This window comes from Brachionichthys hirsutus, chromosome 23 (assembly GCF_040956055.1).
Source record: "Brachionichthys hirsutus isolate HB-005 chromosome 23, CSIRO-AGI_Bhir_v1, whole genome shotgun sequence".
Classification (NCBI taxonomy): Eukaryota; Metazoa; Chordata; class Actinopteri; order Lophiiformes; family Brachionichthyidae; genus Brachionichthys; species Brachionichthys hirsutus.
Window position 1 is genome coordinate 846740 of NC_090919.1, and position 144179 is coordinate 990918.

Genomic DNA, 144179 nt, shown 5'->3' on the forward strand with positions numbered 1-144179 from the left:
TGTGTGTGTGGTAGCTGCGTGTGTATTGATCCTGTTTGCGCTGGAGAGCTAAAGGCTAATCTGCCGTCCATTGATTTGAATGAAGCCTTTTACTTGCGTTGTTGGACTGTCGGTGCCGTTTGATTCTTCCAGGTTCATGGATCCCGCGTTGCCCCGATGGGATGCTAATGCTGATTCATATATTAGCTTTGCATCACTAGATTACATGCAGCACTCCAGGAACTGTTGCACTGATGTCGTTTACTGTATAAGATGCAACTCAACTATTTGCTCCCTGTTAAATTCCAAAAATGTACTCGTGCAATTGCTTGTCGTGGAAAAAGTAAATTTCTCCCCAAAGAGAAGCTCTAATTACGCAACAATGAATTACAAGCATGTCGTCATGCCGACCTACGATCCAAGTTTCGCCTTTGTAATCCGCCTGCGTTGCCGGATTGTCGGTAATATTCAAGGCTGCTGCTTCTAAATGTGGGAACAAACCAACTTCATCGAGCTGCAAGGAAAACTGTGAAAAGAGGAGAAGCGTGAATCGACTGAATGGATGATGCTAAAACTGTTAGCGCGGAAAAGTAACTGTCAAAAATGCAGGTTTCAGATCGAGTTCTCTGTGGGGCCCCTTTCCCTTATTACAGAAATGAATGGTTTCAGTCTCTGTGCAGTGGCGTGTTGGGAACAAAAGGAATATCATTAACAGGAAAGGAGGCCATTAAAACATTTCATTCCTCTGAAGGCTCGGAAGCGAATCCCGCTGCCGAGCAGAACTACTTTTGTTTACAGGAGCCGTGGCGCGTTCACACCCCAGCGATCGATCGTAATTGATATTATCATATTAAATACTTGCAGATTTGATTCCATTAAGGGGCGTCTTGGATGAAGGAACAATCTAAAGTCTGTTGAATCACGTGGATGAAATGCATGTCGATGCCGGTCCTGAAACACCGGTGGAATGAGGATGCAGCGCAGACACGCAGACGACTACACACTAAATATCCCTAAGTAGTTTATCTAGACAAAGGCCAACAATTAGTTTGGTACCAAATATAGTTATCGCCCCGTTTTCCACAAACGTCTGTCGTCCAGAACCTCGGCGTTCCCTCGCTTATGGTGAACGCCAACATCGCCGCGTTTTCAATCGTCCTGGCTGATTATCGGCAGGGGGGGGGGGGAGGCGGCTGTGCCGTTCCCCGGCAAATTGAAAGTAATTTCCAACAATATGGGAGCCCAGCGGTCGAGATGCGATTGCCTCCTCGAGATTTCCGAGCAAATGTGGAATACAAATGGATGTTCCATTCCAAATAAATAAGATGGGGGGGGGGGGGGGCAACGGTGGGCGGACTCCATTCGCATGAGGTCGGGGAGGCCTCATTGGACACGCCGTTTGGGAAAGGACGCTTGAACGGGTTGCTTTCATTGGCTCTCCATTCTTTGTGGTGTGGACGCTTGCTGCCCTTCGTTCCTGGTGTCTCCAGCATCCTGTTGGTGATGAAGTTTCAACAATTAGCATGGTGTCTGGGGGAGGGGGGGGGGGGGTACACGGGAAAGAGATGGTCTCTTCACTCAGAACAGCGGTTACAGTGTAACCTACAGCTTATACAATAACCCAGGAAGCATTCTGTTTTCATTTTTGAGGACATTTCCAAACTTGGAGTTCCAGACGGCAGCGAGCGGCTGCCAGACACATGGACGGGCCGACTTGGAGCCGATGCCGTCTCGTCTTGGCGGTTGACTTTCTGTAATGTACACAATGCAGAACGTTGGCGGAGTCCCTGGACCCATTCTTTGAGGCTCGGGCAACCATATGTCTCATTGTTTTTCCTATCATCTCTGCTGTGTTCAGTCCACAGCAATCCTTTCCTCTGGCTTGTTGTTCTTCTATCCTTTCGTTGTTTCCACTCTTCTTTAGGTCAGTTTAAAGACGGTAACACGAACTAAATCCGAGAGAAACCACTCTGGGCTGTGGCATTTCCTCTGTGCATGTGTGAGCTCCGATTCTCTCCTAATGTCACCATTTGAGGTTTTTCTTTTATTTAATCTAATGTCATCGTGTGCTTATTTAAAGACGCCCACGGGCAAATGTTTTATGGGATGTCTGTGAAACAGGAAGTTAATTACTACAGTTTCCTGAGGTCATACGCTAGGATTTGTCTTGTAGGATGACATCGTTTAAAGTTTTTAAGAGTAAGGCTTGTGGGTTGTGTTTCTTCCCCGGGGGGGGGGGGGGGAGGGTGGATTGGTATATAATACATTTAAAGCATTTGAAAAACTGGGAGGTTCTTTTGTTTTTTATTCCTAGAATCTTCGTGAATTTTAGATATTCTCAAGTTATAATACACAGAATCCGTACAATGGAAAACGTCTAAAAATTGATAAGGTGCAGGTATTTTCTGGAGCATAACCCTTTCTGAAATGGCATCTTCGGGTTGCCTCTCTGAATTAACACTTTATCGCTCCCACGCCAGTGACGAGTTGTCACCCCGAGGACGAAATGCTGCAAACTATTTTATCCCCCCCCCCCTCGTCATTTTTCCCTCCCCCAGTTCACCCCTGGGCTGCCGGAAGGGAAGCCATTGATTATGTAGCTCAGGAGAATGACTCGGCGACGTTTAGTTCAACATGCAGCATCGGGGGAAACCCTGTTTACCTCGGGTGCGATCCGGGACACGCGGCGCTTCGACGGCTGGAGAGATGGCGTCCGAGTTCAGTTGTGTAATAATTTAATGGCAGGTGCTTCCTTTTAGCATAAATGCAGAAAGCAAACAATATACGCGTTTTATAATTCCTACATGCTATTTCTATTAGCAGTGTGTTTGCACAGGATTCCAGAAATGCAGCTGGTTTTCTGCACCAACCTTACGCTTCCGTGTTCTGTGATTTCTATTACACCAGCACTTCCTCCCATTAAGGCCTGCAGGGCGTTCTGAGATCCAGCCATAATTGCGGGTTGTGTTTGCTAACCGCTCCGGCACAGTGTGTGATTTCTGTTGTTTTTTTTATTTATCTTAAGCTGTCCGAAGGTGTTGGAAGGATTGGAGCGCTATCGACATCCTTTAATGTACCCATTCTCCATCTGCCAAACACGCAAAGTTAAGGCAATAAGAACGGCAGCGTTCCCGATGTCGATCCGGCGCCTCTATAATCAATACCTTTTTATTAGCGATGGAGGCAAAGACTTCTTTTCTTGCTTGCAGTGACAAACGCATAAAGAATTATCGCTGCACTCTGCAGTCTCTCTGCTCTACGGAGTGTTTTAATGCTTCCCACGCGTTGTTTTACGGCCTGAATCGGGCTGTTTGGTTCCAGTCCCACCTCTCATCGGCCTCGTTTGGAGGCGGCCGCTGTCAGACAGGAGGCTCCGATAAACCAGCTGCTGAGAGCCGGATGTTTCCTTGAGGAGTTGCTGCTGGAGAGGCTGGAAGGATCTCGCGTTGGTCTGCTTACCTGAAACGAATGAATCCTGCTGCTCCCTTTCAGCTCGACGTTCCAAAGCAGTCGTTTGCCGGGTTTTACGGATTTCTGCGTTGCCTGAAAATGAGTGTCCAGTGACAATCCAGCAGCAATTTTTCTTATATTTTAGTAGTAGTTGCTGAGTTCTCATCCTCCTTCCTCACCCGATCCATCTCCCTTTGCATCGCCCTTCGCTCCGTCGGCGTCTGTGTTTTCGGCGAGGCCTCGGAGGGTTCTGCAATTACGTTGGGGGGGGGGGGGGGTCACTTCAGTGAAATAAATCGCTCCGTAACAGCTGCTGTGAAATGGCGCTAATTGCCGATTGATTGGAGGCAGAGGCAGCAGGTATCTGCATCCGCCGCCGCGCTCTCCTCATAATTCCCCTCGCTGATGATCTATTGTTCAGGCTGTTGACGTCGGAGTGATTAGTGCTAAATGGCAGGTTAAAGAAGCAAACGGCTCCAGACGCCAAATTGCGTCCTTCTCCAAACCTCGTGGAGATGCCGGAGATGCAAATTGGCTTTTTAAGATGCACACTTTATATTCAAAAATAGTGATTAAGCCGCCGAGGATTGCGCGCAAATCAACGGCTGAAGTAATTTTTTTTGTGGGTTGCGTTTCCCATCAGGCGATGCCTCCCCTTTTTAGACTTTTGGTTTTTGTTCAACAGCAGAACCCCGTTAGGTGTTGACTCTGTTTTTTGAAACCTGAGGAGAACCGGCTTGACTTGTTGTGACAGCTGACAAAGCTTCACCCGGTTCCGTGTCGGGTGGGGGGGGGGGGGGGGGGTTACGGATCCCGACATCGATACGGCTGAGCCACCCAATTAATAATGCGGCATTTCAGGCTCCGCCGATGTCGCCGCGTTCTGTTCGGCTCGTCTTCTCGACAAATATTGCTGTCAAATAATGGATTTAAGTGCTTTCCCATCAAGTGCTTTTTGACAGCGTGGACGCCACACTGTCTCTGTAGCGTCAAATACAGAGCGTCTAATAAGTGTTATTCATCACTAGACTGTCAGGATCGCACCGCGCCTCACGCTGTTACGATGGAAACGCTATGCTAATCAAGACGAACGCATGGAACGCCTTCTGAAGCCTGACCCGACCCAAAGGCGCCTTGATTATTGGGGGTCCAAAAGCAACCTGGGACGTGACGATTTAACGTGATGTCACAATTCAGATCACTAGAAAAATGATAAATCATTCCCAAAACCAAACATCTAACATGGGGACAGTTCAGTTTCTGTTCAGTTTGCACAAATCAGATCACAGACGAGGGAAATAAAACCGTTAAAAGGGTGAAGGCGAACTTTAATCAGACTGTCAACATGCCGCCGCACGAGAGCGTACTTCGCGGGCGAGGCGTGCGTTCACGATTGCAGCGTGGTGCAGCGTTTTGAGTCGATGGCGTTTACCGTCTCGTGTGAAACCGAGTGTGGAGGAAAATAAAAACGCATAAAGACTGGAACACAATGCGAGTTTCATCTCAGAAGTGGTGGAAAACAAAGACATTAGGCTTTCTGTCACCGCCGCTTCAGATTATTGCTAAACCGCCTTTTCTTTTCAAACTGATAAATCATGACAAAAGCAAAGACCAGTAAATACCGGCGCTCCGTCTCGCGTCTTCCTGCTGGGGATGAAATCTCAGCCGTCTCTAACGACGCTGGCGACGATCTGAGAAGAAAAGGAGGCCTACAAAACGGTTCCGTGAGTGAGAGATGCTGTATTCAGCCCACACGAGCTTCAAAAATAGCATAATTAGTGTAATCCAGGTGGACAATTAAGTGAAATGATGCTTATTATAATCAGGAAGTGCTGTCGAGCATTGGTGCAGCCTCACCCAGAATGGACGCTGTGATCTTCTGTCATTTTACAGATTCATTGAGCGTCGCAAACGGTCCCGTCCAGGTTCCCAACGAGCCGAAAGGAGAAGAGAGAGTTAGCATCACACTTTCGGGATGGAGATGTGCGACATTAAAACGTGACATCGCAGCAAGAGGAGTTCGCGGCTCCCTTTGGTTTCACCCTGACACAAGTTCTCCCATGACGTCGGCGCGAGGACGGTGTGGTCAGGCGACAATTAGAGCCATGATGTCAGGCGAATGGCGCTGTTTGTACAGTAACCACGATGTGGGCTGCTCCATCCTTATTTATGGGTCTGTGAGAAACCCAATGATGGCCCCGCTACAACCTCCACGCTGCCAAACGCGTCCTGCTGCACGTTCGAATAGTTTCTCACACGCCACCGCTAATGACCTCATGGTGAGTTTCATTCTTGTTCCACCTCTCACAAATGGGCTCATTTTAGACCACCCGTAAAGTACGCTCGGGGGGGGGGGGACGCTCCCCAGACGTGCTCGGCCCTGCTGCTGCATTGCATCATAAGGAGTGTGGAAATCCACTCGGGCAACGGGCCCAAGCTTTCAGCCTTTACAATCTCGAGGCTGACGCTCTTACGGCTCACGGGAGGCAGAGCCACCGAGTTGGCGCGGCAACGCTTATGAGAAAAAGAGGAACATCCTGTGGCGAGCGCCTGTTTTCATTACTTTGGTTTATCGGCTCAATAGGCGCCTCCTTTCTTCCCGGCGCTAAATGTCCCCTTGATTTGCTCTCCTTGCGCTCGCACCTGAAACAATTCATTAAAAATGAATGAGAAGAAAACAAAACACTGAAGGCGGCGAGATGAGAGGGGGGGGGGGGGGGGGAATAAGGCTGCAAGCCCGAACACGGGTGACGATTACACGATTACACGGCGAAAAAAGAGACGTCTTTTCAAGTGCGTTCGGGGCTTAATCATGACCCATTGTGCATTTATGTGTTGTTTGGATTTGTCGTTTATTTTAGGAAGAGGAAGACATTTGGAGCTGAAGCTCATTTTGACTTTATCCTCCCCACAGCTGCCCCCCCCCCCCCCCCCCCCCGACTGAAAGACTCTGAAAGGAGACTGAATCTCGAGCGTATTCCGAGGGATGTTGAAGGCAATTACACTTTTCAAGTGACATCATTCCGCCATGCTAGTTCATAACTTCCCTTTCGGTTAAAGGAACCTACACTTAACGGTTCCGCAGTGACGTTCTGGTGCTTATGTACCGTTAAGGAGTCGCTGTGGGTGTTTTTAGAATTTACGGCTGCCTATAAGTGCTGTTCCGCTCGGCCGGCGCGTTAAGCGTTATTCCAGAAAAGGATGATTCATGGAAAAAATCGACAAAATAAAATGTCCCAGCAATGACGGCGGCTTTCCATATTATGGCGCTCCTAAAGTCGTTGTAGCAGAAAAGCGTCGCGTGTCGGTTTCGTGTGCGACTCTGCTTCTAAACGCCTTTTGTGTTTCTGAAAGGAAACCGCCGAAGCGGTTGCTTTGATGCCAGACGGCCGGCGTTCCAGACATTTTCATGGCTGTTTAACCTCAAACGTCGGAGTCGACGGTTGAAGGAAAGCACATGGGTAATGTCAGCGGTTGCTTTAGCATCTCTCCGTCCCCGTCTTTCCCGCGAACCGTCCTCCGGTTCCGCGCCGGCGGCGACGACGCGCCTCCGGTTTGATCAGATCCGTTTCGGTTTTGTTTATTCTTCCCCGTTGCGCCGTTGTGAGGATAAAACCAAATCCATAGTCGAGTTTGAATAGCTCGGTAATGAGGAGGCGAAATCAATCATCCCTTCAAAGTAGACCCGCTGCAGCAATGAGGATGTAAATCCACCCTCGTAAATTCCCTGCTTTTAGGTCCCCACATCCTTCTTAATGTTTCTTGATTTTATGGCGGCCTCGCGCGCGGAGCTCCTCCGTTTGATTTACAGTTGTTTTTCTTTCTTCCGTTGGGAGTTAATAGCAGAGAGATCCGACCCGGCCTTCCCAGCATGCGCTGCAAACTGTAATTACCATTGCTAATTTTGGCCCCAGCGCAGAAGGACGTTTCGCTGATCCATCCGGCTATCAATCTGCCTATCGTCTCGGCGCTTGGCGTTCGCCGTGCGCCGACCGTTATTGCATATTCCACATAGTTGGGCATAATTAAAAGGTAGCCAGAGTGCTTTAATCAATGTTAATGGTCGACGCTAAAAGGCGGGCGGAGGATAATGTCTCCCCGCGGTTTGTGCACGGAGGCCTTTGGAATGCGGAGGTCGCTGATTGACGTCTCCTGACCTTTGTGCACGCGCAGGGATGATACAAATGGACGTTACACCTATGCTGAGAAACGGTACGAGAGGGTGGGGGGGGACGGGGGGACGGCTGTAGAGCACATTGTTGGTGTTGGCTCAACGCGGGCTGTCATGTTGGGACGTCTCGGGCCTGGATCACCCTTTCTGGTTGCCGGGATAATAACCTCCTGGCCCACCTGGCCCTTTATGGGTGGCGTTTTTACGGCTCCAGGTGCCGGGTGACAGAAAAGCAGCCCCGAGTCGGGCCTCGCTTCCAGTTTCATGGCACTGCTGCTCACGGTTGGTCTCCGAGGAACACATTTGAACACGCGTCGGGATACTCCACTCCCACACTAGGTTTATTTCCCAAAGCCCACCTGCCTCACAGAGTGTGGGAATACAACGCTGGAGAGCCTTTCCTAACGTCCCCCGGAGCCGCCGCTGCAGTAAATCAGGTGATGACCTAATGCGGCATGAGAAGAGGCAACAATCTCATTTTTTTCCCCCCTTCACCAGACCACATGGGATCTATTTCCTCTCAACATTCATAATACTCTGGAGCATTAAGGCACGCTGCAAACGCAGATGTATTCTTCCTCGGGCTGATTCAACTTGTAAGCATTTCCTCTCCCCCAGTCCTGAGGCGAAGCATGATTACCCGATTTTAATGACATTTTTAATGCGATCCCCCCCCCCCCCCCTCCCCCTCCTCTTTCTCCCTCACAATCTCAGCAAAGACAATCCGGCTCTCTAATGTACATACAGTGGAGGTCTGCTTTTTAGCATTTAATGTTTTCAAGATTTTAATATTGCTCTGGAAAAGCAAAAGAAGTTTGTGTTTAGTCTTCCAGAAAGCTTCATAGCTGTGGCTGAACCCCCTTTAGTTTTGGTGTCTCCGCTCTGGTCATGGCCGTTGTCATTGCAAAGGCTAGCCGTTTCCTATAGGTTCAAGAACTCCCCTGAATTGAAATAAATTAGACCACAAAACCCAGTTTGATGAGGTTTTGTCCCACGGCCTCCCATCTGAAGTGAACTTTGCAGAAAAATAATCAAAAATAAATGATTCTCCATTTTTCTCGGAACTCCCTGGAATCTCGGGGGATCCCGGGTCCCACTTTGAAATCCACTGCTGTAGATCACTGGGAAAGTTATTCACCGGTGCCGCACGTAGGAAGCTTCTAGCCTCTCAGATCACTTCTAATCACACTTTATCGGGAATTAAAACTTTACAAGCTGCTGATGTTGGACGGCAGAAACCAACCCGGCTTCGCCGCAGCAGCCAGCGGACGTTGCTTCACACAATTAGTTGTTGCAGAAAAGGTCATCCGTTGGCCACACATTCAGCCGTCTCCGGTGACTGGGAATCACAGCTGACTGACGCTTTCTGTTGCACAAGAGTGTGAGTTATTGAGAATTCTCGACCTTGAGGATTTAAAACTTCATTTCTCCCGATGTGGAGAAGCGATGCACAGCAAGGACGCAAATCTCGAAACTGGCTTTAGAATCATTCTTCGCTCACAGCGACGCATGCGTGTCCTTTCCGTGCCCGGACCATCGTTAGCCACATTAGCCTCCGTCCGTTGGCCGAGAGTTTGTTTGCTCGGAGCTTAGCCTTTCCGTGCCCCCGGCTTTGCTCCCTTCTTTTCTTCCCCTCTCTCTCTCTCTCCATTCCATGACGACGGGGTCACGGCACACTCTAAAGCGCGTGTCAACCCAAATAACGGTGACGGGCGACAGACCCTTGGCTTCCTCGCCTGGTGTTTGGACAAAACCACGACTGCACAGGGCAAAGCGCCGAGTTTCCACGCCGCGGTTGTCTTCCCTTTCAGTTTACCTTCGCCGGTTCTCACTGCTTAAACGGCAGCTGTTCCTACTCCAGGTTTGAAAGGGACCCAGAGTTTCCTGTATTACTCCTTAGATGGATGGATCCAACAGTCGTCCAGCGAGTGCAATAAAAGTCGCGCGACACTTCATCATTTGGATCCATCGGGACAAGTTTAGAGCAGGTGCTAAAAGAACACTGCGATACCAAAGCGAGCCAGGACAAACAAGCGTCCAAGTAATGAGCACACGATTCAGCCTCGACTTCCTCAATTCAACCATGTAGATTTGAAGCAAAGCATCGACCTTGAGAGGAATGTGTTCACATGGCTAACGTTACCCATCAATGATCGGCCGCCCGGCTGACAATAGCCAATAGATAACCTGTCTTTTTCGGGGAAGCGGAGAGAAGACGACGCCGTGGGGAGAAGAGGGGATGGAGACGGATTTGAGTGGCAGAAACGGTGACAGGCTGCCCATTAGCGCCGCTGCTGCAGCGGCGGCGGCGGCGTCGAGCGGGTGCTAGCGTTTTTATGATTATGACACTCGAAGTGAAGCAGCCTGGGCGACATTTATCTGCAGCTTGAGCCGATGCCAACCTCACGCCGGCACGCCTGATTAGATTTGAGCGAGTAAACATTTTTAAAACGATGGGATAAAAGGAATGAGGCGGCTCCGAATTCCATGACGGATGCGAATGGGAATATCCGCTGGTCCGGTGGGAGGAAGGGATGAGATTGCGATGACTCGCGAGCACGGATTTGAAGGGTCCCACCGAGGAGGGGTCTCCGTGTGCGGCGCTGTGAACCGAGAAGCGTCCATTTATTTTCCCTTTGAATCCCGTTCACTGTCCTTGAATAACCTTCATTTCCTGCTCCTGCAAAATATTCTGACAATCAGAGCTCTCACAGCAATATTTACATTTATATCCTAAGATTTATTGGTGCGTTACTCTTCAATCTCACTCAGGAATGTACAAAGAAAAAAAGCAGGTTAAGGTGCAAAACGGTGTTCCAGCCCACAAGGGAGGGAGGGGGGGGGGATGGATGAGCTTCTTTTCTACAGAGGAATTCCTGGAGCCGTCACTGTAGCTCAGACGGCTCGGAATTTGTCTGCAGGCTTCAGGGGAATTATTACAGATAAGGTTTAAAAAAAAGTTTGAATGTCTTTAGTCAAAAGCTCTCACTGCCTTGTTATATGAAAGGGTAAGGCCAAATGTGTGTGTGTGTGTGTGTGTGTCGGGGGGGGGGTATATCTCTAATGTTATATTTGTAGAGATTGGACGACACCCAAAGCCAATTATATCAGCGCTCTGTCCGGACTTAATCAGCGCTCCGGGCTCTTTGGGCTTTTACATTTAAAATCTGAACACTGGACAAAGTGTGTGCCTGCTCTTCCTCCGATAGGAGATACCATTAGACTTCTTTTTCTTATCTTTGTTTCTCTCACGTTTAAAAACCCGCAGCTCTTCGTGGTTTAATGGCTTCAATAAAATAAATTGAAGTCAAATTACGGGTGGCGAAAGCTTCAAACCGCTAAAGAGACGCTGAAAGCTTATTTCCCAGGTTATAAACCGGAGACTGGAATTACAAAGCGGCTCAGACGCTTACGTGTTAATAATCAGAGGCCTTTATGTTTGGTTCCTGGGGAAGAAGAAAAAAAAACTGAAAACCCCGCCTTGAAATATTTGCATTTAAATTCATCTGGGAGTCGTTTCGGCGCTTCTTGATCATCCACTCAAATAATTAGCAGGATCTTTGAACACGCGGCACAAAGAGGAGCGATTGCCGCCGTTTCTTCTCGTAGGGAGTCTTTAGTTTAACACATTACCCAAACTCTGAATGTAAAGCATCTCTCGATGCTAACGCAGCGCTATCGTCCTGTGCATTTAATAAATATCGTTTATCTCCCCATCGGAACGTCAGAGAATATTCTCTGTGCTCAAATAGTGTATTTTTATATTTGAAATTGTTCCTCCAGCCTCCTTTACTTATTTTTTTTAGCCTGACTCATCTATTCTGGAAGTTTAACAGAATCTATCTGGTTGCTGCTGTGATTCTGAGAGGACGTGACGCCGCTTTCGAGTTTTCCTTGTTTCCCTTCCTACAAACCAGCTGATAACACTTTCAGCTACACTTTGAGGGGGGGGGGCTCTTTCTGGACCCAAAAGTATAAGTTCTTAATTCTAACATTGACTTCCGCTTCCAAGACCGCATGTCTTCCCGAAGAAGGCACTGCTTAATCCATATTATATTTATCTCAGCCCTCGAATGGCAGTTTTGGAGGAGGAGGAATTGCCAACATAATCTATAAAATCAAATCCTATTACAGCGCATCGGCAAGAAGACACTAATCCATCCCATATGCGCCTCTGCCAACTCTGAGCCTGGCTCTGCTCCTAAGACACTGGCTGACTGTTTACCAGCTTACCGGCTGCTCGCCCACCCCTTTCATCAGGGTGAATTAAATGTAATTTAGGTGTTTACCTCCATGCAAAGTGGGCTGGATGCTCAATGCCGTCGTCGACGGCGTGTGGATATTCCGTTTGTTTCCGAGACGACGAATAAAAGCTGATAAAGGATAAAAGAAACGCTTGGGTCCGCGGACGAGCGCCGTCCGGCGATTTGCACGCGATGCAAAGTGCTTTGTGTGAAACAAAAGAATTTAAAATGGATTTGGAGACGAGGTGACCCCCCCCCCGCCCCCCCGCAGGACGGGAGGACGCGGGGACGTCTTTACCTTGACGGCTGCACCTTTCAGTGAAATCACTGCTGGGGCCGGAGCGACGCTTAAAGCTGACCTCATCTTGCAGAATCTGATGACTCGGCAGTATTAAACTGCAAGGTGGGCCATCTGCAGGGTAACCCCCCCCCCCCCCCCCCGCCCCCAAAAGCTTCCATCTTCCAATCCCACACACATTAAGATAATGGATTTTATCAAGAGTAACGAGAATGACATCATTTCAGTTATGAGGACCCAGAAAGGTTCTCTGGATGTCGCTGTCACCATGGGTTCGGTTGTTTGTTCTTCGGTGTGTCACGCCGACATATTTCAATAATTAAACCTCGCTGCCCCAGCGTCATAAACGCTGCAGATGCTAGGTTAGCATCGGCTTGGGGTGAGGTTTGCACGCGCACGATCGGCACCGCAACGATGGCCGAAACGCTCCTCATCACCGAGATGAGCGCAGCGTCTGGTAGATCCAGACGTCCCCCCCCCCCCCCCACACACACACACGGCCACAATCTTCTCAGGCTGACACTTCAATTAGGCTAATCCTGCCTGCGTGCAAAACGCAGCACTCCTCCTGAATCAATGCTGCTGGAGACGAGCCACATATTCCTGTTCTTCCTCGGGTTCCTCGCCGCTCTGCATCACAAGTAGAGGAACTCCAGAACGATCGGTCCCGCCTCCAGGCAGAGGCACAGAGGAGAGAGGCAGGAAAACAGAAAGATGGGGGGGGGGGGGGGGGGCAGGGGGTTGAGGGATGCTACTTGTAGCATCTATAACGTGATTGACTATGATGTTATTGATGCTAACGAGCGTCAGGACCGGCAGCGAGGTGAAGGAAGCTCCACGGCTGCCGTGTCCAGCGGATGTCCGAGACATTGGAAAAATGAGGGATGGTTTTAAATTGACTGGCGAGCACAGCTGCTGTGCAGCGACTTCGGATGTGGGAGCTAAAAATAGGATTCAAGTCGAGTCTCAGAGTTCAGGGGGGGGGTCGGTTTCTTCCGAGTCGTCACGGCGCTGTTGAAATGCTAAAAACCACAGAGGGCCTCCACCTTTCTCGATTCGCACCACCTGTCACTCCCGTCTCCCCAGTGGCCGAAGCTGCCGCCGTCGCCGCCTCCCTTTCCTCCGCTTGCCGGTCGCTCTCCGGTATCTCTTCTCCCCGAGGCGGAACACCAAGACGCCTCGGCCACCGTTGGGAATACAGTAGTTAATCTCTGCTAGTTAAATGCTCTCGTATGGCCCCGAGCGGTAGCAGTCGACCAGCGCCTCTGTTCTGCTCTTCTTCCTCTCTGGGGAATTCGCTTGGCGCTATTCTAATGCGCCCCACGCGGAAACGAATGTCCTCCCTCTCTACGTCCGTGTCTCTCCTCCTGGGTCGACCTCTAGCCCTGTTCCCCGGCAGCTCCATCCTCAGCATCCTTCGACCGACATAGTCCCCGTCTCTCCTCTGGACATGTCCAAACCAGTCCTGGCCTGTTAGCGACAGGCAAGGAAAAACTGCCTTTTAACAGGCAGAACCCTCGGGCAGGACCGAGAGTCGAGCTGAGTGAGACGGGGAGAATGAAGCTGAAATTGCGTGCCGGGTTTATGTAATGCCTGTCAGCCTTTCAGACCTTTCTCTTTAGCTCGTGGATGCGAGGCAGACAGATGTGTAGGAGTGTAATTCTATTTCTGCCTTCGGTGTGACTAACGCCGAAGCTTCACATTATGCATAATGTTGTTTTTTAACGTAAAGCCAAAAACACCAAATCAGATTCAGTCTTCCTGAAAGCGTCGCTGTGTTCGAGGAACCCATAAAAGCATGGGAAACGTCGACGGCGCCGCTATCAGCTGAAAATTATGTCCACCCTGACAGCGGAATGACTTCCAGCTGTTGAGGGGGGGGGGGGGCGGGGGGGCATTTTATTTGATGACTGCTCATTTTAATTACATCCTCCGCCGCCACCACCACCTCGGTGAAACGCTTAAGACCGCATTAGGGCCGCAGCGTTGCATTGGAGTTTGAACTTGCTCTTCCTCCATGTTTCCCAGCCCTTGTATGCAGGGAGATGAATTTTCCCATTACGGCGGGTTAGTCACAGCCACTTTCGGTTAGCGGCGCTGCCATACGTGGGAGACTGTTATCATCAGAATGTATTCCGTATGATTGACTGCCGGATGGCGTGCAAAGGAGAGGGAGAAACTCTCGCTATCGGTTCTGGTGTCGGAAATGGAAGAATTCTCGCATGGGGTGTTGATGGGGCTAGAACCATTCAAATGCTCCAAGAGTGCTGATGCGTCCTGTTTACCTTGTGGTAATGGATTTGTTTGTGGCCCAAACTCCCCACTCCTGTCTCCGGGGGGGGGGGGGCTGTGTTCCATTCACATTCTGCTGCCCTGGCCATTTATTTTGATTAGGGAATGAAGTCTTCCGGAATAATTGACAACGTGTCCTCTGAGGTCACATAAAATATACCCTTCGCGCTTATCCCATTGGTGAAGTGGCAGCGTGTGAAAAGACCGCAGCTGAGCGCTGAAGGGAAGGTCTATTATTGCTTTAGGTCGCAACAAAAACCTGTCGGCTCGTAAATTATATTTCCTGTTTTTTATTTTACCGGGGTTGACAAGGTAATTGATGTTCTGAACCGCCAATTTGCTTCAGCCCCTCTGCGTTGTGCGTATTTCTTTTCTTTGCCGGGTCCGGCGGTTCTCCAGGGCTACTTTGTATTGGGATATACATTTTAGATCACCTGCTTGCATTCTAGGAGGGAAAGAAAATGGGCGTATTCACTCTGACGCGTCAACCTTGTGGTTCATGATCGGCCTGAGGCACCAACTTATTTTTCTGCAAAAGACATTTAGCCGGTGGTCATGGTCGGTAAATTACACTCCAGTATTTTCATGCGGTCGGGGTAATTTTCTTCCGAAGCTAGTAAACGTGCTAGTTTTACTGCAAATTATATTTCATATTACCATCCAGCGTACTAAAGACTTCTCACACACACAATACACTTGAGTAAGATGTATTCATTGGAGGGAGAATTAATCCTGCAGCTGAATCATGAAGCAGGGAACCTATTTAAATGTTATGCACCCACAGCATTTGCAGAAGTGTTGATGTCAAAATGGATGCATGCAGAACATGACTGCAAACAAAGCCTTATTAGTGAGATAAGAAACAGGAAGTGAGCACCAAGGAAACGGCGCGTGGCGGCTTAGTAGAATCATCACCATCCATCAAATTTAGGATGGAGAAAACAAAGTTGTCACTTTTAAAATTACGCTAAAAATGCTAAATGACTGGTGCGCTGTCCCGTGACTGACTGGTTGGTTGCCCAATTCTGCAATGACTGCTGGAGACTAAGACACAACATCTGCCTGACACATCTGAGGTGCGGTCTCGAGTGCCAGATAAAGAACGCGATGGCTGGAGTTCATGTTGTGAAGCAGACATCTGCACTGGAAGGATTGCTCAAGAAGAAATGTATTTTGGCCAATAACATCAAATTACCCGAAACGAGATGAAGCAATCGTCTTGCCGTGCAGTCAAAGAGAATTCAGAGGAAACTCCAGCTTCCTCGTGTCAAAATCCAAATGTTTTTCTGGTCTTGGAGTCATAACTTTTGTGAACATGAAGACATGATTAAAGTTGAATAAAACATCAACATTATTTAAGACTCATATGTTCTCTATCTTTGTTTAATTAAAAAACAAAATTCTAAATGGAAATGGCTTTTCGCTGTATGTTAGATGCAGAGCTATAATGGAAGCTGGATGGTCAGTTGTGGTTTCAATGCTGAATTATGTTTCAACGCCCCTTTGGGGGGTGTCAGGGTTAGAAAAAGAAAAGTGTTTAACTACAAGGCAGCTCCAAAAACATATTGCACCTCATCTGTTACCACGGTGATTCATCGTAGCCAACATCAGCGACAGAAAAAAAAAAAAACAGGGCAATGGAAATCTATTCAAAGGCGGTGAGGCTCAATTCCTCCTTTCATGAGAGAAGTGTGGGTAATATGTTGGACCCGGACCAGCGGGGGGTAAAATAGCTCCATCAGCCTTTCCAGTCGGAGTGAGGTGCAGGAAAACAAGTGAAACGCTGCTGCATAACACTGACATTTTTTTAATAGAATTCATTTATAACAAATGGAACTCGTGTCAGCAAAGAACCGATTTTCATACAGACTTCTTTCGCCACCAATGTAACCTATGTAGGAAAATAAAGAGCACTCCGTTCATCCAGAAAAAAAAACAGTTTACGCTTACAACTAATCAGAGGTAATTGTATAATTCCTTTTAACAAGCCATTATTTTTTTTTTTGTTGGTTTCTTTTGTACAATTTCATTATTTAATTTTTCAGTCTATGCATCCAGACGAGATAGAGAGTAGAGAACACAACGTTTATTTCTGTTAATGACACTCCAAGCTTTTGAATGTCGAAGCCACAAGAACAGATGGTTGGGGGGGGGGGGGGGGGGCAGATTTTACTGGTCGTCTGCTGGATCGACCGTGGCATCAGGACTGATGCTCTTTTTCGCCACAGACTTTTTTTTTGTGTTATTTACATACACACAAAGTGAACGTTTAAGGAGATTTTCTTATAGATGGGTTCAAGTAATATATTATTGGGTTTAGAATCAATAGGGCAGTGCATAGTACAAAGATAGAGAGAGTGCAAATCTTCCTACTGGGGCCGGCTGTGGCCGTTCTGCCATGTTTCACCATGCATATGGGGAAATCAACGAAAATAAGACTGTTCAGAGACTTGAACATAATGTAAGATTAGCCACCATGAGGTTAAATAATAGCACTTTTTATATCCGGAAAAATGAGGACAAAACAAAAGGTATGCAGTCGACACAAAAGGAAACAGCTGCTGGAGTTATCAAGGGAAAAGAAAGCACCTGGAATGCACATCCGCCGAGCCGTCAGAGGGTCGGGGTGAAAGATGCTGCCCAGCATCCAGACCGAAACGTCACCCCACGAGAGTCCAGTCTGTGAAAAGCAGCGCGACGCACTGAGGACGGATGAACGAGAAACCCATCAGTGACGACCTGTGCTTCAGGAGTTCTTTATTTTGACCCAAATTTTGTTTAAAAAGAAAATTAACTGCTGGGAGACGTTTCCGTCGTGACGATCTGTTAAAAGGATGATTAATTGTTACGTTGGGCCATCGTCCCGTTTCAGTCCTGACTGGAGTGCAGAAATCTAACCCATTCAGCCACTATAAGGCCACTGAAAATGAAAACCACGAGCTATGACGTGTTCTTATTTGCATATATAATCTCATCATGTGACAAAATGAACACTAACGGAAAATGAACTATACAGTTACATTACACTAAATGCCTTGGTTACTCAAGAAGGATATACATCAGTATGTTAAATGAAACGTTATATAAAAAAACAGGCATAAATATAAGGCACTCTAAATGCAAAAAGGATTAAAACAAAAAAAAATCCATCACAATTGAACAACAAGAAAGTGACGTCTTTGTACCTTTGCCCTATTTTGTGGAACGGCGACACCTCCTGCCTCGAATTACAGACTGTGTGATAGCTTGGAAAATGCCCCGGCGATGCTCCGACTGGCACCCGGCATTCCCCACTCCCACGCCGCCACCTCTGCGGCGGGAGCGAATGACGCACCCACGTGAAACCCTACCTACAAACACGTGTATTTATTGCACAAGAAAAGATGCACTGAATCAGAACACCACGTTCTCCTACTGATGTGCATTCCAGTGAAACATCTCATTTCATTCCCCCCAGAGCACAAGACTCTCCATTTGGAAGCTTTCATAGACAATCCATGTATCATATACTTTTTGAATTATATATTATGTACCTTATCAATATATTCAGAATGTTTTATATATAGATATATTTATATTTTAATACAGATTTTACATATATTGACAATTTATCGTATCTATAATTATCTTATCCCAATTTCTCTCTCCTCACCCTTCTCATATGAACAAACTAAAACTCTGTAGCAGCAACTTCATACTTTGCTCATCCCTGTTGATTCCACAAAGCCCCGGTTGATCTCATGAAAGTAATTCAGTTGTATGTGACCATGGACAAATAAAAAGAAATGAGAAACCTGCATTCCGTCAGCGTGAACGCTGTGCAATGAAACGAGGGGAATCGAATCGAAATAGAAAAAAAAGACACGAAAATGCAAAGAGACTCTCTGCAAAACAGTTCTACAGCTCGAAAAAAAACAATTGAACATTTTACGTAAATAAGATAGCGCTTCACTCGAAGCGATACATTTGTGTAAAAAAAAAACCCCCACATCAGCTTCAGAATAGAAAACTAAATCAATAATTCTCATTTATTTCATAGATCATTGTGAAATTTACCTTCTCCCGAAATTTAGATGACAAACATTGTGAAAGGAAAGGGCTTTTCGTTATTACTCTGAGTCGGTCCCGCCGCTGTGGACCGAGCGCTGCCTTCTTTCGTGATGGGTTGTCGACGTACTTGATTGTGAAATTTATTTATTTTTTCTTTACAATGTGCATCGAGTTTTCCCCCCCCCCCTCGCGATTCCGTGTGTCTCCGTTGCCTCTCGTAATGATTCATAGTCACTGATGCATTTCTGATGATGTCATTATTGTTCATTTAACTTTTTTTTGTGTTGGGTTCGTTCAGTTTTTATGGGGGCCCCCCCAAAATGAATCCTTGAAGCACAAAAAAAAGAAAAGGTAATTCCGTTCGATGCTTCAACAGTCAGGATTCCCTCGCCCTGAATGAAGGCAAGTTTTTTTTATTGGGGTTGGGGAAATACTTGGTCCTCCAGGAATCATCTTTTTCATTTTTTGACAAGTTATGTCACACATCCAACACTTAATGAGTTGTTAGCAAGGAGTTAAGGAGTACTTTCTCAAGCAGGAATTTATGGCTCAGAAGAGAGGCTCGCTGGGTTTCCTTTCCAAGGGGCCCTCTGCTTTTTCTTTCCAATACTGGGTCTTTTACGTTGCATAGTGATCAAAGCTTCCCAGGTACTCCAAACCAGCTCTGTAGCAGAACTGGTATTGATCCTAAAATCAAAGAAGAAGAAAAAAGAACTTAACCTCCCACTGAGGATAAGATACTCCTGCCGGTGTTTCATTAAATTGCCTAGAAAGTGGGCCGTCCATTGATTGGATTGATCACAAAACGAAAGGACTTTCTTTTTTTTTTTAACAAACAATACGGTGCATTTTCAAGTTGACAGAAATAGTGAAAGAAAAGTGGAATTAAAGGAGACATTTACACCGAGCAGGAACCCTACTGGGATGTGCTGCTACGTCACCGTCCTGCACAGAAGCTCAAGAGCATGCTCTCTGTCAATCGGAAACACAAACACCTCACCTCTGTCTGCACCATGGCCGGCCTCTGTGTCCGTAACATTTTCACTGTCTGAAAGATGTCTACTACACCCTCGTATCTCATTCGTTCCAAGACGATGCTGAGGGTGATGAAGACTCCGGATCTACCGACGCCCGCGCTGTGCGAGAAGGAGGCAAAGAGGTCAGCCAGATGGACGGAATCCAAAATCTTGGCTGTTGGCTTCGTCTTGGTCGGTTTGACTCACCTACAGTGGACCGAGATCGGCCCGTCTTGGCCGAACTGCTCTTTCGTTTTATGCACTTGCCCGATGAAATCGATGAATCCCTCCCCCGACTTTGGCACTCCTTGTTCAGGCCAGTCTGTGAACTGAAACTGCCTCACTGTCCGCGACTGTCCATCCTGGGAAGACATGAAGTCGAGAGGGTTTTTTTTCCCCCACAGCTGGCAGTTCACACCTCAACCGTCTCTATCGTCAAAATCCACCTCTTTTTGGGTTTCAGGGTTTGAGACGGGACGCTTGAAAGGGAAAGTTAAGTCTAAAGCATCAGAGAAAGTTTTCAAGATTCCTGCCGTTTCACCTGTTTAATGCTAAAGATGCTAATTCCTTTGATGTTCTACCAGTTTGAGGGCGTGCGTTCTGAAAGCGATATTGCATCCCGTCGATAAGGAGCGCAATCCCGTCTACGACAGGCGAATACACACTACAAAGCGGGACGCCTGCACTGTTTATCTGCAAAAGCCTTTGATGGAATTAAAAACTATGGCGACTCAGTGCTGCCAGCGCCACGCTTGTTTATACACACTGACATTTGTCATAATTCTGACAAAATATATATCTATTTATGCTCGTGTTACACTCAAGGCTATAGATGAGTGTAAACAAACACTTGATATAATGCCAAAGATTCAAGCGGTGTTAAATATTCAGCATCTGACACCTTCGACACTCATTCAAGTCTTTCTTGGTAATAGAAATATGCAGGTGTTTTAACATAATAAGCATTGGGAGATATTAGTTTACGCCTAAACCTTTGGGAATCTGGTCCGTAACCTGAGCTTAGGCCACAAATCGCTCTATTCCCGGCACGTCAAACCCAGTCCTCTGAGACGCCGTCTGCTTACCCTGGCATCAGTCACTTTGAACTCTCTCAGGATATACTGGGGCATGTTATACTCAGCCATGGGATCAACCACAAAGTACTGGTATCTGGCCGACCTCTCTGCTGGCCAGTACTGGTGGCATTTTTCCTGTAGGGAGAGAGCGAAATAGAATCCCACAATGAGCCGCAGCATTGTCTCTATACAGTCGGCTCATTGTGTTCATTCCAAGAATTCTGTCATTCCATTCATACCGTATCTGCTGCTGGAAACCTTTTATTCTCACGGCTGAATCTGTGCTGTGATATTTCATATTTAAACTGTTGTGTATTGCATGCATTTGTGATCCATTGCCAGAACACGGAGGCTAATAAGACGAGAAAAAAAATGTGCATACCCTGCCCATTTCTCTAAGCTTGGTGAGCATAACCACGATAGTCGAGTTGTGCTCCCACAGCATCCTCCAGAAGTCCTCTGTGGTCTCAGCCAGCGGTCCCTGCGTGGCGATATACGCCTTTTGTTGCCTGTGGAAACGCAATCACATGATAAGGAAAGGTGTGACGACCTTGAGATACACCAGAAGCATTTCCGTGAATGGTTTGATGACGCAGAAGTTAGGTTGGCGCAACTGCCTGTATATAATGTCCAAAATCAATTTTCTAGGTGCCCGGAATTGACCTACTGGTCATCTGACTTACCTGTAGCCATCAATGAAACTGGCATTGATGTAATCGGAGCCTTCGACTCCTCGAATGGGCTGTAGAGACACTCGCGTGGACTCGTATGGCATGATGTTAACAAGGCGGTTCTTGAACTTGTTGCAGGGGAGATTGGCACTGATGAATCGTGACGTATGGGCTTTAGTGTTAGCTAAACGCTACGTTGAGGAAGAAAGAGAAAGCGGTAAATGTGAAAAGCTGTCTTCTGAAATACAAGTCTGAAACGGTGGTTGATGAAATGTGCACTATTTCGGCACCTTTGTGATGCGGTTATATACGATTTCACGTAATCTCAGTGTGTGCGAAGGGTAGCAAAGTGATTTTGATCGCAGCTTGCCTTTTGCGGGGGGGAAAACCCAACATGCTGTGATGAAATGGATACTGAAACAAGCTTGGCGTGGACAGAAGTGTACTGTAATCCAACCTGTTTATCATCTCTTAGTGGAATCAGCATCCATCATGAAGCAAGAAAATAAGTGCGCGACAAGGAAGGCAATACCACGCTCCTAGCAACGCCGCAGACTACTCTGGGCTGACTAGCGGTTGAGCCTCTCATTGTAAATGACTATTGGCCTAGGCCCACTGGCGACTACTGTGGTGGGGTAAACCTGTGTTTGGGGTTCTTGTATAAACCGAGAGCCCTGTTGCTAAAGGAAAAGGAACTTTGGGAAGGGGGGGGGGGACGACGACGACAGAAAAGGATACATTTGCCCCATGTTGGGTTACAGAAGCGAGTCAACTAATTGAAATGGAGAGGAAACCACAGGCCCCATGCTGTCTAGTGAGCCTAATGGGAGTTGGAAAATAACTGTACAGAAAATGCCAAATTGATGACACTGGGGTCTGCATATGACTCATAACACAGTGTGCCGATGGGACGACTGTTAATTGTTTGTGCATATGGCAAGTAGTTGGTTAGTCAGGTGAACTGTGCAACCCAAGCAACGTTGTAGACAAACCAAAACTAAACGACCGGTTAACACAGATTACCTTGAACTCGAGTTCCATTCCGGTAACATTCTCTCCCCCCTCTATCTGCGTCAGTTTCTGGATGTAGGCGTACAGGTTTCTAGCGGGCACTTCGGTGGTGCCGCAGTTTACGGCCTCCTGGAGAGCGTCGTGGATGAAGATGTACTGGTCCTCTGTCTGCACCATGTAGTTGCGTTGGGCACGCATTAGCGTGACGTGCCCGTAAATGTCCACGGTCTTCTCGTGCTTGATTCGTTCCAGCATGGCATCAATCACAATGAAGCAACCTGTGCGTCCAACCCCAGCGCTGCAGTAAAACAAAACGAAAAGGATGTCATTGGATGTTTCCTCAACTCTGACTGTAGTTCATCTCAGTCTGGTGGAAGCAGAGGTGTCTGGGAACCTGTGCAAGGGGTTGACAAACTACCTTTCTAGTTCTTTGTGCCAAGTGTGCAACTGTAGGACAGATCCATTTGACTTGGAGTGTAATTAAACGTGAAGTGTCACTGCATGGAGAAGAGGGCGAGGCTGTCTCAACCTTCAGTGGACTTTGCAATCTCGACTCTCCCCCTCTGGACCCCACCTGTCCTCCCCAACCCATCAGGACTAATCGCTTACGCGATAGCGATGCTTAACCTTTATCCCTGCACCACCGGCTTCAACGCATTATCTTGCAAGTGTGGGTACGTGGGCGCCGTTTTAAAAGTGTGATTTCGATGGCTTTGTTAATGTACCGGGCGACTTCTGAGAAGCGAACCTGACTTGACACCGTTGGATTAGCACACCTGAGCGTCGCAGGAGCTTCAAGCAAAGGCACTGAAAAGTGGGTCTCTTCCATAAGATTCACACATTTAGACCTTAGTTTCAAAATGTACAAGTGAAGAAAGCACTGACAAAGACGGGGGGGGGGGGGGGGGGGGACACGACGACACTTGTATTGCCATCTACTGTTAGATATAGATGTGGACCCCTATTTTAGAGTGGCGACGGTCTGAAAATGCTCCCATGTGAACATTGCATGTTCAGTAGCGCAGGTCTCAGCCCAGAATATGGTTCCTAACAACAATTTATTTACCCTAGGTTGACGGGTTGGTGCTAAATCTTACGCATTAGCTCTCCGCCCACCTCTTGCACGGCACTGACAAGACGAGTTCTTGCACTTGGCACTACAAAGCAAATAGGTTATTCAATCCATTAAGCTGACATGCCTACGAGGTGTGAGCCACGCTCGTGTGCCTCCTCCTTCTGATGGGAGCATTTGTTTTTCGTTTTGCTCTGAGGAACACGGGGAAAGGGTTGAGAAGGAAAACTCAAGAGGGAGTAAAGTTAGTCCTGGGGGTCCAAGTCTGCTTAATGTTCCATGCTGCATTGAAACTGTGCTGAAATTGGAATAAAGACCCGCATGGGAGTCTTTGTCTCTAACAAATTATCAGATGATCACTTTAAAAATGGCTGACTTCGGCTGAATGAGACTAAACTTTTTTATTTCTGCTGCTCTCGGGCGGTTTTCAAAATGTGCCGTTGAGTCAAAAGGACAACCGGGGCTGCAAAAGAAATGCGAAGGTGCCACTTGGACATTTTGAAGAATGAATCCCTCCCAGGTCTGAGAGCAGCCTTTCGGTGAGGGACGCAGGAACTAGAGGAGAATTCTCCCATTGCCCCAGCTGTTTCCAATCTGAAAGCGTTTTACAGTGCAGGCCTGAATGCGGGAGAGTGATGACCTGCTCGAGAGTAAGTGACAGAGTGACAGCGTTGAGCTGCTAGAGAGATGAGGACGGGGGAAGATGAGAAACTGGGGGGGGGGATTTGAGGACGGAAGGTCGGCTTGTGGGGAGAGATGATGCCAGTTATCACAAAGTTGTCTGTTGCCACGTTAGGTTTTTCTTTTTTGATCTGTGGCAACTTAAATTAAAGCAAAGTTTTCTTTAAATGTAAGACCTGGAAACAATATTCCCGTACTGACAACTGACGTTCCGTGTGTGGCGGGGTGAAGTGACGCATCAAGCCTTTGGAACATTTGACAGTTGGGGGGGAGAGCTGGCGGACTGACTACACTAATGACCTGACAGTGCCTTTTTCAGCTAGTTGAGACCAGCTGCTGCAGACAAAAGTAAGAGTCGGACTAATATGCTTTCCAGAGGTTCAGGGAATAGCGGCTGGGAGGACAAAGTGTAGCTACAATGAGTCCCGGGAAGATAAAACGTGAACGGTATTGGAAGCAATTACATATGTATTGTTACCAGACCTCTCGCCGTCGGCGAACGCGTCACCGTTTCCCTGCGCTGCCAATCGAACGCATAGACTTGAACTCAGTCAATGAGCATTGCATCGCTGTTAATGGAGTCCATAATTCATCCTCTGCATGTATGTAAAACTTCAAAATGGGCAAGTGAAACCTAGAAGGTAATTGGATTTCATTCCCAAGTTTAACTCGGTTGATGGTGAAATAATTCCTGCACATTAGGACAAGGCCAGCATTAAAATCAAAAGTAAATGAAATACAAAATCTCAAATTCAGTCAATTTTAATTTTGAACTCTAAATAAATGCCTTGCAAACGTCATTGGATTCAAGGCTTGTGCATCAAAATTATGGAAACTGGTCGCCTGTGACTTGTATGCAACTTCATTTGTTTTGCAAGTCATTTGCTGACGGAGGTGCGGTTCTTTGAGTATGAAATCACTTGTCGTGTCCGAGTAACGGCAACACATTCTCTGGCCGGTTAAACCGACGGCTGACGGTGGTCTGGAGATAATATTCGTGATGCATGTTTCTAATTAGTGATTTTCAGAGAAGGAGTGTGCTGTTTATTTTAATTTGGCGCTCTACTTTGAACCTTATACACAGCCACCGCCATTGATTGTCTGTTTTTATGTCTTTACGGTCTCTATTGTGGGCACATGGTAAGCTAACATTTTTGATGTGCCAGCTAATTAATGAGCCGCTCTAGAGACCGTGCAAAGCTGTTAATTATAGGCACCAAAAATGTTTGTTTCTTCTTCTTTCTTTGGCTTTTATCTAGGCCTTTTGTGTGTGTGTATGTGTGTGTGTGTGTGTGTGTTAAAACGGCTTCAGTGAATCTACAGGATATCTGAAGTATGTAAATTTAAAAGATGGCTCGGATTTAAAACGATGGTCGAACATGAAGTGAGTGAACGCCTCTTAGAGGATTTGGAGCGCTGCATCTGATAGAGAGCCAGAGGAATTAAACCCCCCCCCATCTACGGAGTGACATTAATTCCTTCATTCTGCTTCATTGTAAAAAGCCAGGATTTTCAATTTAAAATGATTCAGCGACTCGCTCTAATTAACTGCAGCATGTGGTGATTCTGATTCTTCAGTAATCCCCAGTCCCTTTTTTTATGTGTCATTTTCTGACACAAGTTTCTCTCTATTACACTAACTATCGCTGTCTCTTTATTTTTACAACCTTTTTTCCTCCCTTCAGTCGATTCCTTTCTCTGTTCGGAGCCTCTGACGAGAGTTTTGAGAGAAGTCGGCCAGAAGTCTCTCATATCCTCGGCCATTTTCTCTTGGGAAGCGAAGCTGGTTCGAAAATGAGTTGTTTCACTTGGAATAAACCGAGGGATTATCCAAGGCAGTTTGTGGCTTGGAACATTAGTGGTGAAGCAAGGAATGCCACAGATCTACATGTATCTGCATGTCCAGGTTTATTTGCATGCTATGACGAAAGCAATTTCACAAATAAATTGCATTTAGTTGGGGCTTCCAGTGGCCGGTTTTGTCCTTGTTTTTCCAGCTTGAGATATTTATTCATTTTATTCACAAAACCCCCCCCCCCCACAAATCACACATAAAACCATAAGAGACCATAAATGTCTTGCACTTGGGAATATGTATTCATATATTCATTACAGAAAAACCAAATAAGTCTCCGTCCCATGTTGTTTCTCCTACCTGCAGTGTACCACCATGGGCCCCGCGTCCGGCGGATTGCAAGCCTTCACCCGCCTCAGGAAGGCCAGGAACGGAGTCGGGTGCTCCGGCACCCCGTGGTCCGGCCAGGCCGTAAACTGGAACTGCCTCACCTCCCTTTTCTCGCTGGAGCCGTTCTGAAGACGAAGACGGAGAAAGGTTAGTGACCTCAAACGCTTGACAGCTGCAGGGAGAAACATCTCAATGCTCCTTACTTTAAAAAGTGCAAATGTCCTGACGCAGTATGTCGCCAGCTCTACTGTGTCGAGGAGCGTCAACTGGATGAGGCCGTAGGTCTCCGTCCCTCTTGTAGGCCAGTACTGGTCGCACTTCACCTGCAAAGGAAGGAAGTTTGACCTTAGAGAATATGTGATGTTACAGCTAGTCGTCGACTTACGACCTATGCGACTTGCTACAATTCAACTTTACGGCCGCGCTGGTCCGTTGTGTTGTTTTTGTCTGTTTACGACGTGTTTTTACGAGATACCGGAAAGCACGTGAGCGAATCGGGTGCACCACAGTTTCTGCGATCTCACCCACGATGTCTACCAAGAGGACATCGTTTTTCTACTTCTCATTTATCATGACTCACCGTAATAGACTTAGAGATTTAACACGGGGCGATTTACGATCAATTCGACTTGCGGCAAAACCCTCTGAACCGATTGTGGTCGTAAGGTGACGATTACCGGGACAATCGAATAACACTAGAATAAAATATTTAGGTTGGCCTCATTTTTTACTGTCTGGGTTTGGTGCATGACCCGAGATGCTGGCACAGAACCAACAGATATATTAATTGTTCTGACATGCGCGATCCTTACAAAGCTAATTACAGTTTCCAGCTACATTAGCAGCTCAGATTTATTGCTATCCACAGCAAACAGCTTTGTTTTCCAATTAACAACCGACAATTTACCGTTACCACTGATCCGATGATCCAATTGATATTTTCCCCTTCCTTCTGTAAGAACTGAGTTTTAGTGGAATGTGCAACAAAAATGTGATGTACGCTTTTGGGTCTGGGATGCCTCATGGGAAGCCAACATTCCAAAGCCCAGAAAAGTCTCTGTCAAAAAGCATCTTTCAGTGAAACGTCACGAACAGCCACCACAGGAGTTTATTTGCGTTGCCCATTGGACAGATAGAGGGAAGACTGCGTTCCCGATGGAGTCAGCACCTGTGCTGAACACGATGTGGCTCTCTTAGAGAAGGCAAATAAGTGTGAAGGTCAGGGGCTTCTGGAGTCGGCGCTAGCACTTTCATGTGCTCAGTCAAACACCGGAAGATGTGCGAGAGCGAGGCAGAAAGTGCCTTTTTACCGTGTCACGCGTAAACAAGTGGTGAGCTTTCTCTTCACTGCTGTGAGTGTTTTATCGGCTTGTAACCGATTGCTTGCAGCGACGTGAAGGATTGGAGCGATGCTACATCCAGACATGATCGGACAATCTAGTAAAAAAATCTCTTACCCTGGACCTCTCCTCCAGCTTAGTCATCATGACAATAATGCCGCTCCTCTGCTCCCAAACCATCCTCCAGAATTCGCCGAATGTCTCTGGCAGAGATCCTTGGGTGGCGATGTAGGCATTTTGCTTCCTGTAGCCGTCAATGTAGTTGGCATTGATGTAGTCGCTTCCAGGGACGCCTAAAAGAGACAAGTTGGGATGATGGGACAATAAATGTCACTATCTTAGATACTTTGTAAGTCTTTATTTTCTCAATTGTTTGTCAACATCGAGTGAGTTCTTCCCGACATCAGGGAACACAGCATGAGGCTGTACTCTTTGTTTTCTCCAAGTGTTAAATGGGAAAAAAAATAACACAAGACAGGCACATTTGGAGCCGGCGTTCCAGTCCCAAGCGGCACATTTAGATCTGCAATTTTTATGTCCCTCTTCCATATCTGCCACTGACAAACAGATAAAGCCCTGGTCTGCAGAAGTCTATCACCACACATGGAGAAAAACACATTAACAACAAAAAAAAAAAGCAAAACAATTTCCGCCCCTCCTCCTTCCTCCTTCCCTTCCCTTGTATTAAATGAAAGGCACAGCAGCCGTTCCCAATCCAGGCACAGAGACAGCGCTGACAGCTAGTCAATGCTTCAGGACTGGCAGTTTAGGGGCTTCGAGCACACATGGTCGACCAAGATAAGTCTCATCTGCATGGACGCCACGTAGCCGAGAAGCCACACACTCCAACCCTCCATCCACCCGCTCCCTCCCAAGTCGTTTCTACACTCAGGTAACTTGTTCCACATTAAAAAAGGAAGGAAAATGGGCTTGCAAAACATTTAGTTTTTTATTTATTTTGCTGTTGGCGCAGGCAGGCGGCTCTACATTTCTGTGATGGACATGGGATAAATGCAATTAAGTTAAATGTGTTTTCATATTACTTAAAAAAAAAAGGAAAAGAAACACGTTACTGTGGTTTAATGAGAACAAGGCGCCGTCATTTAATGCACATTTGTAAATAGTTCCGCCTTTATGCGGTCTGTCACTCAGGATTTGTGTAAATTCTAATAATTTCTCCGATGTCCTTATTGAGAAATAAACATTGCTCAGAGCAGGATTTGGATGAGGAAAGGGATCTCAATGATGGATTATTTGAGAATAAACCTGATATAAAAAAAACCAACAACAACCTGCACATCGTGAAAAAAGCATGACTAAAAATCCTGGATTCTAGCCTATGTCGTATTTCCTTTCTGAAACCTCTGAAGGGAGACAAAAGAACCCGTTAACCTGGTTGTGTGTGATTCTTGTTGTTGGCTTTAATTTCATAAGAATTTAGTTCAATAGTTTAGTTTAACAAGTTCCACAGCGTCGGAACCAGCATGTAAAGACTTCATGGTGTGCTTTTATGCAGATGACACTTGGGTTTCCTTTCGTCTGCAACACAGATTTAGAAAGTTGTCGTATTGGATTTGAATGAAACGTTCTGATAAGATGGCCTGTCTGTCCACCAGGAGGCCGTTGACTCAAGCGCAACTCTTTTGAGTGAAGGAGAATGGATTTGTGACAACTCCGACACTAAATATAGAACAGGAGAATATAAATACGGTGATCTTTCACTTTTGTGTCCCCCCAAATAAAAGCCTTCAGAGTTGAGTTTTGCAGGGATCATGTGTTGTAATCGAAACAGCAGATTTTTGGTGAAGGAAGGGGGAGACAATGTTACTTGTATTAATTTTAGATAACAGTTTTATCCTTGGCAATTTTGCAAGATGTGACTCATCATTCTTTCAAAGTGATGCAGGGATCAAAGTTCACAGATGTGCCGGCGCTTCGGAGCGGCTGTCTTCCGCAGATTCTGCTGATCCGTCCCCATGTCAGTAAATTCTGAAAGTGCTGCAGCTGTCTTTGAATTCTGATGTCAAATCCCAAATCCCTTTATTCAAATAGCTCAATCAGAATAAACAATGGAATCTCTGCTTGCCAAACAGGCTTTGTGGAGGCTTTAAAAGGAAAGGAGAGCGTCCCTCCCTGGCTCACTGTAGTACAGAGTCCAATGCGGTAGCAGAGATGTGTTTAACGCCCGGCTAATGGAGCGCCATCGATATTCAAATGAGGTGTTGCTTCAAAGAAACCCCAACAAGGCCTTCTTGTCACGCTAGCCATTTATTTCCTTGTTTGTTGTCCTTTGAACTCGGTGGGGTTGGTCAATTAAGAGATAATTAAAGTTAAGCACTTAACTTTAATCATTACGTAATGTGTTGTACAGAGCAGGGAAGCACCAAAAATCCTGATTGGACTTCAAGTCTGGTTCCGTGATGGGCTCCAGTGAAACTGGAAACTTCTGGAATTGGGTCTGCCAGATCTTAAGGAATTGTCAACCAGGTAGGGCTATTAGTAACGCCTTGTCACTCCAGCCAATGCGATCCGAGCTGCCTCGCTATCTTTATTTTGTTTTGCTGCTTTGAGTTTTGTCAGGTTCAACCAAGTGACAAATGGAAAAACACATAACCCGAGCAAGTTATTAAGCTAAGCTCCATATTTCAGTGTTCTCACAATCTCTGGCTGAAAGGTGTAAACGGCCGTGCAGGCATTACCCGTAAAGGAACCACCTGGCATCAAGTCGGAGAAATACATGCCGGTAAAACTTTCTTGCAGGTCTTACATCACAGTATTCTAAAGGAAAATTGACTTTTTATAAAGCCGCCTTTCTTTGCAAGCACCTGAGGCGTGAAGGGAAATACGTATTCTGACATGCTAGCAGAGGGATGTGTTTTAGAAGTACAGTGTGGTTGTGCTCCTGAGGGCTAACGGAGAGGAATGCCCGGTGTGGTTTGGGGAATTGAGGCAGCAGGTGTGAGGGAAGACGTCGTGGGCGGCATACCATCAATCGCTGAGAGCAGGACTCTGGAATGGTCGTAGGCAATCACGTTGGCGTATCTGTTCTTTGGCTTGTTGACCTCCAGGTTGGAGTGCTCCCATGTGAATTGCTGGCCGGGATCGATGGACTGTGAAGTGGAAGAAAACGGTAGATTATTTAGCGCTTGATGAACATTTAATAGCAGCTCAATGCTAATAACAAACTCGACTGTGGGGCGATTGCCCGTCCAGTGTTTGTGCAAGATCAATACCAGGAAGCTGGCCTAGTGCCGAAATGAAAATCTGATCGATGGCAGTTTACTGACGTTTAAATCGGCCGCATAGCGTGCGTAAAAACACGAGATAGTTAGCAAGGCCTTGTTTGAATAAGCATGAATGAAGCAACTTGGAAACTTTCACTCTAATTATTTATTGGGAAATTTCACTTCAGAAAGAAGATTAATTTTGTATGATCGCCCTCTATTTTTTCCAGCCGCAGCCGCAGTCTTCAATGTGGAATGGGTTCTTTTACTGGGATACAGTGTTCCCATAATTAGGTTATTTTAGTGATCAAACCATATCTTGTCCTTGGTGTGAAATACACACAATCAGATTCACAAAAAGAAAACTTCCAAATTAGACACAAAGGAAAAACTGTCGTTCCGTCGGCTTCCCTTGTTTTAATTTTAAGACTTTGCGGCACAATCCGGAATACCACACCGGAGACTATAGCTGACCAGACTTTCCCATCCAGCCTCGCTCTCAGAGACTGATGATGGTCCCTCATCACCGATAAATGAACCATAAAATCTAATATCACAAAGGGAACATTCAGACATGAAAGATATTGTTTCATTTCACGCTACAGAGAAAATCCGCTTTTTACTTCTGCTTTTTCTTTAGTAAATCCAGAATGCTTTCATGTCCCAGTTGGACAGACTGCTAATCTCAATGCATCTGAATAGGATTCTTCTGTAGAGTAAAGCATTGGAGCAATAAACACGCAAAAAGAATGTTAATTGTTCATTTAATTGTTGGAACTTTAGAATGGCAGTAGGGCCATGGAAGGAAATACGTTAAGGCTAAGCCTCATACTTTATCAAAATATGCTGTAATGCTCATAATAAAAATCTTCATTTCATTGTTCGCACGAAATTGCTTTCCACTCCTCGAGTAAACAATATGAAATTGGATTTCAATGTACTTAAGCTGCAATAATGATTGGGCAGCTTGGCGGCCGCCCACGTGGTGACCTCGTAGATTTTGTAGTCGTTGCGCTGCCCGTGGAGAGAAATGGGTAGAGGAAAGGGTGACGCGTCCCATCTCGCACGATGCCCCTGAAAACACCGTGTGCTGATGTGGGGGGGGGGGGGGGGGTTCCACCGAAAGGATACATTCGACAACGCACAGATGATGGGAAGGAAATATTTACACCACGTCGACAGTCTTGGTGGCACTAAAATATTTTTTTTATTTCGGTGTCTTGGTCTGAAAACTTTATTTTATTATGTTCGCATAATGATAATAAAGTATCTTCAATTGAATCTGCATCAAGAATCGTGGCTTTTGCCTCACTTACCTCGTATTCCTGTGAAAACTTGAGGTTATCGTTGGCTTTTAAGCGCTCTTGATGATCTGCCAGGTCCAAGATTGGGATTGGTGGGTGGCTCGCCATACCTGTCAATCAAACGGTAGTTAAGTCGCCGGTCTGACGGGAAGTAAGGAATCGCCTAAGCAAAGGCTGACGGTGGATAATTAGACAAGCAGCATGTGTGTTTAACGGGGAATGGAAGAGTGGATCTTGTTAGGCTGGTCTGTTCACTCAAAGCATCGGCCATGCTAATAGAGAGACTGTGGAGACGGAAGCCAATGAGAAGTCGCCACTGGGACGCTCCCTAACGAGAGAGAAGAGTGTTATTCACAAGGGAGTCTGCTGTGGGTCGTTAGCATGACGCTAGAACACAGACACACACATCCAAAAAGAAACGGACAACAACAAAACGTCTGCTTAGAGCGATGACGTGTTTTCAGGCTCCGCCCCCCCCACCCCGCGATGGCAAAGCGTCAACACCAGGTGGATTAGATGGAAATGAGAGAACAAGACTGAGCATAAAAAGGAAAATAACCGAAATGAAGCAAAAAAAAAAGCGTAATCGAGACCGACTAACTTGATAAATGGAGGTTACTAGGGTTACGGGATACGCCTGAACCTGCGGAGGAAATGGCGGCGCAGTTAAATATCCTGCAAATGTTATTGCAGTGTGTTGAATATTTTCTTTTCAGAAAATGTAGGATTTGAAACTTGATGAATTATGTGTGTTGGGGGGGGGGGGGGGGGGTGCTCAACAGCGACATAGCTGTGCCGCCGGTGCCTACCCACGGCGTGTGGAGAGGAAAGCGAAAGGAGAAACCAGAAACGCGGGACCCTAACTTACTGAGCGTGCGGCCTTAAGTTCACTGCTGCTGTGGGATGAGGGTGAAGAACTCTGACGGAGTTCTGAATCCGCCGTGTCCGAAAACCTCCATCAAACAAACCCAGGTGCTGCCGTCCCACCAGGCGAGAGCCTCGCTCTAGCGTTCCGTCTCTTTCCAGCGTTCGCATGATGTTTCATTTCGGTTGCTGCCACAAGTAGGGCATTAGCTAATGGGAGTTGAGCCTCATTTTCCCACCCACTCTCACGTCTCTGAAAGATGGCAAAGGGTGTTTCTATTGCAGCCCTGCTCTCAAAATCCATTTCCACCACGGGGGGGGGGGCAATGAAAGTGCCATTTCCAACATGGTGTTGCTCCAACATCGAGCATCCTTAAGAAGGTCCTTAAAGAGGTGGCGAGTAGCGGAGGGAGGTGGGCTAATGTGGAAGCGATTTGGCACTTGAAAGTGGTCACACGGCAAGCATCCTTTTTCTGAGCGAGAGACGACAAAGACTGGTTGGGGGGGGGGGGGGGGGGGTGTAAATTATGGCTTGAAGAGGCGAGTGAAAGGGTATGAGGATGGATGACATCAGTGTGAATGTCAAAAGGGAAAAGTACCCCCCCCTCCAGGATGAAACAGCCGGTAATAGTCCGAACATCGTTGAAGAGCATTCATAAATATGCAGAATCTTTATTTATTTATTTTCCTTCCAAAAATGACCCCGGAGGGATAATTTATTTTTCTTTCATGCTGGCTGACCTGAGAAATCTGGCTTGAAGTCCAACTTCATCGTCGGTTTCTGAACACCTGCCTGAAAGCCGTGGGCAGTGGAGGAACTCAAACGACAGCTAAATGTGTCTCCCTCGGTCGGGACGGGGGGCAAAAAGGATGCATATCTCCTTTCCAGGCGATAAATGGACTGTGACGCCCATCTTATCGCCCCCCCCGAGAAACGGCCACAGGGAAAAGCACCGGAGGTTGAGTCTGCATATTGCATAGAATACGGACTCCTGATCCAGGCCGCGGCCGGTGTTTCCTCTCGCCTTCCCGGGCGAGGCGTTTCGCAGCGTCCTAGCAGCGCTACCGTTCAGCAGGACTTCCCTATGAATAAGTACGACACGTCTTGATGATCTGGAGGAGACAGCTGCCAAGAAACTGTCAGGCTTGCATTTCTGCCTCTTCATTTTCCACTGAGAAGAGCCTCCGGGGAGGAAAGTGTCAGTTTTGACCCCCCCCCCACCCCCCCATGCATTGCTTTAAGCACCTGTCCACTCTCTCGATTCACGCCAATCTAGATGTAGAGGTGATAGACTTTTTAGGACTTGACGGAGTTCAGGCTTCGTCCTTGGCTGTGCTCGCAAACGAGCAAACGACAGAACAGAAGCAAAAAAAAAAAAAAAAGATGACGTCTGGAATACTCACCAGGCGTTTGGAAGTTGAGCCGGCGAAGCTCCACTGGGTCGGTGGGGTGATGCAGCGGCATTTCCTTGTTGTTCGGGAGGCTGCCTTTTCGAGCTTCAGACTCGGCCCTTTTTCTGCGGAACAAAAGGCAACTTGTGATTCTTTTTGCACAACTTCACAGCTCGCCTTGTGATTATAGTGGTAGCGGGGTAACGATGCTGCAGTACATAAGGCTACAGGGGGCGGGCTAAATGCTGCAGTGCCAGCTACAACAATGCTGTCACGTTGAAGCCGTACTTAAGGCTGGCACTAATGCCCTATCATTTAACGTGGAGCTGCTCCTGTTGCTTTAAAGGGGGCAGAACAAAGGCATCGTTTACTACAAGGCTGCAGGACTCGATCGCATCGTGTTCAAGAGCATCTTCCTGTGTCTGCCTCCTGAATGCAGGTTTGAATTTGCAGAGCAAATGCTTTCTGACTCTTACCTGTCGGGTTTGCTGCTCCATTGGTCGGCAAGAAAAGAAATATCGACACATTAGACGAGAGCAACTTCGGCTTGATTGTTACAGAAAACTTCCGGCAGAATAAGCGCACGACTCGCTGCTTGACAAAAAAAACGATCAGATCTCAATTTGGAATTATGTGCACGATTAGTGATGCGTCACGTCGGTGATTACGCTCAATTATGCCACCTTGGGGATCTTTGTTTCATAACGTACAGTTTCCCACGGTCTGTGTGCTGTGTCTCTGGTGTTTCCGGACGCGTACCCCTCTTATGGACGAGTCTCTTGTGTTCAGTATTCTGATGACAGTCTGCGCTGACTCGTCACTTACTAATCTCACCTTCCAAAAATTACTTTGTGATGACTGCTGCGAGATCCGGCCGAGGACATTTGATTGAGCGAACGCCACAAATTTACATCCAAAGTGAAAAGAGACAAGCAGAGGACAGACGTCGGAGCGTGGATCCGTGCATGCCGCGTCTCGGGTCGCAACTCGAGCTGCTCCCGCTTGTGCAGTAGCTTGTTGTGAATGTGGCCGGGTGATTGGCCAGGGACTGTGTGTGTTTGCCATTTGATTTTAGCTTTGATAGCAATGTCTGAATAACTCATCTGAGAATATGTGTGTGTAGTGCTGCGAGTGGGGGGGGGTGGGGGGTCACGGACAGTCTGAGGCTCGCTGCGCCTCAGGATTAAGGCTCTTCAGCGCTCTAAATTCTCTACATGAATTCTAAAGGCACACGAATAAAGCAACGATGTTTATGGAGTGGGGAGTTTCCTTAATATCAATTACCCTGGAAGTTCCTCACCTCTTGTAGAGGAGGATGGCGATGACGATGCAAATGATGAAGACGACAGCGAGCACAGGTCCCACCACCCAGATAAGACCTTCCTCTTCGTCGATGATCGGCTGGGGGTCGCTGCCGGCTGACACGACCGAGTCGGAGTAGGGGCTCGTGGCGTACATGATCTGAGCCGGGGGGGTAGCAAACGATTGATCAGTCGTATCCCGGATATTATTGAAAATATAATCTTGTAATTTTGAATTAAAGTTTCAGCCTCTTAATCAAACTAACAAAAAAAGGTCACGCACAACAATTCAAGCTCCAGTTTGACCCAATCAAAAATGATCTTCAATAGCTCCGCCTTTAGGGCCGCGTTGATTGAACCATTCCACGTTATGAGAAAAGATTTATAAAAGTGTTCTTGTGGGAGGAGAATATCTGCTTAGAGCTCTCCATCCTCCACCTGAGCTCTGGGTCAGCGGCGAGCGAGTGCGGGGCAGAACTATAGACCCCGCGGCTCATCAAATCCATCATCACGCCTCCACCTGCCTAATCAAGAGGCTTCCTGGACTTCCATTCCGGGCAGACACATGAACACACACACCGGCAGCAGCCGGCGAGATAAGGAGGACTGCAAAGAGGATGCAATTAAAGTGGGGCGCCGTTATCACGCTATTCTCACCATCGGCTAAGTTCTTAAGGGGTTTCTCTCCCCGGAGCGGCAGGGGTCAGCTTCTCTGGCTGGCTGCAGCTTTTAAGGGTTTTATTTTTCCAATAGAGACCAACTCCGACCCTCCACCAGGAGGTGGTGGGTTTAACCCTCCTTATCTATTAGCATGTACCACTTTGAGCGCAAAGACCCCGAGGTCGCCTAGCAGAGGAGCGGACCCCCCCTCTGATGTCTTTAACAATGCAAGAAACGCGTGGATAGAAGCAGCCTCACGTTTTCAGATATGTCCAGAACGGCGAGCACAAAGACGATGTACTCCTGGCCATTCTGCAGTTGCCTGTTTTCAAAGTCGCCGTAGCTCTTGCCGTCTCCCAGCGTGAACTCTTTGGGAAGGTATTTGAAGTAGGCGGCGATGTAGGTGTTTGGCTCCGCCTGCCTCTGGATCCGAAGACCTCTGCTGGTTCGGTTTATCTCCCTCAGCAGCTACAGGGAGGGAGCGAGAACAGACGGCTGATTAGACGCGTGGAAACACAAATCGGTCTATCGCGCTCGCTCTTTTTTTATTTTCTGATTGCCGAGCTGAAAACGCTGATTGCAGGAGTGAGAACACGATAGAAGACATCAAAGACTAAAATTCAAAGACTGTCCAGACTTCCAGCATGTAGAACAGTCGATCAATAGTTTGCAATTATAGAGTCTCCAATGATTTTTGCTATATGAATTAAATTTACTGCCACTTCTAAATGGCTCTAAATTGGGTTCTTCCAAGTCTTCTCTGAAGGGAATAATGCACCAAATCATTTTTAATTCCAATTATGGTAATTTATGTTAAAACAGGAAGTAACGCCTTTTTCCCCCTAAAACAACAACAATGTTCATACGCCGTGTTCGCCCTTCGTACCGGACCGACCTGCACAAAGCGAGGATCACAATCATGCTAATCAGCCCTGCCTTGTTCGGGCGTCTCACTTCATATCTCTGACTCGTGTGCGTGAACGGCTGTGTGTGTGTGTCGCTGTCATTCACGTCGGGGTGTGTGCGTCCTTGTGTGTGTTCTGTTTTGGCTGCGGGGCTGTTGGTGCCGACCGATAACGTCTTCAATCATCTCCGCTGTCACCGCGGCTAAATCTAGCTCCCCTTGGGAAAACTCGTGAAAAGGTGCGAGCGCCAATATTGACAGAGAGAGGCGACTTTTGGGCAACTGGTCAAGGCCAGCGATACAGCCCGAGGGCGTGATCTGAAAAGCGCTCGCCAGATGACAAATGGCGTGTTTTCTTCCAGGTTCCTTGACGTGTGTTGTGCTTTTTTTCTACGAGAGGAATGGATGTTTGAAATTTCTAGTTTTCCAAAAAAAAGGGTCACAAAAAACAACAACTCCACCTCTAGGATGGAGAGGACGCTAAAGGTGGCTCTGGGTGCGTTTGATTCGCTGCGACCTTGCATCCAAAGGGGGAACGGCTGAAGTTTAAAGTTTACAATCTATCGCGAGAAAACTTTTGCTTAATCACGCCTGCATTGCACCGGCGCTCCGGAATCTCAACCGGCTAAATATAAGTTGTCGAGTGTTTAGTGCAGATGCAGGAGTCTGCCTTTCCCCGGAATGAGAACTGATGCAGCTCTTCAGGTAATTACCGCAGACACAAAGAGGAGGCGAGTGTGTTTGGTTGAGCTTGCGGTGCTCTCGATGCCCACTTCATCATCTCATTTCCATGTGAGAGGCGCTCTGCAGCTCGCGTCATCAAGCAACAAGACTCGTCTCCCGTAACTCCCGCCCTCTTAACTACCGCCACTCGTTTTATACAGCTTTCGGGAAAGATGTGCGGCGAGTGCCCCAGACTTCTTAGGAAGATAATAAAAAAGAAAAAACTGGAATGACAGAGAAATAACAAGTTTAACTTGTCTTTGCTGGTAACCGGACGTTCATACCTCCTCCAAATTCATCTCGTCGGGGTTGTCCCAGGGTTTAAAGAACTTGCCCGTGCGCTGCTTCGTCAGCGGGACCACCACCACGTAATACCCCCTGGAAAGGATAAAAAGTGCAATTATGATGCAAAGTGATGCGCTGCTCTGCTTGCATTCGTCCCTCGATTAGGATCCTGCCCCTCAATGCTTTCTCTGTAATTCAAGCTTGTTCAGTGAGGTTCGGAATATGAGCCCCCTCCACCAAGGGCTAATTAAGAAACCTCTGAATGCAGAAGAGATGCAGGCCTTCATAGCGGTCTCAGAGAGCGTTCTGGGCTCCTTGGTTGAGCTCCGTTCGCGCTAGCGCTAGACGGTGACGCAGGCTGATGTGAATGTAATTAGTTTAAGCTCTGGCAAAGGATCCAGACGGCCAGGCTCATCCAGCAGAATACAAAAAACCACAACAACAACAACAACAAAGCCGGGATTCAGCTGCTTGGCTTTGTGACAACCTGGGCTTTGTCGAGTGGCTTTGAGGAACTTTACTGGGCTGCAATGAGTTTTTATTTTAAGGTGGATTTCATCAAAGATGTTCCTCCGTTATTCTGTGAGCAGAGAATCAAAGATTTGGGCCTTGATGATTCCAGACTCACCTCACTCTCTCGGATGTCTGCACCGCCGGCAGCTCCACGGTGACCATACCGTCCGAGTTGGTCTTTCCAATCAGGTAGGGTTTGTTGCGAAGCACGTCCGGCGCCGTCATCGTGGAGACGCGATGCTGCAGACCTCCTGCGCTGTTGCCCCGATTGGTCAGGAGGAAGGAGTACTGCGTCTCGGGTTGAAGCCCCGTGATTAGCTTCTGCGTTAGCTTCCCGTCCACCTCCACACTCTGCCCGTTATCGTAGAGGATCTGCAGGACAACACATTTGGCATTTCACGGAGACGCTGAGGCCTGGGCTGTGCGTGCTAACTGTTGGCTCGGCGCATGGAGGGGCGTGCTCACGGTGAAAGGCTGAGCCGGGTTGTAGGTGTCTGGGATTTCCCAGGTCAGCAGCACGGAAGTCTTCATGGCAGCTTTCACATGGAAATTCTTTGCAAACACTGCTAAAAGAAAGGGGGAGCACGTGATTTAGACACAAAACCTCTTTCTCTGTCGCGCTAGACTCGAGGTCTTACCTGGAAACGTCTGCTTCCAAGCCAGGCTGAAACCGGTGCTACACTGAAACCCTGCCCTGCGTCTTACCTTTACCTACGCCAGCTTTTACATTAATGACTGACCTTTGCTTGCTTGACAAGACACAAAGAGACACACATACTTGAATGTGTTATTTTTTGTTGTTTTTTTAAAGATGGGGTTAAGAGCATATGTGGATACCAAAGTCCTCTGGTTGGTGCCACACTTCCTGCCGTGTGAGACTCAGAGAGTAAGTTGTTGTTGTTGTGGTTGAGTTTAAAGGGGACAAGGCTTAAAGAGTTCCGGGTCTGGTCCTACCTTGATCCAAAGGCTGTGTCCTGAATTGGACACTTGGGCTATAGGGACCAGAGCCTTTGCTGGTGAAGGCGCACATTTTAATATCAAAAGTTGTATCTGCCTTAAGGCCATCCAGGGAGACGGTGGATTCCGGCGCCGTGATGAAGAGTTCTGACGGACTGCGCGGGCTGTTGATGTCCTTGTACTGCAGCGCGTATTTCACGATTTGACCATTTCGCTCTGCCAACAAAACGGGCAGCCAGCTGACCTGAATGGTGGAGGTGGTGGCGCCCTCTGCTGCGATGCTCTGAGGGTAGCCGCTCGGCACGTCCTCGTTGGTGGTGACTTCTTTCACCGTCTCTTCACCAAAGCCCACCTTGTTACGCGCCGAGAGGCGGAACGTGTACGAGGCTCCCTTGTGGATCTCTTTGGTCGTGTAATGGTTCTCCCGCTCCGGGAATTCAATGACGGTTAGAGGATCCACGTCTTTGCGGCCAAAGCGGAGGCGGTAGCCTTGCAGGGGGCCGTGGGTTGACGCCGGGGGGTGCCACTGGAGGAGAGCGGTGCCCATGTTGGTCGTGCTGACCATTAGCCGAGGCTTATCGGGAGCTAAGACGAGAAAGTTACGGGTTATCCGATGGCTTCCTTTTAATCACATTCTGAGTAGGCATCCATTAAGGCTCTACCGGCGTGTGAAACTACATTCTTAGGCCGCAGAGAAAAGAGGCGACTGGAAGAGCAAGACGTGGGTGTCGTTCTTCAAAGTGCCTCGAGCGTTGCTGTGCCACACCGCTGGAGTTATCGCATTCAATTAGACGGCAATTAGCTGCATTTACGCTTTACATGCTTGATGAAAGACAATTTGCCTGCTGTATTTACAGTTTTTTTCTGTACCTTACGGGCTGCGGTTTCATATCAGAAATATATTTCTATGTAGATAACCACAGATTTCTTGGCTCCGGTGATCGTGGTACCTGCGCCAGTGGTGGTGATCAGTTTGGGCTTGCTGCGTGCACCGTCGCCCTTCGTCGTGTAGGCCGCCACGGTGACCGAGTATGTGGTCTCAGCCTGCAGCTCTGCGATGATCATTTCCTGGGAAGATGCAAAGTGAAGAAATGATTCACCAAAATACCTCCTTCGTGGTCGTAGGAATGTTTCAGGCTTACAGGTGATGTGCAAAGGATAACCGCCGGGGGAAACGAGGTCAGAGTGGAAGCTGAGCTACTCACATGTTCAGTTGAATCATCGTATTCCCACTGATTGTGATATCAGAGTGGGGGGGGGGGTGGGGGAGGAGAAAAGAAACAGCAAATAAGGCCCATGTAACACGAAGCAATATATGTGTGCAAACACAAATGGAATTTGTTTCTTGATTAAAAATAATTAACTTAAGCACCCGCTAGAATTGCATTTGCGGGATTAAGTTGTTTTAGAGTGGAAATAGCAGAGACTATGTAAAGGTGAGAGCGGGAAGGCAGTGTTCTGTGTGTGAGGGTGAAGTACCTGGGCATCATCAATCAGGATGTCCTTGATGACTGGCTGTCCTGTGGGCTCCCCATTAACCATCCTGACAAAGTGCACCTGGTACCCTCGGATCTGACCGTGCTGCTTGGTGGGCATCGGTGAGCGCCAGATCACTTTAATTGATGAGGAGTTGACAGCCTCCACCTCAACTTTACGAGGTGGCCCACTAGGAACTGGAGGGACACCATGGGATAGAAGAAAAAAGATCAAAATTATAGAGAAGCTCTTCACTTGTTTTTAAGATGTTGCCCAAAATCTGTAGTGGAAAATGCTGCAGGAAAAAAAAAAAAAAAGCAGCAAACTGCAACAAGCACTGCATGAGATCAATATTTCAACAATGGTAAGGGTTAAAAAAAAAAAACATCAAAAAGAGATCTGACATCTGATCTAATCTTGAAACATAAAAAAATGTGTATTTTTACTTATTTATTTATTTTAAACATGGAATAAAATTTCTCAAAATATAAAAAAAATGGAGCCAAAGTGGCGCTTCAAGTGTTTCTATTGCTTGAAGCGTTACAAGAATTTTGGCAATGGAACAAGGGGGGGAAAAATGATTCTATCACATGATCCAAAAATAAAAAATAAATGGCCTTCGAAAAAAAAAAAAAAAACATTCTTCCACCTTTTGTTAGTCCCACTGTCCAGAAAAAAAATGCTGCACAAAATATTGCAAAAACAACAGTTGGGACTGGAAGTCGGAGGCCCGCCTTTTGAAAACGCCATACCATGTGTTGAAATTGAGCAGCGTAGGGATATAAAAAAATAAAAATAAAAAAAGTCCAAAATGGGTCTGAACGGGTGGCCAGTCCTTTGAGAAGCAGGTGGGTGGGGGCAGGTAAGAAGGGGGTCGTAGATAAAGCTGTTAGTACTTGACAGGGTGGGTTAAGAGGTTCTGCATTTGCAGCTGTTGCTTTGTTTTTGTAGCGAACACATACCATCCTCCTCCGTGCGGATGAGCTGCGGTGGGCTTTCCGGTCCTGCTCCAACGTCCGTGTGAGCAGTGACCGTCACACGGTACTCTGTCCATTTTTCCAAGTTTTCCAAAAGATACTGGGAAGTTTCCGGAGGTATTTTGGAGATTTGGGAGGTGGCAAAGTCCTGTCCTTCGGTTGCGGCGTACTGGATGGCGTATTGCGTTATGATCCCATTTTGTAGTTCCATCGGGGGTGGCTGCCAACTTACCAGGATGTTGGTGGAGCCGGAGCTCCAGCACTTGACTTCCTGAGGAGGACCCGAGGGTTCTGGTTGGCCGGTCGGGTTTTGTGCAGGTTTTGTTTTTGTTTGGTCATTGTGTTGGATTTTATTCAGTTTTCGTTTTGTTTTTTGTTTGGATCGGGTTCATGATGATGATGATGATGATGATGGTGGGTTTGACCAAACAAAGCAAAAAAGGAGAAAATAAAATGAGACAAAATGAGCAAAAATCACAAGACTGGTGGAAATGTGGAAAAAAAAAAACACAATACGGAAATTCACAAAAAGCATTAACGCAAAGCGAAACACACTAAAGATGAATGGAAGGCGTAACCTACCTTTAGCCCCCCTCCCCCAAAAAAGAACTTCATACAAAAATATATAATTCAATCAATAAATTATTCCTCAGAACCCTTTCATATTAAAGTCCTAAAATATTTCACCAAAATGATACAAATTTGTCAAGCAGTTACCATCAATCCAAAAACATAAAGGTTGATGCTGGTTTAAAAGAGAAGAACGTCGTCTTTGTCACCAACCTTTCCGAAGCCTGTTGGTTTGTGGTAAAGGCCTGATTGTACAACAGAGAACTTCCCAGAGAGACATGACTGGTTTATTACATCCGACCACATTTGCATGCACTTTTCATTGAGCTTCATCCTATAGAATATAACCCCCCCCCGTCCAGGCAGAGATTAAACTACTGAGGCGTTCTCCACCTTTTCTTTCGCAGACCTCAGAGTCATGTTCGATTTGCAAATGCAGCAACTCTCTGTTCAGTTTGATTTTCTCTTAAACATTCCGATGCGTCTTTATTTATTTTTGTTCCACTCTCGACCCATAAATCTGAGGTCTTTTCGGGAGGAAGCGTCCCGAACGACAGAGACGGTGGATTCTTTGAGCTTTCTATGATATCGCTGCTGTGCCGACATTCATTCATCCAATCTTGGATTGAGGAGAAACACCAGCATTAGGGAAAATGCTCTTAGCAGCGTCGCCACATAGAAAGCTCAGACACAAAAACTTTATTCTCTGACTTCGGCCTGCATGCAATGTGGACGGGCGAGGCCCTTCCACTGTGACACTTCTGGATAAATGCACCTGAGCATTGGTATAAATAATTCAGAAGTTTATGACTTCTACGAGTCCAGGCTGGATTTACACAACAAAGGTGGAGGGGGGGTAACCTCCTTCCTGGGAATGCTGTCCATGCACCTTCTCAAAGTGAATGCTGCATGGTCAGGTCGACTTCATAAAACACGTTTTTACTTTCAGATTGCTTTTCAAATGCATTCAAGCTCAAAAGAAAGAATCTTATTTGCTTTATCTCTCCTTTCTGGAGTTTCTTGACTTTCTTGGGTTGGGGGGGGGGTCACATTTTGGATTCCGCATGACGTGTCGAATTTGGAATGCGTTTGAAAATGCGCTCCTTCGCCAAATAGTTTAAACTCTGTCAGATAAGGAGGGAGGACCTACGTGTCTGTGGAGTTTCTGCAGAAATCTCGCTGGTGTAAGCTCCGACTCCGTGTTTACTCCGTGCAGCCAGCCGGAATGTATAAATAGTGAAGGGCTTCAGCTCCTTAAGCAGGTACGTTGTTGTCGGCTCGAAGCTGATGCGTTTCTGCAGGGGGGGGGAGGTTCGTATTGTCAGTTTTTAAATGGACGGACAGCTGGGAATACGACAATCGGAGTGTCGAAGGTAAAACACAAAAATAGTTTCAACCCTTTACAATAAAGATTTGTCAAACTGAACTGACAAGTCTGTGTGGATTAATGTGAATGCAAAGCAACACAATTCAAGAGAAAAAGACAAAAAGGGCGATAATTACCTCCTCCTTGTCGTCCCTCTTCCTGTACAGGAGTTCATATCCTGTAATTTGATTTTCCTGTCCGGTCTGAGCGGGGGCGATCCAGGAAAGCAAAATACTCGTCTCCGATTTGGCTTCTCCTTTGAAATCGGTGGGTTGGGAGGGAACTGCGATGCGTGGAATGAGGAGAGGAATCCATCACTCTACAATCTGTCCGTATCGCAACAGTCGTGCAGACGCAGCAGAGCCGAACGCCGTTTGTGGTTCGGTAGGGGTTTGACCATTTGCTAAAATCTGTTCGCATATGGATTCTCTGTCAGTGGAAAAAAACAAAAACACACTTGCCTCCCGTCTTGGTGATGATCTGAAGGTCTGGAGAGAGAGGCCCGTCGCCCACCGAGGTGTACGCCAGGACCTTGATGTAGTAGGTCTTATTCGGGATCAGACCCTGGATGGTGACAAAGTTCGACCCCCGGACGATCTGCTTGTCCCAGAGGTTGACATGCTGCAAGGAGTCCATGGTGTAGTAGACTCTGTAGCCCATGATCTGCCCGTTGGCCTCCTCCGGTTCATCCCAGTGGATGACCGCCGTGGTGGTGCTCAGCATGTGACCTCTGACCTGCCTCGGCGCCGTGCTGGGCGCCTGCTCGGCCGTTTTGGCCTCGATGCCCTCACTGGGTGGCCCTCGCCCGATGTTGTTCACCGCCACCACCCGAAACTCGTAGTCCGAGTACGGGCTCAGGCCTCCCACGCTGTACCGAGTGGTGGCCACGCCGTCGATCTCCTTAAACGAGTCCTCCGAGTACTTTGACTTGTGTTGGATGATGTAGTAGGAAACCGGTTCGGGATTCCCCGAGTCCCAAGTCAACGTTATGCTGGTGGCTGTGCGCTCCGTCACCACGGGAATGCCAGGAGCCTTTGGCAATGCTGCGATTGGAATTATCACAAACATATGAGCACAAATGGAAGGCATTAAAAAATATATCTGCAAACAACAAAGAGGGAAATGTATTTTATGACTCGGTCCGTAGAGACTGAGAATTTGTAGGCAGCTGAATTATATTGATTACGTTAATTTGCCAGCTCATTGCATGAGGTGTATCTGAATGTTCTTTTTTTTAAGTGTACGGATGTGAGCTTAAAGGCTTGCTACCCCCCTGTTTAGCAGCAGAGAATGCCGCTGTTAATCTCACGTTTCCCAGGGTTTATCACTTTAATAATTTAACCGGTAAATTTATTGCTTTAATTCCCCACGCCGTGGCAGATGGCAAAGAATATTTCAGAGCAATATATTGTCTTTATTTGCCACCTGAAGTATGCTTCTGGGGGGAGGCTGCTGCCAGTCTGTTCTATTGTGACTAATATCTCTATGAAAAACAGAGGTGTGTGTGTGTGTGTGTGGGGGGGGGGGGGGGGGGGCTTTTTCCTGCTGTGCAGCAGTGTAGATTGGATTACACTCCGATAAGTAGCATGCCTACAGAGGACAGCGAACCAAACTCGCTCGCCGCCTCCCCTCCCAGACGCTCTCTGACAGAAATCGTGATCTCGCGGCTTTGTAGTTCTCCAGCTGAGAGATAAGCACTCCGATCCGGCATCTGAAGCACGCCGGCTGGTGCCGGGGCTTGTCTGAAGCTTTAAGGAATCATCCACTGATGCGTTATCGTGGCGAGGAGAGGTAAATAACTTTGTTTAAAGCGCAGGCAGTCGTCTCGACCCGGATGGTTTACCGTGAACATGAAAAAGGCTGCGAGTGCGTGCAGAACGCGGAACACTCCGAGCAGGTCCAACTGCGTGTTCTGTGGAAATATTCCGCCTTTAATTAGAAATAAGAAGTAACTCTACCTTTGACTGTTATCTGAGCCACAGCCTCTATGACCCCCAGGGTTGACATGGCAACGCAGGTGTAGTTGGCCGACTGACGGACGTCCGTGAGCTCCAAGACGTTCCGTCCAATGGGCATGTCGTCCTCCGGCGTGAGGTCTTCTGCGCCCAGCATCCACTTGACGTAAGGCATGGGAGAACCCACCGCCACACACGTGATGTTGACGCTGCCGCCGGGCATGATCTCGTTGTCCGTGGGCGGGATGGAGAACCGCGGCGGCACCCGTCGTACTGGCAAAAACAAGGCGAAGGCCGAGCAGAACGTGGATGAGAAACGTTTTAATTATCTTCAAAAGTTTCCAAAGTAACAAAAGAGAGGTGATTTGACATCAAATTACCAAAGATAATTCATGACTGATGATGCTGAAGTACGTTTGAGCCTAGACTTATGAATGAATGGGGTTAACGGAAATATGAGCGCCATGCATAAAATTAAAATAAAAACTGGATCACAATCGGCTCAGTTCTACAGAACGGCGCCGTGCTGGAGGAACTTCCAGGACGAACGCTCCCAGCAGATTTGGGGAAAACTAGGGCTGTCAAATGCAATGGTGGTTTTCATTGGGATTGGGTTTCATCAGCCTAGATCGTCTCCAGATCCTGATAAGGGCCGGTCTGCAGCGCCTTTCAGCCGGATACGCGCTGAGCTTTGCACTGGTAGCCGACACATGCTGGTGTTTCTCATTCAATATCTAACCAGTCAAATGTTATTTATTCACAATTAACTACATCTGGACTTAAAAAAAACAACTTAATTGACAGCCCCAGTAGAAGCACAGTTAAAATGTCAAAGACAACAAAAAGGGCGACATTTTCTGAACTTAAATATTCTGATATCCACCGTGCACATAGGCAGTTTCATGTCCTTCTGAAGGGGATGAAGGTCTGTCGTGCAAACAAGGAGACATGACTTAGCAAGGAAACATCTCGGGGAGCCGGGGGGGGGGGGGGGGGGCTCGAGTTGGGCATGGACATCTTAGCATCAGGGCTAAATGACTGGATTAGAAAGGTCTACGGAAATCAAGGCTATTGTCACATTTAAATGGAGATTACGCAATAGAGTTATGTATATTTTTGTGTGACCCCCATGGATCTGCTAGCACGACCGCAGACAGGGTTAGTGTTGGTCTTATAGACCAGGGAAAGGGCATGAGCAGATTACGACAATGCAAATAGAGACACCACAAACATGCAAATATTGTCGGCACCACCTCAAAGATGCAAACATGCACCACCTGTTGGATGGTCAAGCATTCTGACAAGGACATAGGAGGAAAATGAGCAGCGGATGTGCGAAGATGACAGAAATTCTTGTACATTTAAAATAAAAATGTGACTTTTCTTTGAAGCAGACAAATGAGCCACTTTTTTTTGTGTGTTCAAAGATTTAAAAACCCACCAACCTTCTCGCAGCTCTGAGGGATGTAGGGAAATTGTTGCAGAATAAAATTAAATAAGGACAGGAGAAAAAACAAGGGAAACACAGAGAGTAAAAAGGCCATGTTTTAGGTGTTCAAATGCTCTTCAAACAATTCGAAGGACCTTCTGGCGCTGGAGGGGCCCTTTGTGTCTCGACGGCATCCAGATTACTAAACAATTCTGACCTGTCTGAGCGATACCAACTGATGATTACAAAACTAAACGTATAACACTGATTGAATTGTATTTGCTTTGTGACTCTGTTTTTGCAAGTCAGTCCTTCAAGTGTTGGTGAAGGGAGAATAAAAGGCTAGAAAGGCTCTGTTGGGGGGGGGGGGGGGGGGGTTGGGGCGGCACGACTGATGGAGGCACTCTGTCCACCCTTGAGCGCCACCGCCAATCAGGTTTGAAAGGCAAGCAGCAGATAAACACAGCAGGCGGTCCAGTCGTTGGAGTTAGACTCAGGATAATCAACAGAAAAGCATCACAGATCGGATACTGGAGGTTCGGTTGAGTGCGGGTAAGGCGGATGCAACAAAAAAAGGAATCTCAAAAATCAAACGAATCATACTTACAAAAGGACGTGGCCCCTGCAAACGTTATTGTCCGATTCGAGAAGCTCAAAATCAGCATTAATGTAGCGTTAAAGAACCATGCTAGAGTTGTTAGCGCGCCTCTCCTACCTCTGACGTATAAATTTGCTGGGGCAGAGTAACGGGTTCCGTCGTTGTTGGTCGCCACACATTCGTACTTCCCCTGGTCGGACTCTTCGCTCTGCTCTATCTGGAGGGCTCCTGGTTGGGAATAGCAAACGGGATGGCGGCGTAGGATTGGTTAAAATGACGTTGATCGCATCAGGATCACAGACACTAAAAGGAACTTGTTTGACCAACAGCGACCTTCATTTCGACTTTTGCTTTACAGTGGACAGCAGTACAAAAATATCGTCCTTCTAAAAGGCCTAAAGAAACGAGACGAGAAAAAAAAACATTTTCAACCAGACGCAAATTAAAAACTCATCTAATATCTTCTGTCTAGATATTTACCAGGTTTTTTTTTCCCGTATAGAAAAGGCTTGTTTAATTATAAACCTATAAAAAAATATTTAAAAAAGAAAAGAAAAAGACACTCATCGTAACGCCAATGTGAAAAAGATATAATGATTTCACTTTGGAAAAATAGGGTCGAGCCGATCAATATATACAACATGTCACTGGACTGGTCAATATGGGGATGAGTGATACTGCTTCAGGGAAACATGGATCAAACAAAAGAGGTTAACAGTATAAGAAAGCCGCATAACAAGGAAAGACAAATTGAAAGAAAGAAATTTAGGTAGGCTATGAATTTTAGCATATTCAATCACAGATCAAATGTAACATCCACCTAGCAGAATTAAATTGGGACTTCATCGAGGTGAAGTAGTAAAAAAAAAAAAAAAAAAAAATGCAGCGCATACAAAAAAATACAAAAATGCTGCTCATACATGTAGAAAAATGTTAATTGTGCTATCATGTAAGTGAAAACCACCACATTACCCTCTGTAACAAAAGTTGACATGCAGATCTTGGCAAGAAATGTATGTCGGCACAACTTACAACCTTCTGACAACCCTTAGCTGAAAAATAAAATGCAATTGTATTAGAAGACAAAATTCAAAATTTTGGCTTGAGCCAACAAGAAAGCATCCGACCACTGCATTAGCTTGTGAAAGCTACAAAAGACACCCATAAAAATCCACCAATGGGATCAGCAGTGTGGTGTCACATGACCATGGGGAAAAAAATTGATTTTATGCATTAACATCTCTCCAGCTTCATGTCACGCGGCAAAAATGAGCCAATCGGGTCCTCGCCAGACTCTACTGTTTGCCTTCCCCAAACCCTGAAGAAAAAAAAAGTCAAAAAGTAAAATAGTCTCCAAACCCAACAAAAGTAAGAAAAATAGGTGAAAGAGAAAAAAGCACCGTAGAAACTTTATCAAAAAAGTGGTTGTTTGGGCTTTTTTGTAGAGATACAGGAGAGGAAAGCAAATAGAAGAAATGGGGGGGAAAAAAGTTTGCAAAGATAGAAAGAATTCTTTGGGAGAACGAAGCAGAGGAGAGGCAAAGTTGTCTTCAGCATGCCTGCGTGATTCCACAGCATCTGTGCGGTTTTTTTTTGTGCTGAACAAGAACAGCTAAGGGGGGGAAAAATGCTTGGTTGTTTTAGTTGGACAAAAAGAGGGGACACATGATTCGCTATGGCCAAAAAGAAAACAAAAATGAACGGAAAAATATAGCTTAAAAAAATAGTCATTGGATATGCTTATTTGAGCCAGGGCAAGCATATCACAACCGAGCTAAACAGGCTCTTGGAAACAGAATACAGAAGAGTAAATAAAGCATAGACAAAAAAAGATGGGATACAAATTTAGTCAACCAAACGGGAATAAATCAGGAAGGTCCGTACGAACGTAATGGGATTCGGTCTTGGTAAACAGGACAAAAATGGAGGTGATTCAAGTGAATGGATGGGTTGACAGCAAGAATGAATTTGTATTACTTTCATTCTGTGAACATCAGTTCAGCACTCTTACCTCTTATTGGTGTACCACCTGGGTGGATAATATGAATGCAAATAAGATTAGAAAGAAGAAGCATTAGTACGAGTAGATAGAGGCTGGGGGCTTTGGAAGAAGAATCAAATTAGATTTAACAGGGCACGTAAAAAATAAAGGTACTGGAGGAAAGAGAGAGATAGAGAGAGTGAGAACTTTTCTGTAGTGAGAAAGACAGAATTCATCATAGAAAAACTCAGAACTTGTACATTGGTGTACCAAAAAGGGGGTGTGGGGTGCCATTTTGGAAGTGGCAATGGCTTCTAAAGACCATCTACTAAAGGGGAAAGACTTTTAAGGACTTTTTAATGTGAGCAAAAGACAAGTTTTTTAAAAAACCCAACAATTTGAGATCCCTTTTGGTTGATGTGAGCTGGTCAACTCCCTAAAACTCTTTTCCGTACCTGCTTTGCTGGTGTTAAAAGGTTAAGTAAGTGATTCAGTTGTGGGTCAGTGAGTGAGTACAGAAATGTGACAAGACTTGGCGATGCTACTCCAGATAAAGGTAACGCTAAAGCAAGGCTAGGTAGGAGGACGCCTGGACACCTTTGGGTGAGTGAGGATTGTGTCTCTAGCCGTAGCCCATAAACTACTCTATCTGTTAGTAAAATGCATGCCATGCATTTTAATAGTTGTTGGGTATATGGAAATTAGTGGGAGGGGAGTGATGTGTGCTTTAGAGCTAAGCACTTACCAAAGGATTCTGTAGATTTAAAAGTATAGAGAGAAGAAAGACAGCATAAGAATATGATTATATTCTTTAAGTGAGTTTAGTTGACAAGGTTTTCGTTAATGCTTAAAAAAAAAAGAAGCGGTTAATTCTACACAGTTCTGTTGAAAACAAGTCAGCATGGAAGTGAGGTTAACAAAGGACAGTTGTGAAATCTGTAAAGACAGGCGGTCAAACATACAGGTTACAAGTAGTGGTCCTAGCGGGTTGCCGTTAGCTGATACACAGAAGCTAAAAGCTGTGATTTATGGAACAGTTTTAAAAGTAGAGTAAATTCTTCTCTTTCACACTCTGGGTATTAGGGTGAGTAAGTATATTAGGGTATGTCACAGCCAGTAAAAGCAAAAGCAGGGGCAAAAAAAGAACAAAAATCAAGTGTTAAGGGGGGAAGCCCGATGAGGGTTTAAGCATTACTGTGGCTGATCAGTGTCTGTAACTCTTATTTGTTATTTTTTTTTACCAAAGTTTCTTGAAAGCATATTCAGAAGAGGTTGAATGATACCTCCTTCAAAAGTAAAATTCCCACAGAGGCACAAGGACCATGATTAATTTGCTTTTCTGCATATTTTCCGATATCAAAAATCGTGCGCACTCCTTAGCAGATTCTGAATGAAGCTGAATGCTGAATATTAATTGTTAAAACAAAAAAGACACAATAAATGGAGAGAATGGATTAAAAAAAAAATACTGCACCAATGCAGTGGGAAAGGGAATCAACACAAAACGGCAAAGTAATTCATCGTATAAGGGTCAGAGCAGTGGACGAGGGGGGGCAGAAGTTAGGGCAGAAACACAGCCCGTGACAACACTGGAAGACAAAGACAGACGTACAGAAACACACCGGGGAGGCAGAAAGAGTAGAGGACAGGAAGTAGCGGAAACAATACCATTACCTACAAAATGAAAACCAGATGAGAAGTTAAATCATGGCAGGAAGAGAAGAGGATGAAAGAACAGGAGAGCCAACAGATAGAGGATAAAAAGAAAGAAGCCTCTCTGTTTGGGAATCACGTTTCCAGCGGAGGAACCATACCTGATCTGAGCTGTTTAATGCGACCATTGTTGTTGGTGGTGTTGACGGGGAGGAAGTCCTTGAACCAGGAGATGTCGGGATCGGGGTTACCGCTGGCGGCGCAGAGCATGGTGGCGGTGCGAGTCCGCTCCACCACTTTCAACTGGGGGCCCATGTCAATGGTGGGGAAGCCAGGGGGCAGCTGGTCCTCTGGAGGCAGAAAGGACACGCATGGGCAGAGCTGGCGAGGACGGAGTTCTAGTGGATTACCATTAGCATTCAGAGACACAAACGTTTGGTGGCTTCTGACGTGAAATTCTTCTCGACCAAATGTGTTTTTGTGCAGATCAGAAGAGGATGAAACGCGGGCTAGCGTTCCTCTACCCGTGCTACGCTAACTAACTTCCTGTAGCTCGTCTGTTACGTGAGAGTGGTGTTGATCTTTGAATTGAATTTGCCGCATGAGCAATAATATTTGCCAAGGCTCATAATGATTTATACCAAACGCCACCAGATCTCTATATGCATAATGTCTGCGTCTTTGCAGCCTTAGCTAAGTGTTAATCTGCTCATTTGGAATGCCGATGAGGTTCGTGTGCAGCTTCAAGTTTTCCTTTTCCTGCTGTGATACGGCTAATTAGTGTCTTCCGTTGCTCCCGTAAACTGCACCTTTTTTTTTTGGAAGTGCTTTATTCGTTAAATTTTCATGAGGAGACATCAGTCTGGAAACAGCTTTGCGATGCCACAGCCTTCGTACAGCCAAACGACAATCATGGCTGCCTTCCAACAATGCTTTTGGGTATCTGGCAGGAGAAGCCTGCTCGATGGATAAATCTTCTCCGAAAAGAGAATGTATATCGAAATGAGTCACTTCAAACTGAGCTGCAAAACTTTTTTAATGCAACTCTGTGTCCCTGCCTGAACTGACGCCGGTTCTGACAGCCGCTTCCACTTTGTTTCCGCTTCTGATCCTTCATCCCGCATGCTTTGGTCGTTGCTCATTAGCTTAGCGGTTGTCCAGTGTTGGTTATTGTATGTAGGGCATCTTGCCCTGTGCATCCTTATGTTTCATCATCACCGTACGGGCGCTGACATCATGTGCAAGGCGTTTTATCTTCATCCCTTTCATTCAATTAATGAGAGACACTCCTTTTTTAAAATGGAATTTCTCAATTGGACCACGTTGCATGAAGCAATATGGCACAAAGATGCTCTTTCAAATGGTGCAAGACGAGAAGGAGGGTAAAGGAATTTGTTGTACAAGGCGGCTCCTGTCCGAGCTCCCTTCAACGTGTTCAAGGTCAAAGGGACAATTAGTCGATTCTACAGAGAGTCAAAAGTACACCTGATCAAAAGCAATAGCCGGAGGCGGGTCTGGTAGCATGGATGCGAATTGAATATAGTAATTGGATGTGGCAATCCGTGCAGAGTTAAAGAGGAACTCCTTTTTTTTTTCAGCAAGTTGATGTATTGATTATCTTTTAGTGAGTACAAAAAAAATACATTTTCAATCAGATGCCAAGCAGCGAGCAAGTTTTTTTCTCCGTGCGCCATATTTGAAGTTCCACTTCTAATCAAGACGTTGGTTTTTGACTTGTGGTTTCAGAATCTACAAGCCAAGAGCTAATTAGTTACCACTTTGGGAACCATGAGCTGCATCGTGTTGGAAGTGGAAATTGTAAACACTTGCTTGTAATCTGTTTGTTTTTAAATGTGTACTTTGGGCTTGCTTTCCCAGAAGCGAGGTGCCTCTTCCTTAAATCGGTCTCGGTGAGAACTGGAATCTCAAGGACAGTCAGAGACAAGGGCGGTCTCCGCCTTCCGGATCCATACTGTATATTCAACAATGGCTCTGCACACTAAATGAGATGGAAGGCAGAGAAATGCTGAAGTCACCTTCCGGAGAAGTGCTGAGCACTGGTGCCTGATATAAAGAGACTCCCAATGACAATTTGCACACATTAGCCGCTGCCTGGCTATCAGACCACATGAGTGTGTGTTGCCAAGTATGGGAGGGAAGTATAAAAGGACATTGGCTCAAAAAGTCCCTCGGTGAGCAGATTTCTGCTGAAGACGCGAGGCCACTGGACATAAGCTCAACCCATTAGCAGATTAGAACGATTGATCAATAAGAGCGTCACATCTGCCTTGTATGACAACGGGGGCGGCGCCCAGTTCAGAGGTCTTAAAATTTTCCCCAAAGAAAGCACCGAGGAGTTTAAGAAGGTAACAAATGTGCGTAGCAGAGATTCTCCGAATGGCTCCGTACAAACACAAACCCTTTCCGGTCACCTTCTGGCTTTGTCTGTGTTTGCTGCGAGGATTAGATTTAGTCCGACCCTTTGCTTCTCAAGCGGAACAAGACTTTTCACCCCGCGGTCGAGGTTATTCTTCAGGGGAAAATCCCTGCGCACCATAATACAAAATCCGAGTGGATACGATCTCTTTGAAATAGGCTGTCACAGGTCACTTGTTGTAACGGCGCTGGAGAACACGGTGCATCAAGAAGCATTTGTTGCTTTGGAATTCCTCCCCCAGAAAGATGCAGGATTACGGAAGCGTGCAAATTTCAAGCAGATGTCCTCAATACGACATGCCTTTTAGTTTTTACTCTGCCCTACATGCAATTTTTTTGCCCAGTTTAGGAATCAATATTATTCTTTCCACCCCTTCCGAGATTAGATTTTAGCCAGCACAAAAAGACGAGCCACTAAACATTACCCATGGAGTGTGACAGCACGGCTTATTTTTCCCATCCCACCACTGCATATCGACTGGAGTTCGGAAGATGCTGATTAAAGCTCTTTCCCTGCTCCGAAATGGCCCCGGAATGTGAGGGGGGGTTTGCAGGTTTCGGGTGCTAATCGTGTCGATCATACAGGACTCTTGCTGCTAACCAGGCCGTCTGTAAGAATGGGCTTGCTAATGCATTAGCAGGCCTGGATTGATTTGGGATTTGGTGCCTTATAAAGCGGCGGACGATAATTAATAAGGAGAACAATTCCACGCACACGGTTTAAGGTGACGGCTGAAAGACTTGCGTTGAGCAACACCGTCATAGGAAATCAAGTCTTGACACGCACACACATTTAGTGAAGAGTCTCTCGGAACAGTCTGGTCTTTCAGGCTTTCATTTTAATGAGGGTGTTCACAATTTGTTTACGGTTTGCTAAAAAAGTGTTCCGAGCTCAATTTATATATCCGGATTCCTCTTCGGCGAAGTGTTTTTTTTTTCTGCGGCTCCAGTTCGGCTGACATTCATTGTTTTCTGTCCCTTTGGCATCGGAGAGAGGCCGCTTAATTGTGCTTTTCTTTGCACTCAAACAAAATTACTCGACCAAACGTAAGAGCTCTTTATTAACAAAGGCCGACAGCAACTCAATTTTGTGCCAATTCCATGACGCCATGTGTTCTATTTGTTCGTCCCCCCCCTGCACTCTGTTTCTTTGTTCACCCACATCGTTACTTTACTGATTTTGTGCCTTTGTTTAACAAAAGAAAGGTAAATTTCTGCAGCTTGGAAAAACTACCTCAGACCTGGAGTCAGTCACTTTACTCCATCATCCTACCCACAATCCTCTGGGCTAAAACCTGGCCTCACACTTTTGACCACAGCTTCGGGGGGCATTTTAATATCTACCTTGAATATCTTTTATTTTGTTCCGTTTCGTTCACTTTGCATCTTCGCATTTAATTTGGTTCACTTGTTCCAGGACAAAAATCTGGCGTGTTCGGGTGCCATGTGCGTACGAAGCCGCGCAACCTTAAACATCTGACACGGAACACAAGGGAAGGGTTGGATGCATCACGAATGAGCAATTATTTTAAAATGCAACAAGTCGGGCAAGGATTCAGTCTAAAAAAGCACGTCGGGGTATTTGCTGAGCAAAAGGAAAAAATGACGAGACGTCTAAGTTTTCCCCGAGTGCCCTCAGAAAATCTAAAACCTGTATTTATCTTATTGATACATCCCACTGATGTTTGGCACGTATGCTGTCTAGCGTAAATAAGATTAGCCCCAAGATCCGTTTATTTCCACCGAGGGTACGCACGTCTGTTTTGGTCCAGCATCGATGGAGGCTTCAATCGCGGCTCCTTATAAGTTTGTCAAGACCCTATTTCTACAGAGAATTCTATCGATCATCTATGCTATAAATAACTTGAACCCACCTAGAACATCACTGGCATATTTTTGCAAATGTTCCCTCTTCTGCATTTAGTGAAGTGAAAAATTGGGTACTTCAGTGTAATTAAAACCTGCAGTCGGAGCGCGACTGGGCTTGTGGAAGTATCCTTGGGTTTACTTCATCAGTACATTCTACAGGTATAGAGCGCACTAATGAATACTACGGCGAATATGCCACAGTTGGCTCAAACCGCTAATTCCAATTTACTGTAATGGTGTTTGAAGGCGAAGCAGGCCCACTCCAAGTCAAAGTGCCATTAAGTCTCACTTGCTTGGCGCCTCTAAAAGGGACCTCTGAAAGGCAGCTCAGTCATTTGCTGAACAAATACAGGCTCTTTGAGAAAACTGCTAAAACCCGAGGGCGGACAACGGCGGACCATCAAGCACCCACTAAAATTTTATTACTCCCTCGTTGCCTAAAGGAGGAAAAATAGGGATCGCTTGTGAAATGCTATCCAGGGTGTTCCTTAAAACTCCTGTTGTGATGATGATGATGATGATGAACCTTGGAAGGAATTATAGGAGGAGGAAGGTTCACGGCGCTCCGTCTCGGTGACAAATAGCATCTACGTCCCCCTTGCCCTGCGCTGATTGTTTCTTCCATAAATCCCCTTGGAGTTTGTGTAATTAATTATTTGCCATTTAAAAAAAAAAAAAAAGAAATAAAAAGACCTTGCCTAATGCCTGAGATTACGAGGGAACCGTTACACAGTCGATCTGTTTATCTTAAGGCCTTTCCCCCCCCAGACAAAAGCCTTCCTAGATGAACCATCGGAAGTGTTCTCGATTCTCAAGCATGTCATCTCGACATTCTTTATGTCCGTCCCTACCGGGGCAGATTGGATCAGCCGAGCACGGGGCATTCCAACAGCGACGTGCGCCACTCCTGGCAAGGCACTCCCACCTTTCCCCGGGCCCCGTGTCATTCGTAAACATGACGGATTAGCTGTGATGCGCCACCGTTTACAACATAAGCAAAGGGAGTCGGAGGACGAGCGTTACTGTCGGATAGCCCTGAGGGGTGGCGCTAAAATGGATGGGGTAAAGACATGAATAGGAGAGATGATGCGGGAAGGCCTTCCGACTGCAGGCCGGGCTGGGCGAGCAAAAAGGAAGGCCAGAAGCCGGGCTTCCCGCTCGGATGCCTCTTTGGTGCTTTACAGGACTGCCAGCCAGATGTACTGTAAACACCAGAGAGAGAGAGAGAGAGAGAGAGAGAGAGAGAGAATCACCTCCACCCGCGTCCATCATGTCTCGCTGCCTTTGTCTTCGTCGTCTCATCCTGCCGAGGCTCATCCGAGGCTTTAAAAGATGCCCGATGTTAAATAATCTCTTTGTCTGTCTCCCACCTTCTTTCCCTTCTGTCCTTCGCCCCTCTTTCACTTTGCATATTCCATTTGCTGGTTGTTACCTTGAGCAATGATTCCATTAACTCCAGAAAACAGCGCCCCATTTATTTAGAGTTGGGGAAAGAAGGAATAACTTTTGCTCTTGTCATCTTATCTGCCATCAGCAACCCCCCCCCCCCTCCCCCCCTATTATTATTATTAAAATTCAAAAGGAGGGAGGGAGGCAACTATTTGACGATGCTTAGAGCTATTTGTCAAACACACAGTTAAAATGAATGTCTCCCATTCTCCCAAACCCTCGAGACGTACCTTGCGAAGACTCTAGGTTTTATTTTTTCAACAGGCCATCAGCGCATATTCGATCCTCTTGAGGGCATTATGCATTCATAAATAAAGACGATGTGGCGGGGGCTACACAAATAACGCCTCAAGTCCCTGATACTCCTGTCTTATTGACGCTTCGCCCAACACGTCGTTATTACCCCGTCTCTCCAATCGTTTGTTTACCCTTTTACCGCCAACTTGGAAAGACGATATGTTGCTTGATGGCTAAAAGTTGTAAAAGGCTCATGTCGAAGTAGTCATTGTTGGTGATCACGGGCAGAACCTGGAGCCGAACAGGAAAGTCTTCCGACCGGGCAGGATACAAAACGTTTTCTAATTCTATCCAACCTGGTCGCCCCCAAGGGAGAACCTCATCATCTTCATCACTTCTAGGAAAGGTTCTCTTGCACCCGAAAAAGGGAAAACCTAACGCCATCCATTTCAATTATTGATACAGTTAAAAGCGTGCTACAGGAGAGGGGGGGGGGGGGGGGGGGCGTATTGAGATTATTCATGCTTGCTAACATCATGCAGAGAGGACTGCTTGCCTCTCAAAGATCCCTAATGGAAAATGGGGTTATATCGGGCCTTTCAAATTTAGCAGACAGGAATTCTACCCAGAAGTGACTGAGAAGCCACGGCTGTCGCAGCAGGCCGTTGGTCGCGTCCTGGAAACGGCTACGCTGAAGCCGCATACGATGTTTGACAGATGGCTTTGCAGCTGAAGCAACGTGCAATTACAATTTAGAAGGGCTTGGCCCCGTTCCCTTTTCGTAGCCATAAAACTGGATGCTGGATGTAAGGTTTATACTACGATTACAACCCAAAATCAATTCTTAGCGTTATCTAAGCTCATTCCGCAGTTGAATGACTGAATCAATAATTATTAATTCAAAAAAGCTGTGTTTACTTTTATTGAAACAGATAGTGAGCTGTAGCAGTTATCCGTCATTCCCGGAGTTTGGTCTGAGCGACTTCGTGGCTCCCGGAGACGTTTCCTCGGCCGTTATTCAAAATACAAAGTCTAACATCCATTAAGTTGGAGGCGGTTTTGCCTTAAATCATCCTAGATGCGATGCAGGTACTGATTGGTTCCCACAATTAACACAGTAGAATATCAGGGCCAGTGGGGGGGGGGGGGGGGGGTAATTATTTATTTCTGAGATGAGATCAATTTCTGTGAGGACAGTCAACTCCATCTTTTTAATTCCAATAATGAATAACTTGTCATCAGGCGCTCCCCTTTCACGACGTATGAAGGAGCAGCATCGAGCCGCTATTGGCCGTATCCCAAGCAATAACTCTGCCTATGGATATTTTATGACGCATCTAATGGCCATGAAGATAGTTGATGGTCTTTGAAGCTCATCCCCGCATCCTGGGAGAGAAAAACGTGTCCGTTTCGGAGAAAAACGTCCTGCAAATTCCAATGAATTACTTCCTGACACATGGGAAACCTGGTAGAAGTAATGGAGCCAACATAACGCATCAGGGTACGACTCGTTTCCACCTAAAAGTGGCTTTTAAAGAAGTCTGGAATGTCTTCATTTTCTATCGAGCAAAGGGACTTTAATTCCCACGATGAGTCAGCAGCTCTATTTTGGGAGAAGAATGTGTTTTTGGAGCACGGCTGAGCGTTCCGTGTGGCTGACCAGGTCTCGCCATCCATAGAGCGCCTGCCTACAAACCAGATAATTGTACGGTGGCTGCCGGATCCTTTCTCGATTTAGTTTCTTCTTGTTTCTCAAGCCGCAGTAACTTCCAACGGACACTTGCTTCATCCCTGTCTGCGTCCCTTGCTCCGGCGGTCCGAGACAGCTGACGCAGCATTTATCTTGCTGAACAATTTGAGCCCGCAGAGCGCCTTTTGTTCATCTAAAAAACATGACGGCAGGCGATGAGTATTAACGTCCATTTCAAATTATTCCTATCGGTCGCTTCTCGCATTTCTCAGCAGGTTTGCCTGCGATCAGGGAACGCCACTTGGAATATAAATCAGCCGGCTTTCCGTGTCCTTTCATTAAGTGTGGGGACCATTTTTCTCACAACAATAACAAAGAGCGGATTGAACGCATTGTCTATGAATAATCACTGATGGTGTAGCGGCCCTTTCAGCGCGTGTGGAAAGATCCGTCTTGGCTACATGGCTTTGACTGCGCTATTCCATACAAATGGAAATGATGCATTCTGTTTTTCCGTCACAGGAGAGCAGTTTTCCCATTTTCCGCTCCCACTGTCAAGTTGTGCAGAGTTTGCACACGTGTGTGTGTGTGTGTTGCTGGGGGAGGGGGGGAGAGACAGGAAATGGCTGTTGACAGCATAATAAGAGTATGAGGATGCAATATAAATCCTTAATCATTCCTGAATCATGAACTGGAGCCCTGAAATCCAGGCAGCATTTTGCCGGCGCCGCTGCCAGTGAGGTGAGCTGGCCTCATTGTCTTCTCTTTCTTTTCTTTAATTATGTTTGCAGCGACGGACAGAGTTGATGGAGAATCCTCCATGGGAGCACGTTGAGGCATATTGATAAACTCGATCAAATAGCACTTCAGCAAAATCACGTTCCGGCCGTGAATCCCGGCTGCCGATTCCCTTCTTCACACTGTCATTCTCGATTACGACCCGAATCAAGACGTCCTTAATTCAAAGACACGAGTGGCGTATGAGTCGGGTCGTCCCGTAGTTAATCAGAAATCCATACCTCAGGCTGAGGCCTTGGAACATTGTTACGCTTCAGGATCGGACTTTCATGCAAATCTCTTTCCTAAGCCTGGAGGTTCATTACTAATGGTGCCTCCCATCAAGTTAAAGCACCGCCGGAATACTAATACCCCCTAGTTTGGGTTTGTCGTCCCCCCCCCTCCCCCGCGGTGCTGTTTTCTCAACAGATGCTTTGCAACCATTTCCACAGTCCATTGGAGCCCAAATGAAGTAAACGAACGGGCTCTTAAAATGCATTCGCCCTCTTTATCTGTGTATCAAATACCGCATCAAGCACTTGCACGAGTTTCCCAATGAGATTCTTTTTGTGTGTGCGTGTGTGTGTGCGTGTTCCGCTGATGGTGACGGACAGGACATAAAACTATGCCTTTCCATTGTCTAACTGCAGTTTAAAAGATGAGCAGCGGGACATCAGTGAGACATTTATGGCACTGTATGGAATCCTTTTTTTTTTTTCATCCTTGAGGTCACCTTGCGTTACCTCATACGGCACGCCATTCTCAAATTGCTTCCCGAGAGTGGAAAGTCATTCTCGCGCTGGGTCTTGGCACGAGAGGAAGTCTGTTTGCTGAAAGCTGGAAGGAAAGACTGGCCGGCCTGTCCTCTCATATCCCCGACGCTCATCCTCGACGGTTGAATCAGGAATTCTGTTTAGGGTCTGATAAAACTTCTTTAAAGTATTATTTTAGAAATAGAAAGCATGAAGGAATCAACACACTGCAGATAATTACGTAAAATTACCAACAATTCCGCCACTTTGGGTTTGGACGGGGAGCACATATTTGTATTTGCACCAAAGCCAAGGACTGAAAGGCTGCTTCCTGTTTCGTATTTAGTTGGTCTGCGACGCGCCTCCTCTCACTTTCAATAAAGTGATGGGAAAAAGGAGAGGCAGCAGAGGAGCGAAATGGAAATGGCAATAAACATGCTAATGCTCGGCCGCGGCGCTGGGAGGAGCGGCTTCCGTACCCGCCCCGCTGGACGATCCCGGCGTGCGCCGGCGAGCACACGCGTGTGCACGCTCGCGTTACAGTTAGAGTAAACGGAGACGTGCACGCCTTCTCTTTCAGTCGGTCTCTGGAGACGGCGCAAAGTGCCTTTTGTTGGTGAGATAAAATGTGGAGGAGAGTCGCATAGCCTTTGATTTTTTTAAATACGTGTAGGAGGGAAGCGCCCCCTCCCAATAGGGACTCATTTGCCGTGATGTGCACCTTATTGAGGCAGCCCAAGCCTTTTTTTCTGAAGCCATTTTCTGCCTTCTCGTGTATTAGAGCGATACCAAGCAGCCTTAAAAGCTCAGGGCCTCCACATATTTGCCATTGAATGAAATATTTTGTGTAATCAAGATAAAAGCGGCTGCTCATTATAAAAGGGGCGGCGTCAACCAACGTGATGTCGCCTGACTCCGACTCCCGCGGGATGCCGGGCGAGAACAGAGCGGCTGACCGTTTCCCGTCTGCGGTGCTACACGTGTTTTTGCCGGCTAATGACGTTTCCGTGGAGACGCTGGCGCTGAGGTAACCCGGAACGAGAACGCACCGCATGCCCCCGCGTCACAAGACAATGCGCCGCCTTATTTCGTTCAAACGGATATCAAAGCCGCAGCGCGGAGATGAGAAAATGAGCGATTTGAAAATTACTGCTGAGCTTTCCATTAAACGGCTGCAGGCTCGGAATGGACGGCTATTTGCATAATTTAACTGGCATCTTAATTATTGTGTCAGGGATATGTATGCAAATGACTTGAGTCACTTGGAGACGAAGAGTTACTTGGCTTAATGGCGAATGGACTAAATCTTACCGGGCTAGAATACACACCGCGAGCGTGGCCGGATGCCCCGACTACGTCCGACAGGGCAGCAAATGCGTCCTTACCTGGCTCAGGTGTCGGTTGCGTGCTCGTGTTTGTGAGTCGCTGTTGAGGAGGACCTACCACGTAAAACGGTGAGTCTGGTGGTGGCGCTCGTCTCCCCGACGCTGTTGGAGGCCACGCATTCGTATATGGCTTCATCTCGGGGCGTGCGCAACGGCTGAATTCTCAGCACTGAACCGGAGCCGTCGTCGAACTCGATCACCTGCAGGTGCGAGAGACAGGAGAATGTTAAAGGAGATTAAAGGAGAAGGCGAGGGACCTTCCGCCGACGTGGTCATGAATGCTGTCGAGGACGTTCTGATGGTGACTGACACGATGCGCTTCATACGGACAGACAAAGCTGCTGTGAGTTCGTGTTTGAGAAGTCGTGAGCGTCGTGTTCATGTCCTGCCGTAAAGCACAATAAGTGTTGTTGTTGTTTTCAAGTCGTATTCAGATGTCTGGGAACTGGTCTGGCTCTGATGTGCAGTTTAACTCCAGATAACTGATGAGGCTGTCTAACTTTAAGAATGGGGAAGGTTACCTTTTTATTTTATTTTTTCGCTCCGATATGTCCGATTTTAAACCAGCAGGTGTCCCACTCTTAAAGTTAACACTGTTCCTCGGGGAATGCGTCACAGAGATCGTGTCGATGGGACAGAAACGAGCACAGACAGTTAAAAGTGGCTTGATCAGTACGGTTGTACCATGAGGTGAGGTAGCGGCACGGACCACAGGAACGACTGACACATAAGATGCTCACAAACAGGTTGTTGGTTGGAGCTTATGCAGCTTCTTGCATGCTACATGTTGTATACTCACTGATTGTTAGAAAGCCTGTGTCATAACTCAATCTCGTTTAAGCATAGAGGCAGATTTTAATAAATACAGGCGCGGGAACCTCGGCTTCACACACACACTCACTCACACACACACACACGCACATACGCCTATGGACATTTTTGGAGTTAAAATATATATGCGCACGTGTTAGTTAACATTATACATTTCATCGGCCAAAGCAATGCAGCGGCGATGGCATTCAAGCAGACGGCAGGTGATTGCCTTTAAAAAAAAAAGAGAGTGAGAGTGAGAGAGAGAGAGAGAGAGAAGCCTTCCTTCGTCAAAGCCGGAAAGGTAAATTAGAGAGGAAGTTGTGAGACTTCTGGGAGGAAATGGGTTTTTGTTAGGAGATGAGGCGGCAGCGGGTGATTGAATCGCAGCTAGCGACCAAGTCGTGTTAGCATTCAGCGCAACGTGCGATGCGAATGCGATGAACTCTGATAAGATTAGAAATCTGTGCTTATGAAATGCAAAGGAAAGGGGGGGAGGAGGAGATGCGTCGCCGCCGTGCAGTCGCAGGCAAATATGGCAACTGGAGCAGAAGGGGGGGCGGGGGAGGTACGGCGATCGTCCCGAGGACTGACGCGTAAATTAATAGAAATCTTATCAGGGTTCTGCGATGTGTTATTTCTCATGGGTTCTGAGCCCAAGTGCAGATTAAAGCTGACCAGGAATGAAAGCTTCAGCCGCAGCAAGGGGGGGGGAGGGAGGGGGTGGGGGGGGGGGGGGGGCATGCATTTAGATAAAGATGCCACAAAGCAAAAGGATGTTTCCAAAATGAAAGCGTCCACATCCCCTTCACTTAGCATAAAGCTGGCCGCGTGGCTTTTCCTCCTCGAGCCGGCCGCTTTTGATCAGATCTTTTGTGCGCTTGCTCGTTTGCGAGCGCGAATCCTCGAGCCTGCTAATGCGTGGTGGCAAGTCAGGGCGAAAAGTAAGCGATGGGTTATGCGCAAGCAAAGCAGTGCGGAAGCATTCCAGTTTTGTCGAGCATTTTACATCAGAACAATAGACCTAATACCTCGAATCTCTGGTTGCTGACTTTCTTCCCCTTCTTGTTCCACACGATCTTCGGCCGTGGATCTCCCGTAGCTTGGCAGATGAAGGACGCCACCCCTCCTTGCACGCCAGTTTGGTCATTGGGGGTTCTTAAAAACTTTGGTGGCGCTGGAGAGAAACAGAAACGGAAGAAGAGATAAAAACATATTTAAAAATGAATCTTCCTGATCAAGCCGGAAAGGAATAAAGATTGCAGATTGAAGGGGATCGTCTTTGGAGGTCAACGTTATTGTGCCGTTCTCACGATCTGTCCCGTCAGATCTGACAGGTGGGCAGCAGGGGTGACGCTACAGGGTGCAGACACACCTATCTGCATGTGCACCTGATCTCATTGGCTTAATTGGGGCGTGACGCAGCACGCCATCACGCCAGGAGCGTGTTGATGTGTAATTGATATGCTGTTGGGGGATGCTTTCGCTCCGGGGGCCATCCATTACGGCTCGGCGCGTCGCCCTATGCCGGCTGTGATCGACTGCCGGGACATGCATGGGCGATCAGCACGGGGGGGGGAGTCGGCGCACAATGGGGAGTGATTGAGGCGTGACATGGAGGTAATGGTGTTTTCACAGACATGGCCGCTGATATCGCCATCATATCCCCATTTTAGGTCCGCCGCCGACAGATGTATTCTGGGTAGACTCCCGGTACGGCTCCCGGTAGACAAAGGCTGATTGAAAGTTCTGTTTTCCCCGGACAATGGCGCGACTCGCCGCCACGACAACAGAGAAAAATAATATGCAGTTTGCGTAAGAGCCGCCGTCGAATCTCACGCACCCACAAAGAAAGCGTTCGCCGCTGAAGGGCGCCGCGGACGCTGTGAGACAGTCTGCAATCACACGTTGCTGCTCGCCGCCTGCTCATCAAATGTGAAGCTGGTCAATAATGGAGAGGTTTAAAGACTCTCTGAAGCCCAAAGGTTATTGGCACGGGTGCGAGTCCGAATTCCTCCTGTGGTGTGATCAATAAATCGACGGTCTGCACCCACCGGACCATTAATAAAACCCTCCTTCAGTTGGACCCCGGTCCGAGACGGCTTGGCTTCCACTATTACGCTGACTGACACATTCAATTTAATTTGCATGAAAGGGGCCATTTCCTGTCTGAAGCTTTAACTCGCTGGGTGAGGTGGGGTTGCCGAGGGCGATAATTAATCCCAACACATTTGGTGGCGGTCTGCAAATAAATACCCGGCTCCATTTGGACACGGAAAGGAGCATTTATAGAGGCCATTAGCCGCAGCATTTTAGCTCGGCGATATTGATGAATTGTCGCCATGACAGGAAGTGGCGCCAAATGGGTGTCTAATGATGGGGAGAGGTGAAAAGTGGCAACGACGTTCGGGGGTTTATGAAAGAGTTTAAATACTCTGCGAGTCGGTTGATGCGGTATCAACGGAGCATTTGAATGAAGGGCGCGGAGGGACCGCCGATGTGAAATGCCCTCTGTAGATTAATTAATTAACCGCCTGCCCGCCTGCACGGCCTTCGGAAACGTCTGGCCGTTTAGAAAAACCCGCTGCTGTTACCGAGGCAAACAATGCAAGGAGGAGGAGGGAAGGGGGGGGGGGGGGGGGGGGGGGTAATCCGTGCATACTAATCAATGGAACAAACGCGTACCGTGTTCTTGGGGCACTACGCAGCGCTCTATCTGCAGCATTTTGATAAAATGTTGTGTCTTTTGTAATGCAGAGGAAACAAATTCGGCATTGTAGGCGCTCCACAAAGCCCCCCCCCCCCCACCGGCACAAAGACGGGAAGGAATCGGGGCTTAATTGGAGCTGCTGGCTGATTTGCATGGCGCGCTCATCGGTAATCTCGTCTCAAATGGAAACTGAAATTCTTGTTGCAATTAGTGATTACTTGAAAAGGGATAAAGGCCCCTGAATGATTGTTAATTATTGGATCAGGAATGCTGCGTTAATTCACTGCGGAGCTTTTACCGCGGCGATGGCGCCTCGTCGTGAGGTTCAGTCCTTCACCTTCCTCTTCTTCACCCCAACCCTCTCTCTTATTGACTCGTCCTTCTTTACTGAGTAACGGGGGGGGGGTTGAAATCTTAATGATTCTCATGATTCAGTTCCACACTCGATTTTTCTGCTAGGCCGACGTTTAGATTCCAGATCTGAAAACAATGGCGGACTCGATCTCCATCATCCCCCCGTCTCCTAAAGAAGCGGGACACACTGCCTGACAGGGAAAAACAGAACTGGAATCTGGCATCAATCTGGGATTGTTTAGACCACGGTCATTTACAAGCACGGCTTCAAGGGTGTATTGTGTTCTCTAACACACAAATCACCCGCGTCTTCATCCCCGGGCATTTTGTCCCGCGATAGAGGTTAGGAAAATCATATTCCGATGGGAATTTCCTCAACCCCGCCGAGGCGGCTCCCAGACCGGAGCGGCAGCTTCGAACGGAATGGCTGATGCACTTTACCCACGCTGACGCACCGTGAGACAGGTGGAGAGTGGGACGAGGAAAGCCCCCGAGGGCCACAAGCGCAGCGTGTCATGCAGATGCACGTACATGCACGGGAGGACATTAATACATTGTTTGAAGAGGGACTCTTTGACTCCTTTTCTTGCTTTGTCTGTCTCTGCACGAGACACACACTCGCAAGGCGCCGCCGCCTCCCACAGGACACATTAGCGAGGCGGAGGGATCCGGCTTGTCACTTAATGAAATGGCCCACTCGAACAGATGGCTCTGTTCAAACGGCTTTAAGAGCTGGAGCGAAGAATCGCCGCTGTGGCAAACCAGACACACGAAGAGCCCGTTGTCTGTTTGCGGCAGAAAACCAGACGAGGTGAAAACGTCTCAATATTGAGACAGAGGGCGGGGGGACGGAAGAGGACCCCGGATCGAGTTAAGGTGGTCAAACGTGCAAAATAATACAGACGCTTGAATTTCAAAAGGCTTCATTTGCGTCTCCCTTCATTCATCGGAATGTTCATTTGTGTGTAAATAATCAAATCAAGTGTGACCATTTGAAAACAGCCGAGCAAGACGTATGAAATTTAGATTTGTTTGTCTTGTTTGTTTTTCCTCCGACGTCTGTGGGGGGGGGGGAGAAAGAACATAGATAAGTAATTCTAATTGTGCAGGCTTACTCTGTTTGGTAGTCGGCGCAGTCTATTTGCAAAAAGTTAATTATCTGATAGGATAGGCAGCGGCAGCCACGAACACAGAAGCCATTCGTTCATTCTCTTATCCACCAGGCAATGGGACGATTCATTAAACGCCGGCGCTGCAGCAGAAAATGGCCAATAGTTACCGCACTGGGGCTGCACAGACATGAGAAGATGTTAAAAATAGCAACCGTGATAAACGTTTATTGGCCATGTCAGCTTACCGCCGATGATTTTGATGCATCTGCGGCGCATTGGGATGCACATCTCACCCGATTGATAAGGAAACATCACCCCGGCGTCTCCTGCAGATCGCAATCTGCAAAGCAGCTGTTTCTTTCCGCTGCGTTTGGCAGACATCGGGAGACACGGATGGCGGAATTAGAACAGAAAATCAAATAAGGAGCACGTTTGACTGACTCCGTTTAAAAGAAAATTACACTTTTGCTTGCGAAAGTCCCATTTCATGGCGATTTCACGCGATCCGGCCGCGGCAGCGCCTCGTATTTGTTTGCGTTGGAGCACAGATGGATTATGTAGGCAATCATTCCAGGGATTCAGCAGTGCTTATTTAGACGGCCTCATTTTATGGATAAGTAGGGCCGAGGCATTTCCGACAGATGCCGCTCGTCTGGCTGAGAGGGGTGACGTATTCCCTGAGCTGTGTGCTCGAGCAAACCGGCTCATGCTAAAGCTATGATGCTAGCTGAGAAGCTGGCTTCCCAGATATTCATCCATTCCCAAATGTGTGATTCTCTTTTTTTTATTATCACTTTTTTGTGCCTTTTTGCTTAAAATAGCGAAGCGATGATTGACGTGGGCCACGAAGATATAATCATCTGGCTGTGGGGACAGGATGATAAGTTTATTTTTAAAAGGGACAAAACCATAACTTTGGGGTTACCCCCGTAATTGAACGATAAGGGCGCGTTTGCTTCAGATGCACCATTGTTCAGGAGGCTTTGCAGGGGGGGGGGGGGGGTTGCACAAGCAGTCACTTAAGGACCAAAGTGACCTTTTACAGGCCACTAATTTGATGTAGCAGCGAGGGAAGAGTGCTGCACGGCAAAGAGAGGAATCTAAATGGCAGTCATTTCAATGTGTTTGAGGGAAGAACAGATTTTATTTTTGCCTTCCACACAAACAAATGAGCGGCCAGTCAGAATACAGTCGTTTTAAATTGATTAAATCAATTTCATCAAAGCATGACTTTGCTTCTGGGCTCAGAGAAGTGCAGTATTATTGCAGTAGAATTTATTCTGAACCGTGTTCTCTGTGAATTAGCTTGCTTCTCATTGAAACGAGTGACACGCCGCCCTGCGGGACGACGCGCTAGCTGTGAATTAGCGTTGTTGTTTTTCCTGCTACACGCTATTAGACTGAACCACATCTAATAACTCGAAGGCAGAGGTCTTTGGATGCTTAATTGCGAACCGCTGAAGAGCATGCCGAAGCGACGGCGCCGTCTTTTGAAGATCTGCAGACGGGGGAAACGAGATGGTGGAGGGGGGGTCCGGGTTAGACAGGTGGGATGGAGTCTTTCAATTGGTTGTAAACATTGCAATGACACCCCGGGAGCAAAATAAAAAACACCATCCTCAGGGATATCATTAAAATAAGTCAGATCATGTGAAAAGCGTGGGGGAGGGAGACACTCTGCAGCTCTAAGGTGCCTTCCTGCTCATCATTTTGGACATTTATTCTTTTGAAGAAACCTAAATTTTCCATTAAAATCCTGCTTTTATATGATAATTAGCCCAAATGCTATTTCTCCATTCTGAAAAATGGTCCCGGGAAGGATTAGAAATGCTGTTTGAGAGGCGACCAATAAAATAAAGGGAAGCTGAATGGCCATAATGGCCGATAACTTGGCGAGAGTCTTGGTTATGATGATTCATGGCGGCGGGGATGGCTCTCAAAGGTTCGGCCCCCAGAGTTTGGGTTTATTGCTGAAGACGAGAGGCCTCTTTCAGGATAGAAGGCCTTCGGGGGCCCTGCTCATGCAACCTTTGGAATCATGCAGTTAGTTTCGCTTTGCCCCTTCGTCCTTTCACCCTTGGCCAAACCGAGCCCCCGTCGACGGAGCGGGACGGTACACAAAGGCGCCGGCCACCGGAGCAAATGTTTGCCAGCAGTAATGGGCTCTAGTCCCGCCGGGTGAGTGCGTCCACGTCCGCATTCAAACAACAAACACGAATACTGCGCCGATGACGTCGCTCCGGAGGGAGCGAAGCTGCGAGAAAGACAACGGTGACGAGGCAGCGCGTCACGGCGCCGAGCCGACAAAGGGCCGGCGTTCCCTGCGTTCTCCCCGTGTGCACGACCTTCCATACGTGAGTGTCCGAGACGCTCGTGAAACCGTTCTGCTGTTCTAGAAGAACTATGTTTATAGCGTTGTTCTCCTCGGGGTGTTGTCGGGGGCAGGTATTTCCACCTTGCAGCATGTAAGGATTGTCCGCTGCCATTAATCATTCCATAGGTGCGGGGGGGGGACGACATTGTCAGAACCCATGCCTCCCTTTCCCGTTTCAACCTGGGCGAAAAGTAGGAAGGAATCTGGGAGGAGGATGAGGAGTTAAACGCATCCCTAAAAAACAATTTCCCTTCCCCTTCTTCTCCTGCTCTCGATTTGTCAGGAGGGGGGGGACCGAGTCCAGATTAATTAGATTTCATTTCGTGGTCATCTCCGTTTTTCCTCTTTTCTTTTTCTTTCTCTTGCCTTCAGTCGTTGCAGCAATCCTCCAGCCATTTATCACATTGCCATCTCGACGCTGCCTCCTCCCCTCCTCCCCTCCTCGCCGGGAAGCCATTAGAGCGTCTTCTGCAACGTGGCGGCCAGATTGCATTCGAGTCCCCGCTTGCGACATTTATCATCTTTTGTCCTAACTTTTTATCTGCCCCTGCCCCGTTTGGAGCCCGATCTGCGATGCCCGCTGTAATGAAATGCTGGGAGGTGAGACTCAAGTAAATAACCTAATTAAACCGAGCAAACGGGGATAGAGGAGGGCGACGTGCACAAAAGGCCTCTGTGAGAACGCCAGAGGAGGAACACTCACAGATGGCGGCGAGGAAGCTGAAGCGGTGATGTGGCGCCAAGCCAGTGCCACCTTCCAATCCTTCAGTATTTATAGTACCCCTCGTAAGATGTCCTCTTTGCAGTACGCAGGTGATGCTTCTCCTGATAAAGCATCACCATAAACAAGGCTTTGAAGAGGAAATGTCCCCGAGATGAATCGAGTGATGGCCTCAGGAGAAAATCCATCCCTTCTAAATTTTAGGCAAAAGTCTAGCCCAACTGTGATTGGTCCCATTTGGGACGGGATGAGGAATGCCAGCGTCTCGATTATTGGTGCGCTGCGGCAAACGCTATCGAGTCAATAGAGCAAAATGTCAGGAGGCCATTAGTGGGCAATTATTAATCCATATCAAGTTGGGGTGGACAATTTCATTATCAACAAATCAATATTTCGTGTACAGATGTAGAGCAGCTGTCCGAGAAGTCCCGGAACGGAAGCCTGGAACGGAGCATCTCGAACAACGGCAGTCGAAGCCTGCGTTTCAGCGGCGAGACGAAAGAACGAACGCCTCGTGCCCGTTTCAAAGACGCCACACAATGAGGCGTGGCGAAACAAAAGTGTCTGTCTTCCACGAGATAGCGGTCGTCTCCAGATAAGAAGGGCCTCGTGTTGTTCGGGCGGGCTTTTTGTTTGCTATTATTTTGACTGCCGTCTCCGTCTCGGTTTCGTTTCAGTGACAAAGAAACCCGCTGATTATTACTGGGTCGCCCAGACCGGCGGCGTCTTTCTTTTATTGTCTCATTCTGTTATTTACAGATCACATTTCAAACCGCTTCACGTTCAGATATGAAGTATTCTTACTGCGATTATATAATTGGAATACATCTTGGAAATTATCATTCTTTGTACGGGCGTAAAACAAACCAAATTAATTCTGTTTACCTTTTGAGTTTCATTAGCAGATTCCAGATGCTTAACAGAGGGGTTAAAAACCTAATCATGTCTGCAGGATTAAATTCATACGATTCAGGATTACTGGCTTGAATTTAACTTTGAGTTTAGCGGGGGATAAAGAAGTAGTTGCGATTGAGCATTCCCTTCCTGTCCAGTTCGTCCTTTCTTTAATTTAATCTGCATCGCCACCCTTTCTTTTCATCGACTCCTAATCTCCGGGATTACGCGGCCACCCGACCCAAATCCTACATCTTTGATCTACGTCCGTCTTCTTGTAGTTTGTATCGATGCCGACATCACGGACTGGGGTTATTTTTAGCTGCTGCTAAAAGATCTGGTTGCCTGCACAGAGGGGCAACAACAGCCACTAATTATCCCTTTATACCACCAGAACAGGCTGTGTTCAAGGGAGGGGGGGGGGGGGGGGGGGCATCTGAGACTCTGATCACGTGTTATGTTCCAGAGGGGGAGGATGGGGAAAATCTTGTTTGGAAGGTGTACTTAAAGAAATCCGTGTAGGCATAAATCCTGACATCAAGTCGTCGTCTCCCCCCCCCCCCCCCCGTATGGGCTCAGAGTGGGGGAGATAAAAGTCGTGAGATGAGTGGATTAATGGATCGCTGCCTGAGGATTTGAGAGAGATCGAACTCGAGAGAAGTAAAAGTTAGTGATTAAAGATGTCATACGTGACGTTTGCCTTCAGGGGAGGGCCTTGAAGATCCGGAGGGAGGGGGGAGGGGAACCGGATTGGGTCTTACCTTTTGAGACAAATGGCCGCCCCGCCTCCCCCGACTCTTCACCGTGACTCCAGCGACGGAGGGGATGTTAATTCATTAGTTGATGACGAAAGTCGTCGGCACCGAGGGAGTGTTTAAAAGCTGAGGGGGGAGGAGTTTCTCCACAATGGGACGGCCTCTCAGGACCCCACGCCATTAGAGACGGAGTCCGGCTCCGACTGCGGAGCCAAAAATGCGTTTGCACCTTGCGATGCCAGACTTTCACTCTCATTTGCCGTAACTAATAAACCTAACGCTACGTGTCGCAATGAAGCTCGGCTTCCTGAACGTCGTGGTTCACTCGGTGTCGGGAAGAGGCCCAATAAGCGAGCGAGGGCGCAAACAAACAAGCGAGAGAGTGGATGGAAAGAAAATGGTGATGGAGAGAGAGGAGTAGGTGAGAGAAATGACTCTCCGTAGACGGACTTCTGGCGCTCCTTCCGCATGTTGGACAAGATGCACTCGGGGCGTGGAGACTTAAGAGAGCGCTGTAGGTGAGAAGGTGGGGGGGGGGGGGGGTGTAAGCTCTCCGGCTGGGAGTGAACGCTCGCCCCGAGGCGATCCGCGGAGACGAACGCTTTAGACCATTAACCCCGCCGTCAAACATCAACATGCCCCACGGGCACACAAATGTGCTGCGCCGAGATCAGTGCGATGCGTGGCGCTGTTCAGACCCCTGGAGTGAGAGCAAAGCTCCAGCCTTGGGCCAGGTGTCGCCCACGCACGCACGACCACACGGGAGGAGACGGCGCAAACGCACAAAAGCCAGGAGGGAGGAGAGACTGAAGCAGTTCGGCTTTCAGGCGCATCTCCGTTCGAGGGCGTGACCCGAAACGACTCCCCAACACTCTTCCATGTCGCCGCCGAAGCAACCCTCTTTCCTGGAGCTAATAACGCAACCTTTGAACACGATGGCGTCACAGAATCGTTTTCTTCAGCCTGAGGAAACAATCATGGCTTCCTAGTCATTCGGTTCAACCTGCACGCGTCGAGCGTCTTGCGAAGCGCTGATAACATTGTTTTTATCTCAGACTCCGAGACTCGTCACAGGTTCCCCATCCAAACAACAAGATGGTAATTAAGTGCTGGCACTCTGAGCGAAGGTGTTTTCACCACGCTCGTTTTGAAGTGCGAACACGATGTCCTCTCCTCTCCTCTCCTCTCGTAGGCAGCCATGCTGTTTTTTTTAAAGATGGACCGCATTAAGGCTTTGAAATGAACGAGTGGAGCCAACAATGAGATTTCCACTTGAGCGGTGTCCGGCAGAATGATGAACGAGGCGGCCGACTGGGCGAATTACAGCGATTTAGAATCGGATCAACACCAGCGACGGTGTTCCGTCCTCCTCCGGCTCCGGTGTCACAAACGCGAACGCCATCGCATGTCTTTATCCGCTCGGCGGGGTGAAATGTACGCTGGCGGCTCTTAAAAAGTACATATACTTAGCGTGCACGGTTAGCGCATTAGCGCCGGGTGGGTAGGAGTGGCAAAAAAAAGGCGATGGAATGGAGTCAATTTAAATCAAATTAGCATGCAGGAATATTAAGCAGAGGGATTTAATTTGAGCCGTTGTAAAAATGCTAATTTCAGTACAGCCCGGAAGCGCATATGCAAATACGACGCGATTTTACAATAATTCACATTAGGCCATGCATGCATAAAACACACACGTTAGAGGCCGACGCCGTCCGGGGAATGGAGCGCCGTTAGCTTTCCAACTCGCTGCAAGGTGATCCGAGCTGGAGACGATTCGTCTGCGTGTCGCCAACTTAGCCCGTGTTGCATTAGACGAGTCTGTGTTTGTGTAAAGGGGTGTGTCCTACGTCCTACGTCCAACCCCTTCACTCCCGCCATGAGGCGACGGCTATGATTACCTGCATTTCGCCAGGTAAAGACGCTGTCGGACCTTGACCGTCGACAAGCGAGTCCTCACAGAGCAGACGCTCGTAACGGGAAGGCGGTTCCACGTAACCAAAGCCGGCGTGAGACTCCTCCTCCAACTCGGAGTGACGGGCGAAAAGGAGATCTCTCCCCTGATCAATTAAGATTGTCCCATCTTTATTTTGCTCCTTCGTTATTATAATGTGAATCATTTCCCTCGCTTGCCGCCTGGAGGCTCAAACGGAGCGTTGCGTTGCGTCGCAAGACAATTTTCCATTTTCGTCCCGCGTGATTCGCCTTTGATTGCCAGCTCAAAAGGATTTTTTGTGATGTCATGGGTGTGACTGTAATTAGCGGCAGACGTTGACGTCTTAATGTTTGGAGAGGCTGGAGATCCGTCGGCGTGTCAAAGAGAAGCCCGGCGGGTCGTCCACCGGTAATGAGGAATCAATTAAAAGACTATCAGGCCCAGGGTTTGACGTGGTCCAACACAGGGAGGGGTGTTAAAGTCAGTACTCCGTATACAAAGAGAGATGAGAGGAACCCTGCCACTCTCACGAAACCATCGACTTGAAGAAAGGTTGAGGTCTTCAGCGCGGAAGCCCGAGCGAAGTTGGAGGCGTTCGTTTCCTTCGTCTTCCGATGCTTCCTGTTGTGATTTAGCAGAAGGACACAGAGGAGTTGTTTGCCCCCGCCCCGCTCTTCCTCTCCGTCCCCTTGGCTCATTGGGGACAATTATGCCCCTCGTTCGAAGCTATTGCCAAGCCCAATTTGCCACACAAATTAATTGGGTAGATTTTGAAGAGCGAGGGGGACGGGGGTGAAGGAGAAAATGAGAGCAAGCAACAAACCAGTGGAAGGAATGGAGGAACTTGTTGTTTTTAAATCCAGGTTATTTCATAAAGGTCTTGCTTTTTCGTATTTGCGATTCCCACACGATGGAGGCGAACTCGCACCTGGATGGACCCAGAGGGTCGGCATTTAGCGTCCGGTTATGAATGTTGCAAAAAAACAAAGGCGTTCCCCAGTAGCTGGAAGCGATCGTTCCGGGATGAGGTAGCGAGCAGACAAAGGTGCATGCAAAAAGAAAAACCAACAAAGAAAATTGGAGCCCAGAGCTAGCATGCAGCGCCTGGAGCGGCTCTTCCTTCACCCAGACACTGGCCTCCCTGCCCCCCCCCCCCCCCCCCCCACCAACACATGGGCCCAGCTCATTAAGGCAGAGCTAGCCACCGCGGCTACATGATGATAAGTTTGTTTTGGATTTGGAATGATGACCTGACCCAGCTGTCTAAGTGTGGTGTGGGGTTAGCGGCAGCTGCTAGTAGCCAGACGGATACAGGAAGGAAAGGAATTGGAGCACAGAGATATAATGATTGGGGGGGGGGGGGGGGCTGCTCATTATGCATGTGCAGTTCTGTGATGGGGACGTTTCCGGACACGTGAGAGCAGAAGTTTTTGGAGACTGAAGCTTTCGGCATCAACTTTATTTCGTTTCCTTCCTCGTCAAACGCCATTATGTAAATTTGAACATTCGACTGTGGATGATGGGACTTTTTCTGAAAAGATAACTACTGAATTGCCCCCCCTCAACTGTAACATTTATCGACTGTTAATGCCATTTTGGGACGGGGCCCATAATTAAATTGAGTCAATAAATCCTGGAGCTGCACATAAAACAGGAAGGGGGGGGTAAATGTAGAAAACATTTCTCCATTTCGCTTCCACCCCGCTGTGAGACATATGTGGCGCGAGGCGGAGGAAGAAAAATAAAAAGGCATTGGAACAGATTGCAGGGAGCATTTCTCAAGCACAAAGTTGAAAATCTCACCCATCAATTTCCCTTCCGGCGGCTCGGCTCCGTGACCTTGGGCGAACGACCCCCTTCATTCAAAGATATTCAGCTGAAGGGATTTCAGGGGAGTCATAAAACTTTTATTCATCCCTCTGTGACTCCAGAAGCTAATGATTCATGGATCTTGGTGTAAAAAAAAAAAAGAGAGCGAGGGTGGGCAATGATGGGGTTGCCATGGCGCAGGACCAGAGCTCAATGAGGTTTGAAAACTGTTGCCACACATCAACGGGCAGATGTCTGATGTCAAGTAACTCAATTCCAATGACTCGGTATGTCTGCTTCACACGGTGCTTCCTTCAGGAGCTGATGGGACAAACGTCCATTTGAGCTCATTTTAGGTTTGGGCGGGGAAGGCGGGGGTCTTTGCAGGTGCGTGTCGTGATTAACAGAATTTAAATAAAAGAATGCTTTGCCTTCAGTCACCTCTTGAAATACATTTTCGTGTACGGATGCACGCTCCTTGCAGAACGGGACACGTGAAAGCCCAACGGTCCACTTACTTTGAGCATCGGCGAGGTGGAGGAACAGACCCAGGACCAGCAGCAGCGGCGTGGGTCCGGTTCTGTGCATGGTGGGACAGCTTGGCACCAGCATGCTGTTGGCAGCCTCGGTGGCGCTGGCTCACAGAACCCTGTGAGTCAGTCCGGCCTGATTTCTCAGATGCAGGATATTCACAGCCTATGCAAAGGCAAGGGAGGGAGAGAGAGAGGGAGAGAGAGAGAGGAAGTGAATGAAACAAAGCTGTTCGGCTCCCTGGGTTTTATCGGTCCCTGCACATTTCTGACATACCCCCACACAGCCCCCGCTGGAGCTGACGGAGGACAGGCAGAGGCTGATGTGCTCACGGGGTATGTTCTGACAGTCCTCTAAATGGAAGAGTCACTTTACACAATGTGTGTGTGTGTGTGTGTGTGTGTGTGTGTGTGTGTGCACGAGAGAGCTGGAGAAACCACGCAGATAAAAAGGGAGAACTAATAAGATTCTGCCTTCGGTGGCGAGCGCCAATTAAATACGCCGCGTAATAAGAGTGCGCTTTTAGATCGGCGGCGATATGTTTCACGCAGAGAGCTCCTCATCTGGGGAAGAGTAAAAGTAAAAGGCTTTTCCTTGAGCCGACATCAGGACGTGTCCTCAGGGGGGGGGGGGCGTGACCACGTCGCTTTAGTACTTTAAACCGTATTCTGCCAGCGCTCAAACAACGACTCGGATCGACAAGACGGAGCGGCCGCGTGTTGCTAGCAGGGGCTACGACACGGCGAGCTAGCATTAGCCTGCATAATGGCTCTATATCCCTCGTCATCCTTTTGCTTAAGCCGGAGCTTGATTCTCGGCGATGGATGCTCTGCAGTAGTCTTCGCCGCCAAACAGCGCTCCCGGCTAATCCAAGTGTGGAGAGCTTTGATGACATGCGGTACGGCTGATCGCCGCCGCCGGCTATCATCGGCTTTCCGTACAGAACGCTGTTGTTCCAGCTGTGGCGGCTAGCGGCCCGTGGCATTTCGGACCCTTTGTGTACGGTGAGATAAAAACAAACACAAGTAGCATTCCTCTGGAATCTGTTTTTCTGCAGATTTGACTGCGGCTCAGATCAGTAGCCCCGATGATGACAAAGTGCCTCATTTCCCTGGCACCAATAACCCCCCCCCCAGCCCTGCCTCTTTCGTTTCCGTGGGCTGTAAATGGCAGTCAAAGACGGGAAGCTAGCGCACCTGTCACACTCGATTTGTGTTTGGTGGGGGGGGGGGGGGGAGATAGACGCGACTACCTGTCTCCAAGCGCCACTGGGCTAGCAGCGAGAGCGGGGGAGGTGTGGCGAAGGAAATCAATTTGAGGCAATCTCATCACCCCGCTTACACCACCAACGCGCACACACACACACACACACACACACCTATGAGCAACTGGGACTTTGATTGGAATCAACCGGACTAGAGAGGATCTGGACCCGCATCCAAGTCCCTTCACTCGATCAACGTCTGAATCTCTGTAATGACTCGACGCGAGTCAGCGGCCATCCCCGTTATTCACACCCGGCATGAGCGCACGCCACAGATCTGTCCGTCTGGTCCTAAAGGCGGACGGAGGGGCTGCTGCTACCCTTAAAGGTACATGGGAGGGGGGGCGGGGCTTGGCCGACACGCTTTGCTGCACGCTTGTGTTCCTGGGTCTGTGAATGCATGCAGGAGCACGTGCAGCATTCGATCTGTGACGGCGCCACCTCTGCACAGCCGTCACGCGTTGCACCTTCACTTTCTGACGTTCGGCGGTGCCGACTCTTTCTATTGAACCTTTATTAGAACAGAAAAATCCACTATCTTCTCTTTCTTGCTGAGACCCCCCCCCCCCCCCCCCCCCCAGCCTTATTATTGTGTTCCCATTCAGTGGCGCCTCATTCAAAGGATTTTTGCTGCTGATAGCAATCGTGCATTATTAAACAAAGCCTGACAACATGCACAGTGTTAATTAGAAAAAGAGTTGGGGGGGGGGGGGGGGGCATGAGGTAGAGAGAGGCTGGCGAGCCGTCTATTGTCTCTCCGCTCCTTGATCGCTATCAGAAACGTGAAGCAGAAGGAGCATACGGTCTTTCTGTTCTCCATAATGCCTGCTCGCCGGTCTGATCTGAGCCGCTGGCTTCGCCGTTCGCCTCCATTTATTCCAGCAATATTATTATTAATGGGAACAAGAAAAGAAAAACATAGACTGACAGTTTTATCTGAGATTTCAAGCCCGTGCTCAAAACAAACAAAGTGAACGTAATGGGAAATCTTAATGTCTGTTTTTTTTAAAATTCAGCCTCGTGGCCCGACTGAACAGAACTTCGAGGCTTTTGTGATTTGTGTATTTTATCCCAGCGGGCCCCGCCCCTCTGCAATTATGGCCAAAGACAAAATGCCGGAAACTTGTTGCACTTATTTCAATCATAAAGCTGGATTAACTTTTCCCCCCTTTTATTTCTTATTTTTTGCACAAAATGCATGAAAAAGGAGCAACACATCCCTGCTGTTCGTTATTTCACGGCAGTCGGGGGGGAATAAAACACCTTCCAGCCTTTTATACGTCATTACGCCATCGCGGATACAAACAGGGGAGCGTTGCAGCGTTTCATTAGTGGCGCTATTTGCTCGGTAAATGCAGCACGTACCGTGTGAATGTTCCTGAATGCTGTATTTTGGGGACACAATGCCACGACGCCGGGACTATTTGTTGCTGTAATTAAACCCCTGAGGTCAAAGGGCGCGGAGTTTTGTGCATTAGCGCGACTCCTCGTCGAGCAGCTTTAGAAGCATGGCTGCCGGTGACAGGCTCCCGCCCACGGAGGCCCTCGGCTTTTATTAAACATCACATGACCAGATTAATAAAATAAGCCCATCAAAGGCGCAGCTCCTCAATCTCAGTCATCCACGCCCACATGTTGCCTATTTCCTCGTGAAGTTTGGGTTCCAGTCACGTTTTCCGGCTGCATCCATCTTGCAAAGACGCCGAGCCCCCGTCTCTGATATTTACTCCTTTCTTTTATGAAGCCTACTTGCCGTTTTATGTCGGTTCTTTACCTCGTCTTTCCTACCCGACCACCGCGGAGTGATTTAAGACCGAGTGACAAGGCCGTTTCTCACGCATCACTCCCGATCAGACGGCATGTGTAATAACATCCCTCAGGCTAATCTGAGCTATCCCCTCCAGCGCCTCGCTGACAAAGAGATGCTCTACTTATTTATTTACTCCTTCCTCCTCGCCCCCTCTGACCTCCCGCCACCATAAACCATCCCGTGGGCGGCGCCAACTCCTTCTTCGGCTTCACGTGGAAATGTGACTAATTTCTTTACAAAAGATGTTCCGCGAGTGATGACGGCGGTCGCGTCTCGTTTTTCATTCGAACGAATCCCTCAACATGACACGTGGGAAAGAGCCGGGTCAAGCAGGGGGTGTGTCTTCAGGAGAATTCAGTAGGAGAATGGCTGGGATTACATTGATGCCGCATGAGCAGGGGAGGGCAAAATCATATTATGAAGCGGGGGGGAGTGGGGGGGGGGGTAATATGGATAAGCGGTGCAACAAGGCAGAGAGGGAGAAAGGAGAGGAGGAAGAGCGCGATGAAGGGTAGAGAGGAGGCGAGTCGGTGGCAGGGAGGCGAGGGAGCTCGCCTCGCTGCCAGCTTTTCTCACGCTCCGTCTGTGCTCGTATACTGAAGAGGCGGCGCGGGAGGGATGGAAGCGAAAAAGGAGGGGTGGAGGGCGAGGGAGCGGCGCCGCTGAATGGGAAATGATCGGTCTGACGGCATAAAGGTATTATTTCCTGAGATGACGGCATGTGAAGAAGAAGAACTCGTCCGGATCCACCCGATCGGGATCGTCCGTCGTCGATGCAGCACAAACACACGACTCCTACGCAGGCGCTTGTACGCATGAAGATGCCTTCATGTTTGCAAAATACATCATCGTGCATACTCATGCGCCCCCCCCCTCCACCCCCCTGCATGCTTTTGCCGCTTTGACATCGACCCTCAATGCAGCAATGATCTGTGGGAGGATGAATAATCTCGCTTCCGTGAAGAAAATAACCAAAGGACACCACAATATGCCTTCCTCATCTGTTAAACAACTGCTACAAGCTGCGGCGTGACATTTACGCAGCTTTTGTCACGCCGTTCGGTATGTAAATGAACTATTTAGGTTTACACGAAGGGCGTAAGGAGGCGCCACGGGCACACGCTGCACTCGTAGGGCGGCAAAATCATTCAAATGCCAAGTGTCTCTCATTATCTAAATGCTAATGCGCCTCTGTGTATGTAGTGGAATATTACGGCTGCTGTGCAGCAACGACGGCGACGGCGTTTGTCTTCAATTAGCCTGGAAGGCGATCTTTTACCGAAAGGTGAGGCAGCAGATATTTCCATCGGGGCACGCGTCGCACGGCAATCCTTCGTTTTTTTTTTGTTGTTGTTGTTGTTTTAGCGCGTTATTGGGGGCTGTTGGCGGCTGAGATCTCGAGTCAACAACTGAAAGAACAGACGGGCGGCGTTAGAAGCAGCGGCTTATCAAAGCGCTTTGCATGGAAAGAAATCATCTTCAGCCGGGACGGAAATATTATCTCGTGTGAGATGGGCTTTCCTTTTTTCTGAGCACGCAGACGAGACGGGGAACGGTTGAGGAACGGTTGTTTCTGCCGCTCCATCTTCAGATACAACCGTTAAAGGACGTGAACAACGCTTCAGAGAAGCTGGCTCAATGTTTCAATCCCCAAAGGTTTGCTGAGCACTTTAAAAGATTCGAGAAGCGCGAGTTGGTTTGATTCTCGGACGCTTCGGCCACCGGTTCTCACGGACGGCGACGCAGGTTGCTCGTGCAACTCGAGCCGAAATAGAGCAACGGTTGACCCGAAGCGGAAGCAACGAATCCTCCCTTTGCCCCCCCCCCCCCCCCCCCCGCCAGCGATGGCGCACGGTAGTCGTTTTACTCCGCCGCTGAAAGCAGATGAATAGCTCATTTTTCTCCAGCCACAGTTTTGGAGATTTGAAATTCAAATCAAATGCCACCTTCAAGCAAATGCCAGCGCAGGAAATCAAAACCGCTCCGTCATCGCCTGGCGTCGAGCGGAAATACGCCGGCTGACATTCACATAACATCGAATCGATCATGTCTTCAGAGACTTTGCATTAAACCCACATCGTAGTCTCTCTCGCTATATCCAGCACGGAGCCTTAACGGCGGCGCCCCGATCCGACGCCATCCACAGCAAAACCCTGATTAAGACGCTGTCGGCAGCCCTCACTGGGAGTCGCCTGGATGTGCCTTATCATTAAGAGGGCTGCCGTCGCCATGACAGCAGGCGCCTCGATGACAGAAACGAAGGCCTCGGCGCCAGCCCCTCCCGTTTCGCCTGCTCAAGTGTCATCTAAATGAGATAGGGCCCAGGAGCTGAGGGATTAGGCGCTGCATAATTACCTGTTTAAAGGCCCTAATTGAGCATTTCATTAAGAGGCTGGCATTGAGATTTTGCCAAGGAGGCGACTCCAGGGAGAGAGAGACGCGTTCGCCTGGGCGTGCGGGCGAGTGTGCGGGCGTGACCTTGAATTCAAGGGTTATCTTGTTAGCACGGACGCCGCTCGCTTGGCTTTCTGTTTACACTGCACGCCTAACATCTTTGTTTATTTGGGCACGTGGATTTAGAAGTTGACTGTGGTCGCAGTGTCGGATCAGGTTGCACCTTAAATCACTGCGACTTTGCGTCTCGCCGCAGACGAGACAGTTTTCATTTTCACGTGATGCAAATAACGGCGTCATTACAGGAGATTTCTGCTGGGATCTGGTCCACGTAATGATAAAAAAAAGAAATCTTTGGTCTGTGAAGCAGGCTGAAGGAAATAGAAAAGAACATTGTGAACATATTTATATTAGCTTTCCACCGAACAACAAAACGCAGCGGGTGAATAAATACCGCTATCAAAGCAAGCCCTCGCATCCATCAGCCTCAAGGTTTCCAGACGAGGTCGGATTCAGGACGGATGCCTATCTTTTCATCCGCGCCACGAAAACCAAGGATGATTTAATTATTAATTGTGACTTTCTGATGCGGAGCTCAGATACTCTGAAATAGAAGAATGTGCATTTAGTTAATTTGTTCGGAGCTTCAAAGCCGCTTGTGGCTAACTTCCCTTCGTCTGACAGGTATGGGTCTCCTCATACTCCGAGTAGTACTTAATATAACTGGGTGTCTGCTCATTCGCTCACACTGTTCATCAGTGGACGGAGAGATTCCCTCTGTTGGGATTATAATGGGGGGTTGTTCCACGTTCCACTGCCCCATTACAACCAGTGACCAGCTGGACCCGTGACAACGCCAAAGCGCTCCGGATCCTTTCCCACTGCAAACAATTCCAACATCACTGGAGCAGAATACGAGACCCAGATATTTTTCCAGTGACCGATTTGACCTGATTCTCTCTGCCCGGCCTCGACTCTTCTTGCCCCCCCCCCCCCCCCCCTCCCAATCTCTATATCTGGACGTGCAAGGGATGTCTGCGCAGTTGCCATGTGCATGATTGACTTGTTTGCTAAATGACTATCATCTGAAGTGGCAACGCTTGCCGGGGGGGCTATTGGAGTTGTTGGGGCAGACACCAGCTGCTGGCTGATGCAGATAAACTGCCCCGTCCTCCGGGGAGGGGTGCTGAAGTCTGGCCAAAGACGCTCAGGGCTGTAATGGCACTGAAACATCACGAGTCAGTCGGTTCTAGCACCAGACCCATTACTCTTCCTTGACGTGATGGAGGCTGAAAAGGTTCCTGCACCAGCGAGTAAATGAATCTGGAGTCTCGTACGTGACGAGGTGAGAAATCTGCCCCCAAACAACCAATGATAACAGACCCATCCGTCTGCATCGGATTGTCAAATCCAGATTCTTCTGTGGGCATTGAACCCAACGTCCATGTGAAGCTAGTGCATTAGCATATTAGAGCAGCTGCAGCTAGCTCCCAATATGAATAGCAGGATATTGTCAAACTCAAGGGTCCCTCAATAGTTCCGGCATTCCTGGTGGGAGGGAAGACGATCTATCGGGCTGGAGCGGAATGTGGGTCGTATCTGGCCCCATCTGAGCCGTTCACAGTCCATGTCTCCCGATCTCTGCTGGGGAGACATCCATCTTGCTTTCTGCTGAGTGCCATAAAAAAAAAAAGCAGCAGCAGGATGGAGAGATGGAGGGAGGGTGTTCACCTGATAAGGAAACGGAGAACCAACGGGAGAGGATCCCGGGGATCGTGGCCCTAACGGGGCGAATTCATCTTTATCTAATTGCCACAGGGGCTTTTAGCCGGGCAGATAGCGTGAGCCCCCGACGGCTGCCGATTGGTACTCTTGTGTCTTTGCAAGCGTTCTCGTGTTCAAGCAGATATCATTAACATTCAAATGCACTTCCAGCAATGCATGGGGGGGTGCGAGCACGCCCACTCACAAACACGTGCACGGGGCCCGGGCCCGGGGCCGGCCGCCATAATGGCCCGATGAAATATATTCAGATTAGAAAAGCGTCGCATTACTCTCCAGTCGGATGATAAATACGCAGTTAGCACCATCATTAATCTTGTACCCCGCCTCGCCCCCCGCCTGTAGACGGCGTGATGTAAGGGGGCGGTCAGCCAGCACACGCCGGATGGCGCTAGCGCCTCGGCTAGCGGCGGGGCCGCTGCACGTACCGAGCCGTGACGCCGCCTCGTTGGACTCTGTCTCGCAAGGAGAAGAGGTCAGAGCATTCCGACTCGTCGGGGGTTCGTTTATGATGTCACCGTTCCAAATGGGCGGGAGGTTGGGCCTAACCGAGGTCTCGCCGGTTCCTAATTCAGATTTTGAAAATGGAAAACATTTGTCTTGACTGTCCACGTTACTCTCGCAGTTACGTCTGTTACGTCCGGCCGCCTGTCTTCCATTTTGCTGCAGCCTCCTCTTTCGCTCTGAGCATACCGTTTATCGACAGATCGCCCCGAACGCCATTTACTCGTAAGTGGCCACTGTCTGGCTAACGACCAGCATGCAGGGGGGGTGGGAGGTAGACGAAGACGACACACACAGACGGCGTCACACGTCGCAGTGAGCCAGAAGTCTTACGAGGGGATGCATGTGGAGACTTTCTGCAGGATATCCATGCACTTTTAATATATTTGCGTAACAAGGTTGGGAGAGCAGAACAAACAGCGCTGCTACGCTGCTATTTGTATGTGGCTGGAGTTTATTCAGGCCGTAAGGAGGCAGTCAGACACTGGCACGCTGCCCTCCATTCAAACACAGACCCAGGGACGGCTCAAAGGTCGAGTGCTGAGCAGATTACATGTGATAAATTAGCCCGTAGCATCGCATACACGTGAGAGAGAGAGGGAGGGGCATCCTCACTTTTACCCTCCCTGTCTTCGGTGGCGTGTTTGAAGTGCACGGGGTTTTTGAAAGTACAGCATGTGTCTCCGGCGAGCTTGAAGTTTGAGAGGGATCTTCCCACGTATCCCTATTCAAGTGGCGCCTCTGGGGAATGGGGAATGGGGGGGGGGGGGGGGGGCACGGTAGTGTCAGTCACAAGATGGTAAAGGAATATTGTCTTTTTTTAAACATTTCATGTCACACCAGCTCAGGCGTTGATTTATTTGATTCATTCCTCATGTTACTTTAAATAACATGAGGAATGACTGATCTATATATATGTATATTTATATTCATCACACATTTTCAAAGGAAAGACAGCATATTTACAAGGTGTTTCGCTGACTCGGGGAATCTCGCAAAGAGCAACGACGACGAGTTGATTAAAATTTGCGGCCGATCTGCCTCTCCAAGGGCAATATTTTTTTATTTCGCTGGGATGTTTTCTCTCTGTTCTGAAAAACGTCTGTTCGCAGTCCAACCGGCAGAGTCCGGAACAAATCTTGGATCTATTTATTGGCTCGGCTCGGCAGATCGTGTCTTTAATGTCGCTAAGACAGCAACAGGATGGCTTTCATTCCAGCCCAGACCTTTAAGCTCAACAGGCTTGCACTGGGACTGCTGTGAGAGAAGGGCCAACATAAACTCTACGGTTTCATTGCAAGTCGGCTGATTAGTTCTTAAGGGGGCTGTAAAGGAATTCCGTGCCTTCGCTTGGGGCGCCGTTCGCCGGCCGCTTGTTAAATTAGTTTGATGGAAACTCGTCGCAGACGCACCACGATACAACACAACACTCCAGACAACACACACACACAAAAAGTCAGACTTTGTGTCGAGCCAGTTGTGTTACCACTTTTATATGGAATCTTTCAGTCGCCCCCCCCCCCAATCACTCTGTGGTCCATAAAATGCTGACAAGCGAATTGGGGCTACTATAACGGCGGCTCAATGCAGAAATAAACTTGCTTTACTGCCGCAAACAAAGTGCTGTGACCTGGAAAGGTTGTATTTTTGCTGTGATAATGACTGTCAGATCTCGCCGTGGCCCCCGTGGCCCCCCGAGCTCCGCCCTTCTCGAGGGCTCGGTCATAAAATCCGTATGGGTTCCTTGTTTGTTCAACGCAACGCTAACGTCTGCTGGAAATGCCTTTCCTGAATGCTCACGGATTTATCTTTGCTTCGTTCTTTTGAAAACCTTCGTTCTTCATGAAGTTACTGCGTTTCCTTGGAAACGTGTTGCGCCAAAAACATGCGTGCTAGCCCGCGGTAAATGTAGTCACGGGAACGGCGCGTGCCCTCGCTGCCGCCGCTTCCCTTGGGCAGTTTAGTTTCCGCTGTGGTAGAAGAGGACGGCAAAGACAGAAAACCGTCCTTGTAGTCTTAATGAAAATAATATCGTAAAGATGGCACATTGTGTGTGTGTGTGTGGGGGGGGGGTATTCACGCAGTTTACACGCAGGCCCTTTGTGTTCCTCTAGACAACTGTCTCACTTGTAAATCCGTCCTCTACAGATCCAAAGGCGCCGTGGGTTTGTGAGATGGTGGGGGGGAATAAAAGGGACTCGGGGAGAGGGAAGGGATTTGTGGGGCTATTAAGGCGCTGCACACCTGCTGGCGTCTGCCTTACCCTACTGTACATTCCAGTGGCGTGGAAAAACTTCCCAGCAAGAACACTTTAAAGAGCTCGGTAGGTTGCTTCGACCAGCATTTGCCTTGAGGAGGATCTCAATCAGGTTTTTTTTGGATTCACCTCTGACTTTTTGCTTGCGTTCCCACTGATCTAATTAATCTCAGACAGCGGGGGTGGGGTAGGGGGCTGGGTCCATGGACTAACAGCTGGGAAATCTGTGCGCTCCTGTCGCCCGGCCTACCGGGTCGGTCTAGCGACGGCTAATAAAAGAAGCGGCCCTTGACTGGGAACAGCTGGGCTTCCTGTGATCTAACTCAGCAAGTGGTTTTCAGTGGGCATCGTAGTCAAAGGCACGAGAAGGAAGGCGATAAAGCACATGGGCAAGACTGGGATAAATGGGAAGGGGAGGAACCTAACAAAAGAGGACAGGCGCTTGCATGCAACGGTAAGTCGCAGGAAGAAAGCTTGGCCGTTCGGTCCCTGGGTGATCATGGCCTAACCAGCTAATCAATACCACAAAGACAAAACTGGAAGTGGAATAGAACGATTGTAAGAGGCCTCGGAGATCTCGGGAGAAAAGGTCCCCGCTTTGACGCCGATTTCTTCCTGTCCCTCGAGACGGCTTTGATGCGCCTTCTGGAGGACAGAAGCCACCAACAGAGTCCTCCCCTGTCCACTGATGGCATTCTGGTCTCCAGGATGGAGACGTGATAGTGGGGGTGTTGCAATGCATAGGGGGGGGGGGGGGGGGGACCTAAATAGCTGCAGACATGACCCTTCATACGTGACCTACGCTCTCTCTCCGTTTTAATTACGTGTGTGTTGTGGGGACGTCGGAATGAAAGACGACTCCAGATACTCCCGTTGCCCAGCGAGGCTGATACACTTCTGCCTGCCTAATTAGAGTACACAAAAACGCACAACCGACCCCTCCTCGCCACTCAAGTCCTGCTGTTTCAATGGGCTAATGGTAGGAAGAACATACCCCCCGTGTGTTTCATACGGGACACACATGCAGACGGCTAGACAAACAAGTATGGGCTTAATTACCCCATAAAGGGGGCCAGAGGTGATGAGTCATGGCGCCGCGATGTTAAAGGATGTGAAAGCAACATGGGAAAATTCAGTAATCCGCTGTAAATGCTCATGATTCGGCAACTCAGCAAAACGCAATGACAAGGGGCTCTAACTAGATCTCTTAATGCCCCAGCTGCTCTGGGCAAACACCGACTTGTGTGTGTGTGTGGGGGGGGGGGTTGCGTTGGGTCTCACGGAGACAAGAAGGATGAGTTTATTGGCTCAATATACAGAGACGGTGATCAACATATTGTTCTTGTCAGCACTGACGTGAAATTGTCTCGAGATGCCACAGAGACGTATGCTCGGCACACTGACCTTTCCTTTCGGCTGTCAAACAGCAACACGGCGCTCCGGCAGCAGCAACCCTTCCTCAAAACACATCATGTCAAACATGTCTCGCCAGCCTGTCACCGGCTGCCTGTGTGTGTGGCGGCGGCGTTCTTTTATTTTTTTTAAATCCCCTTATTTCCCCCCGTCTTGTTGGTGTAAACACATAAAACAAGCCGCGCCATCTGCAGGCAAAAAAGAAATACCTATCCAAAAGTTTCAAGCATCTCTGATGACTTTCAAAGGATGTTTTGGTGTGTTTGTTCCTAAAAAAATAAATCAATTTGTCATAAAGAAGCGGCGTTGTGATAACTAATAGAAGGAGATTACGAGATAATGGAAGGACGCGGTGCCAAATTAGGACATAGAAAGAAAGGGAAGGAAGAGACCCCAAGGTCAGCGTTCCGGGTTCTGCTGCAGATGAAGGGAAGAGTGACGGCGCGGACAGATGTCAAAAGTGATAAGTGTCAGGTCCGACAAGCTCCAGCTTGGCTATCGGATCCGACTCCGGGCCTTTGGTCGGGCCAGCGCCGAGACGATGCCAACGCCTCTCTGTGACGATCAGCGCCTCCGGAGGTCGTGTAAAATGGCTGCTGCCAAGCCAGCGCATTATTACGAGTCACTGCCTCTGCCTTTTCTCTCTGCTCAGAGGAAGTGCCATCTGTGAGTGACAGCGGGGGCTCAGCCATTGATTCTAAACGCAGGAAACAACGCTGACGTTTTGGGTTTTGTTGCATTTTGAAGGGCCGAGATGTTTGCCTGTCACCACCGGCGGAGCTATTTGTTTTGGCGGAGCGGGGGGGCATTAAGTGCGTTTTGATGTATATCTTTCCTACATCTCCATTTATCTAATCGCACCGTTGTTCTCATGCGAGCATCGCTCAGAGCGACGGGGCAAAAATAAATCCTAATTTTCAACGTTTGGGGGCAAAACGAGGTTATGGGAGAGCACTTGGTCTTCGCTTCGAGCGTCACAATTTATGAAAAGAGAAAGGGGGAATAATAAATCAATATCAGGTCATTTTATTATCTCACTGCGCAGTTATTGACAAACTGTCAAACGGTTTCTTTCTGGATCCAAGACAAATGATGAATAACTTTCTAATCGATACATTCGTCTGCCTCCTTTGTTCTGCCCTGCATCCGGTTAAACAACAACACGAATGAAAAGGCCATCGACGGCGTTCTTGGCTCGAGCGACGGCAGAAAGACGCCATCTTTTTTTGTAGGGCTGTGTTGCTCGCTGCCAGCTTTAGTGACTCACATGGTTTTTGGAAAAGACAAACCCAGGCTGATTTGACTGTTGGGGGGGGGGGGGGGGGGGTATATATATTTAAAGGCCCAGCAGTGTGAATCAAAAACATCCGGCACCCCCCGCTGTTCTACCGAGTGGGGCGGGGGGGGAATAAAAACCGTTGCTGTCGGACTGAGAACCTTCCAGGGTTGGGGTCAACTGTTGACTCCCGGCGGGAGGCCGCCCCCCCCCCCCCATCTTCCTGAAGGATAGGCTGGCAAAAAGTGCTTTTGTCAGCAGGATGCTAGCAAAATCACTGGCAGAGCGGTTTTGCCCTGGAGATTTGACTGACAGGCTAAACGGCATTTTGTGAGATGTTTGACGCCGACTGGGAAAACTGAGAATTTAGTCTGGAGCCGACTGAAACTGGGACGTCCCACGTCGCTGCTGATCCACTCGACTCTGCCGGCTGAGGCCTCGGTGTTACATGACTGGGGATGAGAAGGGATTATTGATCCCCAATAAACTCATTAAGAACAGAAGGAGGGAAGGCCTTTCTGCTCAGACGCAGCAATTTGTTTGTCTTGCGGTCGCTTTCGTTTTACCATTTACTTTTTGACCAGTGGTTTTAATGATTTGCTTCCATTGGGCTATTAGGTTGGTGTTCATTATGCAATGGCTTTAGCATGATCATGAAAGGACAGGAATTCTGCCTGACTGGAATTCCAGCGGCGTTCCTTGCTTTGGGACGCTGGCCGTTATCGGAATCGGACGTATCTGTGTTGCATCTTAGCTGCACGTTTAATACGATGTGAAGCTTCCAAGGCTGTCAAATCTAGCAAATGGAAATGTAGACCTTCTGCCTGCGCTTTTATGAATATATATAGTCTATGAATGCATTAAGGATTCTTTCATATCTTATTTATTCGCCCTTCTTGTACTGTTCTCCAAAGCGCTGCAGCACGAGACATTATCTCAGCCCAGCTAACGGCTGCTTCTTGACTTTAGGAGGATGTTTTAAATTTGCGACCCCCGAGATATCGCCATATTGTGTCAAACTCTAAACCACTGATTGGGTGCTCATGTTTGCAGCATGCCAGGATTCCCAGATTGAAACTTTCCCAGTGTTAATAGTTGTTGCTCTTCCGGCCCTGGAAAAGATGCGCCCGAAGATGGAGATACCGACCGAGGACGTAGATTAGTTCTGTTATCGCGGCTCTGCCATTAATAAGATCGCCCGGCGGCTTGTGTCCGTAGGCTCCCTGGTCAGCGTTATCACGCTCCAGAACCAGGGAATACGGGGGGGGGGGGGGGTAAAAATGGGAAGAAAAGTCCGAAGCCGCGGTGTCAGTCTGGTTAATCGAAAATAATGGTAGCCAATTTATAGCCACCGTCCCGGCCAACAGTGGATGTACTGATGCACGAGATTGAAATTGAATGTGTGTATTCACTCACGTCATACGGGCGACTGATGTTTAGGGCCGGGGGCCAAGCGGCACAATGTGGACGGAGGTTATCACAGGGCGGGAACAAACGGGGGGACGCTGTAAAACGGACTGGCTGGGGGGGGTGGCTTTATAGACGCACAACAGGCTGACTTTGACATTCACCTGGTTTCCACCTGCAACCATTGTGATGTTGAAACTCAAAACGGGGGGGCCTTACAGGTGATGCAAATGAAGCCCACCTGCTGTGTTGAGACCGCAGGGAATCGGCCCATCAGTGTTTTTCCTCACATGATGACAGTTTGTCTAATCTCCCTGTCCTCCCTCGCTCTTCGAACGGCGTTCCCTGGATGTCAAATGCTCAAAATAGTTCCAGGTGGGCGGGGGGGGGGAGAGAGAAAACCAGATGCTGTGCGGTGCCGTGGCGTACGCGTTGGAGCCATGTTGTCGCTCAATCCACCATAGAGCTGGAATTAAATATAAAATAAATCTTGTCAAGCATGCTGCATTTCCTGCCTGATTGCAGTTCTGAGAAGTCGAGGTTAAGTAAATGCAGATTTACAGGATATCCGCCGCTGCTGCAAACCTGGCAACCTTTAAAAGTGACCGTCACGGGTCAGCGGGGGCATCTGATTATTGTTTTATGATTGGTGTGTATCGCTGAAAGCATCATAAAATGTTGACTTGTACTTCACTAATCTGCTGACGTTGGATTTAGCATTCAGCTCTTTGTACGCTTTTATTCTATAAAGGTTTAGTATCTTATTTAAAACTATCATGTCGGGGGAATGAAGGTTTGAATAGACTTCAAGTTGACTCATCGGAGGCGCGGCTCGCTATGAATGGAGCTTCTGATCAGCTGGGACTCCTCGGCGTTAGACAAAAACCGAATAACCTCCTAGCGGGCCTAAGAAGCAGAAATCAGCTGCATACAATTTTCTTTTTTTGCACCCAGTCAATTTGTGCGTCTCGGTCTTGACGTCGGCGCCCTTAATGAAGCCGGCGCCGCTCGACGACGCCCGATCGCTGCACTGCCAGTTTAAAGATTTTATTTCACCGCTTCCACGGCTCGCCTTATTTCACCATGGCTTAATGAGAGTTGTTTGGAATAATAGAGCTCCATTGAACAGAGGCATCTGCACGTACGCAGGGCGACATGAGTCGGATAATTTGCAAAGATAATCGCCCCCTCCTGCTGCGTTTTTTATGCAGAGATGCTGTAGATTTCTTTTTCAGTCTCAAATTTAATGAAGTCCAAAATGACCTCCTGTGAGGTCTGCGGACGCTGAGCGTGTCGCCGCTGTTTGTCTTTAAGTCGTTTAATGTCAGTCCATCGACCAGCTTTATATGAAACTAATTCATCCACTCACTTCACGCAAGACGCTCCAAACTCCGCTGCCAGAGTTCGGTTCGCCAGATCTTTTAACTCGGCATATAATGTTCAAAACTGTCTAAAGAGCTTTGTTTGAATTGCTTTCATGCTACTGTGGAGACATAAAAAAAGAATCCACTTTTTACACGTTTCAAAGAGCAAACAAGTGAGATTTCATGGGATGCCCGAGTAATGAAGTCCGCCGGGACACGCCGGAGATGAAGTGAGCATTCTTTCTTCTCCTTTGCCTCCTTTAGTCTATTCCCTGTGTGTGTGTGTGTGTGTGTGTGTGTGTGCGTGTGTGTGCGAACATTGTCACTGATGACACAGAAGCGGTGGCATCATGCAGTCACTGCAGATGGCAGATAATATAAAAAAACGTCCAGGGAGGAGAGGAGTCGCCTACAAACCGGCGTAACCGTGTCTCGTCTGAGCAAATAGGAAAAGGTCACAAACTGTGACGATGCCGTAAAGTCCGATTTGCCGAGTGGCACTCTTTTATTTAACTTCCCCCGTTTCACGTCAACTAACTTGTCTTGAGAAAAAAAAAAGTCATGCCCTTTTATTTCTGTAAAGGTTGCGATGGCGGCACAATGGCTCAGTATTTATGCAGTCGGTGCAGCCCCCCCCTCTGAGGTGGCAAGAAAGGAACGGCAACGGAGGTTATTTCCCTCGTTGCGGCGTTACGCCGGCTGGCAGTCCCGTGCAAGACAACAATGTGGCTAGCAGCTAGCATCCTCCTCGCAGCTTTGTGTTCGGCTTATCACAAAGGACGGTTGGGAAGGCTTCCAAATAACGGGAGAGGATGGGAAGATAGGGGGGAGGGAGGAACATTGTAATGTGTTTTCATGGCTACCAAATGAACCTTTCAATTGCCTGTGACACAAAGACCGGCGCCGTAAAACATGCACACGCTCTCTCTCTCTCGCTCTCTCTCTCTCTCTCGCTATCGCTATCGCTCTCTCCCTGGCGCGGGAATGAAAAACGGCGGCAGGATGAAATGGAAAAATCCATTTGCAATTGCAGCTCGAGGGGCGATGGTCAGCATTAACGGTTATATGGCAATCCCGTCCGCATTTATTTAAACGCATATTGCCGTTATTCCTCGGCTAATACTTTAACGACTGCAGGCTAATTGACGTCTCTTTCTTCTCGTCTGTGGGAGTCGGCTGCATCTCGGTGGTGAGGCTAAACCAATCCTCGGATCGTCATTCAAGACGTGGAAGGTCTATCGAATCGTACGTGCACCATGCTATCTCGTCCTACGCTAACCTCGTTAGCCCTCGCTGTCCACCCGACACTGATCTCGGGCTCATTTGTTGCCCTACATCATGTAACCCAAGTAGCGTGTTGTGTTCAACTTTCACTGATGAGAAAACAAGAAACGGCCGTACCCAAGCATTCCAATGGCCACGTCTAAATTCCCTCTTTCCCGCACACACAAGGCGCCGTGGTGTGTGGTTACAGCGAATGCCTTTAAACGCTCTCGGAATGTTCCTTAAGGGTGGATCGACAGGAGAACACATGCGAGGACAAGGTGGAGGGTAGGTGGCGGATTAAGTGTGGGGGCTTGGGTTACGTTGCCCCGCACCTGACACGGGAAAAGCCCGACAGATTTAGTGTGAAATCTTTGTATCCTTTGTATCGGAGGAGGTGGAAACTCCGCTTTACTTTGCGGGTTGGGTGACGGAATACTTTCTCTGCACCTGTTAATTTTGAGCGTGGCAGCGAAAGGGTGTCGTCAAAACCCCGACGGAAAGGAATGGCAGAATCTGTCTGAAAGCATTTCTCAAGCCGGCCAATTCCTCGCGTTGTTTGACCAATTTGACGCATCTTGGAAATGTTTTAATTCTCTGACGTGCGGATTCATAAATAACCTCCGTGACTTGACGGGCTCGGGCAGGCTGGCTTATTTAAGCTGCCTCTGACGCCGAGCTATTCGTAGCACCTTGAGCATCGTTTGAGAGTAACCCAAGTCTGTAAAACGCCTCTGGATAAAACTACCTTTCTATGTTTAACTGTTGCCACCTCACCTCCCAGTGGATTTGCATATACACAGGTCCAAATATAGTTAATTGCCAAATGGGTTCACGCGGCTGTAAAGGTTATTGGACACTAACCCCTCGTTGCCACGCTTGCTGAGTTTATGGCTGTTACCGGGTCAGTATACTGAACGCGTGTTTAAAAAGCCAGAGCAGAGCGGCCCCTGGCACCTAAGGAAATTTAAACACCCGTATTACTCTATAAATACACCGGCGGGTTATGCGTGCCATAGGTTTCTCGCCCGACTAAATATAAACAAGTCCCGTCTGTGCAGAACTATCTCTACGGCATGATGCAACGCTCCGAAACCCCACCCAAACCGTTCCTGAAATATATCGTGCGAAGGGGAATGGAAAGATGTTAACCGTCCATCTTTGTCGGCTGCTTGAAGTCGTTGGCGCAAACCTTCGTCTGTCATTCACGAAATATCACAACGAGGAAAGAAAAGGAAAGCGAACTCGCACGCTGGGCGGCGTTGTCGCCATCGCTGAGAGCGAATCTGCGCACTTTTCCAACGTGAAGAAGAAGACGACAAACAACCCCAAAGTTTCCCCTCAGACCTGAGCAGGTTTGTAATCGGCCAGGAAGAGGAAACATTAACTCACATTAACGTCCCCACAACAGTCTAAATAATAGACGAGCGCCGCGGCATCCAGCCTGAGCCGTAACTCCGGCATCATTAGCGAGCGTCGCCGTGACGACGGCCAGCTGCTGGGCCCAGTGAATCCACCGAGCCCGGGCCCTTTGGCTGCAGCGGGCCCACCCGAGGAGGATGTATGGCTCGCCTCCCGCTGTAATTCATCTCGGGAGCTTCCGTTGATGGAAAATGAAGGAGAGGAAAGACGGAGAGGAAAGGTTCTGGAGGAGCCGAGTGGGGGGGGCTTCATTTGTAACACACAGGGGGGGGGGGGTTATGGACGTCTGGTCAGAACCAGAGGTGACCTAAACCATTTACATCCACTCCACCTGCCCCCCCACCCCTCTCTTAATCTATTTTCACTCTCTCCTCTTTTACTCGATCTCTCTCGCCCTCTCTCTCTCCATCTCTGCTTCCAAATGGCAGTCATTATACCGGACATGAAAAGTCGTTTTAGTTCCGCCTGGCTTCTTCAAAGCAGCCGGCTGTAATTGCAGATTGAGTGGGGGGAGAGAATGCCGGGGTTACACGGGATTTAAACGTCGACTCCTAACCTCGCAGCCGAGCGGCCATTTAAATCTGAAGCGTCCAGAGTGGAGGAGGAGAAGAGACGTTTGCAGATTATTGATGTTTATCGGGGGAAATCCGGACGCCGTGGCGGGGGGACCAGAGGAAGACATACATCCCAGTACAACATGTGAAACTTAGTTACGGGGAAACGCGTCTGAATTCCATGACGAGCAGAAGGAGAGAAAAAAAAACCCGTCCAGCATTAAATGCATCCGTCACTCGTGAAATTGCTCTGTGACGATGTCGCTGCACTTTATAATGGAATATTCGTTCCCTTGACGGCTGCTTTGGGAATCTGGGAAATGCAAATGACCAGCAAAGCACACATCTCGACTACTGTTGTTCTCATGCTTCGATTGGACGTGAAGTTAAGGTCCTACTTTATGCAAACAATGCAAAACGCCTGCAGCAGCAATTGATGCATGTTTAGTCTCGATGGCTTCTTTTATTTCTTTACGGCCTTTCTGTGTGTGTGTGTGTGTGTGTGTGTGTGTGTGTGTGTGTCTACGAGACTTTCGACACTTTACGGCCCCCGAGCGTCGCTCTGTTGCTTTACGAGCTGGCCACCAGTCTGAGCCGCGGGCCCCTCCCTCGCACTTATCTTGTGCAGCCTTCTATTTGCACAGCAGGTAGCGTAATTGTCCTTGGAAGGAGCCAATCAGCTACAGGCTCCATTTTTGACTTCTCCAGCCTCGAACCACAAAGCGCCTTCGAGCGGTGGTGGGGGGGGTAGATGGAGCACACAGGCTGGAAAAGGCGTCTCCTGACCGAGAACCTCCCCGCCGTCCGCTCCTCTCGCCCCCCCCCCCCCAATCTGTGAAACACAACCGCCGCCGGCCCACGCCGCAGCAGAAACACTTTCTAAAACTGTCACACTTTAATTGAAATTCCATCATTCCGGCTCCTGTTGTGGAATAATTTGATCGAGTCGCGTGACACGACTTCCGTTTCTTCCTCTGGCTTTTATTTCCCACATTCCGCCGGTTATTCAAATCGACTTCGGCGGATTCTTAAAATATTAAGATAAGAGGAAAGGAGACAATGAAAGAGGAGGGGGGGGGGGGGGGCGTAGTGGTTAGCAACCTGAACAGACACCTTTCCACAACCCCCTTCGCTTCATCGTAATCCTAATTAGCCTTAATTCCACCAAGTGCTGATCGTTCCCAGTTGTAAGTGGGCTCAATGGAGGATGATCCAAAATGGAGATCAAGGGCAGAATTCCAATCCTCTTCCAGTGCCGCTGATCCTTGCCCATGCTAGCCCTCCTCCTCCTCTTCCTCCTCCTCTTCACAACTGGCTACAGGCGCTTGGCGTCCATCGTATCTCCTGAAACCTAATCTGCAAGCGAAAGGACAGCTGCAGCAGGACGGCAGCCCTCCTTGTTTCTGGAGGCGGAGCCCACGGGCGGCCGACGCCTCCTTCGACCACGATGGCGTAAAAGACGAGGATGAAACGATAGAAAAAGGCAGGATTTCAAAGACGGAAGACGAGGAGCGAATGAGGATAAACGCTGTTCGCTTTGTCGCCATATAACGTTTACGCCTCAGCTTTGCGCCCCGACGGCCTGACGGACAGCAGAGGTGATTTCAGGGAGTGAAAACGGGCTTTTTATTATTCCACCCCCCCCGGCAACGTGAATATCAATAAAACGGCGTGCGTTCCCGGCGTGTAAAACCAACGGCCCGTAGCGGCGGTTAGCGAGCGAGCCACCCTTGACGCTAGTTACGCAGTACTAGAGGTTACCGGAGGAAACGCTTGCCAAGTAAATAAGTGAGTGAAGCGATTGAATCGGGGGGGGGGGGGGGGGGGCAGCAAAGTGAAGCAAGGGTAAAGCCATGATCACCTCATTATGCCCGAGTGCGGCTCAGCGTTGTGAGAAATCAAGCTGCCTTCTCATTTGTCACGATGCATCGGGCTTTCTGGGGGGGGGGATGAAGAAACTACGAGATACTGCAAGTGCTTCATGTCCAAGCACACACACTAACCCTTACTGCCCCCCCCCCCCCCCCCCCCCCTTCCCCCGGTGTGACCTCCAACGGGCAAACTTTACCCGCATCTGCCAACAACCGAGCCCAGACCGCTCCCAGCCGGCGCTCCGGTCGGCGGTTGAGGTCCACGCGGTGAACGACATTATACCCACTGGGTTATAGGGGGGGGGGGGGGGGGGTGATTGCTAACAGACATATTGGCATCCATCTCCCCATAATTGCGGCCTCCGTGTTGATTTCTCATTCCGCACTCGTAGCTGAGGCCTCGGAGTTCCCCCCCCACACACACACACCGATGGAGCTCTTTTTTATCTCCTGTTGAACACAACGCAGTAAGTCAGAGGTGCTCGGACGCCGGGGCCGTGAGGTGCGAGCGCTCTGAACGAGGACTTGGCTCGGTGCCGAGGAGAACCGCTGGAAGCTGCTGTCGCCCTTCAGGACGCACGCCGCCGCGGACGAGCTCACAGCGAGCAGCTTAACGTTTAACCTTCCGTTTACAAACGCCAGCCGGGCGAGAACACGGGACGCTCTCTCTCTCTCTCGCTCTCTCTCTCGGCCTTCTGGACGCGGTCAGAAACAAATATCGGGGGTGCACTCCGGATCCAGAAATGGCCTTCGTCCCTTCAAGGCGCTTCCTGGAGCGCCATCATCGCTCAGTTTAATGGATGCCGTGCCACGAGCTCGACCCTTCAAACGCAAACACGGGCGGGCAACGGAAAAGAGCTCGTCCACGGAAAGCTGCGCCACGCGGTGGGCGGGACAAAAAGGGGAGAGGAGAGGAGGCGGCGGGTTTGAGAGAAAATGGCGGCGGCGGTGCTTTTCCATCGCCGAGACACTTTTGTTTTTCCCTTCAGCTATTTAAGCCGTTGTCACGCCGACGAAACCAATGAGAACTCGATGGCTTTAATTTAGTTCTGTCAAAATTGGGCGGTCGCTAATTGTTGAGTTTCTGCTCCTGCCATTTGACCCCCCCCAAGGATAGTTTCACCCACACCTGCTTCTTTAGACCTATTTGTGCAGGGGGGGGGGGTCCTAAATCCCTCCTCTGCATTCCTCTCCCGGGCTGGAGGGACCGAGTCCCCTAGTGGTCCAACATGCGTGCTGAGCGCACGCCGCGCGCGCCGCGCCGCTCCACGCGCACCTGATTGTCTCCCACGGCTGCGTGACTGACTGATATTCAGCTCTTTCAACGCAGCCAACTTTAAAAACCTCCAGAGCGAAACCCTCCTCTCCGCGGCTTCTCCCGCGGCTCCCACCGGGTGGACCGACTTGACGCGACACGCACACGCACCACGCACACGCATCACGGCTCCCACCGAGCAGCGGAACATAACGGGGGACGTCAGACAGCGCGCAACCCAAAACACGAACGTCGCGCGGAGCGTAAACGCAGCTTCTCATCCACTGCTGCGCGCGTTTCTGCGCTCCGTGGCGTCGGAGCTGCTGCGTCTGCGCGCATCCATAAGAGCGTAAAAAATGAACTATTGACGCCTGTACACACGCACGCACGCACGCACACACACACACACACACAGTAACACACAAGCCAGCTGTAGGGCTGTTGTTCCGCACGCACGCACGCAGAAACAGGCGCAACTTGGAGACGCTCCGCGCACCTGAACTCGCTGCGGCAGCTCGAGCTTCTTACCGGATCATCGTGCTGCGGGTTTGAAACTCGGTCTCACGGGGGGGGGGGGGGGTATTTACGCTGTTGTTGTTGTTGTTGTTGTTGTTACATCCAGAAATGACCGTCAAGTCCCGGGGAGATCAATAACGCAGCGTAAAAAGGTACGTCCTCAGGCTGCTCCTCTTCTTCTTGCCCCCCGTCCCGGTTCACGGTCTCCGGCGGCGGGACGACGGGCACGCACGCACGTGGGATTCGGTCCCGGATCGGTCTGTGTCGCGCGTGTTAAATCTTCATTGAGTTCCGAGGCGAGACTGCGTGGCGTTGCGTTGCGTTGCGTTTGAAGAGTGTGGTACGGCTGGGACACGCAGCCCCCCCGCCCCCCCCCCCCGCTCTCTCCTTCTCTCTCTCTCTCTCTCTCTGTCAGTCACTCCTCCGTCTCTCCGTCTTTCTATTTGCTGAGACCTGAACGTGGACTAAAACCTCAGGCGGAGAGAGAGTGAAAGAGTGTGTGTGTGTGTGTGTGTGTGTGTGTGTGTGTGTGTGCGCGCGCGCGTTTGTTTGTTTGAGTGTGTGTTTGGGCGGTGACGTCACGCGAGGTCCCACTTTCCCCAAATCTCCCGGATCGATACCCGCTCCCTCCCAGGACACCGGAGGAATGCGCGCTCGGACAGACTATTTTAGTGGGAATAGTTCTGGGGGGGGGGGGGTCTCTGTGAAGTGTGGGAGGCAAGTATGTTCACACGTGTTAGTGTGTCAGGATGTTGGGGGGGGGGGGGGGGTTATTCATTGATCTGAGTTTCACAAACAAACAAAGTTACTTCAGGAACATACACAAGTTACTAGTTACTTTTCACCGCAGGGCCGTATTGGATATTTCAAGGTCGGCCAGCTGCAGCCCCCCCGCCCCCCATGGAGGAAAGTGTTTGGTTTTTATGACGCCAAACAAAAAATGTAAATAAAAACTTGATAAAACTCTCAACTGCCTGTTTTTGCCGGCACATATTACAATATCTGCGATCTTTGCACGCTCTCGTTAGCGTTTAGCAGGCGCTAGCATGGCCTCTTTGCGTCGCCGCTTTATCCGGATTCCCTTGCCAGACTCGGGCGGCCTCGCGGTCGATGCAAATTTACTGAACAAAACGAATCCTTTTTGGTGTGTTTTGATTCCATCGGAACGATTACAACGTTCATCTCGGCGGATAAAAGGACATTCCCCGTCTGTTTCGCATCAGGTCTCAGACGTCTGCCTCAGAAACAAACCGGTGCCGCATGCGGGAAATCTCTCAACGTGTTCTTTGGGATCTGGGAACGGCGGTTCGCCTTTATTCTTTCAGCGACGCTTGTCAGACGGAGGTTAGTTCCGTTGTAGCTCCGCCCAATAACCGCCGTATCGCTTTAACGCTTTCGGTTTGGGGGGGCTGGACGCTGCTTCAGAGGGTTTTTCCCGTCTCCGTGGACTCGAGCCGAATCCCAGATTATTTCAGACCGCTTGTAATCCTGCACGCAGATCTATCGATTCCACATGCAGCATTACGCAAACCGTTGGCTGTCGGTCGCCTCGCGGTGCAGATGTTTCTGCAACCCGAAGGAGACATCGTGCGGTTTTCAGCCCCCCCCCCGCCCACCTCCCTGATCAAGTGAACCAGTCATTGTAAAATTAATTTTCCCATCAAGCAAAACTCATGCTCTTTGGGATAACAATCTGTCTTAAGCGGATAAATCTAATCCAATGTGTTGAGATTGACTGGGTGTTGGTTGGTGGGGGGGGTGGGGTGGCGGGGGGGGCACAAAGCACAAAGCGCTGTTTCACACATCTCCGGCATGAAAACCCCAAACCCACACCCGACTGAAGGCTTTTGCCGGGACATCTGACGCTCCTTCTCGGAATCTGCGAGACGTGACGGATGTCTCGGCCACGCAGGCGCGTCTCGTGGGATGTGGTGTTGGTGGGGGGGGTGGGGGGGGGGCTTTCGGTTGAAGCCTCCACTGGAGAGAAGCCGTTCATAGACGTAATGTTCTCCTCCACGGCCTCGCCAGTAAATGCAGCGTTTGGGCCGCTCAGGACCGTACTGGTAAGTCTCCACCGGTCGGACGTTAACGGCACCAGTTCCTGTTGAGGCTCGTCTCTCATTAGCTTCCAAGTAGCGTCGCGGTTAGCGCCGCTGAAATGACCCCGATGCGAGCGAAGGCAGCAGGATCTGTTCCGCCTCCAACAATGCCTGTTTCTATATTTAACACATCGCCAGGCTCGTTGCAGTGAGGGACGAGTCGCTGCTGCCATGGCGATAACTAATGGGATGCCGCACAATGGGCTGCAAATCGAGGCCCTCCGTGACCTGAGCGGCGTCACCTGTCGAGGGTCAGGACGAGAGGAGCGTTCTGTGTCTGGGTTTGATTTAGCTTAGTGCTGGCATCGGGCTCAATGAGCTGAGAAGCAATTAGGTCCATTAAGAGATGAACCGGGATAGGGCGGCCGGCGCCGGGAGGCGGAGAGGGAGGGACAGATTGAGCCGACTCCCGCCCCAGAGTCCAACCGCGGGACCCGTGTCAGGACATCTGTCCCGTTAAACCCCGGCAACTTGCATCCGGATGCGTGCGCTGTCCCACGCTCGATGTGATAAGTGCGAGTTGGAATACCGGCGATATGAAACCAGGATGGAGGAGGCGGGTGAGTCGGGGCAGTAGAGGGGGGGGGGGGGGGTGACAGAAGATCTATCCCAGCGTTCATGACCCGATGGAACTCGTCAGTGGGATTTACCACAGACTTGAACGCAGCACGGCGTCTCCGTGGAAGTGCTTTGAGGAGGCCCTTAATATCACAAACGCTCCTCGGGAGAGGCGGCGCCTGCGACCTCTCCTTTGAGCGCTGATGCGATGTCGCCTGTTTCCAATCGCCTCCTTTGTCTCCTTTTCTTCCCTCTATAATTTCTCCCTCTCGCCTGAATTCAATCATCTGCGTCTAAACAACAACAAAAAAAAGATGCTCTCCCGCTCCCTCCGTCGTTCCTCCTCCCGTCATTGTCTTTCATTTATTTAAATCCTCGCGATGCGCTAAGAGCCTTTCACCTTCCTCTGCCGTCATCTTTTATTTGTCCGTTCTCCACATCTGCTCCTCCTGCTCCCCCAACCCGTCTGTCTCCTCCTCTCACTCTCCTCCATCCCTCTCTCCTTCCACCTGCATGGAAAGGCAATGTGCCTTTCCCACTATTATCTGTCACCCCCTCCTCAAAAAAAAACAGTGCTCTCCTTTCTCCGTCTTTCCAGCCGGTCATTCCCGCCCCACCCGCTGACATTTTCACAAGCGCACCTTCATCAATTTCACACCTCTGCCAAAGTACACGGCGGGAGGAGGAGGAGGGGAGAAGGTGAATTGATGGGTGAGAAAACCAGCTGGAATTTCAAAGTCGGGGAGTGACAAAGTTCCTTCGGTGTGGGATGGACTGGGGAGAAATGAAACGCACCCAAACATTCCCTGTGCTTGCTTCCTTCCTCCTTTCCGTTTAGGGATTTTATGCCGTTCCAGCCGTACGTACGGAGTAACGGCGAGGAGCCGGGAGGAGCGAGGTGCCTCATTCACCGGCTCGGGGGTTTATGGGTTTGCTCCCAGCTGTCTCTCTGCGTCGTGAAACCGCAGCGCCGTAATGTCTTAATTGTTCCAAATTAAATGCTCGTAAAACGGGAAATGAAATGAGCTTTTTTTTTCTCCTTCCTCTTTCCGTGGCTAATCCACAGCAGCCCCTCGACTTCTGGGCCGCCGTAAATGAGCGGGGGGGGGGGGGGGGGATGGTTCCCACGTGTAACGGCCATTGGATGGACTGGTGAAGTTATTTTTGTCATCCCTCGCTCTTCTTCCTCACTGCTTTTATTCTGATTGTCTTCTTCCCCCGGCTCCAGCAGCACATTTCCTTTCTCTCATCCTTACATCTCCTTGACGTCTTTCTGTTTGCACTACTTAACCAGCCTTTGTATTCCGCCCTTCACCCCCCCCCCCCAATAAGGCGTCCTCGTTGAGCTGCCCCCCCTCTCTGGCGGCCATGTTTGTGGCCTTTCACTCAGTGCACATCTAATGGCTGGGGTGTAATCCACTGGCTAATCTGCTGACAGCCTGTGTGACAAGGCATTAGCTTTGTGTCGCTGCCTCTCGCTGTGGATGGGGGCGAGAGCGGGGGAGAGTTGGGGGGGGGGGGGGGGGGGGGGGTTGGTGAATATTTCTATGCATGTTGCTAAATCTTAGCATATGCTAGCGTCTGTGTCGGGATGTAAGGAAAGGCTTTATGTGTTTGTTTGTCGTCATCAACCGGACGCCTCGTTGGGAAATTGATGCTGTAGTTAATATTACTACATATTTATATATACATATGTATCAGGAATATTACATCTCGATTAATAACATATTTCTGACAACAATTTAGATTTATTCAATTTAAAATGTATATTTTATTGACAATATTTAATCTATTTATCGATACAATTAAATATATTACAGTAAATCAGTAGATGCCTAATATTTCTGAATTACTTGAATATTATTAATAATGAATAATAAAGACATTTATTAATATTATTGATTGAATCAGACACGCCCACCAGACATCCTGCAGAATTCCCTCCCCCACATTTTCTGTCCTTTCTTTTCCTGGTTGTGCCTTTCTTTGTCTCCACCTGAGTGATCCTGTTATCACAGCTGATGCTGCCCCCCCCCCCACGCACACACACACCCCCACACCCCAGATCTCCTGACAGCCGAGGAGATTACACCAAAAGCCACGGAGCGCTCCGGGCTCCCTGTCCGGCCCGGGAACGTGTTTCCGTATCGCCTGATCCCTTGATGCTTATAAACCGCCGGAGGCTTTGGGGATTTGAGAAGGTTCCTTCAGGGAAGTGGGTGAAACGAGGTGCGGGTGTTTGTGTGTGTGGGGGGGGGGGGCATAGTTTGCTTTAAGTCCACTTCTAATCACTGGGCTTTTCACGTGGGATGAAGGGAAGGAGAATGGGAGCGTGGTTCGGATGGAATTAGACCCCGATGGAGAGCGGATAGGCTTGTTGGGTTTTAATTCCATCACGCAGTTTTTTTAAGATAAGATGTTGAAAAAATACTTTCTTTTTTTGCCTCCCACCCGTGACACCCTGGTGGCTAAGCTAAAGCTACCGCTACTGAGCAGTCCCTCACGCTACGCATGCTTCCCTTAAATTCCCGGCGATTCTTCCCTTCCAGTTGGAGCGGATTCCTTCGCCGTGAAAGCCGGGCGGCGCGAGACACTCTGATGAAACCCCGTCTTGCCAAAATGCTGTCACAGATGGCGGTTTGATGGCTCACTCGTCCGTGGCCTCTGCATCTTGTTGTCTTCACCAGCTGTTGTTTGACAGAAAAAAGAATCTTCTCACGGCGTGCGAAGACACTGCTGCTAACTTAATAGGCCCGGCGGCGTCACGCGGCGGGGGCCATTTGTCTACTGTATGATAATAGCTATTACTGGTGGAGCATCTGCAAGTGATGTAACGTCAGAGCGAAGGCAGAATGGAGCCGAGACGGGCATAAAAAATAGGCTGGTGTTTCTTCCCAACTTGGGATTGATGCTGTAAAAAAATGTTCTGCTGTTGTAAAATACATCATAAAGAGTTTTTCAGCATCTTATGGTGGTTTGTAGGTCGTAATATTTCGCAGTGGATCCAAGGCTTTGGGGGGGGAAGAGAGGATCCTCGGAACTTTTATCGATCCGTCCTAATTACAGGAGTCGATAAATTTTTACGGCTTCCCAGCTTGCAAAAAGTCGCTTATGCGTCGTAGTGAATTCAGCGATGGCTTTGAATGGCGAGCGATCAAACGATGCTCTGCCATACAAAAATAGCATAAAACAAATGCGGGCGGTTATAAAATGCAGTCTGGAGCCGCAACCGCCAAACGGAGCAGTTTGTTTTTACTCTCAGCATCTGAGGAATTGATGGAAAATATAAACCGGACCTCGATCTTCTATTGTTTCTTATTTTTGTGTGTGGTTTCCCTAAAAAGGCCAACATGATGGAGGCGAAAACTGGCCATTCCCCGTCGCATGAATCAACTCGAATCCCGACCTGCCGGCGAACGCCTCCCGAATCGCCGCCGCTACTAATTATGATGGTTGTAGAAAAAAAAAAAAAAATCTTTATTTTGCATCTAGACGTTGCTAATATCGGCTGGGAGAGTTGCATATGTTCACAAAGCAACTAGACCTGCGGAAAACCGACGCAAAATAAGTGATTTGTACCCACGTTTGTGGGGCAGAGTACTTAGGGAGCCAGCCAGCCTGCTAAAAGGCATATCTTTCATTTCTTCATTAAACACTGGGTTTACAGATGTCCTTGCAGCTGCTGAATTCTTGCTCCAGAAATACATTTTCTTTGCTGGCGTGAGCAGAGCTGAGCAGTGTGGGGCTTTATCTCTGTTGGCCATATTTGTTTGTTTGAAAGCGTTCCAAATTAAACCAGAATGCCTACGATATAGATTCGCTTGAGACGGTCAAGAAAGAGAAATGCTTTCTGCAGCTGATGCAAGTGGTGAGACTCTGAGGGGAGGCGGGTCGAGACCCCCGATGCAAGACGGTTTAGAAGAAAGCAGGGGGGGGGGAGGTTACCTGAGGAATAATATCAAGCGCAGCTGTTGGAAAGTGGTGCTTGTGCGACTTTGCGTCCAGACGCACTTTCGAGGTCGTCTTCGTAAAGCTAATATAGCGTAATGAAAGAACAGAAGTGCATGATTTCTGAAGAAGCGCCATGTGCCCGTAAATGGCTTTTGGGCACACACCTGAACCTCCCCCCACTGCAAAGTCAGACATTCACATCTTGAAAGGAGCGCATGTTTGATGTGATGCTGCACAAACTAGACAAACAAAAAAAAGCATGGGCCAAACTCGGGATGAAGATTCATTCCTGCTTTTATGTCCGGTTTCTGGGAATGTGTCCTCGTGCAGGCATGAAGACAAGAGGCACCACAGATAGAGGGAAAATGGATGGATTTAGATGGGAAAAATGGATCGGGAAACAACAGAGGAAGGGGAGAAGCAGTGAAGGCGAGATAACGGCGGAGTGGCGGGAGAATGAAGGAGAAGAGGGAAAGCAAAGGGCGGCGGCTGCATCCTACAAACTGCACGCAGTCGTCACGTCAAAAAGTGACACGTCACCTTTTTTCATGTCATGCAAAACCATTCAGTGCATTTTTGTCGCTAACAGGAAGTGCTTAAAAAAACCCGCGACGGCTACCGCTAATTACAGTCAAAACGAGCCTCGCGAGGCGAAGCCTTTCAGGCTCGTCAAAGTCCAAACCCGTGCGTCAAGACGGGCACGTAAGAGCAAACTTGCATCCTCGCCGCATTAACATAACATTGTATTATGTTGGCTCAAATGAAATTTCGCTGGAGACATTAAGTATGCACGGCGATGCCTCTGCAAAGCCGCAACACTTCCACGCACACAGCCCGAATGAACGCTGGGAGCGGGGAGGAGACAAAGGAATTAAAGCGAGGCTGCCTAACAGGGGATGACATGTCCAAGGTCTATCACTAATTATGCCCCCGCCGCTACAAACTGTTCCTTTACTATGAGCCGCCCAAACAGGAGACGGGGTAAAAAGGCTGCGGCAATTACAGCTGAAGCCGCCCCGTAAGTGAAGTGCATGTGAGTCATAAGAGGGTGTCAAGATGCAGCGATAGTCCTGGAATAATAAGACTCCGACGATCCCGTCCTCCGAGAGTCTGTTGGCGTTAAACACTTTAGGACTGATGGAATTTTCCCAACACAAATGTCAGTATTTCAAAACAGAATAAAATACTGAAAGGTAAATATCACGTCTTGCCGTTTTATCGGGGAAACCTTGCACGACGCTCAAGGGGGTAGAGCTAATGGAGACTATTGAGCCAAATGCAATTATTTAAAACCAAGCGATGCAAACTGAAACGTGTCCTCGTTTGACACCCGTTTCAGTTCAGGTAATGAACTTTAAAGGTGCGCTGGATGTCTAACAGGCGTCAAAAAACAGAAGCCGTGCGCTACGGCAGCAACCTCAATGGCCTGTGGAGGGCGCACCACCCAGCTGTTAATGCGTTCACTCTAAAAGATGTCCCCAATGCATATAAAACCCACTAACCCTAACCCACTCACGAATGAGCGTCAATCATCCATCCACCCAAACAAGTAGCTTTCCGTCTTTGAAAGACTCGCCTGAACGTTACCAAGACGTAGCATCCGTCGCTAAAGGCTAGGCCATTCTGGATTTCATCCATGATAGAGTGGGCGGGAGTTCTCTTCACTTTATACATGAATAACAGTTCCCATGCTTCAAAAATGGACCTTATGGTTAACATTTTCCCAAAATATGTTCCCTTTTAATCAACCCCTCCACCTCAGAATGCTTTCCATGATCCCGTCTGGGAATGCAATCACTCATTCTCCGGGTATTTTTCTCTTGGCTCGGATCTGTTACCTAAAAACATCATAAACGTCCCGCATATCGACCCAAACCCAGCTCTAGAATTTCATCCGTGTGAAACAGACAACGTGGATAGCAATTAGGAAAGTTTGGGCACTTTTCTGTAACGCGGCGCCACTTTGTGGCGTCCCCAACATACGCACAACTCTGCATAGGATTGGGATCACACGAGCACATCTGGCTCATTTTGCTAACTGGGTAAAATAACACACACATACTTATGTCAACTCTGATCTGTGGTGGTCCTCTCGTCTCCCCACGCTGCGTCTTTGCATGGAAAGGAGGAATGATGGTCTTGGACGAGGTGCGCCATTTATCTCTGCCAGACGTGGTTGAGCACAAGTTCTTATTGGCTCGTGATTGCTAAGGCAATCCTCCTCAGAGGAACGAAGTCCTGGCGCCGAGGAAAAAGCGGCTAAAGACGGCACAACCTGTCTTTCGTCATCGCTGTTGCATTGAATTCAATTGGAAAACTTACCTTTCAGCGCTCAAGCGATCTTCCCACCAGTTCAAGAGCTGCAGGAGAACAAAATGAAAACAAGAAGGCCCGTTAGATTGCATTCTGTTGGTGCCGTAGGAAAGGCTATTATGATAAGGAGTTTGTGTCAGTGGTGGGAAAAGAGTTCAAGAGGCATTCCAGGAAGTTAGCAGTCGGTCCCGTTGTCGGGAAATGATTTTAATTACAGCCACGCAGCTATCTGCTGCCCTGGACTGAGCCTGTACAACCGCTGCTTTTTACAGTGTAAAGGGCAAACGTGTATTACCCACTGATTACGCTTGGATGCATGCAAGCGCCTGACTCTTCAGCCCTTGTGTTCCTCCGACCCGTAACAAAAAGAGCACGTCTCCAGTGCAGTTATTCAATCACGGCGTGAATGTGGGTGCATCTGCTTTTGGTTTCTTTGGTGCAACAAAAAGGGGGTACTTGGAGTTGGGGGGGGGGTGAAGAGCAGCTTTTCTTTTAGGTCTAATTTAAACACTCAAAAGGTCAGAGATCGACCCAAAAAATGATTTTATAGAATGAGGCGGGCACACGTCACTGTTTGTGTGCACAAGGCGCTCATGGTCTTGCAGATTACTTAAGTTCACGTTCAAAAGGGGGAGAGTGGAGAGAGATGGGGGGGGGTTAGTTTGCTCTCCATGCTCTGTTCCTTCCCCTCCTATAACTCCAAGCTGCGAGATGAAACTTCGGCTTGGCAATGGTTGCCAGCGCAATTGATTTTGGCAGAGAGAAGTCTGACTGCAGAGTCTGAGGGCTAAGTATCCGGATAGCTGCCGTCAAAACGCTGGAGGGGAATTTATTCAGACGACCAGGAGTTTAATATCTTTAAACGTCTTATCTGTGTGTGCAAACTGACATTTAAAGAGCCCGTGTCCTGCTAAATGCATCTTTAGAAAAGATTTCCACCATTCAGATCTGAACACGACTGTGATGTCACAGAACGCTAAGCTCCTCCTACAGGGAGGAGACACAGCAGGAGCTCAGTTTGCTCTGCCTGTAGTCTTATTGGAGCAAAGCGCTGGCAAGCAAAAAGCCACACCCATTTCCCAAAAGGGGCATGACAAGTCTAGTTTATTTGCATTTGTGGCCACGCCCACACACAGATGGAAAATGAACAGAGGGATGAGACAGACGGGTACAAAGGCATCCCATAATACATGATCCAAAATTATTATTTTGAGAAATTTGGGCCGATACATAAACTTTATAAAAATACACAGTAATATTGGACCTTTAAAAGAGAACCTTCTCTTTATAGGATGATTTTATATCTCATTAAATGGATCTATGGCAATAACTGGGACCAGGTGAACAAAAGATCCCGAAAAATAAAACGGATAGGTGGACAGGAGGAAACCGGTGACCCCGTTACATACAGGAAATGATTAATAGGCGCGCTCCGGCAATCAGCAGGCAATATGGGAGCTAACTGCCGGGTGTCGTGCCGCCCCGGCATGGATTTATGGCCAATGAATGCAGCCGCTCTGGTTCTATCGGACCCTCAAAGGACCAGTTGGACGGAACATGAGAATATTTCCTGAGCCGTAAATACATTCTGGAGCAAAATAAAAAATAATACTAAGAGCGTAGCTTTAGACAGAGACGTCTAATTGTCCCCAAACTAATCCTCACTTGAAGTGCAATCTGCTGGCATAGCATGCTAATGCTAATACGATGCATGCACAGAGGAGGCTATCGACGGGGATTTATCTGTGGATGCCACACACCTTGGTGTCTCCACGGTCACTGTCCTCCCTTGCCCCCCCCCCCCCCCCCCATCGGCCTTTCCATCCCGTTTTCCACCCATTGCCCTCCCTGACAGCCACCCATCAACGCGGGGGGCAATTTAAAAAGCCCTTCAACAGCTGCCATTCCACAGGTCTGGCTATCAGTCCAGCTGCCAAAGCCCAGACAGGGATTCTGCTTCAGCAAGCAACTTTCACCATCAGGTTGGTCCCCTCCCCTCCCACCCCTTCCAAATTCCAAAGCAGACTGAAGGTAAAGCGAAAATGTTTTCCCTCAGAGATCTTCCGGGGAAGACGGGTTTCCAGCCGCCGTTGTTGCTTCCTGTCTGACGCGTCACAGCCCACGTCTGGCGCTCGCCGCCGCGACCTGGGAGAAGATTAGTTTGAATCGGCTGATGAGACTTTAAAACCCCAGCGTGAAGCGATGCTTCCGGAAGAAGGGTCGCGGCTCCGCAGAGACGTGTCGCTCGAGCCGAAGTGCTGCATGTCTGCATGCGAGCGTTGCATCCGCCGCTCGCCTGAAAAGAGCATGCTGCCTGAAGCAATTAAGCGAACACGGCTCGGGCTGCAGGCCGGGCCGCCTGCCGCTGTGCACGCCTCTCCGCCATATGCCTTCGTCAAAAATATTTGCTCTGCACCGAATGAGGGATGAAATCAATCCAAGTGTGTGTGTTTTTATTTTTATTTTTTGCATGCAGTCGCTCCATCTTGAAGGCAGCAAACGTGTACCAGTACATGCCAGACCCCCCCCCCCCCCCCACTCCCTGCATTGTCAAACAGACCATCTGGTCTCAAGCTTCTGATAGTCGTTTAGGGAAAGAATGGAATGTATCAAGCCTTTATCCTGCCTCCATTAACAACTGTGAGAGATGCTCCGGCGTTGCGGGCCAATCAAAGACCTGCGCCGCGCGCCGGTTGGAAGGCGTGTTAAAGGTGGACCACGGGCGCTGCTAAAACTGAAATAAACCCGCCAGCGACTGAGGGGATGTACTCGCCGGCCTTCATTTCGGTAGCTGCACCCACTCAGCTGGACCTCTAGTGCGCCCGGAGATGGAATCAACGGCGCGGCGAGGTCGTGAACGCTGCTCCTGCAGAGTTTTATAGAACTCTGTATTCGCTTTTGTACCTACATTGCGTACAATCGCTACGCTATGTGTTCTATAGTGTTGGACAGAGTTTAAAAAGCAAAGCTATTTCCTCCTCCGGCTCCGGCTCCATCTTTGTGCCGGGGACTCTCCCGCCGACCGAAGCTTTTTAGTCCATCGTGTGGCAGAATCGGTTTCGCCCGCAGCCAGACGAGCCGAACAAAAGCTCCAGTTGGCTGGGTCACACTCGGATGTACCTGGGGGGGGGGGGGGGGGGGGTGCACGCATTGCGTGGGCTGAGGGGGGGGAACCGCCGGGTCCATTAACGTTAAAGAGGACCGAGCTGAAAGATTTGCCCCGAAGCGAGCTGGGCATTATGGGAGGGGGGGCATCTTTCCAGATCCCATTCAGCAAAGAAGTTAATGGAGTTGAAGTGGGTCGGCTCGAGTTAAATTGAATCTGCTGCCGATGGAAAGGCTGTGATGTAGTGGAGATTAAGCAATCGTTGTAATTTTGTGTGCAGGAACACGTCGTAGCCCTTTTTAGCATTTAGCGTTCGGTTCCATCGATGGTGGCGTCGCGCTCTCGCTGCGTTCTGGTTGACGTTTCACTGTTAGCATGAGCCTCTTATTAATACTAGAGCGCAGACCAAGAAGCTCCGTCTCCCTGTATTGTGATTTACACTCAGTGTTCTACATTTATTTTAATCTACATTTCTAGATTCCTTAACCATGAAAACAAACCTTTAACAGATAACAAATCTCATTGTGATGTCACGCACTGCGTTTCGTTTGAGCATCTTGTTGGCGAGTTGCTTTAAAGCCACTGAAGCCCTTCGGCCCGCGGTCGCTCCGTGTGGTCGTGTGAGTTAAATTCTTCCGTGCTACTCCCCTTTAAGATCTCTGGGACGTATCTGCTAACGGCAGACGTGTCCTTCTCCTGCCCTTGTGAGAAAGCCAAGCGGCATTAGAGAGGGGGTTAAGAGGGGGCCTGGTCACCCATATGTTTCCATAATTACCTCTGAGGCCCGTATAGAAAGACTGAACGTCTAAATTCACCTTTCACCCCCCCAACAAATCTTTTTGTGTTCGTCTTCTAAACGCCGGAAGGTGAAAGCTACAAATGTTTGAGTTTTACGGCATCGATGTCGCACACGCGCTCCCATCGTAACTCCCTGAAATCACGACCCTCAATCTATTTCCTGCCTGGCTATTCTTATGGAACGGCATATTTTCTGTCTGATTATTCCCACCCTGTCGGGTCCTCAGGCACTCGAGGAGCTGTTTTTTTGGGATGGAGGTCTAGAACAACATGAGAAGCTTAATCGGAGACAGGCGTCACTTCGGAGATGTAACGGCGGACATTGGTGCTTTTTTAGAAGAACCACAGATTCATCATGTTGGGATCCAGTGATGTGGGGAAGGGAATTATTTTTATGGCCGTTATTACAGATGTGCCACGTTATGGAGATGCATGAACGTGTGTTGGGAAAGAATTTACAGCTGTGGTTGACGAACGAAGAATGCTCAGGATTGGCAGAAATACTTCCTGTTTAAACGTAAATGTTATTTCTGTGTGCAACCAATCAGAAGCCCCCCCCCCCCCCCCCATCAGGCCAGCGGTCTTTAACCTGCGCTGCTCCACAAAGCCAAAGTTCAATATCTGCAGTCACTGATGCTGAGAGACAGCGAAGCCTGCAGAACAAGAAGTTATAAACGATTGCGCTGAAATAAGCTTTACTTTCTAGTAATGCTGACATTTGTGGACCTTTAAACAAAACACGCCGGAGCATAAAAGGGAAATGGCAAACGCACCGCTTCGGAAAGCCGGGATTGTCTGGAGCAGCTGGAGCTGCGGCGGCCGGATGACTGGAGCGTCGTTGGCCGCTGCAGGAACGCTGAACTGCATTAGCTTAATGCTCATGCAATAATGTGAATTTGAATGAGATTTCCTGCTGCTCTGATTAATGCTGGTTGATGCAATCGCGCTCTCCTTGCTCGTAACCATCAAGCCGATGATGACGTTCGAGCACTGCCGCGATTCGGTGTCGGTGCGGCGCGGCACTTTATCCCGAGGGAAGGCAAATCGGTTGCAGAGGAATTCCCTCGGTGCATTTTGGATATTGGTATCCAGACATTCATCCGCTCAGGACTGGTTGTCTAACTCGATAGAAAATCACATTCCATTCATTTCCTCCTGAAAACATCCGTCCTGAATAGTTCTCAAAATGTTATCCTTAAAAAGCTGAAGAGCAATTAGCATTTATTTGTCTCCTCAATGACTCCTTGCTTCCTGATCTTGCAGTCAGACATCATGTAATTGCTACTCATAGCGCTCCATACTCCAGGTGGCACTCCATAACTCCTGAACAGGAAACGGGCTGATTGCGAGGTTTACCGGCTGTCTGCTCGCTCGGGTCAGCCTCCTCGCATCAAAATGCGGGACACAACTTCCTTCTTGCGGCGTTCATGCGATCCCAAGTCCCGTCTACCCTCGCGTGAATGAAAATCTCCCGACAGCGCCCCGCAAAATAAGTTGCTAAGCCATTTGGATCAAGAATCTCCCCAGGCAAATCACCAATTAGAGCCTAAGCTGCCTTGTAAAATCAATTAGGAGCTGTAGTATGTGTTTCAGGTACAACGCTGGCTGGCACGACTCCAAATGAAGCACGGAGGCGGCTCTGCAACCAGCGAATGTCAGATGGAGAGCTCAGTGCATCATCTGCCCCTTTGGAAGATGACACTCTATTTTTACTCGATCATTGACTGGCCTGTCGAGCAGATTTCCTCCAGTGTCGAACCGTTGCTACCAAAGGCCTGAAATAAACTGGCTGCTCGATGCCTTTTAATTCCCTGAGCCTTAGAAATACTGCATTCATATACAAGCATGAGTAAAGCCCGACTTCCTGGGTACTTCCCCCTGGCGTGTGTGACAGATGTTAACTTCCTCCTCGATGCACTATATAGGAGAGACTTTCCCGACATCCGGAGTCCATTGGGAATCCATCAGAGTTCCTAAATGCCCAACAAAGTTTCTCCAGTGATAAACCTGGCCGTGTCGATTGCACCGAAGGTCAGCTGGTCTCGTCTGGCTGATGGCGTGCTCAGCCGGGAGCTGCAATTAGGCTGCGGAACCTCGTAACGCAGCGGTTAGTCACAAGCTGCAGTCGTCCGCTAGGGCTACGCGTCACCTTTGGCCGCGCCGTGTTGAGGCCATGGTCAGCCCGCAGGGGAATCATTAGTCCGCATGTAAATACGAGAAGGTGGACGCAGAGTTCACCTTGCCAGCATGGGGACGGGCAAGGGAGGGTCACGCCGTCCAGCGACTGTAAATGCCTCGGGTCGCTGCTGTGATCCTGGCGCGGTAAGAGTAAGTAGCGCAGTTCAGATACCTGCTTACGCAAAGATGCTTAAAAAAAAAACAGGCATGAAATGATGGGCCGTGTTTTAGAATTAGCATGTTTGAGCGTGAACCAATAACAGCCCGGCCCTGCTCTCGTGTGGTTTTGCATTTCTATAGATTTTTTTGAGAAAAGGCATACCCCCCCCCCACTGTGTGCAAATGGCTTCACACGGCGATCAGTGGAGCGCGTGTCGCTCTGCGGATGCCGTCGTGCGTTCTCACATTTGCACATCGCAGGAGATGCAGCGGCTCATTCTTCCTGACCGAGCCCGAGCACGTCAACGATGCAAATGCGGGCATCTGAGCGTGGAACCCCTGACCTCGGTAGGCAACTTTGAAATGATAGCAGCAGCCAGCACCTTCCCTTTTCTCCGGTGAAATATGCATTGAATCAGTAATTTTCTTTGTCTGTTTTTTTTTCAGAGAAATCAAAAACACCCCGCAGGGTTTTTCTTTTATCGTCTCGGTTTGTACGAGTGAAGACAAATTTAGTCAATTTTCAGACAAGATGATATCTGGTTCGCCAAAGTCGGGTCAAACCGCATCACCGACTCCAGAATGATGAATCAGATTAGAGGTGTGACTGCGGTGAGCACAGAAAGCGCATCATTCTTTCACGCGATGACAACAAGAGAGCGGGTGGCAGGAGAAGTCTGTGACAAACGCTTTCCGAGTAATTCCAAAGCGCATTAATAATGGTAAACAGTTCTATTTCTTTGTCCCAGCTCTTCGTTATGGTAGCTTGAAGGGAGAGCGTACTATAGAATCATTCTGAACACGCAAGGCGAAGAATATCGCTGCTGTGAGAGCAGCTCTGCAGGAGGTTTGCTCTCTGCACAAATCACTTTTGCTCGCAGAAGCACGAAGCAGGGAAAAGGAATGCCCCATCAGCTCTTATAAGCATTCCGAAACGGCAAATAGTGTTGAGGTTCCAATGAGACGCCCGGCTGGGCTGTTGTTCGGCGCGCCGCGTGTTTGGGTGCTTTTGGGGAAGTGGGGGGGTGGGGGGGGGTCTAATTCTCGGCTGAGTTTGCACCCTCCGAGTCCGAGCCGCCCATGTGGAACGTGGCGGATAATAATTAGCACAATAATGCGGTGAAAACGGGAATGCAACTTGAGGAAATCAAGTGTTAAGGAACATCTGAGGCGGCGACAAGCTGTGCCGAAGCATCTGCTCCTCCGGTGTTTTCAACGATGCTCGATCTTCAGTCCCTGCAGGAGAAAGGCCTCTATTTATAGCCGTTCAGCTTTCATGCTACCGCAAGATGTGCTGCGGTTTTTCTGTTTCGGGGGGGCTGAGCTGCTCAGGTAGTGTTATTTATTTAATTATTTTTTTAAAGTTTGGAAGTAACTCAGTCATAAAATAATACTTTTCTGTCATTTTGATGGGTCAGAACAAAAGGAAAGAAGAACAGCTTCGACTTTCACCCTACAAACCCCGGCCTCAAGGAGCTCGACGGGTTTTTACCATCCAAGCAAAGCGAGCAAGAAGAAGCACGTAGCTTCAGCTAAAGTGGTGGAAGTCCTCTGACACCACCGACTCTCGCTACCTGTCCTCCCGATGGAGGCGTTTCCGTGGCGTTTCCATGGCAGCACGTTGTCCACCGCCTCACAGAAGTCTATAATGGTGAGGTGTAATTACCTGTACCTGCACAGTCCTCCCTCTCAGTCTGTTCTGCCGGGGCTTCCTGCAGCAGCTCATCTGAATAGGAAGTATTTATACATGAAATTAAGGTGTAATTAAAATTGGCCTGCGCTAAAGGGGCTGAAGGTGATTATGCTCATTTGCATAGTGCACTGATTTCTTTTTTTTAAAATGACGCCTCCGCAACGGCAACCCGGCTCGAACGCGCTGGCGACATGAACCGTTTTTCGTTTTAGTATTTCCAACCAGAAACGGCGGGATGTTTATGAGAGACGAACGTTCACATTATTTAATGTATCGGCGAAACAGTCGTAGGATTTATTTTCCTTTTAAGGCTGATATTAATCTCGAGCTTTGATCCCCCGCTCCTCTTCGCCTGTGAGATTAGAAGATGGGAGCCTGATGGGGAGTCGCCACGGCTGGAACTGGGGGAAAGTCAACATTAGCATTCAGCTCATTTTTCACAGGCATAACATTTTCTAATTTGCTCCATTGGACTTGTTTTTGGAGCAAATGGGGCACTATTATATGGGCTAAAGACCAAGGAGAAACTCATTATTTCTCACATTATCGCCACAAATGCAAAGCGAGAGGGGGGAAAAAGCCCGTGGCTGCAGCCCGGTCGCAGGCTCGGAACCTCGCCGCGCCGTCCAGCTTGTAAATGGACCCCTCTCGGCTAACGCACCACCGCGTCCAAACCCGTCCCCGATATTTGTGAAGGCATGTCGTGGCCGTTCCAGCTGTCACGGACACAGCTGTTCACTTTCCCCTTGAGTGAGCGGCGTGTGTCCGATGGCGAGGGGTGCAGGGACGCCGACGAGGTGTACTCGCAAGCACGGCGATGTAAACATAACCCCTCCCCTCCGGACGGGGCGTGCATTTACTTCATCACAACAGTCTTCACACCACTGCTGGATAAAACCCAGGAAGCCGCACCGCCAGGAAAGATGAAACAAAGATGAAAGTGGAAAAAAAAAGCTTTTTTGTGTCTGTAATAATAAAAGTCTTGAAAATGCAAAGGCGGACAAAACCAACGCACTGTGCTGCCAAAGCTGCAGATCTGGCACACTTTGCATTTGACCCTTATGCTCCATATGGCTAAGAAGAGGGCAGAGAAGAAGGGAACACGCCTCTGTGGGTGACTGCAGCTTGGCAGCCGGTGAATTTTCGACGTCTGTGGTGTTGGAGCAACACGGAACGGGCTGGTACGACCCTCCCAACTGGACCAAACGGCATCAAAACAAGAGTGAAAACAGGAATTCAACCACTCCGAAAAAGCCAGGTGGACCTGCACACGAAAAAAAAAAAACCCATGCCGATAAGTCAAATCTTCGTTTATCAAAAAGCATGCGGCGGGTAGAAGCCGCTCTGATGTATTTCTGTCATTTTAGTTGCCAAGGAGACCACGCAGTGCATTTTCCATCAAATTACACCCACGGACCTGGATAACGTTACGCGACCACGTCTTCGGAACGGTTTCCTGATTTCAGTGGACATGTCTGTCGTCGGGGTCATGCGTGAGTCCATTCATGCGTTTGAGCAGGAATAAAACCGAAATCAATTTCCTCCGGTCTCTCTGGTGGGGGTTTGCTTTCCATCGGCCCCATGTCGGTGCCCGGGGGGGGGGGCACTTACTCCGCTTCGGCTTTGTCCTCTCCCCTATGAGCGTATTGTTCCCATTGAGTTAACTGCTTTTCAATCTGTGGTCGAAACAACCGGTCCGGCTTTTAAAGCACTCGATCACAGCCACCAGAGAAATGCGTTCCAAGTGGTTATCAATATTAACCCAGATGCAGGAAGTGTCAGAAATCAACCGAAACGGCGCCCGAGGACAATTCCGTGTGACCTCTCCACTGCTTTAGACGTTTCGCTCGGGTGTTTTTAACAGTGTGCAAAGTTGAGCTCGGTTTGAAAGAAAAAGGAACAAATGGAAACAAATGCTATCACTTTCAAACTTTGTGTGTCATATGCGATTGTAATTCAATTACTGTACCACCAAGGAGGCCTGAAATCTGTTGCAGAATGGCTTGTTCCGACTCGGCGCTTTGGGTAATGGTGTTTTCTTTGCTCGGGAAATGAAATATAATATCATTAAATAGAGATATGCAGAATGAAGTGTCGACAGATTCATCTTGGGTGCCTTCTCGGTCTGTTTGTGGGTGCTGAGTGGCTCCCCGATGACAGATCCGGCTTATCGTTGAGACATCTCGCTCATGGAGATCTGGGGGTGTGGCTCGTCCGAGATTTATGACCGTCAATATGCCGAGGTGGGAAAAAAGACAGGCAATTAGGGAAAGATCCTGAAGAATGCTGAGCAGCCTCTGACTCGGGATTCCCATGGATCACCCGGAGAGACTCGTCCTTTCCCTGTGATCCGTGTATGTGCAGGTTTAGTTGTTAGATTTGCAGAAAAAAGAAACGGCGGTAACTTGGATGATTCCATGTGCGTGTAAATGTTCGGATCACCAAGGGGACCACTGTTCTATATTCTTTGCATCTTTAATTTGTCCTGCCGCTCCCATCGCTCTTTATTTCATTACACTTGGCTAAACACAATCAGGGAAGCTGCACCGTTGTCGCACAGAATACCAAATATTCTAGGAAATGGGATTCGGCCCCTTTTCTTTATTACTTTCTCGTTTGTACAGTCGTAGTATTTGAATAATTTTCTAGCCATGTGAGTAATACTTGCTTAACGTGACGAACCAGTGTGCTGCGCCATAAATAGGATGGGAATGTGGCAGAGGGAAATTATTATTACCCCTTCAGGAGATTTTTCTGCTGTTACTCTTCCAAGATTTAAGTCAAGCCCTTCGGTTTACACATGGAAATTCAAACATGGGCTGTTTTGTACTTTAGAGGTTTATTATCATTAATGGATGTGAATAGACGGTATATATAGGCCAACGTTGGGAACGGTTAGCCGCTGCTGTTGTCGTCTGAGTTGTTTCTGCTGCTAGCATCATAGCTAACCGCCTTTGTCTACGTCAGAATATTAATTCTGTTGATGTCAAATAATAACATTTTGAATTTACTCCATTGGAGCCCCTTTTCCTCGTCTTCTGGAATGAAAATCGTGCATAAATACAAACAAAAGCGATTAAGGGTTGGCGGTTGTTTATCATTCTGCTCATAAATAGCTTGTTCTTTCACTAATTAAAAAAGTTCTGCTTCCCATCCTACCCGGGACATTGAGACATTTACACCTCGGCTTGCAAATCCGATAAGACCCGGTTTATCTCGATGGAGATCTCATCTGTGACGGTAATTTACAGATACCTCCTTACGGGCCGTGCTCGACGAGGCCGCGACCTTCACAGTCACTTCTTGGTGATGGAAAGAAACCAGTTAGCCCGAATTAGCGAACCGCGTCGAGGTTCAATAGCGGGCCGACTCCATCCCGCTACAACATCAAAATTACGGTTTGATGGGAAACCTATATCGGTCCGAGTCTTTGAAACGCGACAAAGGACCCGCGTGACAAGAGGTGGATTAAGTCCGCTTTGAAACTAGCGATTCCACGCCGCTAACCCGGGTCTGAGACTGGCGGATGATTTCTGATATAAAGAAGGGCAGTGCCGACACAAAAAAAAAAGCTGGCAATGCTCCGTTTCTTAAACTATACAAAGTGTGCCATGGCGCTAAAGAAAAGGAAAGCCTTTACTTCTCATTTTCCCTGCAGCCACGCCGGCCTTATCTCCCAGCCCCAGCCAACTGTACGGCCCGACTCCGCCTTGATGCGACAAGTGTAAGATAAACTTGACAGATCAACTATTTCGATAGTTGCCGAGCCCACAAACAACTGGTGCCTTCTAATCTGATAATCCACCAATGACAGATTAGGCGCAGGGAGTATTATTGTGTTGTCACTCTTGCTTACGGGGTCGCGTGGGCTTTAGCTGCCGGGGTCCGACGTCCCTCTGCAAATCCCGGGAAGGTGTCGAGTCTCAGCGGGTGATGTGCGGCGATAAGCCCGACCGGGGGGGTATTAAATGGTCAAACTGCAATTATCAAGGGAATTAATGAGAAGTAAAATCTACGTTGGAGGGGGGTTGTCCTGTAATTAGAGAAACTGAAAGGTCGCGGTTTTGATGCGAGAAACAGTCCACGTTAACAGATATTTGTCTCGACGCGACAGCATGCGGCTTTAGAAAGGAAGAAAGATTCAAACATTGTAGTCTCCTCCCCCCCCCCCTCCCTTCCCATTCCTGGACCCTGCATTAACCATCCGGGCAGCTCCAGCATGCGCTCGCTGCTATCTCAAGGAGAGCTGGAGAGTTGGAGTAATTCAAACATTCTTCAAACTGCAATTTATTTTCGCCGAGTTGTAATTATGGTCTATTAAAATGCAAATGATGTCAATGGCGGCGCGGCGCTAATCACTCAGTGTCTGTTTATGGGCGGTACGGCTACATTAGCGGGAGACTCAGAGTGGAGATGAACGGAGATGCTCCATCTGTGATGGATTCGATATATTAAACCCGCTTCTCTGTGCGTGGTAGGTACCTTAGATAACCGCGTCCGTAATAACGATAATAAAGTGACTTTCATGCTCCGACTTGCACCCACATGCGACCAACTTGAATTTCCCGGGAAAATTTTCCAAAGGACTCCATTGGGTTTATCCCCCCCAGAAGCGTCTTTCCGATCGGCCCTGATCGATCCGCATCGAGCAGGTAACTGATCTTGACGTGTTCCAGCGAGTCTCACTCCGTCTGCGTCCCATAAACCATCTTAAACGCGGATTACAACAACCGTAATGGCCGATCTGAAGTCGATAAGGAAAGCGTGTGATCTTTATGCTTTGTGTATCACATCAATAACGCGCTAATTAACTGCAGCATTTTACCGCACAAATGAATGCTGATTGAAGTGCTCCGAATATAATTGGATAATATAAATAACGTTTGGCATTTAACAATACGGCTAATCGGCTCTGCAGTTGCAAAAAAATTTATATAAAATCTTATGCATTAAACCTAAACGCGGTTTCTGTCTGACTCCCAAGAATTCCAAAAGTCCGAGACGTTTTATCTCCACTTATTCTCAAAGTCTTCAAGGGAGTTTGTGCGGTGGCGTCAGTCGAGATTTTCTGCAGGGGGGTGGGAGGCCACGCTTAAACACAAGAGGTCAGTGTTTTATTCACGAGTGCACGCAGACGCAGCTCGACCGAATCGTCACGCGTGACTTTTGCTGCTGCGAGTGGAAGCCGCACGTTAAACGAATGCCATGAGCCCAAATGACATCCGACGCATTTGCATGTCCGTCGGTCTGCAGCTTCAGCACCGGCGTGTCTGATGGACTGTACGTTCCCGCACGTTGCATGGAGCTCGGTGTGGGGATTAAAGCTTATCTGCTGTACCGCGAACCGTACTCCGTGACAACAACCTCATGCCCCCCCCCCCCCCCCCTTATCACAGAATTAGCTTCTGACAAGACAAGGCGTTATTATTCATAATAAAACTGTTCACCGGGATGCAGAACCTTTGCTCAAAAAGCTGTGAGCTACATGGCAAATAAAGAAATGTGTTTAAATTAATACAGTCGGATAGAAATATTCATTAACGTTACCCCCCCCCCCTTTTTTTTTAAACTGATGCTGCAGAAATTAGCACGCTAGCATAACGCCGTCGCCCTGCACACTTAAACTGGGAAGCGGTTTTGTGATCACTGCTGAGAGGATTTGTGAGAATCTAAATGGCACTTTGCTGAGATCGATACTGTCATCCCTCCTCTGTCGGCCGGCATGAAGAGAGCAGGCTGGGTAATAATGGAGAACTGCTCTGACACGGGGGGCAGCGTCCCTTTAGGCACCGTCTCCTGGCCCCGCTGATAAACTCATCTCTCCGCCCGCCCCCCCCGTGGGAGCTCATCCAATGAGTGAGGGACATTGACTTTTCATTAAGGAGATCACTGCATTGGAAATTAAATTTATTTTGGGGCTTAAGAACATGACGCCGTTGGCCTCAAGGCCGCCGAAGAATGCCAATACACGGAACGCTGACGGGCTGTCTTGGTTGACTAACGCCGCCGCCGCCGCCCACCCCGCGGTGAGATATATACAGGTGTCAGGAAGCAGCATGCACGCCGTTACCGTGTGCTGCAGTGGATCTTTACGGTTAACGTCGTTAGCCGACTTTGAGCCGGGGGGGGCGGCGGCCTCGGGCCTTCATGAATGAGCAGGCTTTGCTGCATAATGGCTTTTGTGTACGTCCGCTTTACTGAGTTTGGCAAGTCCTGGAAACGGAAGAGCGTCGAGAAGTGGTCTTAATAAAGCTTTTATAATTCAACCAGTAAATAGTCTCGTAACTGCTTGAATGAAAACGGTAAAGAAAAATCATCTCGGCTGTAAAACGCAGTTTTTTTTTTTATAGTTTCATTACATTAACGCGCCGCCGGATAACGCCGCCTCCTCCTCGCCGTGTTATTTATAGACTGCAGTTCACCGCCCGGGTTCATGATGGATCAGCACCCCCCCCCCCCCCACCCCCACCCCCCAGCTATGCAAAGGCATCAGCACTCACTGTAAATTTCATCAAGGTGAGCTAAAGTGTTTACCCCATTAATTTATTTCTGCTAAAGCCAGAGCGCTGACCCATAAAATGAGCTAAGATAATACTGACCTTAACATGCTCTTCTGCGCACCGAGGTAATTGCTCGGGCTTCCAGATCAATCAATATTGACTTGCCTGGGGTTTTTTTGGGGGGGGGGTCCTCCCACCACCTCCTCCGCTCTCCCCCCACCCACTGAATGTGTGCTACTGGCTTTAGATGGAGGAAGAACATATCCCTGAAAGTTTAACCTTTATCTCGCTAACATGTTCACTTATCTGTACAATTATAGATTTTTTTTTTTGCCAGTCAAGCTGTTTCGTGGAAAATCTACTCGAGACGACCGGAGGCTGCTGCCGGGCTAATTTTGGACTGCGTTTAAGATAATTCTCAAGAGGATTACATTACATTACAGTCGTGTGTGTGTGTGTGTGTGTGTGTGTTATCCACTAACAGACGGACACACACCTTTACATCCGTGAAGCGTTTGATTTCTCTTTAATCTTTCAAGGTGGGGGCAGACTTAGCAGGCATTTCCGTCTTGACTTGATAAATCTCACAATCTTCTCTTCCCTGCCACACTGAAGTAATTTATTTTATATCTCTCCGAGCTATATTTTCCAGTTAATATTTCATTTTTTCGCCCCATACAACCTGACAAAAGGATGCCACGAGGGATGATAAGAAGTCTGGAACCTTTTGCGCTCTCGCTCCAGATACAAGATTTACCTTGACAATGTTTTCCAAAAAGAAATAAGACTTCTAAAATAAAACGAGGCACTTAGAACAACATCGCCATGTTCTCTGTGAGATGTGTATGTGTGTGTGTGTGTGTGTGCGTGTGCGTCATCCACTCATAGATAACCCTGAAAACAACCTGTGATTAATATTTGACGTGAATTTTCGCCGTTTCCACTCCGGATTACGAGGCACAAATGAAAAGCATCCCCATTATTAACACTATTGGCTCAGCCAATCAGAAAGTGGCCTTGTATTCTTACGCAGCAGAGCCGAATTACAATTTCCTGGCGTGATGGGCAGCGCGGTCCTCGTGGCTATTCAGCAGAACTTCATTTGAAGCGGATAAGATTCCTTTTGGAGACATTGTTAGGCTAATGTAAATTTGGAAGGAGGGCGAGAGCCTACCGCTGGCTTAACTTTGATGAGGTGTTAATATCTAAAATCAAGAGCAGATAAAACCCTTATTAGCCCCAGCGGTCTTGCCGGAGTGGGAACTTATTACAGGGTGGCGATGAGACGGATGCAGATGAGGCTGAAGGACTGCCGGGGGGGCTTTGTTACATGTCCTTAAGCTTTTTGACGGGGTCAACTTAATTTTGTGTCTGAAATGCTCGGGGTTTATGGACGCCGACAAGCTGACATTGTTTGAAAGATCTAATTCTGACTCATGTTTCATAGACTGCAAACATCTGGGGGATTACAGCGTCTCGAGCCGGAGGCAGTTTGATAATCGGTTGTCATTTTATGAGTTGTGTGCCCTTCCCGGCTTTGGCGGTTTCTAAAGGTCTTTGGTTTAATCAAATGTTTTTTGAGATTAGTTGACGGCGCTCATTTCGAGAATGGGTTTGGTTTTCTTTCTTTTTTATTTTATCCCTTTGTTTGCCTTTCGGCTCTGGTGGTAAAACACAGAAAATATGCTGGATGGCTGATAAATTTGGACATGGAACTCTGTTTGAGAGAAATCGAGCTGTGTTTGATGCTTAGATGCTAACACTTGCATGCTGACAGTTATAATGCTAGCATGATGTGAGTGTTGGTTGGTAATGACCCGAAACCACCAAATATTAGGGTAGAAACATGGGAAAAGTGTTTTCTTTTTTTTAAATATAAATGACGCTGACTGAAGGCGATGAAAACTACCTTCCCAGACCTCCAGAGAAAGCACCAAGTACACACACCGCCTGTGTGCGCCGCCGATCAATGCTTCGGATCAAGAGCAATGGGCTTTTGACTCGCTGGCTGAAGGACGCCATCAATATAAAGCATTCAGCATAAACAAGTCGGAAAACACTTTGGGTTCAAGCACTATAGCCCATTGATTTCTGTTCGACTCGGCGCGCGTTCTGCAGCATTTAGACGTTTAATTCCCTTTCGAGCAAAGTCATTACACAGACGAGCATTTAATTAAGCAGTCGCAGCGGTCGAATCGGAGTGATTCAGTGTCTAAACGAAGGCCGGCTTGGCAGCGGCTGAGCGGGGGCCGAGCTGGAATTCCCAGTTCCACGTCGAGCCACTTCTGAAGTGTAAGATTCACGTGAAAACGAGAGAACCCTTCTTGGACATGGGAACTGCACACCTCCTCATGCTCGGTTTGCGTGAACGGAAAAATGAACTCGGGATGAAATTCCTAAAATGTTTACAGTCCGTCAGCCGGCGACACTTCTCCTGGATTTCATGTGACGTTCTTGGAATAAATACGGTGCTGTGATGTGTTTTAATTCCACAAATAATTTGAATCCGGACTTGCATTTTATTCCCTGCAGCGGCATTTACCGCACCTGTTCAGTTCGCCTTGGAGCGCGTTGGGAACATTTCCCTCAGGGAAAAAAACGAACTGGGAAGTAAATCATAATGTCTTTGAGGATTTCACTTGTTCTGCAAATGAACGGTTCGACATTTAGGGAATTGTTCTTGATTGCTTTCTTGCTGAGAGTTTGATGAGGAGAGCAACGCCACCATCGCGTATGTAAAGCTAATTCTGATTAGCCATCCTGGTGTTTGAACCCAACGGGCTCAGCCCTTCAGCGCCTCTAAACATCATTGATTAATATTTTTTCATGCAGCCAGGACCGGGTTAGGTTTGATTTCCTCCCATAAATCAAATCTACGGTCCACAGACGTGCATGCTGTGAGCCGCCGCGGCCGACTGACCTCATCCGAAACTCAAGATCTCTTTCCTTGTACTCCATTCAGTTTAAGTTAGGCTAAAAATGTTGAGTTATTCCTCTGACAGGACCAAAAATCCAGATCGGGGGGGGGGCGGAATGCTTCCTCGGCGACACGTGGAGCTTTTTCTTTTTTCATATTTAAAAACTATATTTTCCCCAAAACTCGAACTTTGACATTCTAAACTGAGAACGACAAATGTTAATCAAAGTTGGAACTTAATCCAGGCCTGATAAGATGCTCGATTTAACACACCCGTTTTAGGGGGGGGGGCTGGATCAGCTGAAATGAAGAGGAACTGATTGCTTGTGGTGATTGTGCTGATTACATTTTAAATGTAAAAACCTTCCGCCTGGCTCACGGACCTAAACAACATCGCAGACAATGACATAGGACAGTAAATGCAGAGGCGTCTGCAATCTCAGAGACTGACAGGGAAATAGCAGCCCAAAAAACCCCCTCCGAAAATTACAATAGTCCACAAACTCCGTTCCTAAATATGCATCTCCCTTGTCGCTGTTAAAATGAAACACATCACTGAATTATTCGCACCGGATCAAACGCTGGAAACACAATATTCATGAGATCCTTAACAAGACAATCATGTTGGGAAGAAGTCGTCCCGACTTTCTCCCGTTCCGACTCTGGGCAGAATTCCCAATGACTGAGATCCGTGTTGCAATATTTCCCCCCTCCAGTCAAAACATTATGGATGCTCGTGCTGCAGCTGTCACATAAATGGCATTTGGAAATACGCGATGAAAGACATTTGCATAGAGTGCAGAACGGGATAAAGCATCAGCATATCGGAATGGGGGTGTTTGCAGTAGCTCCCATGCCCTTTCAAGGAGATGGCAATGTTACGTGCATGCATGCGTGAAGTCTGCATGCACGTAACATGCATGAAGCAATGTATATATATAAATAAATAAATGAATTCATCGTGCAGGACTGCAGGCCCTCGGGGCGCCATAATCTGAAATAACCTTGTGCCAGTTTAAGAGGGCTGAGACTAATCTGCTTTATCAAACAACCGGAAACTTCTGTCAATGACAGAAAAGGGAAACTCGTAGATCATTTCACATGAATCACATCCAGTTGTTTTTGGAGCTTTTGCATCCCGGAGGGTCTAATATTCTGGTAGATATATCAATTTCTCTGTGGAACAGTTGCCCTTTAATTTTTTTTTTTTTTTGTCTCCTTTCCGGTTCATCCGCTGAGGAGATTTAAAGCATCCGATTCGCCGTCTTGCCAGTTGGGAGGGAGGTGCTTTAATGTTCTCCTCCTTCAACTGGATATTAGAAATACCACAGATAGTCGTAAAATCATGTTATGCGTGCTGGCTTCAGTCCAAACTCGGGCTTGCCAGGCATTTTGTGAATAAAACTTGACCAAGCTCCATATTTCACTTGAAGTATGCAAAATATAGCGACGATGAACGTCATCCCGTCTTCGGCATATTCTAATTATGCAACATTAAGATCTTGCATTTTTAGAATTATAGTTTCCTGTGGCTTCTTTCTGGTTCATTGAGTTTCTTGTGCAATACTTTAGCAAGTTTTTATTTATTTAGTTATTTAGCATTTTATCAAAACCGCTGTCCAAGCAGAAAATGACACGGCCTGGCTCCAATGCGCCTGTCCTCGTCGTCTCATGCCCTCGTGAAGTTTTGATGCCCATAATCAAACTACACACCTTTTAAAGTGTGGGGGGGGGGGGGGGGGGGGCTACCTTGAGGTTGAAGGTGTGAAAGTCATGAAGCATCCTCTCTCCTGAGACCTGCGACAGAGCAAGGGAGGACGGATGAGATGTCAGTCACAATTAGGCCGCAGTGCAATTACAGAGCCAACTCTTCTGACAGTGATTGATCAACGAGGAACTCCTGTAATGAAGACAAGGATCCAGGGGCTCCAAGGAGCGGATTAGGAAGCCGGAAGTGGTAGGGATAGCGCCCCGGGTTGCAAAAACGGTGGTCCTGGCTGAGCATGGGGGATACCGTGCATTTAAGAGACTTTAAATGAGCGGCCGGTGAGACAAAGATTGGTGATATTTCCCAGCCCAGCCTTCTGTGCATGTAACTCCTTCAGAAAAGCACAGGCTGAGCGTGAGGGCCGCTTGATCACGGCGCCCTCAGCTGGACTGTCAGGGACGGCCTCATTGCTAAAACAGCAGCGAGCGAGGAAATCAGGCCCCGGAGGCGGAACATGTCGCTTGTGTTTCTACTCGGGTTTTGATTCAGCCCTGCGATAAAATCTGGACTAGCTTGTAGTGTGGACCGACCATAAGGAGGGACACGTTTAGCTCCTGTTTTATTCATGCCGTGCATGTGGGTGAGAGGAGCGTGCTCGCCAGAAACGGTCGTCCCTTTGAGGGAGGCATCTGACAAGTTCCTTCTTCCTTTAATACTTGCACGCTTGCCAGCAGTTGATGCGAGGGCAGGAGGCGATGCCCACGAAGGGAGGAGACATCCACCGTTTTCAGGAGAGTAAAATATCTCGCGTGCATTTCCTCGGTTCATAAAGACTTCGTGGTCTTAGTTGGAAGAGAATGCTGACTAGGTTTCACTAGATGTACTTGATGCTGCTTTAAGTCAGTGAAACTATTATTAGATCTCGCAGTTTAGCCTGTTGGACCCTCGACCCAGTCTTCCAGAAGGTTTTACTAGAATCTGTTTATTCATGTAGGCGAAATGACAGAAAACCGGCGACGTAAATATATTAGTGAAATCCATCCTCTCATCCCAGTGGAGTGAAAGCAACCCCAACCCAATGCAAAGACGCTCCAAATAGATAGGAAGAGCCGGAATTGCTTCCTGTGTTTTGCTGACTGATTTATAAATGACTAGTGTAGCGCACACAGCCCGATATAAAGTCATATTCTTTCCCCTCTCCAGAAGAGCAGAGCGCCGTATCTTTGCCATCGTAAAAACCCACCGAGCGGCGGCGAGTTCGTACCGTACCCAACTAAGACTAGTTCAAACACGACGGCCTCCGCCTGCTATCTCTCCACTTGGTTTGAACATCAAGATTACGGAGCTCGGAGTAATGAGAGTAGGGAAGTCAAACACCCCTAAAGAGCACCGTGACATGTTGTACTTTCTTTTAAACTAAGTGGGTTCTTCCTGTTTCGTGGCTGATCATTCGGCTCCTTTGCCTCGACGACACTGTTAGTTTTATTCGATTTCGATTCGCTGTTTGACTCGAGTTGCACTTTGGTTCCCTTAGAAGTCCAGTCCACCAGTGGGGAGGGCACCTCAGCCAAGAGTCTTTAACCTGCATGGGATGGAATATTTCCACTGCGTCTTTGAAATGGCCTGACTCTTTACCCCCCCCCCCCCTCCCGTCATTCTATCCATCTCTCCGTAACTCCCAGCGAGTATCGGCTGGATTTAGATGATTGGATGTGAAACGGCTCCTTGGGAGCGCTAACGGCTGGAAAGGGCGACCGTTTGGCGGATGGACCTGCTTCCCTCAGCACTTACGGAATCGCATTTAAATGTTCTGCTGTCACCTGGAACGGCCCCGCGAGAGGCCCGGCAAGGGTGTTTCGCAAATTCATTTGCGATTCATCACGCAAATGAATTATGGGTAATTTCTTACAATAAAAGACAGAAACTCTCCCGATGGATGGATGTTAATCCAGACGGTCGCTGTAAGCATTCATGGAGATGGACATGGAGATTTAAATAAGAATGTGAGGACATTTTTTACTTGCCTCAGAAATCTGTGATATTACCATTTCAGGCTTGAACAGATTTAAAGCACGATGGACTGATAAAGCTTGGCACCGACTGAAGTGGATGAATCTCCAGCTATTTACTCTTTTTAATTGGAAATGTCTGTCACAGGGCAGCAAGTCTGCTCCTGTTCCGAGCCACTATCTGTCTTGCCTTGAGCTTCTGCAGGTATTTCATGGCGAGTGATGTCCTGAGTGTCAGCGCTAACTATTGAATTTATTCTTGATGGTAAATTTAAATGCACAAGAACACAAATGCTGAGAGAGAAAAATCAGTTTATTAATTACGCTGCTTTGCAGATCGACTATGAATGTCCGAGCAACTTTCAATCTCATGAAGTTTGCACATCATGTTTGTGGCGTTGATGGAAGATGAACTTCTTCAAACAGACTTTTGTCGCTGGCTAACTAGCAGGAACTTCAATCCCTTAACTTGGGGTCTGAGTTGTGTTTGTGATCGACTTAAACAAGCCGTAGGTTCCTTTTGAGCGAACCCTTGGGCGTCGCTCATAATTGCTCCCCAGGTCCTGTCAACCTACTCGTAAGCTCTAATTCGGAGGCCTGTCGTTCTTATTGCGCCGCCTGTCTGGGTTCCCTGAGTGACAAAGCGGTGTCGCGGGATGAGCTCTGCTGAAGGACGCCGCTGGGACGCTGTAAACGTGGGCGCCCACTTGAGTTTGAAGCTCGTGGATGATTGCGAGTGTTTGCACGATAAGGTTTGCTAAAATAAGATCCGACAGGATGCGACAACTCGGGAGGAAACTCTGGAACGTGGATGTCAGACATTCCGAGGACTCTGATCCAAGAAGCTTATTCTTATTCATACTGCGTCGTCTTGACAACGCCGGCGTTTGCTCCAAAATAATAAAACAAAAACAAAAAAAAACGGTGACGGCAGCCATGTTTACCGGCGTCTGCGAATAAACGACAGCAGCTGACAAAATGCCTTCAGATCTAGTGGCGGTACAAACGTCATCCCGCTCTGGAGCAGGCGCTGATGTGTTTCTGGCCGTGACGGCACTAAAAGCAACGCTCAGTGTCTTCCAGCAGCGTGTAAAAAGGCTTATTTGCACCATCTGCCAGTGGAGGTGACAAGGGCAACTCGTGCGCCAAGGGGCTATTGGGGAAAACGGAAGAGAAAAAAAAGTACATCTGCCGTGATTTAGCCGCCCTCTGTGGAATGTTTCTCAGTCAAATTGGTCTTGTGGTGGCTCTGAATAGCCGGTGGTGATGAAAGGCTGAATGGTGGTGTTTGCATATGGTCACGGCGGGGATTAGCTAATGTTCTGAGCTGTTAGCAATGACAGAAGGTTCTGGGAATGGAGTGTGAATGCGTTAGGCTGCTCTACCGGACCACAAAGACGGGCGGGGAGGCGTGGCTGTTGTTTTAAACTTTGCTCTCAACACCGATTGGCGTTTTGGATTCTTTAGTTACTTATTTTTAGACTGGAACCAAACGCATTTAACATTTTCTTGACATGAACAATCATCTCGCTGCATGGGCAGATCATTCAACACATCCCGAGTCTTTTCCTCCACAGATTGAGTTCACTTCTTGCGGTTCAGCTGACATTCTCGTGACATTTAATGCAGCACTATTTCACTTTATGTTTAACGTACCTGCAAGACTCGTATAATTCCCACGCATCGAAGCGCTGGCGTTCCATCGTCCTTTGTTTGCCGTTGGTGAAATGAGGGATTCCGTTTTGATGATGATTGAGTCATCGACATTTCCGGACTAGAATATTTCACTCTGGTGGATTCTGTCCCCTCGGATTTTTCTCAGAACTCCCCGCTTCCTGAAACTTCCTAACAAAGTTAGCATTCGTTGGCGCGGTGTGTCATGGCTTCTGACGGTTTGATTGTGTCTGTGTTTTCACACGCAGAGGAGCGTAAAGAAAGAGAGAGAGCTTCGTGTGTGTTGCTCAAGGTCCTTTCAGATATTCCCCTTCCCACATCTCCCTGCACAATTAATTTTATCTTTGGGGTATTATCAAGAGGGAGCCTGGCAAAGCAGCATGACAGAAAACGGTCCAGAACCCCGAGGCCCAGCGTGGGAATTAATCTGTTTGACAAGATCTCTCACAAACGATTTGCCTGGCTTTCCTTCAGTTGGATGTTGCCACTGCACCGAGTATCTGAAGGGGGGGGGGGGGGGGGAGAATAAGCATGTGTCAAACACAACTGAATCAGCTCAGAAAAGCGGTGTGGGCTGCGCCAGGGTGTCGGCAATATGTTGCACACACACAGCGAAGAGATGCAGGTGCTTGATGCGTCGTTGGGGGGGGGGGGGGGGGGGGGGTGATGACGACGACGGCCCCACCAGGAAAGAAGGATTTCCTTATTTTTCCACTCGTTTCCCAAACTATTGACACCGCCCAGACGTTTGATGCATGATCCGGGACGCAGGAAATCAATCAAAGTAATGATTGAACAATTAGCTCAAGTGCAATTAGTTAGAGATGCCGATGAACTCGTCTTGAACAGCTGTCCCAGCTGCAGCGCTTAATCGCTGGTGAGAATTACCCAACGCAGACGGAGGACATCGAGGGCACGCAGCGATCGCTGCAAAGTGCATTGTTTACCGACATTAATTAATAGCACGCCGCGTGTTTGCGGGCGACGCGACTGCGGTGCACTTTTGTAATTGCACCGCCGAGACTTTGGTCTCTTTCCGCGCTTTCGGCTCCGACGCCTCTTGTTAAGCCGGGAGACGGATTGCGTGGCCGCGGCATCACGGGGCTGCATTCCAAAAACCTTCTTTCACGTAATCCTTCATTCCAAAATCTACGATTTAACGCAGTGAACGTCACGGATACGGATTTATTACGTGTGTCTGCCTCAGAATGTGAAGGGATGGCTGCGAACATGCCAAAGCGGGAGTCTGCGGCGTTCTGCAATGAGGTAATTTCGGGCATCACATAAACGGCTTTCATGGTCCACGGAGCCTGACAGCCGCGGTGGAACTCCAGGAAATGGTCTGCGCGGTTCTGACATGAGGGATCTATCTTCGACAGACTAGCATCTGGAAAAAGGAATGGGGTTCGACATCCGGAGGCAGCAGAGGGCGAGAGCGAACATTCGCCAGCACTTCTTTTGTCGTGACTTAGGTGTTGACCTTGTGATTGGCTGACGGTAGCGCATCGTCGATCTGGAGTTCGGCACGCGTGATCAAACACCCAGCGTGCCGATTACAGCTTAAATAAACGCTGCCTTTGTCATGGGAAAACGAAACCATCAGGATATGGAAAAGGATAATTGGGGTTTCTATTATGATGCTAATATCCTTCACAGTGCTGCACATGTCAATGTGATACTACACCGAACCTCAAGTATCAAGTTTATACGTAATTATTCTCATTTTGGGAAGCCTCTCGATGTCCGGACTGAGTTGTTACGACACAATAGTTGAAACCTTTCTTTGATCTTTTCCTCTTTCGTTGCTTCTTTATTGCTTATTTCTTTGTCTGTATTGACATTTTACATTTCACGCTGGAGAATACTTACAAACGGCCAGATTCTGCTTTCAAACCGAGTTTTTTTCTGCCTGTCTGAAGCAAAAACAAAACAACAAAAGCCAAACGAGCCTAAAAGCGTGGAGCCGCTTTGATCGTTTTATTGTCGGCCCCTGTGGCGTGCTTTGTTGGAATCGATTTCCCACCCGGCGTAATTGGTATCATGTCTGGTTTGGCTAAATAAGCCGTTACACCACACGAGTGTACAAAACTAAAAGGGCATCGCTGACGCTGTGCTTTAGAGGGTGTCTGGCAATTAGTTTGACAAAGGTTTTGGGTTTTATTCTGTTTAAAATCGCTTCAAACAGTTCGCAGTTGATGGAAATCTCCACATCTTTTTGTTTTGTCTCTGACTCCAGGACGATTCCGTGTCTCTGCCGCTTCTCCACGGAACGCTCCTCTGACTTCCGGCTCATCAAATCTCCTCCTCATATCATTAGTTTAACTGCCATTTCGGCAGACGCTTACGGTCATTACCAGAAATTGGGTTTTTCTTTGAACGCTCATTGAAAATGCGTAGGACACCCCCCCCCCCCCCCCCCAAATTCGGTGTCAGCCATCCAGATGAGCTCGGTGCATTTTGTTAACGCGAAAGTTAAAAGGTTAATATCTGACAATTCTCTGTGCTGCTGCAGCTGGAGCTTCCCCTCTCTCACTCACTCCCTCTTCCTCTTCCTCTTCCTCCCCCCGCCCCTCCATGTACCCATTGCAGCAGAACCGTCCATCCAGAATCGCAGAGCATGAAATTAGGTTAAGACGTGAGGCTGTGAATGACACAGGTGCGGATACAAATGAGAACATGCGAATGAAGAAGTGCAGATCCGAGACAGCTGATACCGGCGCCGTTACGGGCATTCAGAATTATATTTCACAGCGGCTTCCATTTTACTTAGCCCACTTCTCCTGCTGTGCATTAGCAGCGAGGACAGGGCATTAGCATATATGCTAGGGGAGCGCCGTACGAGGATATCAGGAGATCTGCCATATTCCAAATCTCATTTCCCACAGAAAACTTTAAAGTCGCTCAAGCTTGTCTGTTCTCCTCTGCTCCCTTGTATAAATCGAGGCATTTCTTTTCTTCATTAAAAAATAAATAATACATTCATATCCTCAAATTCCATAGTCTTGGTCTTTTTAATAATTCCCCTCCACGCGCGACGGAGATTTAATAAGAAACAAGCAGCGATGATATAATAATAATGAAACTCTTACTGCCCTGTCGATTTCAAGAGACAGACCTCATGCCAAATGTGAGATTTAACAGTATTTATTACCCTTATTCAGGAATTGGCGCATATTGCTTAAATGAAATCAGTCTTGAATGTGAACTCTGGCGTAGGTATTTCCTCCATTGAATAATATCTTCAGACATCTGATGACTAATTGAGACTTTGTTCTCTTGTAAAGAGAACTAACAGAATTCCGCAAGGCTCTGTCTTTGGATTTCCTTTTATTCAATCGTGTGAAGTTATTCCGCCATCCAACAAAGAACCACGGCCCGAGGATCCGCTGCTTCCTGCAGTCCTTCAAACACGAAAAGCTCGTCCTCCCGTCGCCACAGAAATACCTCTGAGCACTTCAAAGGGAATAAAACGTGTACGATGGTTGAACGTGAAATCGGCTCTATCTCGACTTTGTTTGGGATGCCTCTCGGGCGGGTGAGGGGAGGCGGCACGTCGGGACACGACAAAGAGAAAGTCAAGAAATGACTCTGCGAAATAATGATCCGTTCTATTTTTAAATAATGTTTAAACTGAGTTGGAATGCCTATCAAGATAATAAAGGAGAGGCGCTCATTTACAGTACAAACAAACATTACACGCACACACAGACACACACACATGGAATACCCAAGGACTTGTGGAATGCCAAAGGGTCAAGTGGTTTTCAATATGTGTGTCTGAACACTCCTGATGCTTGCTGATATGTCCTGCATGGCGGCCGGCTTCCATTGTGAGAGCGCTCTACTTGTCAACGCTATAATTATAGCAGGTGTCCCTCCGCCCGCCTGTCTCGCGTCCTCCGTCCCCTCGTCTCAGCCTCGTTTAGCAGCTGTCATTATCTACCAGCTAAATGGAAGCATCTTTCTATTTTTCCGTGTCTGGCACGCCGCCGCTCTTTGCCCACTCGCTCCGACTGTAATGGGCGGTGCAGAAGAAAAGAGGCTCCTCGCCTCGTTTTCTCTCTTTTGTTTACAGTGAAGCCCTGACAGCGGCGGTTCTGAAGAGCTGGGGGGGGGGGGGGGGGGGGGGCACGTTGACATTTCGCACCCTGAAATGTGGCGGCGCTGGGTTTTACTTGTAAACGCTCTTCATTACCGCTTTGACAGCTGATGACCAGGAATCAACCTTCCTGCGACCCTCAGCCAAAAGACTTTTTTTTATTTTTTTATTTTTTTACAGTGTGCTCTTCAGTTTCCTTGTCTTGACTGTCAACTCTATAATCAAGTGCACTCTGTCGCCGTCGTGCACGTCAAGCTTTCACCATGAGGAACGAGTGGTCGAAAGAGTCGGGGGGGGGGGGGGGGGGGTCTGTTATGTTTTTAAATCCTACCTGACTTCATCACTGTACAGATATGGGTTTTTCATTTCGGCACATGTTCTTGTGATTGGCTAGCTTTCATATTTGCACATTTCCAGTTCGGCATGTGAATATTCTCATATCCGGTGGAACCCGGAACGCCTCTTTTCTTCTCTCTCTCTCTCTTTCCCAACAGCAATATTGCCCGTCTTTTGAGTTTATGCAAAGCACTTCCATGTTCCTGCAACTGCACTTACTCAGAACAGCCGAGGCAAATATCATTAAACGCACTGCTAACAACCCCCCCCCCCCCCCCCCCCCCTGCAGGCTCACACGTATACACAAACAAACACACACACACACACAAAACCATCTCTCCTTCCTCTCTGCACACACTCCTTTGCTTCATGGCGATCACTCAATGGCAAAGTGAGTGTATTGATCTGGCAAAGTGAACAGCCATTTCACAGGGCGGGTTCCACGCGGCGTTCCTCTCCCTGAATGGGAATTGCTCATTTCACCTGGACGCCTCGGGAAGCCCCGCAGGAGAGGGATGAAGCGAGGAGTCAGGGACCCGGTCAGGGCTTAGCGGGTGGAAGATAAGAGCTCCTCCTCCTGCTGCTTCCTGCTCTGTCGTTCGCACGCTCGTACGCACGCACGTCTTTTGTGAGGCCCTAATAATAACGTTGGAATTCTGGCAAGTCAGCCTCTGTCCTCCGGCGAAGGATAAAAGTAAAACACGGCGCCTTTATTGAGTCTGAAATCACTAACTGTGGAAATCCCACAGCAGGGATTTAGCCCGGCGTGCATTCTATTCACGGCCGAGACTCCGTGTGTCCACGAGACCTAATCTCGTGCTGGAAGCAGCTGATAGGCTGATGAACAAGGCGGTAAACGACTTATGACATTCCTCACGGACGCCGCACGCCACGGGGAAATACGGAATTCGATCACGTATCCGTGGCCCGAACAACTTAACCGAGTTACTTCGTGTGAGACAAAAAGCACCGCGACGGCCACGAGGGAACCTATAACTCGATTCGCTTTGTACGCCAAGGCTGTCAATAAAGTTCAGTGAAACATTAGCATACAAAAACCCTACAGTTTACTCGGGGAGAGCCAGAAAACTATTTCACCACCTCAGCGAACGAACCCTTTAAATAAAATAACTCGCCATGTGATTGCTTCAGAATATGCATTAAATAAATCCCGCCTTAAACATCCGCCGCCGTTTCCTTTAACGCGCCGTATCGACTAAATCTGCCTCGGCCCGAACTTTACTTCGAGCTTTGCAGCTATCTGCTCCCCCCCCCCCCCCCCTCCATGCGTCAGAAGTGCATTCCATCCACTTCATTCCCCCACTTCATCCTTCACGTGTTCTCAAATGTATTACTCTCTATCTGTCTCCCCTGGTCAGCCCCCCCCCCCCCCCCCCCCTATCTCTCCGCTGCCCTCCTTGCTCGGTGACAGTCTCATCACACTCTATCAATCAGGATTGAGAGGCCGGGGTGCAGCGCAGCATCAAATCCTGCCGTCCCAGTCTGGTCCCATCAGTGCCAGTCAGCCTCCCTCCCTCCCTCAGTCACTTTAAAAAAGGTTCATCCTGCCAGATACCGTCTGCAGGTCAGGAGATGGGGGGGCTGGGGTTGAGGGGGGGTCGAGCCGGAGTCAAGATTCCGGGGTAATCCTCAATTTGATATCGCCTGTCGTATTTTAAAAAATGCGCTACTCCTCTTTTAGCATATTTGGACGCGCTGCCTGCCTGAAAATCTCAAAAAGGAAGAGATGATTCCCCGGGAGGGGGAGGGGCTTACCTGCCGCAGGCCTCATCCTGTGGTGTTGACGTCTCAGGAAAGAGAACTGCAAGGAGAACAGAACGGAAAACGGGTTGGGATGAACAGCTTGGTCGAGCTGCAACCAACAAGGGATAAAACAACAACAACAACAAAGTTTGTCGTTCGAGTCTTTGGAAATCGTTTCCAAACCAAATTTCATTTGAAGGAAGATAAAAAGGCGTGCGTACGTGCCGGAGACCGACTTAACCGTAATTATTGATCGGCTTTGTGAGTCATAATGAAAACAAGTGTAATTACATTTTCCTTTAAGTAGCACAACAAATTAGTGGTGAGTTATTCTGGAAGCGAGGAGAGGGGAGAAGGAAAAAGTCTCGCGTTTAGTGTGCAGCGGAGATTTTCTCAGGCTATTTCCTTGCTAAATGCATTAGCAGATGCTGCAGCGCCCAGACGGGCCTCTGGACTAATATTCCTGTAAATGATGAGCTACTTATTTAACCAACAGGGAGAAATGTGCTTTGGGTGGTGACAACAAAAATGAGTTGGAGGGTAAATATTGGGTGTGCTTTAATTTGACTCATTATCTCTTAAAACATTATTGTGGCGCTAAAATGAGCCGATTAGCGATGATGATTGTGATTACAGTAGAGTCTCTGGTCCCGTTCCTGATAATTCAGAGGGACGTTTCTGACTGAAACGCCTATAAAAGCAGGAATAGAAGGATATTTAGTGTCGGGGTTTTTTTAGCTGCGTATATAAATGACCGGGTAATGATCACCCAGGTGGCTAGCCCTTCATGCTGCTAACAGCTTTGCTAACTTATCGGGTTTCCCTCCATATGCGCCGCTCATGCTAATGAATCCACAAATTAAATTGTGGAACAGACGAATATTGGGGCGCCTGCCGGTTTGATGCGGTAAGGAATACTCAATTAGACACCCCCCCCCCACACACACACACACACATACACACCCCCACCCATACCTCTGTAATTACTCCGGAGCATTATATCTGAAGATAAGTGTTCAGTAGCAACCAACGTTTTGATGGACTCCGCCGCATCGCGAAGGTAAACACCATCCAGCGGTACCACAGCGAAACTCGCTTCTCTAGTCGGTGGGTTTTTGGCGGGTAAGGTGCGCTCGTTTGTGCGGCGCACCCTCCAACTGCAGCATTAGTCCACACCTGGGGACGGGGGTGGTCAAACGTGTTTCTTCTTCCTCTCGTGGAGTTGTAGGCTTTAACACTTGCGACGGAACGTGCACGCCTGCAGTGAGCGGAGCTGAAATAGCTGGAAGCTAATCAGCAGCGTTCCCTCCATCTCCTTTAGCTTGTGACGTTCCAGCAAGGAGCGAATTAGATTCTTTCCCCCCCTCCACTCAGTCGGGGTCGATGGCGTGAAGCTGAGAGGCTGCTTGATGTACGACGACGCACAGCGAGGGGAAAGAAGACAGGAAGTGGAATTCAGAACCGCGGTGCCAAGAGACCCTTTCACTCTTTCTCCCAAATGCTCCCAGTGCCAGAGTCACGGGCCGCTGCACAGACAGATGGCGAGGAGGTGTGTGTGTGTGTGTGTGTGTGTGTGTGGCGACGCCATTTGGCTTTGTGCGACTGTAAGAGAAGAACGGTGGAGGCAACTCTGCAGCGGTTCGTGTAAGGTCATCATTTTGCCGTTTTTCCATGTGGTCTCGCTCTTAGACTCCACCTCCGGGCGGCTCGGCTGCTTCGTCGCCACGGCGATGGAAAAGTTCGTTTGACTTGTCACTTTGAACGCGTGCTGCGTGGCTCAGACAGGAAGTGAGGGACCGCTCATGATGACAACAGGCACGCCTACTCCACAAGGAAGCAGGCGGAAAGCTTCTCTATCGACAGACTGCCATCTACTGGAGATCACACGAACTCCCCGACAGCTTTTTAGCATCATGCAGTGGATGCATAAGCGTCCGTGTATTTCCTCCCGTGGCGATGGCGATTTATCGTGAAGGCGTCATCTTTATGCGCGTAGACCTAAAATCCTGCATGTCCAAGAAACGCTGCACAAGATGAAATTCTTTTAAAAGCTGAATTTGCAGACGTGCGTTTCGTCCCACATGACGTCAGTTCAGCTGAATCAACAGAACCTCTTCACTTAATTTACGCTCCTCGGTGCTCATTCGCAGTTTGCGTGCACGTATCCGTGTGGCTGCAGAAAAATCCACATGAAAGGAAGCCAAACTCTTCACTGGGGAGGTAAAAACCCTCGGATGGAGGCTTGCAGGGCAAACGGTGACGCACAGCGCCATCTAGTGGCTGAAGCACACTGGTTTAAGCTTGGCGGCACAAAATAGTCAAATTTAAACAGAGTTAATTTACAGCCATCAACGGCTGTAGAATAAAGTAGCAGCATCTTTATTCTACAGTTTCTCTATTCAGGCGGCATTTCTGTGTATTTTTAGAGGCATTCTTCTTCTTTTGCCATGTGGAGATTTTTACCGTAAATAATGTGGACAATGTAAATCAACTGCACCCACAATCAATAATAGAGTGAGATGATCTCAGCCGCCGTCACCATTAGCCGTCACGCGAAAGCGTCCGGATCAATATGAGGTTTTCATTAAGCACAGACGGTGAGTCTGCTGCAACATCATCCCGCCCTCGCAGACAGATTCCTGTGTATTTCCTGTACTTGCACCAGTACTATTACCACAGCAGTGCTAAAAGATGTGCTGTTTTATAAAGGGAAATCGGGTAAGAATATTAAGCGATCGGTTCCTAACGACCCTGCCGATTCACAGAGCGCACGTTTAAATAAAAATGATTTGGAGGTTCAAAAGATTTTTATTTTTTCACCTCCATATGTTTCTCCTTTTTTCTCTTGTGGCTCACGCTTCAATCTCCTCGTCTGTTTTTAGCTTAGCGGAGATTCGCCCTGGGAAACCTCCAGCCGCTATCTGACATGAAACAGATTTGATCCATTTTCCAGAGCATATCTCTCTTTTTCCAGGCAAGTGGTTTTCAAAAGAAATATGTCAGCAGTTCTGGGATTAGGATCCCCCCCCCCCCCCTCATTCCTTTTGGCTAATCACTGAAAGACCTGCCCGGCGCTCCTTCGGCTCGACAATGCGGTCGTCTTTTTCCATTTAGATGCTTATTTTGGTCATTTTTATACTCATTGTATTCTTAAAATCAGATTTAATACACATTAAAAAAAAAGCCGGGGATGGATTTATTTAACCACCTTTGTTCTGCTGATGAGAGAAATGAGAATTTTCCACATGCACTCTGTCTTTAAGAGCGTGCACGAGGAGTTACCATGGCATCCTCTCACCCAGCTCTTCTGGAGGATATGTAAAATACATAGATGTGTAATCAGGATGTTTGCAGGGCTCCTGATTCATGAGCGTTTTGCGTGTTGGAGCTAACCGGCCGCTGCTGAGTGCACTCGAGTGTGAGCATCCAACATGTGGGATGAGTGTGATGGATTCTGGTATCGTTGGTAGTTATTTGCGGCGTGCCTATAACCACAATTCCCCAGCCACAGCTTATTGCAAGGTGAAGCTGAGCTAGATATACTCTGAGGGCGCCATAAAGCCACCGGACTTTGTAATAATTCATCGACCAAAGAGGCTTCCGTGTACTCGCCGTGCAATATTTATACCCGCCGAATGCATTTTCTGGGCTGCGTTGTCGCACAGGCCCAGGGCAGGGATTTGTCTTTGCTGAAAACAGGCTTCAGTGTTTCAGACCTTTAGTTAAATCTTGGAAACGGCACAACATGTGTCCCATGATCGCGTCCCTTCTGACCGGAACGCGTTTCATTAAAAGGTAAGATTGTTTAAAGTGCTGCAGGAAGACGCAGGATTACGTTGCTTTTCCGTGGGGCTACTTTCGCGAGCGTGGTCTGCACGCTCCCCACGGTTAATGCTGAAGGCGCCTTTAAAAGAACTGGGCGACCACGACCTCTGTTTTCCCCCGAACACAAATCTACACCGGAAAGGGAAATGGCTTCAGTCAGCAACATGCAGCGGCGGGTATATTCTCTCATTGTTAACTCCTCCCATCATCTTTTTCTTGCTCAGTGTGGAGATCTGGAAATCGGAGCGGCGACACGGCAAACAAAACCACAACCTCCATCTGAATGAAAACACTCACCGAGAAACGAGGCTTGCCTCTCGGGTTCATGCAGGTGCCTCCATGCTGCCTTGTTACCTCGCCGATGCCCCGGTGACCCCTGACACGCCCCCTTTTGCCCCACCTGGATGAGAGAATGGGATAAAGTGTCAACTCAAAATAAACACACAGCTTGATTTGTTTAAAAATAATCATGTAACTGAGAGAGCACCCAAATCGGACCCGAGAGGCTCGACCCATCGTTTGATCAGGAGATGGACTGTTTCGTTTTCTTTTCTACAACGCTCTTTATTTTATTTATTTGTTTGCAGGAAACAGTCGAGGGAGAAAACAAACATGCCACGTTTGATTTGCTCATTCTGCCTCTCGTCTTTGTGGCGCTTTGCGACCCTCGGGCAAACTGCCGTGCCTAATATTATTTATATATTTGACTCTTTTGATATTTCACACAGTGTGACAAAAATACACAAGAGAGCCAACCGGAAAGCTCCACACACTCCACCCATTACCTTACTGTCACTGAACAAATTGCCGGGGACTGGATGTTTGCTTTAATGATATAAATTCCCTGCCTGGACGCGGGAACAGACTTTCTAACTTGTGCTTGCATATTGAATGAAATCTTGACTAAACGCCATCCAAGGTCGATCTAAACATAATCAGCTCCTCAAACCCGCTTCCTTGGTTATTAGAATATATCTGAACATGGCTGCATTTGCATAGAATTAACCTCTTAAAAAGACATTTTTTTAATCTGACATCCCTTGGGATTATCTTCTGGGACATTTGCACAACACTAGCTTCCTGTGCAAGGTGGTGATAAAGCAGGATTAAGCTTGGATTAGAGTATTCTGACTTTGTTCGCATCGCGCTGCGACTAGATTTACGTACCTGATGTTTGTTTGAGCTGTTTAAATGCACCTTTTTTTACAGTACATCTGTGTCAACACTAAAGCTATTGGACCCAGCTTGGAGCAATCCATCTTTTCCCTAATTATAAACAGTAAAAGCATTTCCTGGCTCCTCTCAGCACTTCTTGGAAGTCGACTTTGTAAAGTTTGAGCTGCTGGTATTTGAAACCAGGTCGCCTGCAGCTGCTGCAAATTCTGTTTCCCAAAGCTCCGCCTGACAGGTGCAGGACACCTGTGTGACCACGGCGTTGCTGGCGTTGCAGTGCGATTTAACAAGCCTTTTTTTTAAAGCCTACTGTCATCAAAACGCGAGGAGCCCAGAGGGAAGGAAGACGTCATGCAAAGGCAGATCAGCAGCAGTGCAGGTTCCCGTACTCCAGAGGGCAGCCTTAGCATGCTTAATGTCTGCCGGAGCGATATCGCATGATAGCCGAGGGGGGGGGGTCTGTTCGACAGCAGCATCACAGGCGTCGGCCGACCTGAGAGGACGGCTAGCGGAAAGGTTGCATCTAGTGGAGCATCCTGGATTAGTTTAAAAAAAGAAAGAAATCAAGCGTAACTGTTTTACGTGAAGTCAGGCCTCCAAAAACATTTTACTGTGAGCAATAGCTCAGGCGGAGACGCGTCTCGTTCCCTCGCATGCATCTATACTAACAACGTCTAGACGTCTGGCCCTTGGTCGGGTTGCTGCGTGTTTGCTGACATTTGGAGAGTGGAAACAGGGTTTGGGTCACAGATGGATTGTTTGTTTGTGTTTTTATTAAATAGTGGAATCTTACCCCTTTTGGAATAATCTATGGCGATCGCTGCCTCAGACCAGAGCGAAGAAAGAAGAGAACTCCTCAGAATCTCCCTGGAGGGGGGGGGGGGGAGGAAGAGAGGAGACAGGGAGGTCAGGATGTGTCGCGCGTTATCGTGTCATTGTTCATTCACAAGCCAAACACGCAGAGATATCGATCTGACGCGTGAACACAATCAGACATGGAGATTTATCAGCACAGTCCCAGCTCTCTTTGCAAATATGCCTCGTGCACTTTCAGGAGGTGATTTTCTGCTGTGCATAATGAGAGCTGCTAAAAATAGACTCCTGCCTGAATGCTGACAGCGCCTCCCCGGCACACGGCGAAGGCTGGATGTCTGGCTGCTTTGGATGTGTCTGCTTGTAAAGCAATAATTCCTGACAGCGACTCACTCTCGTCTCACCCTTGTTGTGCGCGAGCAAGCGTGAATGTGTGCCTGACGTGCGAAAGGGAGATGCAGATAGGCGGCGATTACCGGAGCCTTAATTGATTTCATCATGCCTGGAAAATAACAGCCTGGCGAGGAGACTGGAGAGATGTCCTCACACACACACACACACACAGGTCTGGGTTGAAGCAACAAAAATATGATCTAAATTGTTCCACTCTCAACACCGCAACACAAGCGGCGGCGCGGCTGCTTGTCTTGCATCACAATGACGGTGATAATGAAACACCGGCCGGCATGATGCACGCCGTCTCTCCCGTTCGCTGTCCTCCTGCATTAAGCTGCGTCTTCAAACGTAAATCCGGCCTGACCTTTTTTTTTTTTTTTGCATCTGTAATCCACTTTTTATTTTTTTATTTTTTACCTTCCTCTATCGCCGAGGCACATGTTTACTTTCTGGAGCAAAGTTTCTCTTCTCCACACCTATAAATAGATTCCTTTCATTATGCAAGCCGACAAAGAGCGGCGCCGACTCTCGCAGCCCATTCCAAGCATACTGATTAATTAGCTTGTATAATTAGCTTAATGATTTTGAGAAACACGACCATGGCCGCCCAAGAAGCTATGCTAATGGGCCCTGTCTATAGCAATTAAAATGCCCATAATTTACCCGTGTTGCCTTTAAGGTCCAAATATCTGATGTGGAAAAAGAAATAGTAGGCGTTGACTTCGTACTGATGGTTTTCGTGGTTGTTTTTGCATTGCCGGCTCGTTTGCAGCATTAAATTTCAAATCAAGCCTGAAATGTGACGTAAGCCGTTTGAACGCATGACCCGGCTTTGGCTGCCTTACTTACGCCGCGTCCGTCTCCCGCTGGTTGCGCTAACGTCTCCGGCGCTAAAGCGCGCCAGTCGGGAGAAGCAGCCTCGGAGCTGAAGCAGACAGCGGCTCTGCTTCGCTGTCGGTAGCATCAGCATTCCTGGCTGCACTTCAGCCATAAATTGCCCGATTATGACCTTCCTCTGGACGGTAACCAACAGAGACGCCGGCCTCGACTCATAAAACCAGCAGAATGTCGGGGGCAGAAGTTAAGACATTATTTATCCGTATACGACTTCTCAAACGCCGGAACGGTGGGAGCCTTTAGAAGGAAATGTAATCCTTATTTTTTAAGTGCGCCAATTGAATGTGGGGAATATTCTACCTCCTCACAAAATAGAGCTGATAAAGTATAGGAATGATGTCGCCTTTTGGGCTCGTAGAAACAGCATAAACCGGGTTTGATGTTTGTTCCAAGACCGCTGAAGAGCGGCCTCAAGCCTGTGACCAAAACTGACAGCTTTATATACTGAATATACAAACGGGACAAACAAACTGGATACCATAGAATAACTGGGACAGCACCAGGGTGGATCGCAGCGCTGTGATAATGACATAATTGCTGCTCAATTACACACAACATAGCCAATCTGGTAAAGTTAGCACGATGCTTCATTAGC

At 48.3% G+C, this 144179-nt stretch overlaps 1 protein-coding gene across 1 annotated transcript; it reads right to left on the reverse strand.

The window, feature by feature from the left end:
• Positions 1 to 18482: 18482 nt before the first annotated feature.
• On the reverse strand, positions 18483 to 76347 carry LOC137911310 (receptor-type tyrosine-protein phosphatase delta-like). The gene is made up of 37 exons (XM_068755663.1): positions 76254 to 76347; positions 64105 to 64250; positions 62322 to 62463; positions 51830 to 52018; positions 50761 to 50769; positions 50046 to 50063; positions 48152 to 48262; positions 47453 to 47464; positions 46011 to 46280; positions 44514 to 45095; positions 44190 to 44335; positions 43837 to 43981; positions 42102 to 42407; positions 41143 to 41336; positions 40869 to 40895; positions 40614 to 40731; positions 39661 to 40248; positions 39172 to 39272; positions 38822 to 39078; positions 38193 to 38286; positions 36540 to 36749; positions 35621 to 35781; positions 34797 to 34808; positions 34333 to 34445; positions 32666 to 32707; positions 32077 to 32174; positions 30523 to 30646; positions 27654 to 27829; positions 26400 to 26519; positions 26167 to 26321; positions 22271 to 22556; positions 21260 to 21438; positions 20959 to 21085; positions 20586 to 20711; positions 19708 to 19862; positions 19485 to 19620; positions 18483 to 19171 (listed from the first exon to the last, which is right to left on the reverse strand). Exons 1-37 carry the CDS (start codon positions 76345 to 76347, stop codon positions 19103 to 19105), a joined length of 5838 nt encoding a protein of 1945 aa, XP_068611764.1. The 3' UTR covers positions 18483 to 19102.
• Positions 76348 to 144179: the final 67832 nt, after the last annotated feature.

Coding starts and splice junctions, on each gene's coding strand:
- LOC137911310 (XM_068755663.1), bottom strand. CDS start 76,347: ATGCTGGTGCCAAGCTGTCCCACCATGCACAGAACCGGACCCACGCCG. Junction 40,896..41,142: donor TCCTGATTGATGATGCCCAG/GTACTTCACCCT, acceptor TATCACAATCAG/TGGGAATACGATGATTCAAC. Junction 27,830..30,522: donor CCTGCTCTCAGCGATTGATG/GTATGCCGCCCA, acceptor TGTCTCTTTTAG/GCGTCCCTGGAAGCGACTAC.